The sequence below is a fragment of the Lycium barbarum genome, chromosome 10 (genome assembly GCF_019175385.1).
Source record: "Lycium barbarum isolate Lr01 chromosome 10, ASM1917538v2, whole genome shotgun sequence".
Classification (NCBI taxonomy): Eukaryota; Viridiplantae; Streptophyta; class Magnoliopsida; order Solanales; family Solanaceae; genus Lycium; species Lycium barbarum.
In genome coordinates, this window is record NC_083346.1 from 123,650,605 (window position 1) to 123,794,783 (window position 144,179).

The 144,179-nt window shown below is 34.6% G+C and overlaps 7 protein-coding genes across 8 annotated transcripts; 3 read left to right on the forward strand and 4 right to left on the reverse strand.

Moving 5' to 3' along the window:
- Positions 1 to 6,880: 6,880 nt before the first annotated feature.
- On the forward strand, positions 6,881 to 10,864 carry LOC132613814 (nudix hydrolase 18, mitochondrial-like). Its single transcript, XM_060328069.1, has 5 exons — positions 6,881 to 7,268; positions 8,903 to 9,017; positions 9,124 to 9,207; positions 9,677 to 9,805; positions 9,893 to 10,864. The coding sequence occupies exons 1-5, from the start codon at positions 7,198 to 7,200 to the stop codon at positions 10,109 to 10,111; spliced, it is 618 nt and encodes a 205-aa protein (XP_060184052.1). The 5' UTR covers positions 6,881 to 7,197; the 3' UTR covers positions 10,112 to 10,864.
- A 5,490-nt stretch (positions 10,865 to 16,354) lies between these two features.
- On the reverse strand, positions 16,355 to 16,983 carry LOC132614617 (uncharacterized). The gene has a single exon (XM_060329112.1). The coding sequence runs from the start codon at positions 16,922 to 16,924 to the stop codon at positions 16,532 to 16,534; it is 393 nt and encodes a 130-aa protein (XP_060185095.1). The 5' UTR covers positions 16,925 to 16,983; the 3' UTR covers positions 16,355 to 16,531.
- Positions 16,984 to 19,523: 2,540 nt separating this feature from the next.
- Positions 19,524 to 21,412, reverse strand: LOC132615521 (tropinone reductase homolog). Its single transcript, XM_060330123.1, has 5 exons — positions 21,225 to 21,412; positions 20,907 to 21,114; positions 20,578 to 20,794; positions 20,115 to 20,227; positions 19,524 to 19,844 (listed from the first exon to the last, which is right to left on the reverse strand). The coding sequence occupies exons 1-5, from the start codon at positions 21,311 to 21,313 to the stop codon at positions 19,668 to 19,670; spliced, it is 804 nt and encodes a 267-aa protein (XP_060186106.1). The 5' UTR covers positions 21,314 to 21,412; the 3' UTR covers positions 19,524 to 19,667.
- A 1,204-nt stretch (positions 21,413 to 22,616) lies between these two features.
- LOC132615453 (15.7 kDa heat shock protein, peroxisomal) lies at positions 22,617 to 24,696 on the reverse strand. Its single transcript, XM_060330065.1, has 2 exons — positions 24,426 to 24,696; positions 22,617 to 23,031 (listed from the first exon to the last, which is right to left on the reverse strand). Exons 1-2 carry the CDS (start codon positions 24,556 to 24,558, stop codon positions 22,730 to 22,732), a joined length of 435 nt encoding a protein of 144 aa, XP_060186048.1. The 5' UTR covers positions 24,559 to 24,696; the 3' UTR covers positions 22,617 to 22,729.
- A 24,393-nt stretch (positions 24,697 to 49,089) lies between these two features.
- On the forward strand, positions 49,090 to 64,938 carry LOC132616133 (protein JAZ7-like). 2 transcript variants are annotated; one of them, XM_060330727.1, is made up of 7 exons: positions 49,090 to 49,266; positions 58,170 to 58,246; positions 59,765 to 59,946; positions 63,522 to 63,612; positions 63,719 to 63,854; positions 63,952 to 64,027; positions 64,681 to 64,938. In XM_060330727.1, the coding sequence occupies exons 1-7, from the start codon at positions 49,185 to 49,187 to the stop codon at positions 64,781 to 64,783; spliced, it is 747 nt and encodes a 248-aa protein (XP_060186710.1). In that variant the 5' UTR covers positions 49,090 to 49,184; the 3' UTR covers positions 64,784 to 64,938. The 2 variants fall into 2 exon arrangements, with proteins under 2 accessions (XP_060186710.1, XP_060186711.1); XM_060330728.1 differs by having other exon boundaries at positions 63,970 to 64,027.
- A 16,188-nt stretch (positions 64,939 to 81,126) lies between these two features.
- Positions 81,127 to 84,128, forward strand: LOC132615882 (transcription factor MYB20-like). The gene is made up of 3 exons (XM_060330479.1): positions 81,127 to 81,405; positions 81,885 to 82,014; positions 83,078 to 84,128. Exons 1-3 carry the CDS (start codon positions 81,273 to 81,275, stop codon positions 83,700 to 83,702), a joined length of 888 nt encoding a protein of 295 aa, XP_060186462.1. The 5' UTR covers positions 81,127 to 81,272; the 3' UTR covers positions 83,703 to 84,128.
- A 15,352-nt stretch (positions 84,129 to 99,480) lies between these two features.
- LOC132616185 (THO complex subunit 4D-like) lies at positions 99,481 to 105,754 on the reverse strand. Its single transcript, XM_060330795.1, has 7 exons — positions 105,520 to 105,754; positions 103,386 to 103,612; positions 102,263 to 102,412; positions 102,108 to 102,176; positions 101,216 to 101,397; positions 100,770 to 100,823; positions 99,481 to 99,921 (listed from the first exon to the last, which is right to left on the reverse strand). The coding sequence occupies exons 2-7, from the start codon at positions 103,581 to 103,583 to the stop codon at positions 99,750 to 99,752; spliced, it is 825 nt and encodes a 274-aa protein (XP_060186778.1). The 5' UTR covers positions 103,584 to 103,612; positions 105,520 to 105,754; the 3' UTR covers positions 99,481 to 99,749.
- Between the last annotated feature and the right edge of the window lie 38,425 nt (positions 105,755 to 144,179).

A 144,179-nucleotide genomic window follows, 5' to 3' on the forward strand; every position in this document is an offset into this window, starting at 1 on the left:
CAGAATTCACCGACTACGTTAAGTTGAATGTGCAATACTAGGTTCACTAAGGAGGTAGAATGCCCTGTATTGAAAAAGTCTCAATTTCCATAACTCTGGATTAGAGATCTCATGTTTAAAGTAGAAAGATTTCAATCATTTCATGATACCTCTCGATCATTTCTTTTCTTTTGTTGAGGTTGGGGGCACTTGGATAGGGCCCGAATAGGCCAATAAAGTAAGGTAAAAGTCGGAAAAGTTAAAGTAAATGTGAGGGCGAGACAAGATCATGCTTGAACTTTTGAGATGTTTGTTGAGAATTGAACCTTATATATTTTATGTCGTAGTATTATTTGTAATTGATTATTTCATTTTCGTTCTATAGTGATATGTGTTTATACACTCCAAATTATTGTTTTTTTAATATTTAGTTTTTTAAAGTAGAATGAAATAAGAACTGTTTTAAGCTTATTTTTTACAAATCAAACAAGATAAACTTGTTAGGTTAGTTGCTTAAATCTGTATGGTCATCCTACGTAGAATAGGTCCCACTTACTTGGAAAAGAAAATCTATAAGAATGGATCTTTAATATTGTCCTTATACTAAACAGAAAAGATGCTCTTGTGAATCATTTTCACTTTATCGTCCTTCTTTTATATGGGAATTAACTATGAAATTAATCGCTAATCTATCGCTAAATAATAGTCTATAGCTAATATAAATATATTGATAATTCATTAATAGCTAATATACCAATAAATATATTTAGCGATAAAATTATTCTATTAACCTATAGAAATTGTCTGTCACTAATTGTTTTTTTCTTCGTATGTTAATCTTTGTCTGATAGGAGAAATATTTTTCTCTAATATTTCTCCTGTGGTTTAGAATCTTCTCCCAAATAATAGAGTAGCTACTGTAATCTCTTTATTAAGAACAAAATGTTTGGACAAGTTACATAATTATTAAGGATTAATGAGCTTTTATTTTGAGCCCTTGCTGTTTCCACTAGTCTCCTCTCTTTTATAAAGATGCAAGGTTCAATTTTCATACGTATATTAAGTTTCTTGTTCCTTATCTAAGCCTCAAATACATGTGAAATAATTAAAAGTGCTATTTCTAGAACAAAGGACATATGATGAAAACAATTAAAAAACTAAATATGAACACATTGAATATAAACATTTAGATGATTGAAGGGAATGCATAGATGCCAAGTGATTAAGTAGGAAAAATGAATCACATTAATGAAATCCATATGCTTAATTTCTCGTCCACATTTGTTATTTTAATTGTATTTATACTAGTAGGTACTGATTACAACCTCTCAATGTACAAAATTTCTAAGCTTTCACATTTAATTATAGAGATAATAACATTTTTGGTCCCCAAGTTATTGTTAAATTTTGCTTTTGGTCTTTTTCATATCACTCAGCATAACCTTCAATTCAATGATATGTGTGTTTTGGTCCATTCATGTAAAAGAGTGCTATATTTGACTATATATAGAACTACATAATTGTTAAATATGAAGTAACGACACAAGTTTAACATATCATCACATGAGTAACTAAGTGGTGGAATATCAAAAATTATGGTAATTGTGAATATCCTCAAGTAAAGTGATCAAAAGTGCACAATTCAAGTAATGGAAGGTTCAATATTCTCATTCAAATACCATAAGGAATAAATCAAAATTACCTATAACTGAGGGACCAAAATAGTTATTAGCCCTAATTATTTATTTAATAAACACCATATAGAGTTAGGCATGATCATTGTCTATCCTAAAATTGATGCTAAAATAGTACCACCTTTTTTTTTTCTTTTTCTTTTTGCCCTAAATTTTTTATAAAAAAGGAAAAGTAAACAACTTCTTTTTTGTCATACTTCAATTTAATTAATGAAAAAAAAATTGACTTTCTACACTTTCGTAGTTCTCTAGAGGATGTGAGCAGTATGATGTGACAATTTTGGAATATTTAAATTTTAGTAAGTTTCTATGAATTTCTTAAAGGGTTCTACGTATAAAGATGCAAGAAAATGACCTCATACGCTTGACATAAGTAATTTTATACTATTTGTTTTGTATTCCCAATTGTCTTCACTTGTTTTGGCTTTGTCCATTCATCTTTACTTGATCTCCTTAGAGAGATCATAAATGTTATACATTAAAATTGTAAATTGACAAGTAGATATATCTCGACCTTTTTCATATTCATTTGTTCAAATCCTTATTGCATAGTAGGAGTAATATTTTTGGCTATTGAGATACATAAATGCAATTGCAATATCTTTGTTATACCTCCATTCCATTTTATTTGAATCTATTTAACAAGTCACGAAGTTTAAAAAACTAAAACCGAATCTTTTAAGTGTAGGTCAAATATATAGAAAGTACCATAGTTATCACTTAAAATAATGATAGTGAAAATTCCACATGTCTTTTTAATTTTCTCACATTTTTTATATCTTATGAAATCCCAACAAGTCATGTTATTAAGGATAAAATATAAATGATAAGATTAATATTTTTCATTTGAAAAAAAAAAAAAGCATCACATAATATCAGAATTTGTCTTCGATGTCTGATTTTTTTTTTTTTTAAAAAAATAGGGAACTATCGAAAACAGAAATTTGAAGGATTGAACGATAAAGAAGATTTCAAGTTGTGAATGACATTCGTCGTTTTGGGAAGGAAAACACACACCATCAAATGACGTGATGAGATGGATAGAATTTTTAAATTCTAAATCGAAATTTCAAGTTCGAATTCTGGGAATAAGAAAAATCTATATAGCAAGTGTTTCCCCTTTTAATTGATATTACAAAACTAATCTGAATTAATCGGAATCTCAAAACAAATACCCAACACCAGATTAAAAAAAAAGAAAAAGGAAACAAAGCATGAAACTCGAAAAAGTACAGGAAATTATGTTGTTACATTTGATACCAAAGAAATTATTGCTGATTTAGACAAAGGAAATTTCCTGCTGCTACAATCCAATTATGTCACTTTCTCTGTCGTGAGCATGGCCCTATAAGATTGTCTGTTACACTGTCTATCCTGACCAAGAGGCGTAGTCGGATGGATGATATTCTTATGTTCTTAGTTAAAAGTTTCGGATTTAATAGCTGGGTAACTAATAATGAAATCCATAATAAGAAGGTTTTCCCTTTTAAAGAGCCACACATGTGATGCAATTTCAATTATAGGGTTCAAATCTTAGGAATGAAGAAACTCTTGATAGGAAACACTTTTCCGTTTTACAGGCATTAGCTATAAATTTGAATTAATTGGATCAAATCAATAAATTGTGAATACGGAATGATTCATAAAAAAAAGAACTTCGACATATACCGACAATTGATAAGGAAAACCGGGTAATTTATTTAATTAGAAGAACGAGAAAAAAAGATAATCCGGTGCATAAAGCATCTTGCATTATCCAAGTGAATGTAGTGTAGACAACTTATCCTGGCACAGACATAAGTAAGTGATTTCACGGCTCGAACTTGCAACTACATGTTATACAATCACTACTTTACTGTTGCTCCAAAGATCCATCAACAACTATTTTTTTTTTATCATCCATCAACAACTATTTGACCAAGTAATTGTTATTCACACTGTAAGTAGAGATGGATCTTGATAAGTTATTTAGGTGTACGCTGTGCAATATGACTGTAACTACACTATTCTTTTAAGATTATGGGTCCTAACCCAAAATATTTAGGTGATGACTAGGACTTCCTGTGAAGGCGGTGGAAACTTACTAGTCACTAGTCTGTTTGAACAAACTTATTTTTCCCTCAAAAGTACTTTTTTTTTTTTTTCAATAAGTGCTTATTTTTAAAAAGGTGAGATGTTTGGTCAAACTTTTGAGAGAAAATAAGTGCTTTTGGGGAGTAGCAGAAACAGTTTTTCAGAAGTTAAAAAAAAAAACTTTTGCCCAAAAGCACTTTTTTGAAAAGTACTTTTGAGAAAAATACACATAGAAGCACTTTTTAAAAACTTGACCAAACACTAATTGCTGCTCAAAAGTATTTTTTAAATTAATTGGCCAACACAAACTGCTTTTCGTCAAAAGTACCTTTTCGAAAAATACTTTTAAAAAAAAGTACTTTTTCGAAAAATACTTTTAAAAAAAAGTACTTTTTCGAAAAGTACTTTTAAAAGAAGTACTTTTAAAAATAAACTGATTTTAGAAGCTTGACCAAACAGGCTATTAATTTGGATACCTTTAGAAATTCGGATGGGAGATATTGTATATTTATAGTACCTAAATTCATCTTTGTACTGTTAAGAATTTGAATTCCAAAGATCAGAGTCTAGAATATTTTGGAGAAAAAAAGACCTCTAGAATACTGCATTATTAGGACCTCTTTTATTCTTATTACAGTATTAATTATACTTAGGCTGTCCCAATTTATATGATATAATACTCTCTCCGAATAAAAAAAAGAGTCTACTTAATTTTTTTTTTCTTGAATCAAAAAAAGAGTTCATTTAGTAAATCAAGAAAGAATTAACCTTATTTTTTCATATTTGCCCCTATTAAGTGTTATATGATTCTCAATGTCTATTTAATTAGAAGTAGTTTAATCAAATTGTCTATTTTTGTCTAGGAGTTAGTATTTTCTAAACGGGTGTATAAATGGCTAAGTGAACTCTTTTTTTGATCTAGAGAGAGTAATATTTTACAGAATTAAACAAACCTTTTTATCATTTTTTTAAAAATTACCTTTTAAATTTTAAATTGTGAATTATACCACTTGACTGAAAAGATCTACAAGTTTACTCAACAAATTTACATCTTTGTCTTACTCTTAGTAAAAGCCTTGTCTTTCATCTATGTAGATTTACTCTGTAAATAAAAATGAAAAGAGTGATAGAAACCATTGGAGCAGCTCTGTATCAACACATACAAAACAAGCTATAAGTCAGTCAGAGAGTGGTAGTTGTGATTACCACAAACGAACTTGTAACCTAGAATCTGAGGAGCTAACAGAAAAACCCTACTAACCTTAGAAGACTGGACTAGAATTCACATTAAATCTGAACTAATATAAAATTATTGGGTGTTGCTTTATTACAGCTGTCTTTTCTTTTACTTTGATTGACTATCTTTATTTTTTTTGCTATCAATATTTTTCTTTTGTTAGATATTTTCATCATAACTTTTACTCGTACATTTTTCAAATCACTTTTCTTGAACTAAGAGTCTAGAAATAACCTCTCTATCCAACAAAGATGGGGTAAGATCTACGTACACCTTATCCTTCTCAAACTCCCCTTATAAAATCACACTGAGATGTTGTTGTTGTTGTTGCTTTATATTCTCGCAGTCTTTAAGTTTTTTTTTTTCCTAGGATTTTCAACCAAGTGTCCGTTACCTGCATTGAAGCCCAACTATATTCAGATTCACGCTGCATAGGGACCATTCGGGAAAAGCGCTCCCTATAAAAAAATAATTCATACTCAGGGTTGGAACTCAAGACATCTGGTTAAGGGAGAAGCAGCCCCATCCGCTGCCCCACGATTCTTTGACAGGGTAAGTTTTATTATTAGCTTAAGAACTTGTCCATAACTTCCACTTAGACCCTCCAATCGAGACTTGTACCATCTGAACACTCAAAGATCACATTCACTGTGCCATTTAGACACAAAATAATAACCCATCCAAAAAATAAAAGGCGTGCAACTCACACGCGGATGACGTGGCAAAATGATGAACGGAACAGTGACATGTGACATGTGGACCCAAAATAATTATGCAAAATAAAACTAATATAAAACTTATCTAACTAATAAAAAAAATTATTTCAGAAAAAAAAAAAACTAGTAAAAATCTATTTTCTTGCACCCCACCCCATCCCACGCAACCCCACCCTTTCTTCTTCCCCAAGTGAACCCCGCCATTGTCGTCCCCCACCCCCCCACATTTCCCCCAATTTCTCTCCCTCCCCTTCCCTCTTTCCTCACCTCCACCTCCACAGCTTTTTGATAGTTGGCTTAGAAATCTTTGAAAGTTGTCAAGAGTTGGATTTTTGGCTGATGATCACTAGCTTATGCATCTCCAGTTGGTGGAACACTACGGCAAAAATTTGAAAAAAACAAAAATTTGAAAAAAAAACAAAAGGAAAAATATGTTTCACGCGCCCATTATCAAGTGAATACCACTTTTAGTGCCATCTCAGCATCAGGTGTTAAATTGGCACACACTTGTGAAGATTGAAGTGTCTAATTGAAACAAGCCTTAATTGGAATGTTCAAATGAAATTTATGAACAAGTTTGAGAATCTGTCAATCACTTCCGCCTTTATTATTTACTGCTAAACTTAAGTCGACTATCATCAAAGTCGACTGAAAAAAGACATAAAATGAAATAGGAGTAATAGTTACGTTACGTGTAAAATAGAAAAGCATAAACCGTTCACACATGCTGAGTCACACACACCTATTATCTTCAGACGCACCGTTTAAATATAGAAGTTGTAAGTGGCCTGTCATATCACATTAAAGTAACGGTTTTTTCACTTTGCACTACACAAAACAAAAACAAAAACAAAAACATACACATCAACAATTTTCACTCCAAAGTTGGAAATTCACCATTTTTCTCCGTTATTTTTTTGCTGATTCCCTTCGTGGGTTTCTTTTATTTTCAGTTATTCAAGCCTATATAAGTCACATTTCAAGTGTTTATTTTTCTTGGTTTCAAATAAAGACTCAATTTTTTTTGCTGATTTCTTTTCTGGGTTATTTTCAGTTCTTGTAACTTATAAGTTACATTTCAAGTTTTTTTTTTTTTTTTTTTTTTTTTTTTAAATCTTGGTTTTCAATAAAGACTCTATTTTTCTTACAGAAATTATAAACCAAAATTGGAATTTACCATTTATTTTCTCTCTCTTTTTTTGTTGATACCCTTTTTTGGTTTTTTCTTATTTTCAGTTCTTGAAAGCCTATATAAGTCACATTTCAAGTGTTTATTTTTCTGGGTTTCAGATAAAGACTCCATTTTTATTGCTGACCAAAATTGGAATTTCACCATTTCTCTCTCTTTTTATTTTTTTTGGTGATTTCCATTGTGGGGTTCTCTTATTTTCAGTTCTTGAAGGTGCCTTTCTTTTTTTCCCCCCTTATTTTTGCTGATTCCTTTTTGGGTTTCAAATAAAGACTCCATTTTTACACAAATATTTTGGAATTAAAAAGTATGGTGGTTCTAGTTGCACGTACTGGAAGACATTTGCAGCGTTATAACAAAGGTCGTCGCCAAGTTGTTGGGTATGTTCACTCAAAAAACTCTGCTCGATATTCTTTTTTGGACTGACTAAAAAGATAAAAGTGTCATATAAATTGAGACGGAGGGTGTAGTTATTTAATCTATTTTCAAGGTCATTAAATTAAATCATGTTAGTTATAAACAATTAGTACCTGTTAACTCTATGAATTATATGTATAGTTTTTTTAATTAATTTTTTTTTTTTTTTTTTTTGCTGCATATCTTGCTTGGTATTATTGTTAGGCTATGAATTATTTTCTTTTGCTTCCTAAATTTGTGGTTTAGTTCAAATTTGGGTGAATGTTTAATGTAAACCATGGATGATGGGCCTTGGAGCAACCTGGATGAGCACTCTGTGTTTCTATGTGTAAATTTGGAACTAGCTCATCTAAAATTGCGGAATTTTAGAACTAGCCACATAAGGGTGATCAGTTGAACAGTCTTGCTGTGTAGTATATAAAAAATTATACTTTAGTATATAGGTTAAAAATTACTTTCCGTACATATATATTAAATCTTGAACACCTTCGCCAATCCGAGGGAGCCTTCTGGCACTGGTTTTCCGGCTTTATTAATGTAAACAAAGCGATTTTTTTTGTTTTGTTTTGTTTTGTGAGGGGTGGGAGGAAAGAGGGAGTAATGAAGAGTTGACTTCTAGGATGAACAAAATGATAGAGAAATGGTCCATTTCAGTCTGCAATTACAAGAATCTCTTCAAATTTTCAGCCTTTAGTTTTGTACGAATTTAATTCTTCGTTTTTACAAAAATAAAAATAGGAGTAAGCTAGTGACACGTCACTAAAAAAAATTTATTGGGAGCTAAGTGGCGCATTATCAAGAGGGTGATTGATGTTCTTTATTTGTGTGGAAAATGGGATGATTTTACAAATTAGAGTCTTTGAAGTAACTACTACTTGTTTACTGTTTCTCTTAATCTAGTGGTTTCTGAAAACAAAGTTTTTGTATTTTTCGAAAATGAAATTTTAGGTGAAATGTTTCAGTTTTGATATTCCCAAAGAGTGCTAAAAAATTAAATAAATCAAGTAGCTCTTAGTGAAATTTTCTACTTCAACTTGTGTATTTTTGTGTTTGGTGTTTATTTTTTCTTTTGGATGGATGTTTTTTATTAGGTTGACATAGTCAATACTGTCATGTGCTCGTGGCATAGTGTTCACCTCATCACGTGTTTTGTTTTTTCTCTGCGAAAAGGACCAATTTTTCTTCTTATTTAATCTATTTTAATTGTTAAATGAAAGGATCGGTGAGACATTTATTCAATGTCCCTTTCAAGGTGCATTTTTTTCTCCAAATTATAACAGTGCAAGTATGATATACTGTTCTTGGACATTAACTAAAATGAAATAGCTGTTGCATATTCATGGTTGTCTAACAATATTGATTTGATCATTAAAATTTAGTAGCGCGTACTAAGTGGATTTGTTTCTGTTAAATGATTCTCATGTGTAAAAGACATCTAAAGAATGACCTAATACTGGTTCCATTTCCGTTCTGGACCGCTAAAAATACGTGCTTTACAACGTTTCTTCAGATAAATTAGTTTTAGACTTTGTACTTTGTACTGAGATGAGTTACAAATATTAATCAACAATATCTGATTCTCTGATGTCTTCTGCAGATGTATACCTTACAGATATAAAGATATTATTGACCGATCCTTGGGGGACGAAGATGCGTTTGAAGTTCTTCTCATAACTCCTCAGAGAAAAGGAAAAGGATTGTTGTTCCCAAAGGTAGCAACCGATCTATGGTTTTCGAACTTATAATTTGTACTCAAAGATCTATCGGATTGCTTCCAAATTTCTGTGTTATTTACAAATCTCATTCTTGTTATATCAGGGAGGTTGGGAAAAGGATGAAAAAATCGAAGATGCAGCAAAGCGTGAGACAATAGAGGAAGCTGGTGTTTGCGGCGATATTGAGGTTAGTTTTTAACAGTGATCCGCTTTAATTGTGTATGATTTTCTTCTGAATTAAAAGTGCCTGAAAGCAACATGCTGTGGTCATATGGCTATGACAATGTATGAAAGAGTTGGCTATAATAGAGAGTTATGGACGTTTCAAATGGCTATAAGTTAGAATCAGATTATGAAGCGGAAAGTCATTTTTGGAAGTTCTTTAGTTTGCAACTTTTCACTACTAGTCCTGAATTTTGAATCAGTGCGCACTAGTTTCGGAGTCAATATGGTTTTATGATGGCTCGCATTTAAGACTCGCGCTGAAATCAGATCATCTTTTAAAGATTTTCTTAATTTTCCAAATCATGCTTAATAGTAACTCGCTAGCTGTTTTTTTCTTGTTGATCTTCAATCCTGTTGGTGTTAATATCTATGCATATAGGTCATTAGATATAGTTCTAACAAGTCTCGTTTGGTTGGAAACCTTATTGCAGGGAAAACTGGGAACATGGTACTTTGAGAACAAAAATGGTGACACCGCCTATGAAGGACACATGTTCCCTTTACGTGTGACGGAGGAACTAGATCTGTGGCCTGAGAAAGACATCCGTGAAAGACTTTGGGTATGTATCTGTCCATATTCCATAAATTTGCATATAAACATCACATAATTATCGTTGCTTACTAGTATTTTCAAACATCAATTGCAGATGAGCGTGCGAGAAGCAAGAAAGCTCTGCCAACAGGGGTGGATGAAAGAAGCCTTGGAGTTACTAGTTAGTCGCCTCACATCACAAAGTAGGCGGACTAAAATGGACCTATTTTCAAGAATCAACCGGAGCTCCGGTGGCCATGGAGCCATTTTGTGTTTGGGATGCAGGGCGCAAGTACTTACTCCACCTCCACCAAGTCCTGCAGAAGAGGCCTAGTTTCCATTAGCCAAAGAATGTAGGTAAAAGTAGCTTGTAAATAGGAAATTGACGATGAGCCCTTAGCATACCACGTGATGTGTGTGGACTAGATGCGTGTCACTGGCCTGTCGCAAACAAAAGCCTGGTTTTAAGCGGAAAAGGGTAGAGGGGCAGGCCCATTATTGACCAAATTTCAGACCATGCATCCCTGATCCTTCCTCGAGTTTCGAACCATGCACCCCTGATCCTCCACTGAGTTCAAACCATGCCCCCTGATCCTCCACCGAGTTTCAAACCATGCCCGGTCCCTCATCGTTTCGAACCGTGCGTTGCTGATCCTCAGGGATTTTTTTCTCGGTTATCAAAAGTAGGATGTCGTCAATGATGGCTGGTGGAAATAGATTAGAGCAATCTGTCTTAGTGCTACTCCAATTATCAAGAAAACAGAAATACAGAGGAGCTAGCAATAGCACTATGTAGTTTTTTTTTTTCCTTGTTTTCATTTCTCAGAATTGGAGTTCAGTTCTATACATGATCGCTTTAGGCTTAGAAAATCAGTGTTGTGAAGGATGCAGCTTATCAGTTACTATCTCAGTCTTTTTGAGGAACTTTACCATTGTGTAGGTACTATATAATGACTGTCTGAAGATAGTGAAGTTACTTTTTACGTTCCGATGTCTCTAAAGTATCCGAATCTTAAGTATATCTTCATGTTGATGTATTGACATGATATGTAAAAACGAAATAAACGAGCGGATCTTGGACTGTTTACTTTTGTCTTTGCTTAATTTTTAGAGTTTTTTTGAGGATCCTTGATGTTTTAAAAAATATTGCACATGCAAGTTTCTTTAAGTATAGGTTGATTTTGAGTCACACATCAGTGAGGATGATTTTATTTGCTCCGTTATATGATCTTGGACAATCTCTTAGCTGGCAACAATATTTGTGACAAAGTCATAAAACGCATTCGAGTCTGGTTAAAGTTGTGTAGTCACCTTATGACTGAACTAAACATCTTTTATCCACATTCAAAGGGGTAAATAAATGGGAAACGGGTCAAAAATACCCCTCTACTTTAACAAAGGACTAAAAATATCATCCGTTACGAATTTGGATAAAAAATACTCTTAGCAAAGTGTTCAAAAATACCCTTAAAACTAACCGAGTGCCACTGTAGCATGTTGACATGGCAACTGACCAGTCAAAACTGAACATGTGGCATTTGGACCAAAATTATAATATGAATAAACTAAACATGTTGACATGCCACAGTGGCACTCTGTTGGTTTTAGGGGTATTTTTTACCCAATTTCGCAACGAAAGACATTTTTAACCTTTTCCCAAAATAGAAGGGTATTTTGACCCTTTTTCCTATATAAATAATTGTATCAATCACTTTACCGTAAAGAACCATGCTAACGTGAGATGCTTTATGCACCGAAATGCCTTTTTTTTTATAACTTCACCAAACATAGGGAAGTACAAACCGAAGAGTTCAAGCCAGAAAATGGATCTAGTTAATGGGATGGATTTACGTAATACATCTTTCTTAGAATTGAAAGAAAAAGATTGACTCCTAGTATTGCAAACTTACGTGAAAATACAGAATTTTTTTGAATTCCAATATTCTGGACTAAAGTGTAATACTTTTTCCATTGCAGATTACCATATGGACGATTTTATATGCATGCAGTACTTACTCATCGCTGCTCCTCTAAAAACACCAAAGTATTTCATACAAGTTGGACAATCATTTACTCAAGCCACACATAGAGATTACGAAACAGCCATAGTGCCATTTTCAGCAATGGGTTTAGAACCGCCACCATGCTTCTTACAGCCATAGTGCCATTTTCAGCCATAAGGATTCATAAGACTATTGCGTACTAACAGCTTATGATATCATAATGAAACACACGTATGATTACATTGCACGCACATTGACGAACCACCGGGCAGCCTGCTCCGACGCTACAAGCAAAGGCGGCAGGTAATACTTTCCACCAGCCCTGGAGCATATAAACTAACATAAACTTAAGACTGAGTGTTGTAATCGCGGCTCAAACCTGGAATCTCCACTCCTATATCTCAATCACTCAATCGTCCCCTTCAGATCACATTTATGATTGTTTTTCTTTTTCCCACTTCCTTTATTGTTAACGAAAAGGTTACCAATCCAGTTACAGTTACAGACAATGCGACATCTTGGATCCAAATCTATACCAAAACACTCAAACAATCAAGAACTATACTATACCGAGTATAAGCTGACGTTCAGCATTTGTGCAACGTTTGCTACTATACTATCAACAATATCAACTAACACACTTTCGCATTCACCAAGGAATAAAGTTTAAACTTCTGTTCATGTGCGTGTCTGGTTGTTTTTTATCTAAATGAAAAGCTTGATTTTTCAACTTATGTCCTGCAGCTAAATAGTTCTAATTCTAAATGCATAACTTAAAGAGTAAAAAACTAGCATAAAGAAGCTGAGAAATATAAAACAGACCAAACAAAGCCTAGTACGCTTCACGTAAGTATCCTTTGGCTACTAAGAGACTGTTTGGATTGGCTTATAACTTATAGCTTATAAGCCAAAAGCCATAAGTTAAAACATAAGTTGTTATTTTGGCTTAAAAACAAGTGCTTAAAAGCACTTCTTTATTTTATCCAAACACTACAAAAGTGCTTAAAAGCTATTTTACCTTAAAGCACCTAAAATAAGCCAATCCAAGACGCATTGCCCATTATTAAGTCATATAAATTCCACAACATATATTTCAATTAGATAAAGCTCCAGCATCAATCAATAGGATCAGGCAGCAGTTCACAAACAAACCAAAACAAACACTACCTAATATATAATCATCAAAATCCCAAAAATCAACACAAGCTAATCCATTATTACTCCATAATTAAAGATCAAAGCAGTACAAGAGAAACCCAAATCACTAAAATATCCCATACCATATAAATACCAACAAAAAGTATCCCATACCTTATCAATACCAGCAAAAGTATCCGATCCTATGGATAACCCAAAACCCGATCCAATCTCCAAACAAATCATTCAATTCAATCTTGAGCCTTCAATTTCTCCACGCGCTTATTCAACATCTCAACTTTAACAACTAATCCAGTAACAGAATACAACAGCCAGTAAAAAACAACCGCAAACGCGATTAAAAGCGCGTTACGTTGAGACTTCATAATTGATTTTTATGACGTTAGTATTCAGATGGGGAACAAGATTCGGATGATTCACAAATGGGTCGGGTCTCGTATTTCCAGTAAATATCCATTAATAAAAAGAGGCAAAAAGGTATGATTGAGAGGAATGGTTTGAGGAGATTTCGGGTCAAGGCGATTAGACCTTTACGAAGCGGGTCAAGACCCGGAAAGTGTTAGGAGAAGGAGCATGTTATGTGCTATGTAAGCATAGGTAACCCTTAGGAGTTCTGTTAGCATAGTTAAACCCTTTTCTACACCTTGAGACCTCACTCTAACCCCTAGCAAGTCGTGATTACTCTAGCGGTTCGTATAATGCTACAGATAGTGGATTCTCAAAGTGAAGAGGTTGCTGGTATGAAGAACAATGTGAAGGTCTCTGTGGGGAGGGCTAATGAAGTTGAGCTGTAAATGGTGAGAGGAAAAAATATTAATTGGATAAATAATACAAAGGAAATTCAACAAACCGGAGAGGTGAAGCAAGCTAGTCGGAAAGAAAGTTAAGCTAGGTGAGACTGTGGGGCGGGCAAGGATATGTATGGGAATGATTCAGCCCCATTCCCATCTTAAAAAAAGGAAGTAATGAGGCTGTTAACTTTCTTGTTAATTTGGTCAACTCCTCCAAAAAAAGAGCAAACTAGCTTGATATGGAAAACACACTTGTTAATATGTTATGCACATCAAGAGAGCAGTTAAATCTAGAAGTAAATTATTACTTAATACTAAATATCAGACAGCATCAAGCCCAATTGCAAGTCAAGCACCAGCAATACCAAAGAGAACAAGGTTCACCATAACAGGAAACTAGTTAAAGGCATGGTTTTCACCAAGGGGTTCATCATCTACTAGCCATCTATACATAAAAAAAAATAAAAAAAATTGGCCTTATACAGGTGATTTCCCGGGAAAAGCGGTACGGATGAACCCCTTCCGCTAGCTCCGCCACTGGTTAAATTTGTCGACATACAGGTCAAGTAAAGACTCGCAGAGAAAAATCAGATATGCCAAATAACAACCACGAGTACAGGTATGAGGTAATCATGCCCACCTCATCACTCAAAAAGAAAGTTTCTTTTATCAGTCATTTTTATTAAAGGAAACAGTTAAAAGTACACAAGAGACTCATCACTCAAAAAGACAGTTGATGAGCCATAAGATATTTCAAGTCTTTTAAGTACAACAACTTACGATATCATTCAAAGAAAGACACGAATGATTATTTAACAAAAAATTGGATGACAGCAGTAACTCGACTAACTTGCACGCACATCGACTAACCACCGGGTAGCCTGCTATAACACCAAAAGCACAGGTGACAGGTAATCCAATCCACCAAGCCTGGAGCATATAAACTCACACACAAACTTAAGTGTTGTGCCTGGGAGTCAAACCTGGGATCTCAAACTCCCATATTTCAATCACACAATCCAGTAACAGTTACAGATAATTCAACATCTTGGAACCAAATATCTACCAAAACACAGAGCAATCAAGAATTATACCAAGAGTATAAGACATTCAGCACTTCTGCAACATGTGCTACTACCTATACTATCAACAACATTGACCAAGAAGTAAAGTTTAAACTTTTATTCATGTGTATGTCAGTTTTTTCCTTTTAGAATCTTTTTATCTAACTCAACTTATTCAGCAAAGATATCAAAAACTTGATTCATCAGCTTACATCCTGCAGCTCAATAGCTCTAAGGGGTCGTTTAAGTATTAGTAATGCATTAGTTATTCCAGCTTCTACCATGCATAAACCAATACATAAATTAACTCATAACTTATACATTTTTTAGTTATGCGAGATTGTAAATTGTTAACCAAACCACAGTACTTGGTGTGTCGAATTTTATACATAGCAGCTAAAATTCTACCAAAAATATGACACTAGTTAGGCAGGTTCTAATACATGAATAATCCACTTCCTAACCAGCAACCAAATGGCCCCTACATTCATAACTTAAACAGTGAAAAACTAGCATATATTTCAATTAGATAAAGCTCGAGCATCAATCAACAGGATCATACAGCAACTAACAAACAAATCAAAACAAACACTACCTAATATAATTATCAAAATCCGAAAAATCAACACAAGCTAACCCATTGAGCAGTTCACCAAGTCAAGAGAAACCCAATTCACTAACTATCCCATACCATATAAATAGCAGCAAAGAGTGGCCGATCCAATCAGAAAACCAACACAAAAATCGGGAAATTTTAAAAAATATACAGCCCATAAAATATTACGCCACGTAGCCATATTTTCAGTTTATACAACATTATACCTGGGGGGAAAGCATCATACATAATGTATCAACCTTGTATAATAGTGCCTAAGAGGTGTTTATACACAAATATGAGCTAAAACGAGTAACAAACTCAAAATATGGGCTACATGGCGTAAATATTTTCTCCCAATAGACATATAGCGTAATTTTTAAAAAATTATACCTGGGGAAAAGCATCATACATAATGTATCAACCTTGTATAATAGTGTATAAGAGGTGTCTATACACAAATATGGGCTAAAACGAGTAACAAACTCAAAATATGGGCTACATGGCGTAAATATTTTCTCCCAATAGACATATAGCGTAATTTTGAAAAAATTATATCTGGGGAAAAGCATCATACATAATGTATCAACCTTGTATAATAGTATATAAGAGGTGTCTATACACAAATATGGGCTAAAACGAGTAACAAACTCAAAATATGGGCTACGTGGAGTAAATATTTTCTCCCAGTAGACATATAGCGTAATTTAAAAAAAACGACGAAAACCCGATCCAATAACAAAACGACGAAAACCCGATCCAATAACAAAACGGATCATTCAGTTCAATCAACAAGATCATGTATCAGTTTACAAACAAAATTAAAAAAAAAAAAAACACTACCTAATATAATTATCAAAATCAACAAAAATCAAAACAATTCGTATAACATTATTACTATTAATTAAAGATCAAAGCAGTACCATATAAATCCGATCCGACCCGGAAACCCGAAACCCGATCCAATAGCAAAATGGATCATTCAGTTCATTCAACAAAACAGGATAATGCATCAGTTTACAAACAAAATCAACATAAACACTACTTAATACAATTATCAAAAGTCTTATTACATATAAATAGAAGCAAAAAGTATCCGATCCGATTGGAAAACCCGAAACCCGACCCGAAATCCGATCCAAATTACTGAGCCTTCAATTTCTCCACGCGCTTATTCAACGTCTCAACTTTAACAACTAATCCAGTAACAGAATACAACAGCCAGTAAAAAACAACAGCACACGCGATTAAAAGCGCGTTGCGTTGAGATTTCATAATTGATTTTTGATGACGTAGGTATTCAGATGGGGAACAAGATTCGGATGATTCACAAACGGGTCGGGTCTCGTATTTCCAGTAGATATCCATTAATAAAAAGAGACAAAAGGGTATGATTGAAAGGAATGGTTTGAGGAGATTTCGGGTCACGGTGATTAGACCTTTACGAAGCGGGTCAAGACCCGGAAGTGTTAAGAGAAGGATCATGATTGCTTCTGCACCTGCAGCGTAGCTGAGTACTACCCATTCTAAAGCCATTGATGCTTTGATTGAAAGAGTAATAGAGAGGATATGTGATATTTGAAGAAAAGTGTTTGATTAATTAAGAAGAAAGGTATCAATTAAAATTGTGAAAAGGGATATGGGCCTAGATTTGTTTGGGCCAGATCGGGTAAAGCCCATACTGCAAGTTACCCAATTAATGGTAGGAATTACAACCGGTAACCTGTTTTCCACGTGCTATTTAAGTTATATTCAATTTTTTCAAAGTAGTTAAGAGCTGGATTGACTCATAAGTTGATCAAACCAGCTTATAAATCATTTTTAACTTATTTGAGTATTTGACAAAAATAAAAAACAGCGTAAATTAAGTTAAAAAGTGTTTAAAATAAGTCAAAATCAAGAAGTTGTTTAACCCCAACTTATTTTTTTTGGCTTAAAAGTCACTTTGGCTTGATCAACAACTTTACCTTTTTATTCTTTATATTTCCTGTTAATTTCAATACTACCCTTACTTCTAAAATCCCTTTAAACACTTTTGTCTAAACACATAACTGCTTATTTATAAAATAACTTTCAGCACTTAAAAGTACTTTAAGTACTTATGTTTAAAAGCCACTTTTTTCGAGCTAATCCAAATGGGCTCTTACTCCGTTCACTTTACTTGTTCAGTGTATTAAATATAGATGTCTATTTTTACTTCTTCAATTTGAAAAATCAAGAGATAGTTTTACCATTTCCTATTTAGTTTACCCTTATTACTAGTTATTTGGTTGAAAACTTCAAGAAATTATATGTGGTTGCACAGTTTTTAAAATATGTTTGATTGAATTCAATTATTTAAAATGATTATAATAATTAGGGGTGATATAGTAAAATTGTCATTTTATTTATTGCTCCTTAAGTGATGTGTCAAGTCAAACATGGATAAGTAATATTAGACGAAATCAATTACTTAGATGATTTATAATAATTAAAGGTAATATAGTGAAATTGTCATTTTATTTATTGTTCCTTAAGGAATTTGTCAAGTCAAACATGGATAAGTAAAATTAGACAAAGGAGGTAATGTTTATGAGATTGATCATATCTAAACTACATATAAGTTTAGACTTGCTATTTTTTGTGAACCATCATATGTTAGAGTGAGTTATTCCACACCATTTTACATTGAGATGGTTTGCTAGGATATATCACATTCTTTTGGTTGGTCGAATTTCGAGTTAAATGAATTTGAAAGGAAAGATAAATCTTAATGTGTTCTAGAAGAAGAAAAGGCCTACTAGCACTAACATTTGCATTCAAATTTGTTTAGCTAAGCCTCCTTCTTTGACAATGTGAATGCATGGACCAGTACATAGACTAGACTTAACAATTAAGAAAGGTGTTTAGTCATTTATTGGATCGACTCTTAGCTTAGTCTAGAAAATGCAATGAGGGCATTTAACTCATTCACATTAATCTTTAAAGTCTAGGTTAATCTTAAGTGGGTAAAATTCACGAATAATCAATTTTCAACTTTTGTAAAGATATTACCATAAAATTTGATCGGAAAAATTTCAAACTTGATACCAATAACTATTTTTCAAAAATAAAATTAATAGTAGCCAATGAACATTATTTTTATCCTTTTAAAAGCTTGGTGAAACATGCTATTATATTAATCGAGACACTAATTGGCTCAAATTATTAGATGCAATCTAGGTTGTGCAAATGTTCCCTAAGTATTTGGGTGTTTTTGATGATCATCTAGCCAAGAAGATAAGCGTGTTATGGTGATAACACGATCACAAATAGAAGTAAACAAACCATCATTACGAGAAAATAATAATCATGATATAATCATGGACCTTTAATCAAGACTAATGGTATTTCAACAAGATCAATGGTTTAGTATTTTGTAGTGTAACATTAGGAAAAAAGAGAAGCTAGAAAGCACATTAATCTTAAATACAAAAACTATCCAACATCACTGTGGGTTGTGATGAAATGAATAGAAATCTTCCACCTTAACTTAAGGTATATACGAGTCCTGAAAATGCAAAACAAACCTAATAAGGACTTCGAAGCGGATACTAGACACCAGATGCAAAAAAAAAAAAAAAAAAAAAAAAAAAAAACACTTTGATCAGTCTACAAGTACTTGGTTACATCCATAACATGACAACATACACAGTATCCTTATTTTTGTTGTTCCATAACCAAGATTTTACAGCTTGCTAGTGATATTAATATTCCTAACAACAATAACTATTACGCCTCAATTTCAAATATAGGTGGATTCAAAATTTGAACTTTCTGTATTCCGGATGCTACTATACCCACTGATCATACTAGTTACTAGGTCTGAAATTTTTACACATGTAGTTAATGTTTTAGCACATATACAGGGTCTGAGCCAAAAATATTAAATTTGCCGACCCGTAGCTTTAATTGTATAACCGCTTCTAGTTCCACTTTAAATAAGGATAAGGGGCTAATAGATCGTCTGATTAGTTGGAGTGTGAACTCGACGTGTGAACTCGACTTTTTATGTATAGTTTAGTGTGCAATCTATGTATTTTGTCTATACGTTTATAACGAAAAACTATAGCTATGGCAAAGTAAAAAAATACAATCATATGATAATGACACGATGAAGGCTAAAAAATTCATACTTTATTTGACTGCTTCGAAAACTAGACAAACATTATGAACGTTTCACAATTAGAGGAAAATATAAAAATGAAACCTTATTTGGATGAAGACTTCTCTTTATCATTTGAGGCATGAAAGTAATTAATTATGGAAATCCACAAACAGTTTTTCCACCATCAACACAAATAATTTGGCCAGTTATATAAGCAGCAGCAGGAAAACATAGGTAAGCCACAAGTGATGAAACTTCATTTGGTTTTCCCATCCTGCTAATTGGAGTTCTCTTAATCAAATTTTCCACATCTTTTGACTCAAAATCTTCCTGCAAATAGGAAAAATAGTTAGTTTATACTAAAAAAAATTACTTTTTCTCCTTCATGGGGAATTTTTTTTAAAAAAAGGGGGTGTGCGGGCGCGCGGGGGTTGGAATTAGCTACGAACTTCGTCGCTAGATTGCTCATAGCTAATAAAATTTTGTGATAATCCATGCTAATTCATCGCTAAATAGGATTAGCAACAACTTTTTCCGTTTAGCTATAAAATTTGTCCGTTGCTGAATCTTGGTTTTTTTAGTACGGAGAAAGATACTTACAGCTACAGTATTTGTAAGTGCGGTATCAATAATCCAAGGTGCAACTGCATTAACTCGAATATTATCTTTTCCCCATTCGCAGGCCAAGTTCTTCGTTAATTGATTTATTGCTCCTATAAATAGTAGATCAAATCAAAATGGTTAATAAAATAAACAATAATTTAGTGTTTGTTATGGTGATTCAATAATTGTAAAAACATGAATTCGAGTGTTCAATGGTACAAGCAGTCAAGCAAACGGTATATTCGTCCCGTTTAACTTTACCAATCTATCACACCGGACACGAAGTTTAAAAGAAATGGTCATAACTTTTAAAATAGTGATTTTAATTAAACATTCATAACAATTATTGTGACTATAAGACTTTTGAAATCTGCAGTGTTAAACATGCCATAATATTTGTGTGATTATGAGAGCTTTTATTAAATTAAGTGTAAATTAAATTATTTTCAAACACAAGTACCTTTTGTTGCTGCATAGAGAGAAACAAAAGGAATAGCCATGATCCCAGCGATTGAAGAGATGAACACAATGCTTGCCTTTCCTGAAGCTTTCAAGAAAGGATATGCTAATTGACACAAGTTGTATGAAGCCTCGAAATTTGTTCCCATCATTAGTGAGCAATCTGCCGATGTAATTTTGTCGGTCTCTTTTGGTACACATACAGCAGCATTATTTACCTAGAACATAAGCAACAATCGCTAATCAAATTGCACTATGGTATAAAAATTCTTTTACTATGTTAGTAGATATAAGATAATCTATTAAAGACATTTTGGTTGTGTTACTTACAAGGATGTCAAGTTTCCCATTGAAGTATGCAGTGGCGTTTTCAATCAACTGGATTCTTTGATCTTCTAAAAACAAGTCACATGTAGAACCATTTACTTTATACCCTTTGTTTTGCCATTTCTCCAAACATTCATCCAAATCCTTTTTATTTCTTGAACATGTATAGATCGTTGCACCAAAATTCGCTAATTCTTCTACTATGGCATGCCTAAAGCATCAGTAGAGAGTAATAAATCAGAAGCCAATAAAGTGGACATTATAATGAAATAAATGAACTAGGGGGAAATTATGGATAGCTGTTGAAATTATGTTGCTTACCCAATGCCCTTAGTACCACCAGTAACTAGGGCAGTCATGCCATGAAGAAACCATCTTCCATCTCCATTGTTGTTTTCAGTATGTGCCATCCTTTAATTTCTTCTTAAAGATTTTTTCAAAGTTTCAGAGGATTAAAGTTGTGGCTTGATGGGAAAAGAGTCAATGATTTTGCATATCAGCATAGGCCAGGCTAATATATATAGTTTTCCAAGTTTTAATAGTACTAAAGTCAATTGAATTGAAAACATAGTAAATTGAAGCCACAATTTAGTATAGTCCAAGTTCTGCGGTCTAATATGACGGCCAAAGTTGAAAGTTACTAAAAAAAATCTACGGGAAAGGGCCAAAATTACCCCTGAACTTTGGGAAATAGTTCATCCATACCCTTCGTTATACTTTACGATCAATTATACCCTTACGTCTAACGGCTGTCACGTGACATCATCCTAGCCCTTCAAAATTATTTTCCCCTCAAATAATTTTTTACCCACTAAAATAACCCAACCCGACCCGATTTTTTTTTTCCAGCCAAGGAGTAATGGGTTGGGTCCGTATCACTTTGGCTGGAAAAAAAATTCGGGTCGGGTCGGGTTGGGTTATTTTAGTGGGTAAAAAATTATTTGAGGGAAAAATAATTTTGAAAGGTTGGGATGATGTCACGTGGCAGCTGTTAGACATAAGAGTATAATTGACCCCATAGTATAACGGTAAGGGTATAATTAGCCCTAAAGTATAACGAAGGGTATGAATGAACTATTTCCCAAAGTTCAGGGGTAATTTTGGCCCTTTTCCGAAAAATCTATTGTACATAGGGAAAAGGGGGATGGCACACGTGGGGAATAAAAACAAGGATATTATAGATTAGATGTATATGTACATGGGTTGAAAATTGAAATAGCACTTCTAGCAATACAACTGCACACGGGGGAAAACAGGGTCATGTTTTGTTGAAATTCTGAAATTTTTATATACGATGAAATAGGTAACTTTTTGAGTTATAGAAGCGTACCAAAAATTATATCCTTTCCCCCCTAAATGTTTGTCCTTTTCCTCATCTTTTGGGATCACAAAATGTCCATTTTCTTTTAACTTTAATGGTCATTTAGCTTGGTCTAGAAAGTGCAAGGAGGACATTTAACTCATTCCCATTAATTAATCTCTAGAGTCTAGACCAACCTTTATGGGGATAAAATTCATAGATAGAAAATGCATTTTGCATCTACCTTCATGTCGATAAATTCATAGATAGCAAATGCATTAAGCATAGATGCATAGTGGGTGAACATAAGTCATCCACCCTCAATTAAAAATCTCCCCTCGAATCTTGTGAACGAAAAAATCATGGTAGAGAGATTTTTCGCGCTTAGGGTGAAATACCAGAACAACAAGAAAAGATAAAAAAAACTTTGATTATTCTACAAGTACTTTGTTACATCCATCCAATTCCATAACATGACACAACATACATAGAGTATCCTCATTTCTGTTTCTCCATAACCAAGATTTTACAGCTTGCTGGTTATATTAATGTTCCTAACTTTAGATGTTTTTGGAGTTGCATCTTTAGGTACAACAATGGTGAGAACACCATTCTCAACTTGAGCTTTGATATGATCCACCTTCACATCATCCGGCAGCTCAATTTCCCTCGAGAAATCGCTGCCTTTGCTTCCGCCTCTCTCCGCCACGTGCCACACTACTTCTTTGTCTTTTCCATGAAATTCGTCCTTTTTGCCGCCGCCCTCGGCCTTCACCACCAACACATTTCCATCTTCAACTTGCACCTTTATGTCTTCCTTGTTATACCCTGTCAAATTCATCTCACAACTTTGAATAAACCCTTTAAAAGATTGCATCCTAAATGAAATCAAGAGCTACAACAATAACTATTACGCCTCAATCTCAAATATAGGCGGATTCAAAATTTGAACTTTCTGTATTCCGGATGCTACTGTACCCACTGATCATATTAGTTGCTAGGTTTGAAATTTTTACAGATGTAGTTAATGGTTTAGCACATATACAGGGTCTGAGCCAAAAATATTAAATTTGCCGAAAAATATTAAATTTGCCGACCTGTAGCTTTAATTGTATAACCGTTTCTAATCTTAAGTAAGTCGAAATCGGCTATATAAATCCAAGCGGTGAATTGCTAATCTATATGTGAAACTTTTTAAGATATCTAAATCTAATCACATTGAAATGAAGTTTTACTAATAGATATAGTCATGTTTCATACCCACGTATTCAAAAGATGGAGATTCCAGCATGATAACCTCATATGTTGTCACATATCTTTCATTAATTTATTACCTTATGTTTGCATCAAAATTATTAGATCTATGAACAATATTGATCCTTTTAAAATCGTATAATTTCATCGAATTAAGTATAGCTATATATTTAAGAATATCTATTATACCAGGGTTATCACAATTGGTCATGATAGCATTCTAACATCTATTTCTTAGTTCAAGATCACTCCTATCGAATGTTTCAAATAATTTCTCATCCAACTCAAGTTAGATTTATACATATGTAGTTATCTCTTTCATAAATATATAACTATATTAATTACGAATCTACCGTCATAAATTTTTTACCTTTTCAAACTGTTTCCTCTAACTCACTGGTCGCACGAAAAACAAAAACAAAAAGTACACAACAAGAATTATTAAAAAAACACGTTCAAAGATTAATCAGCCAAATAAAAAAAAGAACCACATCTGAATTATTATTTTTCCGACTTTCCAACTATCACAATTTATGTATCTAACCATAGTAGCGGAGCCAAGATTAATATTAAGGAGTGTCAAAAAATATAGATAACATTCATGACCTAAGTTCGAATCCGTGACCTTAGGACTTTTTCCAACCCCTTAACCACTACGATAAATCTTCAATTTGTGTTAAGAGATGTCAACACTGATATACATACGTATAAAACCAAAATTTTACCTATCTATACAATATAATTTTCCGGCGAAGGGGCGGCCTTGTCAAAACACACCTCGAAACTCATTAAGTCAAACTATATGTTTTCCTACCTAAATTATCACCTATGTGTGTTTTAATACACAGATAATAATAATTTAAGTAGGAAAAGAAAATAACTGATAAATGATAATTCAGGTGTGTTTTTAACCTGATTTCGTCTCTAAATACAAAATTGTAAATTAAATAGAAAAATAAATAATTTACCTGGCACATTAATTTTGAAGATATGAGCATTAGGAGATTCAATCCAATCAAGAAGAGCGGGTGAACCAAAAGACGTTCGATAAATGGTTGGACTAATAAAAAATCGTCTAAAAGGGTCACCAAAAAGCGCCATTTTTTTTGCTTCTTTTCTGTTTGTGTAATTTTGAGGAGATTTGTTATATAAATATATATAGAAGTTTAATGGGTTTCTTTAGTTTTTTCTGGAAGGTCTGGAAAGTTCTGTAAAGCTATTTTGGTACTTTGGAGAAGATGATCTAGAAGATGATTATCTGTGGAGATGTCTATGGTAATTGGTGTGGTCTTGAGTTAAAATTTTGAGTTGGGCCTTAGCTTGATTCTGTTTGGGCTTGAACTTTGAATTAGGGGTCATTTGCACTTTTGTTCCTGTTTTGTGCCGGTTTTTAATTTTTGGCTTTTATAATTGAACCTATACATAGAGGGACATAGGTTACGCATCATAGTATTTATAAGTTATGTTAGTGTCCTCAAAGAACATATGCTTGTAAGGCATAAGTTCGATTTTGAAGAGCAAAAATTAGAGACCAGTCCATTTGAAGACCAAGCCGTGCAATTACTCCATTTGAGTTGGGCCTTTACTTGGTTTGGGCTTGAGCTTTGAATTAGTGATCTATAATGGCCAACATGAATATTTTGGGCTGGATGACACGGGTTGTGGTTCTATATACACTTTTTGGTGCGGAATGCCCTTCAAAGGCACTGTTCTTTAATTTTTGTCCCACAAATAGGTGGTCTTCACTTTTTTCCCTTCACTAAAAATTTTTTGGTTCCGAATTCGAACTTTCGCTTAGTTAAAAATTAAAAATAAATAAATCGCAAGGCAGAGTTTTGCCTTCAGGCATGGCAAAACTCTACCTTAAGGTAGAGGTTGACATTAAGGTAATTTTTTTTTTTTAATTTGGTTGAAATTTCGCAAAACCCTGCCTTAAGGCTTAACTTTTGCCTGAATAGACATAATTTTGCTATGAAACTCTACCTAGCGATTTTTTTTTTTTTGATTGAGCTGAGGTTTGAACCCAAGACCTTGAGGTATTAGGTAAATGTCAAAAATTAAGGACCAATGCCTTTGAAGGACAATCGTGCAAATGACCCATCTATATATATCGTAAGAATTGCACTCGGAAGCCAGTTTTAACCTTTCTATTTAAGTTAAGTTATATCCACTTTTAACAAATATTTAAGTTATAGCTAATGTGAGCAAATTTCATATAAAACCTTCCCCTCCATCTTTGTTGTTGTATATACAAGAAAATGGCTAACTCTCTTGTTTGAATCCATGGCGCTGATTTTCCCATAATGTGTTGCTAAATTCGAAAAACATATCGGTTGATTTTGTTATGCAGTCTTAAAATATCAATGATTCACTTTGTTTCAATGTCCATGTGACCACTAGAATGATCAGCAGGAAGGTAAGAACCATACAAGAATTTGTTAATTAGCTTTAAAACAATGAAGAAATCCCTTCTTATGATGGAACGAGTTCATAAAGTTGATCGAATATTAGGAACACTTAAAAGAATTTACTTTTATGTGATTGAGATTAGTAATATTTAGAGATGTGTCAAGTGGGTCGGGTCGGGCCATTTTAACGTGGGCCACAAGGGGCCGGGCCGTAAGTTAAGGGGCCGGGCTTGGAGAGAGAAAGGGTGTCCGGCCTAGCCCACCTCGGATAGGGGCTACACCTTGGGCTAACCGGGCCCGTTAGTGGGCCGGGCCGGGTTTTAGTTAGTGAGCCGGGTCGAATTTTAATTATTTTTTTAAAAAAAATTCTAATAATAAAATTTATTAAGTTTGATACTTTAAAATCCAGTTTTTGTCAACTTTATTTTAACCATCAAGTTCCTTAAATTATACTTTGGCCGTATTTTCAATTTATAAATACCATTCATTCCTCTCCATATTATCTCACAATTCCCTACTCTCCTGTTTCTCTAAATTTCCTACTTCTCTAAATGGGAACTAAATGGGAACAATGCACATGAGTTTTGATACTAAACCAAAGTTCTTAATTTAATTATCTCATCTGATCCTAAGTCCTAATGTCATGTGCAGATTGTCACACCTCCATCATCGGCGGAGACATTTCAATACGCTAAAAAATATTTAATTATTATTATATATAAAATATTTGAAACAAATAAGATTTTATTAATATATTATATATATTATTATTATATACTGTATAACCTATTGAAATATTTTTGAACTTGTGTAAGCCAACAGCAAGACAATAACTTAAAAGGGGTATTTGATTTATTTCACGCATCAGCAATTTCAGAGGCTTGTCATTTCACGAATTTTGTCAGCCTCTTATAATGTCTTGTTGCTTTTGGGCACTGATCAATGTTTGTCCCTCCTTGCAGAAATTTATCTTGGAGTTGCTGCTTGTGTAGGATTAGTTTTACACAATTACATTTATAGTTCTATTTTGACTGCGTACAGATTCTTGTAAATAAAATTATAACACAAATTTGAAAAGAAATTCAAAGGCTCAGTGAGCCTTTAGTTTTATTAATCGATAATTGAAAAGTCGAATTTAAACTTTAAAGCTTACAAACTTACATTTACTTTTCTTTGATTTCGTAAACTTAAACTAGAAAAAGAAAATTCAATTTGATAACTCTTCAAATTTAAATCTACATATTTTCCACCATTTTATTCAATTCTTCCATATTAACATTAGGAGGAATTGACTCAAAATTTTCATAATCGACATCTCCATACATTGGAGATGTTTGTACCGATGGATCTCCAAGTGACATTATATCTTCAAGTTGCTAGTCTTCTCTTGGATCTTGTTCTCTTCCTTGATTTCTTCACTCTGATCTAATCCAATCTCTAAAACATACTAGAACATTCATTGCGTTACTGCCCAATGAGTGTCGGTTGTCTCCGAGCTGCTGCCTTCCTTGGCTAAATGCACTTTCTGATGCAACAGCTGACATTGGAACATTTATCACATCTCTAGCCATTGTTCATAGAACGGGAAATTGTCTTCTATTGTTCCTCCACCAATCCAGTGCATTAACTCCATCTTCGAAAGGCTCCAATGGCTGTCTCAAAAAAAATTGAAGCTCATCAAAGTTTGTATTACTTTGTTGAGGTGCTATTTGAGACCAAATAGATAATCTAGGAACATCCATGATAGGCGCACTTTGTGCCTGTCTTTTAGAAAATGAAGTTTCGTTAGAAGGACCACATGGGATAGAAGTCGGTGTAGCATTGTCAAGTAATGTAGAATAATGGTTATATAATTGTTGTGCGTAATCATTTGCTTCACACATAGCCTTAAGAAGGGATGGTTCCTCAGTAGTTTTAATATCTAAAGAAGTATATATAATACGGGTCAATTCTGACATATTAACATATTTAATACACAGATTTAATATAGCACCAACTAAGTAAATAGGAGGAATAGGAAAGAAATACTTTTTGAATTTAATTATCATTTGCAGTAACAGCACCTGTGTAACCTTCTTTAAACTTATATTCTATAAGCAAATAAGAGATATCAGCTAGATAAGCTAAAATGTTACAAATAGTAGGATAATAAGCACCGAAAAATTCCAGAGTAGCGAAATAAAAATTTTCTAAAAAATCTACAACATCCTTAATTTTGATCCAATCAAAATCACTTAACATTAACTCGGGATATCCAGTAGCAAATTGGTTAAAAGTTGCACTTATAGGAACTTTATATTCAGCACAAGTTTTTAAGAAATCATAAGTAGAATTCCACCTAGTGTCTATTTCTTCTGGCATAAATCTTGGTCTAAGATTATTTTGCCTGCATTTATTTTTAAATTCAGAAAGTCGCTTCCTATTATTATTTCCTTGAATAAAACCAACTGCATGTCTAATTTTCTCAATCACAGGCTCAAAGAAAGAAAGACCATCTTGAACAATTAAATTGTAATTATGACAAGCACACCGTACATGAAATATTTCAGGTAAAGGTGGAGACAACTCAGATTTTAAACTGTCGATAGCAGATGTGTTGTTAGAAGCATTATCAAAGGCCATACATAAAACTTTGCTTGTAAGACCATAATATTTTGCAATGACAGTGACAGTATCAGATATGAATTGTGCAGTATGTCTACGGTCTTCGTCATATTGAAAAGCTAAAATACGTTTTTGCATATTAAAATTATCATCTATCCAATGACAAGTAACTGTTAAATAATCATTTCTATTAACAGCACGACCAAGATCCGAGGTGAGAGAAACTCTACAAGGGAGATATGACAATAAATAACGTAGATAAAACAGATATTGTCCATGAATTCTAAAAATATCAGATCTACAAGTAGTTCTAGGAATACCGCTAAATATAAGATTATAAATTTTTTGTATATAATGAATAAAAGCATCAGAAGAAGAAAAGGTGAAAGGCAAACAACCCACAGCTATCATTTTCGCTAATTCTCATTTTATTATATGATCCACTTAATTTACCGGTCTTTAGGTTCAGTCTTGTTTGGGTTAATCCCCCGGTGGCACCCTGAGCTTCTGCTATCTCTTCTTTTCAATTTGGGTGATTGTTATCCAAATGTCTAGTATCTCACAAATTTTACATGCAACATAATCCGGATTATTTTCTAATCGGGCAAAATAATTCCACACTAAGCTAGTTTTTTTTCCGGGCGCTAGTTTTTTTTCGGGCTCCTTCAGGCAGTGGAGGACGACCCCGAGCCTCAGTTCGAGACTGAGCAATATCATTAGCGGTACTAGTGGGTGTATTATTGTCATTATCATCATCGTCTACTTGTATCTCAACTTCATTCTCATCTTCTTTACTGTACGTTTCTTGTAATTCTATATAATTCATATCATGTGCACCCACACCTATGTCGCCTATTTCACTAGGTGGTGCTTGCAGAACACGAGTATAATTTCTAGCGCTAGTACTACCCCTAACACTACCACTATCGGATTTTTTCTTACCGCTACTACTACCATCGGGACATAAAGCTTTACCGATTCTTTTTAGTGGTTCCATTATGCAAATTAAAATAACGAAAATTAAAATTAAAATGCAAGAATTAAAGTACTAAATAAAAGTAAGAGATGGAACAAATGTACCAAATTCTCGGAGATAACGAAATAACAACGTGATCGTAAATTGATGAATTGAATACTTGAAGTCTTCCACTTGATCTTGTTAATTGCAAGTTTGCAAAAATAATTAAAGTAGAATACTAAAATTATAGAAATTGCTGAAAATTAAGAGGGAAAGTGAGATAAAATGAGAGGATTGTAGTAAAAAATGATGAAATGTATAAGGTATTTATAAGTGAAAAATGGGTTAAACTGTAATTTTTTAAACTTAAAGGTCAAAAATGTTTTAAGGGGTTGAAATGTTGAATTGCCAACGGTTGCCCGCTTTATTAATTCTGTGGGACTCAGCTGACCAGTGACCACTAATTTTTTTTTTTTTTTTAAAAAGGAGAGCTAATTAGTTTTCATTTAGTAGCAATTAAATATTAACGGATCCGACTCCTCTCCATTTTCATTGTCTCCATTTTCCCCAAGTTCTTGCTTGAATAAGAGACACATTACATGAGTTAAAATTAATGGTTAAGTTTTAATTAACTAAAGTAAGATTCTAACTATGGTTTGAATAATTAATAAATATTTCATATATTTGCTTCCAAAATTTTAAGAATCCCACAATTATAGCTACAGCTATTTTATTGGGATACAATGTTTTTAAAATACTTATTATTAGTAATAAATGTATTACTTTTTTTTTTATTTGAAGTGGGTCGGGCCTGTAACACCCCGTATCTTAGAACAAAGGTTAGACTTATATCATTAGAGTTTAGCAGAGAATTTGAAAGTTTGTGCGTTTGCAAAAATGGTCAATGGGCCTACTTCGAGCACCCATAATCCCTTGATTTATTGAGAATTTGAGAAAACGTAAAACATTAAAGTTGTAGCCCTTTGGAATATCTTTCCAACGGTATCTTATGGAGCTCAAACGGAGCCCTGTGATAAGAGTTATGCCTCTTTTACTATCACTGGTTGGAGCAGAATTTTCAGATTTTGGGTTACGTTTTTAGCCTTTTCCTACTCGAATAGGGACTCCTTATTTTATTATTGTATGAAGTAAAAACGTCCCTAACACTATTATAAACCCTAAGAGACTATTCTTTTTCTCTCTACCTCCATATCTAAAGAACCTATGCACTCCAATCCTTCAAGAACCGCAAGAAAATCATTCTTGCTATCAAGAAACCTTCAAGAGTTGGTTTGACAATCTTGTTTCTTGAGGTTTCCTCTAAGGTAAATCATTCAATCAAGAACCTCTAAATTATACAAGGTTACATAGTTTCTAAAGACTAGAATAAATCCATCCACCCCGGTACCTATAAAATCAAGAGTTGTAAAGAGTTAGAGAAACCCCTAGTATTTTTCTGTTGACTTTCACTCCGACCAACCATATTTAATTGGTATTTTCTGGTAATCTAACCGTTGGATCAAGCCCAAATTTTAACTGAGTGTTCATAACACAAAGTCTAAAATATGAACGGTGGAGATTGGATTTGGAGGTCCGGAGCAGTACTCTTTGAGCCACGAACAGTAGCTACGAAAATCAGTGAAAATCCTCTCAAGGTTTCCAAATTCAAAGCTTTTGGAATTCTTCTTCAATGATTCAGATTTTTCTTCAAGTTTTGGAGCGACTAAGGTATGTGGAGTTACTATCTACGTGTGGGAACATCATTGTTCTTCCCCATGCCTCATAATCCATAAATTATGATTCTTTACGAAAACTAGGGTTTCTATACCATGTTCATGATAACCCTAGGTCCATGTCCATGATTATATTATGTATGAATTGTTATAATTCCATCATTGAGTTCTTAATATTTCTTTATGATTATTAAGAATCTGTCCAAAAACTCATATATCTCATTCCATGGGTTCATGCATGCTAGTTTATGATATATTATGCTATTTTCAAGAAAATACTATACATGTTTTACAAGTTCATGCAAGCAAGCTATAATTCATAATATCCATGTACAAGCAAGTTATATTCATGAAAACCATGGGCAGCAAGTGCCACTTATTTTGCATGTTCATGTTTTTGGGAGTTGCTTTAATTACCGAGGAGGGCTTCAGATAGCCTGAAACTACGTAGCCACCGTAGGATGAGGATCGCTCCACCCATGTCCCGGACGATCTCTCATAATGACTGAATCTTTTCATATTTTATTAAATCTCATGTTCCCTGGCAAGGACTGAGTGTTCTGCTTGCGGGACGCAAGCACCAGACCATGGATCGGTTATAAGTTATTGCTCTCTCTACTTATGATATTTTTTTACCATGTTATATATAAATATATGTATTCATGTTCATGTCCAGGTTTTCAGTTTCAGTTCTTATCATGTTTTTTCATGTCCCATGTTATTTCATTCAGTTGCTTTACATACTAGTACATTCAATGTGCTGACGTCCCCTTTTATTGCCCGGGGGCCTGCATTTCACGATGCAGGTACTGATATACAGGATGACACATCTGCTCAGTAGGACAGCATTCGTATCAGCTTATTGGTGAGCCCCATCTCATTCGGGGTTTAGTCAACTTTTGTTTTATGATTAGTTATGCATCTAAGGTATGCTGGGGGCCTTGTCCCAGTAAGTATGTTTTCCAGTCAGACTCATGATAGAGGTTTCATAGACTAGACAAGTCAGTTATGTTATGTCAGACATTCGGAGTCGTATAGCCATTTTGGCTCATTCATGTTATTTCCGCACTTATGTTTAAACAAGTATTTTTATTAAGTATTATGACTTACTGCATTTTATAAAGGCTCATCATGCATTCACGTTATATTCCGCTCATGTTATGCCTCATGATGATTCAGCAAGCCATGTGGTTCGCTCGGTCACATGCAGTAAGGCACCGAGTGCCGTGTTTCGCCCAGGCCATGGTTCGGGGCGTGACAAAGCTTGGTATCAGAGCCTAGGTTCAAGTGTTTTAGGGAGTCTATGAAACCGTGTTCAGTGGGGTCACTTTTATATGTGTGTGCGCGCCACACCTATAAATAGTTGATCACCAAGACATTTAGGATTGTCTCACTTCTTTCAACTCTAGATCATGCAATAGAGTTATGTTCTCAGAAATTACTCGGACTCGTGTGTTGTTTCCCGTTCTTCCGAATACGCCTTATCTCAATAGATAACGAAGATGTAAATCTAATCATTATCGATGTGTTGCTTTCAGATAGAGTCATCAGGAATTATTCTAACTCGTGCCATGAAGCTTAGAGTAGTAAGTAACATTCTCTTTCCATCGAATTCTAAACGTATCGAATGCGTAAGCGACGAGAAGGAAAATTCGAGACCCAAGACTTACCAAATAGTGCATGGTGTGTTTATCAGGTGATAATACCCTTTTAAAAACAAGTTTCGGCATGGCAGTGTACATAGGTTATATACCTTACAGAATAAGTTTATTTGGATTGTCTGACCATGGAGCTATAGTATAAGGGTGATGGTTTATATTTAAGACCTCACGAGGTAGGATGTTATGAAGTTAACCGCAGCAGGCATAAATTGTCCGCGGTAGTTTTAAGCAGGAATAGCCTAAGAGTCAACCACCTTTAATACTAGAAAGTCTAGACTTTTTCCAAGGATAAATATTTTTGCCATATGATCTATGCACATGACTAAGAACGGACTGAGTGCGATAAGAAACCACGAGCAGACAACATTGAAATTTTAGGGATAGTTTTAAATTATTTAAGCTTATTCAGATCAGACCTATAGAGTATGACGTTAGTAAGTTACTAGAAGAAGCAAATATTACTATGATATAAAAGATATGAAAATTCCCCCTTAGGTTATGTTATTAAGTATTTTATCCCTGATGTGTATAGTATGGTTTAATTTTGAAAGTGTGGGGGGGGGGGGGGGGGTTAGTTATTCCAATTTCTCGTTTGAGACAGATGAAATTTCCTTAAGTTTGATTTATGTCTATAGTTCAGAAAGATAGTATACAATCCAAGAATAGAGTCAGATGAAGAGGAAAAGTTAGAAATAACCTTATGTTTCACTTTAGTATTCAGGGAAGAATTAGAGAATATGATACTAGCAGGTGGTAACAGAAGCTTAATAAGTAAGTTTGAGTAGATACAGCGAATTAGAAATTTTCAGCAGAGTTAATAGAAGTATGATTTGAGTTACTTAGTCAAGTTAATACTAGTGACTGGGCAACCGTCTAAATACACCGAAGACGCGTTAGAACCCAAAGGTTTTAAGTTAAATTCGAGGTATAAACATGGGTGAAAGAAGAAAACCATCTATGCCGTAAGAGAGCAAGCCATAGAAGAAGAGCCTTTAAGAGTTATCAGAAAAGAGTTTTCCCCAAGACTGACAAGGCTAGTATGCCAGTTATGTACATTAGAAACCCGTTCCTTTAAGTAATCTAGTTTTCCCAGTAAGTAAGACTTGCTTAAGTAAGCAGAAGAAATGAGTCTTTAGTATTTTAGATGAAATTAGCAGAACCACTAGATGACCACTTATCGCTAACTCAAGGGATCCACAGGCTTTAAACGTCAGCTTTTGAACTAAGGGGGAGATCGTGCGATAAGGTGCCGATATAAACTATGTGTTTTGTAAGTTGATAAGTGTTAAAGAGATTATGTCAGAGGGTCACCGTTTCATATAGCCAAGATAAGGTGCGTAGAATGTGATCTTTGTCATGCTGTTGAGATCAAGTACTAGGTAATTATGTTATAAGATAAAGTTCTAGAGCGAATAACGGGTTTTCAGGGTATAACAGTTCCAATTACAGAGTAATTCATGTACTATGTGGCACTAATACCCAGACGTACTCTACTCGTGTCTTTCGTATCCATATCATGCCCATGTTAGAGATTGATACTCCATCTTTAAGATACAAGAATTAAGACTCCATACGATAGTAAGCTATGCAAGGGAATTTTCTTTCATGTTTCTCACATCAGGTTGTACTCATGTCCAAGGTTAAAGACTGCATTCATGTCTCACGTATCTATCGTGTTTTTATACCCATGTCCACGTTCTAACTTCTAAGTGCTTTCCAAATATGATGTTGATTTTAATAATGATTGAGGAGAAGGTAACACAATAGTTTAAATACTAAGAATCCTATGGAATGCCCACCTGGTCGTTGAACAAGGGAAAAATGCCTTAGGTAAATGATTTATTTCAACTCCAAAGATATGCTACCTACGTTCTCACGTACTCATGCCCACGACCGACTTCTTTTAGCATCCACATATAGAAATAGCATAACAGTGGGTTTGGTAGGTAATGATAAGAGTAAGTCAAGATGGATGTCCTACCCACGATTCTACGTAACTCATGCTTATGTTCCTCTGGCTACTATTTTAAAGCAGCTCGTAGCTTGGCACAAAGGATGCCATTTTCTTTTCCGAAGTACCTATGCCCTGTTTAAGTTCAAGGTGACTTTTTACTTATGCCTTAGGTGCTTGACAAATGAAGCATTCATGCCTATGATCCTTTCCTTCATGAGTCTTATTTTATAATAAGGGTGTCGACTTATAGTAATAAGAGTAAACTATGTTGAACCATGTCCCATTCTGTAAGTATAGCTAAGTTCCAAAAGTGATATCTTACCCATCCCTATGTCTCTAAGTACTCAAGAGTGAAGGCTACAACTTATACTCCCTTTAAGTCACACTTATGTCTTATTCACACTTCAATATTCATGACCTAATGTCCAAATGTCAAGGTATGTAGCTTCGAAGTACTTTTGTAAACGTCCTGTCTCTCATGCCCCATGCCATGCTACTCATGTATTCATGTCTTATGCCATATTAGTCCCATTTCCATGTACACATGTTCCATGTTATGTTCTTCAGTCTGACGTACCCATACCACGTCTATCTTCGAAGATGAAGTGTCTGATTCGTATGAATGCTCCTTTTCTCTCACTCCTTGATGATCCGCTTACAATAATAAGCAAGGTAAGCCAAGATATTCATATCTATGTTTCAGAGCGAACAAGGTAAGGTTCGAAGTAAGGTATGTTCCAAGTTCATAGTGAGATCCCTTCAGGTATTCTATGGTACTTATCCCAAAAGTATTTTACTCAGATTTGATGTATCATGTCATGCTTACGCTAGAGCTTTATGAATGCCTATGTTAGAATCATATTCCTAGTATATGACTCAACTCTATCTCATTCGCACCGAGTTGCACTTACATTCAGAGCCTAAGTCGTACTTTTATCTCTCATGTCTATTGTGGTAACACACGAACATCTATGATCAAGTCTCTAAGTGTTCAGATCTTACCTACGCTCAGTATTTAACCCTCATGTTGTAACAATCATATTTTCGACATTCAGATCTCATGTTGATGTCCATGTTTACACGTGTTTGTATCCTATAAAAGTTTAGCACTCATGTTTACATGCCAGCCAGTCTTCATGTATTTATGTCCCATGTCATGCTCCTCATGTCCAGGTAATCATGCCATGTTCGTGCCTATTTTCCAATACTCATGTCATTCATGCCTACAAATTCTCTTCCAAACCCCATGTATAGTAATCATGTAATCGTTCAGCCAATAATCATGTGTTCAGGCCAGCTCAGTATTCATGTTAGCCACATTCAAGATTCAATAATTAAGATTATGCCGCATCATACGTATTAAGATACCCTGTGAGGTTTATGTTGATACTTTAGTTAGCTGATAGGCATTTGAGAAATGTCATGAGAGTCCGAATTACGAAGGAAGTCCTGCCATAATTTTCGTAAATTCTAGAGTCAGTAGTAACTCTTAATCATTATTATGAATCGAGGACAATGGTTTAATGATTCCAGTTTATGTAGGTGCTACTTAGTTTCATGTTCCTATGTACATATTTATATGTAATCACGTATTCAGTTCTCATGATCCATGACCATGTTTTCATGTAATCATGTCAAGCTCTTATGTTTCATGTCATTTTCATCACGTTCATGTATTCATGCCATGTCCAGTCCCATACCTAACCAAGACCCATCATTCGAGGACGAATGATTCCAAGGGGGAGATATTGTAACACCCCGTATCTTATAACAAAGGTTAGACTTATATCATTAGAGTTTAGCAGAGTATTTGAAAGTTTGTGCGTTTTGCAAAAATGGTCAACGGGCCTACTTCGAGCACACATAATCCCTTGATTTATTAAGAATTTGAGAAAGCGTAAAACATTAAAGTTGTAGCCCTTTGGAATATCTTTCCAACGGTATCTTATGGAGCTCAAACGGAGCCCTGTGCTAAGAGTTATGCCTCTTTTACTATCACTGGTTGGAGCAGAATTTTCAGATTTTGTGTTACGTTTTTAGCCTTTTCCTACTCGAATAGGGACTCCTTATTTTATTATTGTATGAAGTAAAAACGTCCCTAACACTATTCTAAACCCTAAGAGACTATTCGTTTTCTCTCTACCTCCATATCTAAAGAACCTATGCACTCCAATCCTTCAAGAACCGCAAGAAAATCATTCTTGCTATCAAGAAACCTTCAAGAGTTGGTTTGACAACCTTGTTTCTTGAGGTTTCCTCTAAGGTAAATCATTCAATCAAGAACCTCTAAATTATACAAGGTTACATAGTTTCTAAAGACTAGAATAAATCCATCCACCCCGGTACCTATAAAATCAAGAGTTGTAAAGAGTTAGAGAAACCCCTAGTATTTTTCTGTTGACTTTCACTCCGACCAGCCATATTTAATTGGTATTTTCTGGTAATCTAACCGTTGGATCAAGCCCAAATTTTAACTGAGTGTTCATAACACAAAGTCTAAAATATGAACGGTGGAGATTGGATTTGGAGGTCCGGAACAGTACTCTTTGAGCCACGAACAGTAGCTACGAAAATCAGTGAAAATCCTCTCAAGGTTTCCAAATTCAAAGCTTTTGGAATTCTTCTTCAATGATTCAGATTTTTCTTCAAGTTTTGGAGCGACTAAGGTATGTAGAGTTACTATCTACGTGTGGGAACATCATTGTTCTTCCCCACGCCTCATAATCCATAAATTATGATTCTTTACGAAAACTAGGGTTTCTATACCATGTTCATGATAACCCTAGGTCCATGTCCATGATTATATTATGTATGAATTGTTATAATTCCATCATTGAGTTCTTAATATTTCTTTATGATTATTAAGAATCTGTCCAAAAACTCATATATCTCATTCCATGGGTTCATGCATGCTAGTTTATGATATATTATGCTATTTTCAAGAAAATACTATACATGTTTTACAAGTTCATGCAAGCAAGCTATAATTCATGATATCCATGTACAAGCAAGTTATATTCATGAAACCCATGGGCAGCAAGTGCCACTTATTTTGCATGTTCATGTTTTTGAGAGTTGCTTTAATTACCGAGGAGGGCTTCAAATAGCCTGAAACTACGTAGCCACCGTAGGATGAGGATCGCTCCACCCATGTCCCGGACGATCTCTCATAATGACTGAATATTTTCATATTTTATTAAATCTCATGTTCCCTGGCAAGGACTGAGTGTTCTTCTTGCGGGACGCAAGCACCAGACCATGGATCGGTTATAAGTTATTGCTCTCCCTACTTATGATATTTTTACCATGTTATATATAAATATATGTATTCATGTTCATGTCCAGGTTTTCAGTTTCAGTTCTTATCATGTTATTTCATGTCCCATGTTATTTCATTCAGTTGTTTTACGTACCAGTACATTCAATGTGCTGACGTCCCCTTTTATTGCCCGGGGGCCTGCATTTCACGATGCAGGTACTGATATACAGGACGACACATCTGCTCAGTAGGACAGCATTCGTATCAGCTTATTGGTGAGCCCCATCTCATTCGGGGTTTAGTCAACTTTTGTTTTATGATTAGTTATGCATCTAAGGTATGCTGGGGGCCTTGTCCCAGTAAGTATGTTTTCCAGTCAGACTCATGATAGAGGTTTCATAGACTAGACAAGTCAGTTATGTTATGTCAGACATTCGGAGTCGTATAGCCATTTTGGCTCATTCATGTTATTTCCGCACTTATGTTTAAACAAGTATTTTTATTAAGTATTATGACTTACTGCGTTTTATAAAGGCTCATCATGTATTCACGTTATATTCCGCTCATGTTATGCCTCATGATGATTCAGCAAGCCATGTGGTTCGCTCGGTCATATGCAGTAAGGCACCGAGTGCCGTGTTTCGCCCAGGCCATGGTTCGGGGCGTGATAGGGCCGGGCCGGACCTGTGCCCCGGTGGGCCATCACCTGGGCTGCTGGTGGGCCTAGCTGGTGGGCTGTCCACCTTGTCCGGCCCAGCCCCCTAATAAAACCCACCTAGCCCAACCCCTTACACCTCTTAGTGGGCTTGGGCTGGGCTGGTGGTGGGCCGGGTTTACCGGGCGGGGTCCGGGTTGACCCGGCCCACTTGACACCCTTAAGGGATGGATTGGGATGAAGTTTTGACCGCTCAATCGCGAATTGCAAACGTTATGGCTTTGACAAGTCTACATCCAGACATGTTTGAAGTTAAACTTCAAACATACACATGCAAAGTGAGATTCGCGATGAGAGATCTGAAAAAGCGATTTTGTTCTATTCAAAATGTAAGAGGAAAAGAGATCTCAATTCCTTATCATAAATAGGGGTCCTCAAATCAAATCAATGCATTCCCCCATATATAGTCAAACCTCTCTGTAATAGCATCGTTGGGTCTAAAAATTTTCAGTTGTTATAGAGAATGACTGTTATACGCCTATAACATCATTGATATTTAAATAATATTTCGCTGTTATGGGCAAAAAAAATGCATAAAATCTAATTTTTCATTTTTTATTGTTAAATTTTAAGCTTAATCACACTTTGTGTAACGAAGGATACATTTAATGATGAAAATATATATGTTCATATAATTTTTTTTTGGTTGTAATAATGTATTAAATGATGAAATACTTTGTCAAAATCTCTACACTTATTATTGGTAATCATAGATATTCTATTTTTTAAAGATTGTTAATTATTATATTACCAAAAAAATAAGATAGTTGTTATACGGGGGTAATTTTACAAAGAGTGTATGTTATACCCCATTTTAAACGGGTTAAATTAGAGTACAACATATTGGAGATTCCTATATTGCTTTGTTTTAAAGAGTCGCCACCTAATTGATTTTAAGGTGAATTAGGGCACCTAATTATTAACTAAGGTAAAGCTAACTAAACCTCCGTTAATAGTCTACTTAATCAGTGTGATTCTAGGTAAGGGTTCTATATTATTCTAAAGGGAAGGGGTTAGGCATCCTTTAGCATCCGTTAACTACGGTTATTCGGCCAAACTTAGGTTAATTAATTAAGGTTAAAGATGCAAATATGGCACTTAAATTTTAAGAAAATGGTTTGTAAGTGTTGCTAAAGTTTTAAAAAAATATATAATAATGCTATTTAAAATGAGACTTATGAATTTAAGGCCTTTAAATAAAATGCTATTTAAAATAAGACTTGTAGAAGGTACAATGATTTGCATAAAAAAAGAAAGAGTTATTTAAAATAAGACTTATAAATGTTGCTGAGGCGTTTAATGAAAAATAATGCTATTTAACATAAAACTTGCAAAAATATAATAGTTTGCCTATAAGTAAAGAGTTTTAAGAGAAGACTTAGCAAATTGAACTTTGAATAAAATTATGTTACATGAACATGGCTATGTAGAAAATCTAGACTTATTTTTTACGAACGGGATGCAAAAGGAAGTGAGTGTCTTTCTCTTTTAATTGACTTTTATTAACTATGCTTAGTAAAAAAAATGCATGATTGATTTAAAACTTGAAGAATTATTTATAAAATATACTCGAGTTTATATTTGTGTATTAGTGACGTTTTGAAAATTTTAAGATAGTAAGGATAAAATATGATTTCTTTAACTCAAAAATATGAATTTACGCTATTGAAAATCTATTATTCTAAGAGTAAAGATTATAGATACTATAAATAACTTTAATATAAAAAGAAGAAAATGAAACTTATAGAATTAATTATTGGTTTTCCTTAAACTAACTACCCATCATACTAACTTACTAATTCCGCTAAGATTCGTCCTAGCTAAGAAAACAAAACAAAAATGTTAGTCGTACAAGGCAAATTAAATACACAAGAAGAAAATAGAATAGGGGGAGGAATATTTGGATGGATCGGCCCAATTAGGCCACTGCTGCCATCTATTTCTGCCACTGGGCTTCGGCCCAGAATCTTTTCTATGCTGAACAGGGGCTGACTCGAGAATATTTTGTTGGGCTTTTAGCCCAACACCGAATGCGGAAGACGAACGAGTTCCTCGGACTCGTATGCGATGGTCATGCAAAAAATGAAAGGAAAAAGATTAGTATCTAATCGATGAATAAGGTTAAACATGTAAAAATACAATTTCAAAACAGGTCGGTAGGTTATGTATATACTGCGTATGTTTAAGTATATCTTATGTATACACATTCATAAGGATGTATAAAAGGTTAATATTGAAAACTTTTGCCCCCGTCTTCCGGATGTTGCACAAGTTCCACGGGATTTCATGAATCCCAGGCATGGTTAACACCGGGAAGGGTTCAAGCTTGATCCATAATGACCAATCTAACCTCCCTATTAATGTATTTTCATGAACGTACCTCAAATGTACATTTATATACATACTTTAACTGAATATACTTGCAACAACGCATAAAATTTAAATACACCAAACTGATAATAAACTATACACGGGATTAAGTGCACCTCATATAGACTGAGTATATTTACAAGGATATTTAGAAGGGCATCTAAACTTAATGAACGAATTAATAAAGAATTTAAGTGGCAAATGTAATCGTGTATTCCTATATATATGCCAAGTATGCACACGACGTTAAGTGAAATAGAAACAAACTGAATATAGGCTCAGAGACAGCAATCAAAGAAGCAAACCCGAAATACCAATTCATAAAATAACAGGCCCAAATCTAGGATCAGGTAAAGATAACAAACCCAAATATATAAAAAGAAAGAGTAAACCCAAAGCTGCCGCCATAAAGTATACAGATTCTAAAAAAAACAGTCATCAGTGCATCTTAACGATATACAAAATATACTTTCTTGTATACACCGAGATGTATATAGGCTGTATATACCTTGTATATTGCGCGTATACTATCAAAACAGTCAACACAAAATGAGGTAAAGGATAAAATAGATATGAAATATGGCTTGTTGAACATATATCACTGCACATGGGTCATATCCGACACCTATTGACCTACGCATCTGCCTATGTCAAAATTTAATATCATAGATGCACATTTTCACCATTTTCCAGTTAAGATTAGCAAAACCCTTATGTAGTTCGAAAGTAAGAGCAAACAAAGGGCAGTCTTTCAACAACTTAGGCCGATATGATCTCACTTACATAAGGCTATAGACATGGCAAAGGGAATAAAAGGGGAGAGATCATGCATATTCACAACACTTTTCTAAGCTAATCTTTAGTCATCCAAACAACATGCCTGGACTGTTGATCCATTTTTCACGACAATAGGGTATCCTGAATCATATGATGGCATACACAAACTAATATTAGACAGAATAAGGCCACCCTGAGGCATAACTGGCCATTCTTACATACAGAGACATATCTTCTACTCAAACAACTTAGGGACCATTCTATCAGATGCAAAACAGTTTAAACCAAATACACATGAACAACTTAGACTTCACAGATCAGCATTGATGTTTTATAACAGCAAGATTTCAAGTTGAACATGAGAAGATAAGCCAACCTGAGCATTTGGATCATAAATATAAACCAAACAGGGGACAGCAGAATCAGATAGCAAAACGAAGCAAAGAGAGAGCACCAATGCAACTAAATATACTAATCCCAAGAATACTCAAACAGTTGACATACTTAAAACATCATTTTAAGACATACAAAAGCACTCAAGAGAAAAACATTCAGCAGACAAACAAACAGATTTGCACCCTAGACTCACATTTAACAGAGGCATATACCAAATGCTTAGAAATAGAGGACCACCTCAGAGGAGAGGGGAAGGAATCATGCTCATAGAAATCCAGGCTCCATGCTCAATATCTCACAGAAGGGTTGGGATGACAAAGCCCAACATTCAAACGTGCAGCTAACTCAGGAAATTTAAGTAGAATAGACCATAAATCATACATATTTCCATGGTCAATACACTAATCATGCTCAGGTCATACAACAAGAATTTGAGACTAATATCCTAATTATAACACATAATGCCAAGCTAGTATACAACTGAACCACATATTTAACTGAAATTTAAAACATGCTGATTACTCAAACTGAATATATGATTAACACTTAAATAATGCAAAGGCTACAGAAATTAAAAGGGAAAGAAATTACCTTCTTTCGGGTGCAGCGAAGTGGGATTCGAGCCTCCGATATACCCTCGAACACTACCAAATCCGAGCTTGCGCTGCTCGGATTCGCAGCAACACCAAAGGCCAACGAAACGAAATTGATTTAATATTTTCACTCGACAATAAAACAAGATTATAACTGCTAACAAGACTCGTACTTTAGGGAATTATAGGCGACTAAAAGACTTATATTTCGGAGATTTTCAAGGTTTCAAAAAACTTGTTTCAGAATTTTAATTTTTTAGGGGATTTCAGCTACATCAAGCCTACCTCAATGGACTCAACGATCGATTATTTATAGGCGACTTCTAGGGTTTGCTTCGGGTTCTAAAACGAAAAAGTTGGGCGAGAAAGGGGCCGGAGGGGGGGGGGGGGGGTGCGGCGGACGAAAATGGGAAGGGAATCCTAGTGGGTTCCCTTGTTTTGAGCGTGAATTGGGCCGCCGGGTCGGGTCGGATGGTGTAGGTTGGGTCGATTTTTTGGCTGGGTTGTGGACTTTAAAATATGGGCTGGGTATTAAAATATCCTCATATAGATTGGGCTAGTGAGTTAAATAATGGGCTGATTGTAAATGGACCGAATTAATATGGGCTGATTTTATGAATTGGTCCGAAAATAGTATGAGTTGATTGGGCTCGGATTTGGGTTAATAAATTAAATATATGGGCTGCGTGCAAGAAATAAATTGAGCTTCTAAATTTAAATACAAGACCTATTCGGATTAACTGTATACTAACATGTGCTAAAATATTACCTAATATAAAATATGTATTTATCAATGGCCGGACAAAATAAATTACACGACATCATAGTAGTCGTGCAATACATTTTTTTAAAGTCAATAGTAAATAAACACTATTATTTAATTATGCGAAAACAAATGCGATGCGTGTGCATAGGATGGTAAAAAATGCTGAGACGATTATAATGCGGATTGTGATAATACTGGTAACAAAAAATAAAAATAATAATAATAATAAAAAAAATGATAATAATAATAATTCTAATAATAATAATAATGATAACATGGTAGTAGTAACGGTAATAAAAGATAATAACAGTAGTGACTACCACAGGATACTGAAACGCCGGTATTAATAAAAGCTAATAATTACAGTAAAAAATATAATTAATTATTTCTTAAGTTGCCAAAATATTAGGAGCGTAAATAGATATTTTGGGGAAGACGGGACAAAATTGGGTGTCAACAGCGTACTGTTATAAAGTTGGTTGTTATAGAGAGGCTGATAGTTCCAAGTGCATTCGTGTTTTAATGATTGTCAAATTGTTTCAGATAGAGACCTGGTCTGTTATCTGCTCTCTGTGCACCTTGCACTGTCGGCAGAGACAGTTGCAAAGCCGAGCCACTTGCTGCACACAAGTACAGCAGTGAGCTGGCCCATGCTTTAGGTAAAAATTGGAGAGTGGTCTCTTTTCACCCCACATGCTCGCACTATATATGCAATGATGACAACATATTTGGTAGACTTGAAACCTAATCTAAACCGTGCAAAGCTGCCAACACCAGTTCTCAAGATCTCTTAAGAACAAAGTCACCTACAATGTTAAAGAACGTGATCCAGACACAAGTCTTAGTCTAAGTTCTTTACACTGTTGTGAGTCTTTGTTCGTTTGTGCTTTAATTTGTAAATCTACTCTTCTCTTAAAAGTTGTAGGTATTTCAAATTCTTAATAGTTGTTAGGCAGTTTACCTTTCAATCTAGTACCCTTGGCTAGTGTGTAGTCTAAGGTGTATTAGTTGGGTTTGGCTTGAGGTAGTCAACCTTAGGTTCCTTGGCTAAAGTCAGTCAAGTGGAGGGGTTTGCAATCGGTGTATGGCAAAGGTTGAGGGACTGCGGGAGTTAGTTCCTAGGTTGCTACTATTGTAAGGGTTGAGGGATTATGAGAGTTAGTTCCTAGCTTATAATAGGTCTTAATAATGAAGTTGCTCGTGTAGTGGAGTTGAAATCCTACTGGGATAGGTCGTGATTTTTAATCCCTTGAGCAAAGAGTTTTCCACGGTAACATCCTGGGTCCTTTACATACTGCATCGCATAAGGGAACTGGTACACAACCAGGTCCCTCATACACTATTTGGTGGACGCATAGCCTGTATCAGTGGTGCTATATGCGGGTGCCGTTATAGAAAGGTCTGATTGTATATCCGATATTGTTATTGCTCACTATCAAAGAAAATTAAAGTTGTAATTATAGTTTAATATAATCAGTAATCCATCGTTTATCAGCATACAAACCGGACCTTTAATGAAGTGCAGAAATAGTTGAGAGAAATTCAAAGACATAGAGGTACAGTTCTTGCCTAGCTACTACTTTAAATGCCTCAAACTGAACTTTTAGGTGTCAGAAAAGGCAATTCGATTTTTCCCTTTTGGGACCATAATGCATATTAATGTGCTACTTTTAGTGGTAGGTATGTGGTTAAGTTCAAGAACTAATGCTCGGAAAAAATGAAAGTTAGTCACAATTGGTAAGTACATGTGGCCAAGCCAGAATTTTTCATTAAGGGAATTCAAAATATAGATAAGTAAATAAATGAATATACTAAACAGTTTAATATCTATTATGTATATACATAAAATAACTTTAACTTTGTATTAAAATTTCTTGGATTAACGTGCAACAATATATTATTTTGGGATTCAAATAAATTGCTCTTTATAACAATGGTGTCTAAGCATAATTATTCAAGCGGCACCTATTATTTCTTATCTAACACACAGGTAACAATGTAACATGCATATATCTCTATCTCTACTAAAACTTAAACAAATAAAAATAAAGTATTTAGTCGTTTGTTGCCTCTGTTGATATTTGAGTTCCCATTTCCTTTAGATACGATGTAAACATAACTATTAGGAGCTTTTTCGTTAATGTTAAATTATATGTTCATTTGAAACTTTTCACAATCAAAGCTAAGAGCTTGTCGGTAACAAATTCGGTATGTTTTATAGTTATAGTTGAGTTTAAACGTGCTTAACTATCAAATCGTTTACTTACGGGTTTGTATTTAATAGTCAATCAATTTGCTTTCTGCCTTCTATCACACACTTGTTGTTGGAAATAGCTATTGGATAGGGTTCATTCATAAGGAGTATTAATTAACCCGTTAGCGCGCTAGAATGTCCTCATACTAAACTCTAATCTTTAGCGTATAAATGTACTATTATGTGTGTGGGAAAAAAAAGAAGAGTTTTCCATATTAATACGACGACTAGGGTTTACCAGGAAAGAATCTATACATCATCCGTTAGAGGGAATATATAGGCTGTGAACAAAGGGAGATCATTACCTTTGTGAAGATTCCCGACGATCGGTCACACGTACCAGTCGTGGTTACTGCAGATCCGCTTTCGCTCTAAAGAAACCCGTAAGTCTTCTAAACTAGTATTTACGATTCGAAATACTACACTTGTTATACAAAATGTAGTGTTAGAATCTCAATCGCCTAGATGAGTGACAACTCGATAATAAACATAAGTTTGTAAGAAATTAAAAATATATGTTACAGCAAATTTCCAGTTATTGCTATAAAAATATATGTTAAAAAAAAAAAAAAAAAAAAAAAAAACAAGTGCTATACCTCTTGTCGGAGCAGGTCAAGTCAAAAGTTTCTAAATTGGGATGCTGAATTGCCAGTTATGATCAAATTGGCTCTTGCAGCATGGTTGCGATAGGATGAAGTTGAATATAATAAAGCTGATCTGCCTTTTCATCCAATAATTTCATCTCCAACATCCCTTTAAATGTTAAATATTTTCATTTTGTGCGAAGGTATTTTGTAGGCAGAATTTAAGAAATAAAAATAATTGACATGTAATTATATATATATATATATATATATATATATATATATAAAGTACCAATTTGATTTTATAAATTAGCATAAGAGAGAGTTTTACATGTCTTTTTATCATCTTTCTCCTTATAAAAAATGAACTTTCATATCATGTAAATCCAACAAGTCAAGAATAAAATAAGGATATTAAGATTAATTATTTTTCAAAAAATGAAAAGTATTATTTGTATGGGACAAACTTTATAGTAAGTGCCTCACAGAAAATGAATAAATGAAGTAATTAGAGTGTCATTTATAAAGGAAACCAAATTTACCCATAATAATAAATCTTTTAATATTCTCCACAAATTTCCACAAAGAAGTAGCAAGCAACATTTCTATGTATAATTTTGACTATACATTTTATTTAGATATAAATTAAATAAAGTAACAAATACAAAATGCTAAATAGTTTGGTCTACTCTTAATTTTTGAATTAGCCAACAATATATAACCATTTGAGAGAAGCAGGAAAAGCATATTTAACGTGTGGTAACTGTTACTTTGATGAAATAAGGAAGCTAATTGCTCATTATATGGTCGCTCAATTATTGAAAATGTTACGGAATTTTTTTTATTGAAAATGTTGTAATAAAATATTTTTTCTTTAATGTTGTAATAAAAAAAACTCATTATCAGAAATAGTGTAATAAAATCATTGTTTTTTATTTTGCTACAGAAAAAACACTTTGCCATTAGTATATTCCACCAAGTATACTCTTAGTTGAAAAGTGTATTTTCAATAAAGATCTAATGACTTCGGAAACAATGTTGAAAGCTAAAAAATTTATAATATAAAACCCAACTATTTTAACCAAGATAACACTATCCAACTCAAAAACCCTACCTGCCTTATCTTCTTTTTTATCGTTACAAAAACTAGAAAGCTGATTTGTGAAGAGCATATAGTTCCCTTCTAAGTTGATTGCTTGGGCTCTTATTTTTGGTGTCGCACTCGTGTCGACATGATATGGGTGTGGGTGTGGAATTCGTACTGGATATGGCCTACCGATTTTGGGTACTTTAACCAAAACTGATGGAGAAGTTCGAGACAGATACAATAATTTGTGTAATCAAAACAAAAGCTAATTATAAGGTGAAATTGAAGAAAATGGAATACCTCGTATATAGATTAAATTTCTATGTGAGTCCTTTTCCTTATATCTCCTTGTGGGATATTCTCGTCTTGATCAATATTTTCTACTCGGAATACCTTCTAAGTTTTCCACATAATATCTCATAATTTATAGACATATACCTCTATTTTTAGATATTTGAATTATTTTTATCCGAATCTATGCACCCTGTCCGTACCTGGATCCATACACTACAAGAAAGAAGACACTTGGCAACAATTTTTTTTTTTGTTCTCATAGATAGGCTATTGTTGCAAAAAATACTTTTGGCAACAACATTTTTTTTTGTTGTTGCATAAACTTTTCTCAACGGCTATTATTGCAACGACGGACAACAACGTTTTTTTTAGTTGCCAAAAGTATTTTTCGCAACAATAGCCAATACTATATGGCAGCAAAATTAAATTTTTGGCAACAACTTTTTTTTTTTTTTTTTAAAGATTCATCATATAATCCAACAATAAAACTAAGTTTGTTGTCAAATATTGACTTTTGCCAACTATATTATTTTTGTTGCCAAAAGAGCTGTTACAATTTCTATACTTTCTTGTAGTGATAAACCCGAATCTTAAAATTTAGATCGAAAAAAATCCAATCTCTAGATCCGCATCTGTATCGAATACCCGCACCCGATTCCGAGCAACTAAGGTGGTTCCCTTTACGCCCACAATCAAGCTCGAAAGCCAAAGCTACAGAAAAATAGCAGAAATATCAATTAAATTATAGTCCTTAGACAGCAAAATTATCTCTTAAAGAGAACAGTTAGTTCAGGCTTTCAACTAGGGCAAGTTGGCCACTTGAACCCTGGGACCATTTTTATCCCGTCAGTTTAGGTTGCTTTTTTTTTTTTTATATATATTTAAATATTCACTTCTCTTATATAGTAATCTCTGTTTCAATTTAAGTGTCTTATTTTTTTTTTTAATTATATATGTCTCAAAAAAGTTGTCTCTTTTTATATTCAGTAAGTTGGTAATTTAAATATTGTATATAAAAAGTTTAAATCACAAAAACTAAAGGACATTTTATAAGTACATTACGCATGTCTTTAATTTAGAACCACAAAATTCAAAAGTCTTCCTATATTTCTTAAATCTAGTCAAGCTAAGCCACTTAAATTGGGACAGAAAAGTACTATATATGCAATTATAGAGCACTCTTATCAGATTCTTCTTCTTCTCCTCCTCCATTTCTTACGTCTGGATAATTCTCATCCAGAATCTGTTTTCTTATTTACCTTTTTTTAAAAAAAAAATCTTTTCTTATTCTTTTCTCCTCTTTGAAACTGAAATATGAGTTCTAGCATGGAAATAGATTTCTTGAAACTCAACAGGGAAAGCTCATCATCAAAAATGGAGAAACAACAACCTCAAGGTACAATTAATAATGCATGTATATATTCTTCATGAAGTTTGATTTATCCATACAAGCCAAATAATGCTGGATCTAGGTATATCTGAATTCTTGTTTCATTTGGATTCTTTTTGACAAATATTTGTGTAATAATCTGGTCCATTATTTCAAGTTCAACTTGATATAGAGGGTTTGAAGTTCATTAAACTTGTTTGACGAGCATTTCAAGTAAAATAACCGCTCTACTTAAAAAAATATTTGTTTATAATTTGGCCCTTTTTTTAAAAAAAAGTTTGATAGCCTTTTTGAGATGACAAAATAAATGAAGCATGGTTGATTTGACCAAGATGACAAACATGAGATATATAATTCTATAAGCTTTACCTTATTATTTTACTAATCTTTATGTTAATATCAATAATTATTTAAGCAGATCTAACACTTCATTTCGCTAATAATATAGGAAATTTGAGTAAAAGCATTTCGAACTGATCTGATTAAGATTCATTGCTAGCTAGGCACCAACACTTCACTTCGCTAATAGTATAGTTAGCAATTCATTAAAAATACTTTGTCATTTTTGTTAATGTTGTTATTTTTCATATGCGTACATATAATTTCGGAATTTTGGAATGATTGGAAACCCTAACACCGCCCATTGAGGTGAAAAGTCAGGAATTTAAATTAAGCCTATTTTTCTTTGACTATGTGATCTGTTCTAATTTTTCAGATAGTCAAATGTTAGCTACAAAAGCTATGACATGACTATTAAGCAAATTTAGTAAATAACTCTGATTACATCAGATAAATATACAATTTCAAACTAGATAGGCCATCATTATTTATTTACCACGAAGGTTTGCAAATAATAATAGAGTTCGATTCAGGATTTGAATTTAAAGCTTTAGTTTGAGATTCAGTCATAGTTTATTTGATTTACTTATTTCAAAATCTATTCATTTGTACTTGTTTAGTGAAAATTCTAACATATTATATATAAGATCTGAGCCAAAATTGTTAGATTTGGATGAACCCATGTTTTAAACTCTACATCCGCTTCTGAATAAGTGTTTGGTTTACAAATTTTGGTGCATAATTTCAGTTTCAATTTGAAATAAGAAAATTAAATTTGAAAAGCTGATTTGACGTGAAATAATGGTTTCAATTCTCAAATTAGCGTCAACTACAAACACAAAGTACTGTACAAATGCATAATTTTCTCCACATTTTCCTTATTTAGGAAAATATCATAAACAACTGCCAAATGCCAAGATGAGCCTATGGAAAATCCAAACTAAACTGACCTAGAACGGAAAAGGGTCAAAATTACTCCTGAACTTTGAGAAATGGTTTATTTATACCCTTCGTTATAGTATTGAGCCAATTATGCCCTCACCGTTATATTATGGAGCCAATTATGCCCTTACCGTTATACTATGGTCCAAACTTACCTCTAATCTAAATGGTCTGCCACGTGTCCTAACCCTAAACGTTTTGCCCCCCCACCCCCTCCCCCCCACCCCCCAAATAATTTTTTATCCCACCTAAATAAACCCAACCCGACCCGTTCTCCCTCAATTTACTCTCTAAAACATTAAGATTTCACTTCAAAATCCATAGAATCTCGCCCCACTACATCTAGAACACAACAAAAGAGAATGAAATAGCTCAATAACATCAAAATCAGACAAATTGAAAACAAAAATACTACAAAAAAAAAAAAAAATCAAATTAGTCTGTGTTTTACTTGAAGTTCCGCGGAAAACTCTTTTCCTATGCACTAATAACCTCATAGTCACAGAGACACAAATGAAAACAAAAATAAAACAAAGAAAATTCAATGTGTCGTGTTTTACATAAAAATCTGATGGAACACTCTTTTCATGTGCATTAATAACATCAATATCGCATAGACACACAAAATGAAAACAAAAATAAAAGAAAAGAAAATGACTTGTGTTTTACTTGAAGTTATGCAGGAACACTTAATAACATCAGAATCACACAAACTCACATAAGGAGAATGAAAATAAAAGAATAACATCAAGCAGACTCTTTTCATGTATGTTAGTGTTAGTATCAATAGAATCAAACAAGAAAAATTAGCAAATGAAAAGCATCAAATGAGTCTGTCTTTTGCTCGAAATTCTGGTAAAAAACAGATGTCAAACGAGTTGGGTTGGGTTTATTTAGGTGGGGTAAAACAATATTTGTTTTGGGGGGAGGGGGGGATGGGCAAAACGTCTAGGATTAGGACACGTGGCAGACCGTTTAGATTTGGGGTAAATTTGGACCCATAGTATAACAGTAAGGGCATAAATTGGCCACACAGTATAATGGTAAGGGCATAATTGGCCCAATAGTATAACGAAAGGTATAAATAAATCATTTCTCAAAGTTCAGGGGATAATTTTGGCCCTTTTCCGGACTTAAAATAACTTCATTTGATAGAAATATGAGCAATATTTCTTGTAGTCTTAAGCTTGGAGACTACTCTAATGTGTACATACCAAGGTCCCAGTGTACAATTAAAGGTGTGGTGGGATGTATATTTAAGGACAACTTATAGGAACCACTATCTTTTAAGAGTTTTTAATAATCCGTAGCTTCATTTTATGTATTTACATTTCGTAGCTAATTTAAGGAAATTCGTTGTATCTGAAAGTATTTGAATACACTGGTCAGTTGTATCCACTCTTATCTGATGTTGTGTGTATTTGATTGTACTTGGATACATGCAACCTTAATTTCTCTGAATACATGTGTATTCAAAATGATTGTATTCCAGTGCATTTAAATACACGACGGAGCTATGTATTTTAGTGTATTTATATATTGATGTATCCATTTATTTTTTGTTGTACTTGAATGTATTCGAGCACCGATTAGAAAGGTCGCCAATGAATGTCGCAATGTTGAATGTATTCAACTGTATTTGAATGTAGTTACACTTAAAAAATGACGAAATGAAAAATGCAGTCAAATCCGATCAAATATCCGGTGAAAATACAAACCACACGATATTTAAAAATGAAGAATACAATCAAAACCGGTCGGATCTCCGGTGACATACAAAATACCACTGCATTTAAACGCAGAAAAATGAAGAATACATTCAAATCCTTTTAAAAATATAATGTATTTACTCAAAAACATAAATTAAGATACATTGTATTCATACAGATCTGCAACAACTCCACCAGATATCATACAAATGTGATCTTGTTAAATAATGTATTCACACTATATTTACATTAAGAAATGAAGAATACACTCAAAAGATACATTATATTTCACACAGATCTGCAAAAAAAGAAAAAAATGCATAAAAGAGAGATATACAGGGTTTGATTCTTTTAGATCTGATCGATGGCGGTGAAGGAGTATAGATCTAGTCGATGGCGGGTAAGAACCAGAAGGAAGAGATGGAGTAGTTGATGGTTGACGGAGGGCCGACAGTGACGGTTAAGAACCAGAAGGAGGAGATGGAGTGGTCGACGGAGGGTACCGGAGGAGACAACATTGGCTGGTGATGGACTTCCTCCACCAGAGGGCATCAGAGAGAGAAAAAGGAGAGAGAGGTAGGGAGAAGACAGAGAATTCAGGGAGAAACGTGATACAGTGGAATAACTCTATGTATTTAGTATAGCTACGAAGCGTAATTTACGAAATCACTGTAACTACAAAATATAAATAAATTTAATAGTAGTTACCATCAATAATTACCTCTTAGATGTAGCTATGCCAAGTAATTTTTCCTATATTAAAAATCACGAGTTCGAGCTCTATAAATGAAGAAACTTCTGGTAAAGAGTGTTTTCCCTTTAACGGGCTTTAAGGGATGCGTAAAAAATAACAATGTTACCATTATAAGAAAAAACAATGTGTAAAAAATAACTCTAATGAGTAAGGCCTTATTTGTTTTCATTAAGATTAAATTCATTAAGATTAAAACGTCTCAATCTGAATGCACATTTAAATGATTAAGATGTTGTCTTTAGATCTGAACAATGAATGATTGAGACTATTTGTTTTTCAACATCTGAATGTGAATAGTTTATTTATTATTAAACATAATAAATATAAGCTTCAAATAAAAAAATAATTAAATATCATTAAAACTATAAATTTAATAAAATAATATCATTATTTGATTATAAAATCTTTATGTTCGCTTATGATAGTGGAGATGATTTGTTGTGGTGATGGTTGATGTTAGTAGCTAGTAATGGCGGTGATGGTAGAAGTGGTTGGTGTTGCGGTGACTGGTGCGATGGTGGCGGTTGATAGTGGTGGTGGTGGTTGTGATGATGGAGTTAGTTGATGTTAACAGTTGGCAATGTTGATGGTGGTGGTGGTGGTGACTGATGAATATGTGGTGGTTGACGATGTGTTTGGCGGTGGTGCTAGTTGTGATGGTGGAGGTGGTTGGTAATAGGGATTAGCTGCATCAATGGTGGTAGTGGTTGATAGTGGTGGCAGAGGCAACGAGGGTGATGGCGATGGTAGTGGTAGTGGATGTAATTATAATGATGGAAGTGGTAGGTGTGGTAAAGACCGACAATAGTGGTTGGTAACGGTATTAGTGGTTGCCACTGGTGGTTATGACAATAGTGGTTGGCAACGATATTAGTGGTTGCCACTGGTGGTTATGATTTTAGAGGTGGTTGGTGGTGGTGGCTGGTGGCTGGCGATAGTAATGGTGGTAGTTGTGATGATAGAAGTAGTTAGCGGCGGTGGTTGGTGATTATATTTAGAGTGGTGGTGAAAATTATCCACACAAAAATAATACCTCTTAATGATATTAAAACATTGTTCAAAATCTTAATGATTAAGACATATAGATTATTACTTTCGTCCCCGAACTATACCTAGTACTAAAAACACCCATACACTTGGATAAGTGAATTTAAAAACGCCTCCAAATTGCCACATGGCATATCAAGTAGTCTTAAGTTCTTTTATGCACGTGAGAGGTAAAAAGAAAAAGAAAAAAAAAAAAGAAGAAGAAGCAGCCACATAAGGAGCTCAATAGTAAAAAAAACTCATTCTTTACATATCCCTTTATTTTTACCCAAATATAATGGCTTAACAAGCCCTTTCGTCTCTATTTATTTGTTCTTCCATTAAAACACACCCCAAGTTCAAACTCAATTTTTCTTCTAGACTTTTTGTTTTAATTGCTAAAGTTCTTAGTCATATTTGTAGGTTTGTCTCAATTGTTTTAATGACTAAACTTTGGAGATGTGGATTTCCGGCAATTTTGGAGCAGCAAATACATGGATCAGAACTGAAAACACCAACAAAAAATGATCCTTACAACCCCAAAATAATTGAAATTAAAAGCGGAAAATGAAACCCTAAAAGGGTAAGAAAGAAGTTGTGATAACACTTCTTGATCAAACGATTCAAATGGAGATGGATTAGATAAAGAAAACCGCAAATAAAAACTTATGTATACATATAAAAAAAAAATCCAGAAACTTCTTCTTGTTCCTATGTAATAAAGATGAGAATTTTTGCGGATGACTTGCTTTTATTTGCAAGGGGGGATAGCTCTTCTGTTAATGCTCTACTTCAATGCTTTACCCAGTTCTCCAGTGCTTCAGGCCTTCAAGAAAATTTAGGAAAGAGCTCAATGTATTTTGGAGGTGTATCCTCAACTCAGAGGCTGGAAATTCTACAACTATCAGGCTTTTCATGTGGTGAACTACCTTTCAAATACTTAGGGGTTCCTTTATCCACAAAGAAATTGAACATCATGCAATGGCAACCACTTATCCTCAAAATTGTGGCCAAAATCTCTTCATGGACAGCCAAAAAGCTTTCATATGCAGGCAGGGCCCAGTTAGTACAAACTGTCCTGTTCGGTGTCCAAGCTTACTGGGCACAACTATTTGTATTGCCTTCTAAAGTGGTCCAACTCATTGATAGCTACTGTAGAAGTTACGTGTGGTCGGGAAGTAACAACATCACTAAGAAGGCTCTAGTTTCTTGGTCTAGAGTATGCTCTCCCAAATGTGTAGGTGGTCTTAACTTGACAAATATAAGTCTGTGGAATAAGGCAACTATAGCAAAGACTCACTGGGATCTTGCAAACAAAGCTGACAAACTTTGGATCAGGTGGGTGCACCTATATTATATAAAAGACCAGGACGTAAACACTATGCAGATCCCCAAGCAGGCTTGCTGGATGATCAGAAAGGTGATAGAAGCAAAAAGTACCATAAACCATGTGCAAGTGAATATAAGAGCTGGGAAAAGCTTCATTAGACAAGTGTACTTTCAACTGTTAGGAAATGAACCTAGAGTCCTCTGGAGGAACTTGATTTTTCAAAATGCAGCACGACCAAAAGCAAAATTCACGCTATGGCTTTTGATGCACGGAAGATTGTCGACTACTGATAAGCTCCATAAATGGGGAGTACCAGTTGATCTATCCTGTGTTTTCTGCCACAACCATGATGAATCAAAAGAACATTTATTTGTTGAATGCATATATGGACAGTCCCTGTGGAGCAGACTATTAACCTGGATACAGAGATAACCAATAGATGCTACTGGATGGGACCAACATTTGCAGATAATCTTGAAGACAACCAAAGGCAAGACACAGAGGGCTCTACTGTTTAAAATGATCTACACTGAGTATGTTCATTGCCTATGGATCGAAAGAAATGCACGAATTTTCGAGAAGAGAAGAAAGGAGTATGAAGTCATTGCTAAGGAGATTGCATATACATGTTGTGTCAGAGCTCCACCTAGGCTAAGTCTTATGCTGCAAAATCTTATGTTTTAGCTAAGTTTCAGAGCTTTGTTGTCAGTTTGTGATTTCATGGATAGATTGGCTGAGTCAGTCAACTATGGTGCTTGTAATGGCTTATACTTGTGATTAATGGAAAGCTTAGTTACCAAAAAAAAAAAGATGAGAATCTTCATTTCCACATGATTGTGATCATGATCTTGTAAATTCAGATTAAAAAAACAGAAAAAATAACTAGAAATGAGAAGTATATTTCAGAAAATGGGTGTGGAAAATGGGTAGCACAAATTGAAGTGTGTGTTCATGAAAGAGAGAATCAGAATTTAAACCTGTTAATTGGGTTGGGTCGGCTCGGGAGCGGCCCACCTAACCTGGCCCATAACTGGCCTGGCCCCTCAACCCGGTAAGAGGGTGGTGGGCTAGGCTAGTGGAAAAAATTAGGGGGCTGGGCCGGACATGCCATTTAGCCCGGTAGCCTGGCCCACCAGGGGCCTGCCCCGGCCCGGTCCACTTCGAATTAATTTTTTTTTTAATTTTTTTATTTAAGTGGTATATTTGTGTATATCTAGTATATGTTAATGCTATATTTGTGTATATCTTGAATATGTTGTTGGAGTGAAGACTCCCAACGGCTATTTAAGTGCTAAAAATTATAAAAAGTTGACAATGTGATACAAGACTACATAAGTAATTTAAAATAAAACTTCAAACTTAAATTGATAACATTGCAAATTCAAAACGTACAAACTTGAACGGTTAACTTATTACAAATGAAAAGTTCAAAATGCTAGCATCAATGAGAAATTTAAAGAAGAGATAAACTTTAAAGTTCAATTTTGTGCCTTTTGTCCAAGTGCCTACGTAACGGACCGGTACCCCAAAAAACCGGTTCGGACTTATGGAGATATATTTGACCATAATGTTGACATTTAACGTGTTCCTCATCTACTCGTTCAAAATGCAGCCACATCAGACTTGAAATTGATCTTCGGACTGGAGGAGGAGGTAGAGGATTATCATTATCCATTAAATTTAAATTTTGAAATTTGAACTTGAAGTTAGAAGAGAGAGAGAGAGAGAGAGAGAGAGAGAGAGAGAGAGAGAGAGAGAGAGAGAGAGATCTAGATGAGTAGGAAATTTAGGGAAACAGGAGAGTAGGGAATTGTGAGACAATATGGAGAAGAATAAATGGTATTTATAGATTGAAAATAGGCCAAAGTATAATTTAAGGAACTTGATGGTTAAAATAAAGTTGACAACAACTAGATTTTAAAGTATCAAACTTAATAAATTTTAGTATTAGAATTTTTTTTAAAATAATTAAAATCCAATACGGCCCACTTAGCCCACTATGTACCCTGGTCCGGACACCCCTTTCCCTCCTCCAACCCGGCCCACTAACTATGGCCCGGCCCAGCCCATGTGACCCACATTTATATGGTCTGGCCCGACTCGACCCACTTGATAGGTAGAATTCAAGAAAAATGGAGGATGTTTTCGAGACTAAAACCCTAAGATTTGCATGAAAACCAAAGGGAGTGGTGTTTGCAATTTGAGAGAGTTCTAAGAGAGATAAAGAAAGACTTCTAGATGGTTTTAATCGGGTGGGATTATTTGATCGGATATGGGTTATTTGGTAGGGTGTTTTAATGGGTTAAGTCTTTTTCCTTTTTAAATTTTTTTAATTAGTTTATGTGGATCACACGTTAGCTAATAAGTCCAACTGGACCGCAAGTGTGTACACTTTACAAAAGTATATGAGTTCGGGGGCATTTTTAAATTCATTTATCCAAGTGTGGGGGTGTTTAACACTAGGCATTGTTCGGAGACAAAAGTAATGATTTGCGCTAAGTTTGGGGGTGTTTTAACCACTTCAGCCTCAATTTTAATGTGAATAAATGCATTTAATGACTTAAAATTTTAACTATTCAGATTCGAACCTCCATTAAATGAAAAAAATATGGCTTAAGTACCTTTTCACATACATTAGATGCTTATCTTGATAAAAATGAAGTCTAAGGCAAGCTCTTTTCTGCATCCATAATTGCTTTAGTTGTTGTTTCATATATCTTTCATCAATTTCATTTTAACTTCTATTTTCCTTATCTTTCGTTTTCTTTTCTAATTTTTTGTTCTTTTTCCTCCTTATGTTTGAGAATAGATTATGGGAAGAAGAGGTCCTTTTCATCCATGCTTGACAAGGCCAATATTCAAGCTGATCAAAGCACCTTCTTTCCGGTAATTAAATCCCACAATATCTTGCATTTCATTGATTAGTTTGCACAACAATTTGTTTTCCGTATGGACTAATTAGAATTGAAGAAATGTTAAACGACAATTTGTAAATCGACAATTTGTTTTCACTCGATGTTCAGTATTTACTTTGAAGCTTGATTAATTTGAATTTGTGGTCGGAAACTCCTACTTAGGGAGTAAAACGCTTCTTACCAAAGATCACTCCATACAAGCTCGAACCTAAGACCTATGCTTAAGAATGGAGATGTACATATATATCTCCACCACAGCCTTTAATAGTGACTAGGGTTGGACCTAATGCATTAGTTATGAATTATTTTGGTTCAAATTCTATATATGTGTTAAGAAGTATATTGAACTAGTATCAAAAATTGATCTTGAATCCGTTAAATCACTTGCAGTAGAATTTTAAACTCGAACACCCTAAAATTCAACTTCTGAATCCGCCTCTGATAGTGACTACGGATATATTAATACAAGCAACTTATTTTTCCTTTTATTTCATTTCTCATCATAGACTAACTTTAATTAATTCGTCCTCATTTTCATCTCCTCTAAATTTCTTTCCCCCTCAGAATTACAATACCAGCCTGAAGTTGCGAGAAGTTCAACAAGATCACTGCTACACAATGATTAATCTCTTTGGCTGAAAAAAATCTCTTTCGTGTTCCCACAATTTCTTGCTTTTAAATGCAATAAGTAGTACTCCATCTATTTTATTTTATATAACGATCTTTCTTTTATCGTCTGTTAATAAAAGAATTGTTTTTTATATTATTATTTTAAAACTACTATGACATATTGTTATGGCCATCGATAAATCCATGACATATTATAGATTAGACTTAACACACAGTAGCCCCTTAAACTTATCAGGATATTTTATTTAGACACTCGAACTAGGTCCTGTTCAATTGAATATCTTAACTTCTAATAAAGTGTTTCAATTAGACACTTTAGTTCAAATTTCAAAAAAAAAATTGCATGTGTTTTCATTCGTCTATTAAGTAGTTAAGTTAATCACATAAAATATGTCATCTGTTTTATTTATCTGCATCAACCTCAAGTAGAAAATGCCTGGAGTTTTACGACTTATTGAGGTAAATGCGTATAATTAAAGAATATGACATATTTTATCTGGTTAACTTAACTACCAAATAGACGAATGAAAACACACGCAAAAAAAAAATCCAAATTAAAATTCAAACCGAAAGTATCTAATTGAAACACTTTATTAGGAGTTGAGGTGTTCAATTAGAATAGAACTTAGTTTGAGTGTCTAAATGGAATATCCTGACAACTTTAAGAGGCGACCTATGTATTAAGCCTATAGATTACAAATTCTAAATAAACTTTGTCATACATATGTGCCAAAAGTTTCATAGTTTTCTTAAACTTTGTGCTCAACCAAAATACTTTATGATAAAATGAAACGGACAGAGTGCTTGAATTACAGCCATATACGTAGTAATTTAGCTTAGAATTCTTTTCATTTTTCAGAACCACAGTTCCAATTGGATAGTTCCCAGCAGTTCAACACTGTCACAGCTAAATAATGAGAAAATCTCACTGGCTGAATACAACTTTGCTGCTAGAGAAACCAAATACTTTGGAGAAGCTCTCCCTAAAACAAGCAATTTTGCACTTCCTTTTCTTGACAAGCCTAATGCTTCAACTTCAAGGTATTTTTATGATATTCTTGTGATGTTGTGTTTGGTGTAAGGTAAATATTTTCTTTCAATAAATCATTTCTGTTGTTAATTGTTTTAAAATATTAGAAAATGCTTTTTGAAGAAATTATTTTACCAAATGAATGTTAACCAAGGGATCTTAGAGCTTAATTTATTCTTGAAAGTTAGCTCACGATAAATAAAGGTGAAAATTATCCAAAATCATATAGACCACAAACAATTTATTCCTCAACCAATGGGTGACGAGTAACACTTCCTGCATGCTTAGACCTGCCAACTTTAGCGTGGAAAACATAATTGAGGGTTCGACATTAGGTCACACTATAACAGAGATCGATCATGATCTTGACCCCGATACCATGTGAAGAAATGGGTCTTGGACAAGCTAACTCAATCCCAAAAGTTAGTTCACGATCGAGGTGAGGATTGGTCATGGTCATATAAGGAGGCAAACAACTCATCCCTCAATAGGGCACTTAATAACCCTGCACGCCTAGACTTGCCAATTGGACTGTGGATAACATATATAACTGTCACGCCCCGAACCATGGCCTGGGCGAAACACGGCACTCGGTGCCTTACTGCATGTGACCGAGCGAACCACATGGCTTGCTGAATCATCATGAGACATAACATGAGCGGAATATAACGTGAATGCATGATGAGCCTTTATAAAACGTAATAAGTTCATAATACTTAATAAAAATACTTATTTAAACATGAGTGCGGAAATGACATGAATGAGCCAAAAATGGCTATACGACTCTGAATGTCTGACATAACATAACTGACTTGTCTAGTCTATGAAACCTCTATCATGAGTCTGACTGGAAAACATACTTGCTGGGACAAGGCCCCCCAACATACCTTTAAATGCATGACTAGTAAAATAAAGATAGCTGACTAAACCCCGAATGAGATGGGGCTCATCAATGAACTGATACGAGCAAATCCTACTGAGCAGATGTGGCGTCCTGTAAATACGTACCTGCATCGTGAAATGCAGACCCCCGGGCAATAAAAGGGGACGTCAGCACATTGAATGTACTGGTATGTAAAGCAACTGAAAGAAATAACATGGAACAAGGAATAACATGATAAGAACTGAAACTGAAAACCTGGACATGAACATGAGCATGAGCATGAATATATATATATATATATATATATATATATATATATATAACATAAGTAAAACATGATAAGTAGGGAGATCATTTCATAAACGGACATGTGATATCATCACGTGGGTACGTGGAATCTGGTCCTCGCCGCGACCAGCAGAACCCTCATACCTTGCCAGGGTATAAGATGGTATCGTGCCTGATGGATCAATTCAGTGTAAAATTAAGGTATCGTCCTATCTGGGCGGAGCGATCCTTGTCCTACGGTGGATACGTAGTTTCAGGCTATCTGAGCCTTCTCGGTAATTCGTGCAACTCCCAAAAACATGAACATAATATAGTTGGCTAAGAAGCCCGTGATTTTCGTGAATTAACTTGTACTTGTCTTGTAATCATGATTTCACGAAATAACTTGTAAACATGGTTTCATGAAATAACTTGTAAATATGGTTTCATGAAATAACTTGAAATATAGTTTCATAAGATAACTTGTCATAGTCTTGCAAACATGTTCTTGATTCATGAGTAATAACAATAGTTCGTAATCATATATATAATTGACTTGAAAACATGCTTGTAACTTGCTAGATAGAATCATAAAGTTTCATATAAACATAATGAGAACACATGAGGAAGAATTCATGATTCATGGATTAAGCTGGAATTCCTAATAACCGTAATGGAAGATTAGGAATACAATAACGAATATAGATACAAGATTCATGTACATAAATACATAAATACGGGCTACCAATATGTTGGGTTTAATGCCCTAGGATTTGAACTTCATGAATATCAAGAAACAGAGCATGGGGAAGAACGTAGAGATTCCCACATGTGGATGGAAGTTCTACATACCTTAATTGCTCCAAAACTTGAATTAAAGACTTGAATTTTGGAGAAGATTTCCTAAATCTTGATTCTTGAATCTTGAGATGGGTTTTCTTGAAAACCCTAGATTAGGAAGAATGATTTCTTATTTAGATTACAAGGATATATGTTAGAATTGAGTTGGAATAATTAGAGTGGGCTTACCTTGATGTTCTTGATGATGGAAGAGAGTAGGAGGTCGTTCTAGGGTTTGAAGGAATGAAAAATAATGAGTTGAACTGATATGGACGAATATATAAAATGGCCATAACTCTTTGTAAAAATGTCCGTTTGACCCCCACAATATACCGTTGGAAAGGTATTTCAAAGATCTACAACTTTCATCAAGGAAGTTTTCCCAAATTCCAAATACGTTTTGAAATACGGGTCGTAAACTGAAATACGGTCCGTATTTAACCATGTGACATCAAAATGCCAAATTCCAGAATGTTCAGAAATTATTGGTTCCAGTTTACGATCACTGTTCATGGGCGTAAACTGAAATACGGTCACTGTTCATGGGCGTAAACCACCATCTTACAACTGAACAGGGAAATTCTAACTCTCACATTCTTTATCTGATTTTCTAAGCCTAGGATCATGATCAAAGTTTAAGTTAAAGGTACGGGGTGTTACAATAACATGGTGTTCGGTATTGCGACACACATTAATATAGATGCATTTGGCCTGATACCTGCATCTTTTTTTTATTTTTTTATTTTTATCTCCTCCCGTTTGATTCCCCTTCGTTGAAACTATTACTCCTTTGTGCCTCGAACCCACGAATTTGGGATTGTAGGTTGGTTGTGGGCGGGGGAGGGGGGTGGAGCGGGGTGCTGAGCAACCCCCTCTTGTCAAAGTGATACTTGCATCTACTTGTTAAGAATGGACCTTTGGTCTAATACAATCCTAAAAGCTAGCTCATGATCATAGAAGAGAGGATGCTCAAAGACCCATCCTTCAACCAATTAATGTGGACACTTAACATCCTTGCACGTTAGACCTGTCAACTAGAGTGTGGACAACATGGGGTTCTATATTGGGACACACAATGACATGAATGAGTTTGCCTCTAATATGTTAAGAAAAATGAAAATTGAGCCTTTCTCATTTCTAAAAGTTAACTCATGAAATGATAATTGGCCAATATCATAACGACGCATCTCTCATTTTATTTTGGCAATATTATTACCAGAGGAAAATCGGTGTAAGTTATTTTTCTTCACAATTCCCTAGGTCATTTGTCCAACCATTATACAAGTATGACCAAAGGTCTAAATTTGTTCATGTATCATCCGAAATTGTATAATTTTGTCATAGGTTAAACATTTGGTCCATCATACTCTTGCCATTAATAAATCGTCTCGCATATATCATTACCCTTGTCAAAACTTCATTTGTAAAATGAGTGTACTTTAGTGTGCAAATTCTTTGAGAAAAAAGTTTCATATTTACCTTTCAACTTTTGACTATAATATAAAGTTACTTCAAGTCGGAACTCCAATAAGAATCAAGGGCAAAAGTGTACTATTTGGAAAAGCAAGTCACTTACAAGAAAATTCTTGTTTGTAGGAACATTTCTGAACATTCAAGGTTGCATTCAACATTGACCATATTCTACTCTGGAGAGGTCTATGTTTTTCCTAATGTCACCCCAGAAAAGGTCCTTAAAAATCTTCTTTTTTCTATACAATCATATTTATAATTATTTTAGCTGCTATTTTTTTTTTGTTTAATATCCTCAATTTTGAGTACACAAAAATATATAGGCCGAATTAATTATGCATATGGCTGCTAGAGGCATGAATCTTGATAAGATTTCAAATATTGCAAGTAAAGAAAAGGCTGAAGAAAACACATCAGAGCCTTCAAAACAGAATTCATGTGCTAATAATGATAGAGGAGGTAAAATCTTATTTTTTGAAAGATAAAGGAGGTCTTTTTATTTTATTTCCAGTATGTATTTCTAAAAGTTACTAATATTTTTCATTGTTAAATGAAGTCCAACTTTTTGCTACAGTATTGGTTATGGCTCGTACAGCAACGCTTGCACGATTTTTGGAAGAGAGGAAGCATAGGTAATATATATAACATCGCCTATTTACTTTATTAAAATTACTAATTATGATTATACACTACTAAAAGAAGGCATATTTCTATGGATATCCTTGTGGGATTACACTAATCATGTTGTTTATTGTTTGTTTGCATTTTCGACGGACGTCATGTTAGAAGTTGGCTCGTCGCTTATGAATTTTTTGTTGTAAGTCCATTGAAATCATTCGGACGAGCCAATTTCAGGCGGATTCCATAGGAAATTCGCTTGTTTTAGTAGTGATAATTTGATTTCAATTGTAGCTCTTGAAAAGTAAAATCAACAAATTATCACTATTGGAAAATAATTATTCATATTCGGATTTTTGTGTTAATGCCCATTGACTTATGTAAACACTAGATGCAGATAAGTTTTTGATCTCTCTTACAGTGGTTCCTACAGTTTTGGGAGGATGAAAAAGATGAAATCGTAATATATTTAATTTCTAAATGTTTAACTATTATAGTCGAATTATTGTGTTTGATATAACTTTGAAAAGAAATGGTCTACCTAACTATTGAAGAGTGCAATAAGGCAACTATGCAATAAGGCAACTAATTAAGTTTCGAAGGAATGAGTAAGTCTCCTCATACTCATCTGTATTTATTTCCTTCTCTTTTTGTTGAATTAATGAAGATTGATCAATGAAAGTCCATACAAGTGTGATGAAAAATCAGGCAAGTATCCTTTTGATCAAGAAGAAGAAACAGCATCCTCTGGTAGTCTCTGGGAAAGTTAATTAACAATTCCAGACAAAATCATTCAAAAATATTGTATGGTTTTTATAGTATTGTTTCTTTTAATTGTGTTTGGACAATGTTATAAGTTAATTTTTATCTCCTTGTGATATCTGACTAAACACATTTAACTATATATAATTATAATTGTGCACTATTGATCCTTTTTCTTACGAATATTCACAAATTTTCATAATTATCAATCATTTCTCCATTTGATTATCCATGTTTTATCTTAAGCTTGTACTACTATTACTCTGTATTTGAGGGTATTATACTTTTGAAAATTACCCAACTATACAACTAGAATCATACATTTTAATTAATTGAAGGTTAAACATGTTGAATCACAAGGACTAAAATATGAATTTATCAATAATTGAAGAGCCACAATTACTATTATCCCTCCTAAAAGCTTATAGTATTTCTTTTCTTTTTTTCCTTCTTCTTAATTTAATATACCATTATCCCCAGACCCCACATTATGGGATTTCATTGGGTATGTTGTTTGTTGTTATTAATTTTATATACTAATTTTTAAGCTAAGATGTTCTGGAATTAGTGTTCCTTATTTAGGGAATTATTACCTCTTAACTGTAGGGGAATTTTCACAAATGACTACGCTTTGGGGTATTTTTTTTCTTTAGGCATAGCTACATTTTTGCTAATTGCATGTCATAGCTATAGTAACGTGTATTATAATTCGGTTGTATTTTGCTGTATGCAATTCGGTTATATTCATTCGTAGCTACTTTTACACTGTATTCAACCTATTATATTTAAATTCGGTTGTATTCAAACAACATAAGTGCAAAAAAAATATAGGGATACTCAGCTGTATTCAAATTTAGTGTATTTATTTGCATACAAAAAAATCTCCTTCGAAATACAGGCAAAAAATACATAAAGAAATACTGAATTTTACACTTAAAAAATAACGAATACACTCAAATCTGTAATACAAGAAATAAAATACACCGGAGATTGTCGGGGTCCGCTGGAAGTCATCAAAAATTGTTGTTCCTGTCAAATCTGGGACTTACTACTCCTTCTCCGGTTGGTGTGTGACGGCAGCGGTTAGAACTCGTCGGAGAAGACGACGACTCTGCCATTGACGAAGATGACGTCATACCCTTCAAATCAATAGAGATCCACAAAAAATCAAATGAACGGTTAACAATCCAAAACCCTAGGGTTATGAAGTGGACATGTAGATACACGATATACAATGTATATATGTATATATATATATATATATATATATATGTGTGTGTGTGTGTGTGTGTGTGTGTGTGTGTGTGTGTGTGTGTGTGTGTGCGCGCGTGTGTGTGTGCGCGTGTGTATGAGGGAGGCGGCGATTTTTTGACGGTGTTTAAAGGTGGTTCGACGGCGACAGCAGCAGCGGTTAGACTCTTTGGAGAAAATGGAGAGAAAGACAGAAGGGTGGGAAAGAGAAGATGGCCGAGAGAGAAAGTGAGGGAAGAGAGCAGAAGTTAGAGAGAGTTATGTATTAGTTATCTTGTGTAATTGAAATACAACATTTAGCTACTAGATGCAATTAAATTAAATTGTAGTTACTAAATATAAATACCACTTATATGTTCTATACCCCACGTAAACTCCCTTTAATTGTATGGTCAGAGAATAAATAGTCGGCCATATGACTTAACTTTGCCTAACGTGGACCCATACTCCATGTCCAAATTTTTAAGGGCAAACTACATAAATGACAAACATTTAGGCTTTAATCAAGTCACATAGCAAATGTTTCAATATTTACATTTTGTAGCAACTACCCAGCTGCCAAACGATTGTATACGTTTTTTTCACTATATTCATTTTTTATTTTCGTTGTATTCATGAATACAACAAAAAAAAAATCTGTTTTTTCACTGTATTCATGAAAATGACTCTCTGTATTTATAAATTGTCTTGCTGTATTCATAAATACAGCGAGTAAAAAATGAATACATAAAAACTTAAATACACCAAAAATTAACAAACACCATATTTTTCGGTATGTATACAACAAATACAGGCGTATACAACATAGATACACCAAAAAAATTAACAAAACTAGCGAAAAACACTGTATACAACATATGTACACCAAAAAAAATAACGAATACACTCAAAAATTGAATACAAAAAATAAAATTGATTGTATTCATTTGTATACAGGCGTAACTTTACTCTATTCATTTGTATACAAAAAGATTTCTTCGAAAACGCGAAAAATATTGTATACAGTGTATGTATACACAGATCTGGAAAACAAAACCTCCAAAAAATATGTATACAATGTATGTATACACAGATCTGAAAAAAAACTTCAGGTCAAAAATTACAATCGGATCTGTGTACACCTTCTTCTCCTTCACCTTCTTTTCTCCGTCATCATCACCGTCACTTCAAATCTCACCGGAAAAGCTATAGATCTGGAGCTCCGGCGTCGCTCCGGCGAAAAACACTGTATGCACTGCTCAGATCCATCGTAGATCTGAGTTTGTTTTCTTTTTGCTTCCAACAATGCTCAGATCCGTCGATATTGGCTCTTTTTCGGCGTAGATCTGAGTTTTTTTTCCTTTTTGGCATCGGAGAAGAAAGGAAAAAGGGGCACGGCAGGAGAAGAAAGGGAAAAGGGGAAGGGGCTGGCAGTGACGGTGGTGAAGGGGCACGACATTTCGCCGGAGCTCCGGCGATCGGTGGTGGCTGGCGGCGGAGCAGTGGGGAGAAGAGGGGGAGAGAGATGGGAGGGTTGGATTGGAAGTGAATAGTGTGATGGGTATTCTATTTTGTGTGTGTGTGTATATATATATATATATATATATATATATATATATACACAACTTTTCTTGTACAGCATAAAGAATTAGATTCTCTCTCCTCTCATATTCTCTCTCCTCTCATCTCACCAACGGTAAGTGCATCCCCCCCCCCCAACCCCCACCCCACCTACCCCCCCAACCAGGCCACCCCAAACGGTCACCGGCGACCGGCGACGACGACCACTCCCGGCCAGCCAGATCTCTCTCTCTCCTCTGTTCTCTCTCTTCTTTTTTGTTTTTTTTCCTCTTTGCCTTTCTCTTCTACCCTGCGACCGGAAATCCCCCACCAGTAGGTTTCCGGGCAGTTTCTGCACAGGTATTTCCGGCAGTTCCTGGCGGTGAACAGTATTTCCGGTCGGTGAACAGTGATTCCAGCCAGTGAACAGTATTTTCCGGCATAGAACAGAATTTCCGGCGGCAAACAGAGATTTCTCGGTGGTGAACAGGTTTTATTTACTTGGAGTTGGTACCTCCAATAGCCCATTTCCTGTCTTTTAGCCTTATAAATTTTGCTTGCTCTGCCTAATTAAATACCTATTTCACTGCTATTAGTCTATTGCTAACTTGTGTTTTAGTATTGATCCTTCATTTGTCTTAGATTAACCTTTCACTAGCGTATATTTGCTTTTCTGGCTTTGGTGAGGGATAATAGACTAGGGCCATGTTCTCGGTTGGGATCGGGGGCCAGGGTTGGGGGGGCTAAGGGGGTTGAGGGAGCTTCTAGGTTGAGAGTTGGGTCTTGGAATATTGGGACTTTATCGGGAAAGTCCATAGAGTTAGTTAAGATTCTTAAGAAGAGGAGGATTAATATAGCTTGCGTCCAAGAGACTAAATGGGTAGGACCTAAAGCTAAAGAGGTGGACGGGTACAAGCTTTGGTTCTCGGGCAAGTCGAGGTATAGGAATGGGGTAGGGATCTTTGTAGATAGTGAGCTTAGAGATCAGGTGGTAAAGGTTAGGAGGATCAATGACAGGATGATGGCGATTAAGTTAGTCGTTGGAGGGTTCACCTTGAACATTATTAGTGCCTACGCGCCACAAGTGGGTTTGGATGAGGAGGTAAAAAGGCGCTTTTGGGAGGACTTGGACGAAGTGGTGGTAAGTATACCGCCTACTGAGAAGTTATTCATAGGAGAAGATTTCAATGGGCACATTGGGTCTGTAGTGCATGGAGGATTTGGCTTCAGCGACAGGAATGGTGGAGGAGTCTCACTCCTGGATTTCGCAAAAGCTTTTGGATTGGTGGTAACCAACTCGAGTTTCCCGAAGAAGGCGGAGCACTTGGTAACCTTCCGTAGCTCGGTGGCTGCGACGCAGATATACTTTTTGCTCCTTAGAAAAGATGATAAAGGCCTCTGTAAGGACTGCAAGGTCATACCGAGTGAGAATCTTACAACCCAACATAAGCTATTGGTGATGGATTTGAAGATAAGAAGGAAGAAGAAGAAGAGGGTCGTGGATGACCGACCGAGGATTAGGTGGGGTAGTTTGACTCTGTCTAGTGCCCTAGAGATGGGGAAGAAGCTGATGGCTATGGGAGCGTGGGATAGTAGGGGGGATGCGAGCAGTATGTGGGATAGGACGGCCAGTTGCATTAGGGAAGCAGCTAGAGAGATATAAGGGGTCTCACGAGGCCGCCGTGGTGGGCACCGAGGGGATTGGTGGTGGAATGGAGAAGTCCAAGGGAAGGTAGAAGCAAAGAAGCAGGCATATGTGAAGTTGGTAGATAGCAAGGATGATGAAGAGAAGCGGACGAACAGGGAAAAGTATAAGATGGCGAGAAAGGAGGCGAAGATGGCAGTTTTGGCGGCTAAAACGGCAGCCTTTGAACGCCTTTATGCAGAACTACAGGACAGAGGTGGGGATAAGAAGCTATTTAAGCTCGCCAAGGAGAGAGAGAGGAAGGCAAGCGACTTGGATCAAGTGAAGTGCATCAAGGACGAGGATGGTCAAGTGCTGGTACAGGAATCTCGCATTAAATAGAGATGGCAGTCATACTTTCATGAACTCTTGAATGAATGAGGGGACAGAGACATTGTGTTGGGAGACTTGGAGCAATCGGTAGGCGTCGCGAATTTGCATATTGTAGGAGTATAAAGGTTGAAGAGGTTAAGGGAGTTGTTCGTAGGATGCGCAGGGGAAGAGCGACCGGACCTGACGAGATTCCTGGGGAATTTTGGAAGAATGCAGGCAGGGTAGGCTTGGAGTGGCTGACTGGGTTGTTTAATGTCATTTTCAAGACAGCGAAGATGCCGGAAGAATGGAGGTGGAGTACAATGATTCCCGTGTACAAGAACAAGGGAGACATTCAAAGCTGCAACAACTATAGAGGTATCAAGCTGCTAAGTCACACTATGAAAGTGTGGGAAAGGGTGGTGGAAATGAGGGTGAGAAGAGGTGTGTCTATTTCAGAAAACCAGTTTGGATTCATGTCGGGGCGCTCGATTACAGAAGCCATTCATATTGTAAGGAGATTGGTGGAGCAATATAGGGAGCGGAAGAGGGACTTGCACATAGTATTCATTGACCTAGAAAAGGCCTACGACAAAGTGTCAAGAGAGGTCCTATGGAGATGCTTGGAGGCTAAAGGCGTACCTGTGGCGTACATTAAAGCGATAAAGGACATGTATGATGGAGCTAAGACCAGGGTAAGGACGGTAGGAGGAGACTCGGAGCACTTCCCTGTTATGATGGTGTTGTATCAGGGATCAGCTCTTAGCCCGTTTCTATTCGCCCTGGTGATGGATGAATTGACGAGACAAATACAAGGTGAGGTGCCTTGGTGTATGTTGTTCGCGGATGACATAGTCCTGATTGACGAGACTCGCAACGGAGTTAACGATAAGTTGGAGGGCTGGAGACAGACGTTGGAGTCTAAAGGATTTAAATTGAGTAGGACCAAGACAGAATACTTGGAGTGCAGGTTCAGTGGCCTACCACGTGAGGCTGACGGGGAAGTGAGTCTTGGTACCCAGGCCATTCAAAAGAAAAGAAGCTTCAAGTATCTTGGGTCTATTATACAGGGAGATGGGGATACCGACGATGATGTTTCACATCGTATTGGTGCAGGGTGGATGAAATGGAGGCTCGCCTCCGGAGTGCTGTGTGATAAGAAAGTGTCACCAAAACTCAAAGGCAAGTTCTACAAAGTGGTGGTTAGACCGACTTTATTGCGAGGCGGAGTGTTGGCCAGTCAAGAAATTTCACGTTCAGAAGATGAAAGTCGCGGAAATGCGAATGCTGCGGTGGATGTGTGGGCACACTAGGATGGATAGAATTAGGAATGAAGATATCCGAGACAAGGTGGGAGTGGCATCGGTGGAGGACAAGATGCGGGAAGCGAGGCTGAGATGGTTTGGGCATATGAAGAGGAGAGACACAGATGCTCCAGTGCGGAGGTGTGAGAGGTTGGCTATGGACGGCTTCAGGAGAGGCAAAGGGAGGCCGAAGAAGTATTGGGGAGAGGTGATTAGACAAGATATGGCACAGTTTCAGCTCACCAAGGACATGACCTTAGATAGGAGATTGTGGAGGACTCATATTAGGATAGAAAGCTAGGTGGCTTATCCTTTCACCATAGTAGTTGTAGTTTTGCTCAGTTGTTTATTACCATTTGATTTCTGCATTTGATTGCTGCTTTGGTTATCTTATTTATCTATAGTAGTTAATGCTCCTTTCTTTCCGGACTGTCCTATCATGACTTTCTTGCTTTTGTTATTCCTTGTTTTCATATTGTTTTCGATATGCTTGGTCCTATCTGACCTTTTGTCTTGTTTTCCTCTCTTGTTCTCCTCTCTTGAGCCGAGGGTCTTTCGGAAACAGCCGCCCTACCTTTCAAGGTGGGGGTTAGGTCAGCGTACACTCTACCCTCCCCAGACCCCACATGGTGGGATTATACTGGGCTTGTTGTTGTTGTATATATATATATATATATAGTTACTAAATGTCATTAATACACAAATGTTTGCTATGAGAAGTAATTAAGTTTAACTATAGCTACTAAATGTTAATACCCACTATATGTTTGTTATGTCATGTAGTTATCCCAATTTTTAATTGGGCTTGAAGCCCATATCCATGGTTTGTTTCTTGGACTCGTGGCTTGCTTTAATAGAAAACACTTTAACTTTTGGCCATTATACATAGACAACCTACAAATTTATAGCCTTTTTCCATTTAGATTAACTGATTTATTTACCTACTAGACACTTAATCTATGTTGAAAATGTACTACTCCCTCCGTTTCATTTTATGTGAACCTTTTCTGAGTACAACGGTCAAACTTTATAACTTTGACTATAAATTTTGACATAGATTTTTCAAGTTTGTAAATATAAAATTCATATATTTAGAAACTACATAAAAAGTACTATAAGTCATGACAATCTATAATTCAAATAGTTAAGAAATATGTAAGAAAAACGTGATCAAACAACCACCTCGTAGACTCCCCAAATAGTAATAGGTTCACATAAATTGAAACAGAGGGAGTGTTAAGTATCTCATGTTGATATGTAGGTTAATGTCTTTGCTAAAACGTAGTAGAAACCTTAAGCTAATATAAAGAGATTTTTGGACTATTCTTAACAATACAGCAGTGTAGAAATAAAAAATTATCCGATTTAAGTTAGACCTCTACAAGACAATCCCAATACATGTTCTTCAAATCCTAAGGACCGTTAGAGTTTCTTGGAGGCCACTCTAACTTAAACCTAGCTCGTGCCTATAAAATAGTACACATACTTCATTGAGAATGCATCTCGAATATCCTATGAACTCCTTGAATATTCACAAAGAGATCAAGGCATCAACTACTGTCTTTCTCAAAGCCATGGCCCGACATTCCTATCTCAAACCACCCGACGTTTCTAGTGATCAAATACATCGCAAGGAGGCTCAAATCATCCTACGTTCGAGACTTACACTACTAACGGAGGCTCAAACCATCTTACATTCGAGAAATACGCTATATATGACCCTTTGATCAAGGAGAAAATTCGGAGAGAAAAATGAAGGGATAAACAAAGTTATACTCACAAATATTAATCAAATAAAATCTCTTTTTATTTGTGGTTATAGTTTATTTTTCGTACTTCGAAAATTTGTTGCAAACAAATAGTCAGTGTAAATATGGGCTTGGCCCGCGAGGCCGGCCCAACCCAGCCCTTCATTTAAGTAGGGTTGGGCTAGGATTTCTTTGGCCCATATAGAAGTGAGGCTCAAAAGCCCAGCCTCTCTTGGCCCGCTGGCCTCAAGGGTTGGGCTGAGGTCAGCCCTTGAGACCAGAAAAGAATAATAAATTAATTAATTTAAAAAATAAATATAAGTAAATTAAACAAAAAGATAAAAAGTAATGACAAAAAAAGAATGTACTTACTACTAAGTAGTAAATTAGAAACTAAAGTAATACTTTTTAGTCTTAGAATTTATATTATGCTTAATTTCTTTTGAACGTGATCTAAATTAGCGATCAAAAATAATAATTTATATTTGTTCTCTTAAATTTTTTTCTTCTATGATATGATTTTGCTTAAGAAAGGTGTGGTAGAAGATTCTATTTCATATTGCAAAAGTTTCATGTTCAAATTGTACCAAAAATCACTTAGAAAATGTTATTTCGAAAGACGAAAAAACTTAAAGGGCTGGCCCGTCCTAACCCGCGGCCCGCTTAGGGCTGGGTTGGGCTGCCATTTTGTAGGCCCTTCAATTAAACGGGTCAGCCCGTCCTAGCCCATTTAATTCTTTGGCCCTTTAGGGCTGGGTTGGGTTGGGCTGGGCTAGCCCATATTGACACCTCTAAGTGTAATACTATGTATTGTAGTTACATATTTGCTGATGCAGAAGGCAAACAGCCTATCTTCCCCAATTTGTCTTAATTGATGCATGCTTCTATCTGCAAAAGTACATAAATCTAGAAGAAAACATCTTCAACTCATTCTTTACTATGTACGAACTCTTTTTATTTGTGGTTACAGTTTATTTTTCGTACTTCGAAAATTTGTTGCAAACAAATAGTCAGTGTAATACTATGTATTGTAGTTACATATTTGCTGATGCAGAAGGCAAACTGCCTATCTTCCCCAATTTGTCTTAATTGATGCATGCTTCTATCTGTGAAAGTACATAAATCTAGAAGAAAACATCTTCAACTAATTCTGTACTATAAAAACTAAACTTCTGAAAACATGTTTAACTAAAATTTGTACTAACTCTATCAGACCAGGTAGACTAGAGAGAGATATTCAGCATGTTTGGCAAGCAAATCAATCCAGATATTGAGACAGCAATTGAAAAATTACTGTCTCTTATCTCTTCATGATATTGTTAGACTGATAGTTTTTGCTAATTGTTTGATCAGTTAGATCCACAAGAAATTGGTGGTACTTAACGTTATTTCGTGGGGTTGGCTAAACACTTATACTTAATCAAATTTCTTTTGTTTCAGCACAATTAGTTGTTCGATGATTAATTAGATCCACAAGCAATTGAGTGGATATTTCATGGGAATGGCTAAAGCCTTAATCATCAAATGTATTTGGATTGCAGCACCATGGTCCATGCACAAGTAGGTAGCTCTCTCATGGTTTTTGAAGTCCAGGGGTCTCAAATGGTGGGTTGGATTGAATTTGGGCGGGTTAAAATAAGTGGGTTAATAAAGTTATTGAAATGAAGTGTGTTAGGTCAGAGTTAAATAATGGGTCATAACACAAACTGCCCAACTTGCTTAAGTGTTGGGTCAGTTGATGTGTGCTGGGTCAAAATGAGTTAAATTTAAGTACTACTCCCGTTGTTTCAAATGTTTGTCTGGTTTTGACTTGGCACGGAGTTTAAATACGTAAAGACGGCTTTTTAATTTTGTGGTTTTTAACTAATAATATGTGGAATGTACCAAAATGTCATTTAATCTTGTGGTCTTAAACATGTCATTTAGAAAGATGGGATTAAAGAGTCGTCAAAAAAAGGAAAGATACATTCTTTTTTAAACGGATCAAAAAGGAAAGTAAGACAACTTTTTGATAGAGAGGGAGTATTTATTATGGCTATATATAATACAATTGATTTTTAATATTTTGACAAAATTTCTAAAGGGTCAATTTGGGCTACATATTTAACTCAAATCAGCGCAACTTCTAGATGTAGCAATAGACTTACTGCCACTTTTTCGGCCATGACGTTGAAAAATAGTCACCCCAATGGAGTTTCAATTACACAGGTGAAATTCCCAGACATTATCATGTAGTTTCTCACATGTCAAATTTGGAACTCAATAACAATGAGTATTTTTTAATTATTTAGCCCGAAAGTAGCTAGGAATGTAACATGCCAAAACTTAAGCGAGTTGGGCAGATCATATTTTCATGCTTTAATTTAGGCACACCCCTATTTAGGTCCAATCCTTCTTCCCGCAATATGAAAATAGTAAAAAAAAAAAAAAAAAAAATATGGAAAGAACAATTTTTCAAGGATTACAGTTGTCTACATGATAGCCTAAAAAGGGATATTTCGTAAATTAGCCTTCAACGGTATGATCACAGAATAGGTAGCCCACATCCAAAAACAATGTCCAAATTTTCTATTGGGCCTTAAGCCCATATCCATGGTTTGTTTCTTGGAATTTACTTGTATCATGTCTTTCTTTAATAGAAAACACTATAATTTTTGGCCAAGTACATAGACAACCTCCAAATTTATTCCATTTTTTCATCTAGCTACTTTGCTGAAGTTCTAACCTATAGACACTTAACATATGTTTAAAATATACTATTAAGCACCTCACGCTGATATGTAGGTTAGTGCCTTTGTTTTAAAATGTGCCTATTTTAGGACATTTTTTCTACCAAACATATAAAATAGTTAATGTATACTACGATATATTGTATTTACATGTTTGCTGAGGCAGGAGGAAAAGCAGCCTATATCTTCCCTAGTTTGTCTTAATTGATGCATACTTTTATCTGCAAAAGAATATAAATTAAGAAGAGAACATCTTTAACTAATTCTGTACTTATATGAAATCTGACATGCAAAAGAATAAGATTATGAAAACTTGTTTAACTAATTGTGTACTATGAATTCTCTATCAAAGAAGGTAGGAGATAAAGAATTTTCAGCAGGTTGGCAAGCAAATCAATCAAGATATTCAAACAAAAGTGGATGATTTGTCCAGACCCAAGCCATGACACGTATTGTCCACTTTGGGTGCAGGCCGGCGCGGATTTGTCCTTCGGGTTGCGCCATATCAAGCCTCAAAAGTGTGTGTACCATGTGAACTAGACTCATGCTTACTAAAGCTCTTTAAAATTCTTCTCTCATTCCGATGTGGAATAAGCCTAAGGTCTCATGTGCACACCATCTCAAGAAGCTGGCCAGACTAGAAGTTTGCCATTCATGAGAAAGCATTTTAAACCAGAATTTGCCATTTGGACATGGTTTGAAGTCATGTTTGGACATGTAATTTGGATATGTTAAGTTGTACTTTCTCTTATAGAGACATAAAAATCCCACAAGTTGTGAAAACTATCAAAACATTCTCAATTCTTATACAATCTTATCAAATGAGCAAGTCATAGTTCATAACAAAATTAAAACGCTACTAGAAGGTCTTTCTAAAAAAATACAACATCAATTGATCAAACTTTAGTTCAATAAAAACGAAAATTTAACATGAATAGTAATGTAACTACTCTTTAATATAATTCTCCCACATAGTAGACATAAATAAAGGTTGGGGGAAGTTAATGAGGTTGGTACATTGTTGGTAGGAGTAATTATTAAAAATATTTACCAACTTATAGGTCTTTTTTTATAAAATGTAAACTTATGGGTCAAGTTTTATATTTAAATTTTTTGAAACCATGAGATGAAATGCATGTCCAAACGTTGATTTCATCTCATGGTTTCAAACCGCATGTCCAAACGCCTACTTAGGAGCCGTTTGGACATGAGATGAAATCATGAGATGGAGTTATGAGATGAAATCATGTTTGGACATACAATTTGGATTTCTTAAGTTGCAGTTTTTTTATAAACATAAAAACCCCACAAGTTGTGAAACCATCAAAATTTTCCCAATTCTTGTACAATCTTACCAAATGAGTAAATCATAGTTCATAATAAAATTAATACGCTACTAGAAGGCCTTTCTAAAAAATACAACATCAATTGATCAAACTTTAGTTCAATAAAAAGAAAATTTTAACATGAATAGTAATGTAACTACTCTTTAATATAATTCTCCCACATGGTAAATATGATTGGTAAATATATTTTACCAACTTGCAAATTATATTTAATACAAATGGTTGGTAACAATGATTGGTAAATATATCTACCAACTTATGGGTCTTTTTTTTACAAATAATAAATGTATGGGTCAAATTTTACATTTATATTTTTTGAAATCATGATTTCAAATCTCAAATCATACCTTTTTGGATGATTTGGAATTTCATCTCATGAGATAAAATCGCATGTCCAAACGCTGATTTCATCTCATGAGATAAAATCGTATGTCCAAACGCTTCACCAGAGTGATAACTAATTGTTGGATCAGTTAGATCCACTAGAATATAAATTGTTGATGTTCAATGTTATCTCATGGGGCTGGCTAAAGTCTCATAATTAATTAATGAAATGACTTGTGTTTCAGCAGAATTAATTGTTAGATGTAGAGGCGAATTCAGGATTTCAAGAGGATGGGTTCACCATCAGGGGCGGATTTAAATGGGCCCGAACACCCTCGGTAAAAAATTACAGTGTATATATAGGGTAAATTTTCTTTATTTATGTACATATGTTAACTTTTGAACACCCTAAACAAATGCAAAAAGTTAGCTTAAGCGGTCCAGGGTGTTCAAAATTGTCTTTAGTGTCCTAGGTTCAATTCCCATTGACAACATTATTTATTAAAATTTAGCTTTTGTTTTTTTGGAACCCCTTGAATGAAAATTCTGGATCTGTCACTGTTCACCATTGCTTTTAAGATAAGATATAACATTTTATAGTGACATCAACTTAGCGAGCAAAAAACGTTAAAAGCTGCTTAGAATAAAAGAAAAAAAAAAGATATGCAAAAGTGCATTTAGGCGGGTTCGATGGGATTAAAACCAGCACTTAATTAGTGCTCCGCTAGGTCTTGTTTGACCATGTATTCCTTCAGTTAATATTAGATATGTTTTAAGAATTATATATATAGTATACATTTTAAGAATTATATGCATAGTATACCGAGTTTAGTCGGGTGAGCATGAGTTCACGTGGCCCATTTTTTCTACACAAATTCGCTCCTGGTTTGATGATCAGTAAGATCCACAAGCAATTGGTACAATGCTTAAAGTTATTTCATGGGGTTGGCTAAAGTTCATGATCAAATGACTTGGATTTCAGCACCATGGGCCAGGGCCATGCACAAGTTGGTAGCTTTATGGCATGTACTGTTTCTAATTCTCATTGTTTTTTGAAGTGGGTTAGACTGAAATTTGGGTGGGTTAAAATAGGTGGATTAATAAAGTTATTTGAGTTGTAATGTGTTGGATCAAACAATTTTTTAAAACCTTTGTTCTTTTTATGGCTATATATAACATATTCAATTTGATAAAAAATTTAATGGGTCCATTTGAGCTACATATTTAACTCGAATCAACTTTTTTTTTTCGGACTGTCGTGATTTGCTTTTCTTTGAGCTGAGGGTCCATCGGAAACAATCTCTCTACCTTTGTAGTAGGGGTAAGATTTGCATACACTCTATCCTTCTCAAACCCCACTTTGTGAGATTACATCTGAAATGTTGTTGTATTCAACTCGAATCAACCCAAATTAGATGCAGAAATCTTGCTGGCTACTTTTTGGCCCCATCTTTAAAAATAGTCATCCTAATGGAGTTTCAGTTACATGGGTGAATGGATAGTGTCTTGGAGTTTACCTGGAACTCAATGACAGTCTATCTTCCAGTTATATGACCTGAAAAGCAGATTTTACCCTTTTTAAAATGAGCTGAGTTTAGTGGGTAAAATGGATTGAACTAACAAATAGGCAAGATATTAACCCGCACAAATTTAGAAAAATTGGATGGATCATATTTTCATACGTTAATTTTGGCACACCCTTATTTAAGTCCAATCCTTCTTTCTTGCAATATGAAAATAGGAAGTTCTTGATGTTGAATTTGGTTGCCTAAATATTTAATGAATAACTACCTGTTGAATTGTATATTTCATATATAATAGTAAGAGTTTTAAATTCTTTCACTCTATGTATCAAGAGCTATGTGTCAACGAAAGCAAGAAATGCAAGAGATAAATTAGTTAGTAGCTTACTATAAGTCCATTACCTAAATTCTGACTCTAAGAAAGCAACAAGAATCAATAAGGTGATTATTAATATTATTATGTACATAATAATTTGTACATAGTACATCTAACATTAGATTATATAATACTACTATATAACTTTGTATTTTAAAAAGTAAATAAAAAGGAAATAGGGATTGACATTTCAAACTTTTTTATTCAAAAGAAAAGAACCTTTACACAAGCTGGGTATATTTGTACTTTTTATAGATATAATTTATTTTACTCACTTAGTCTTCTAGTAGACTTTTAGTATTTTACGAATTTTGTGAAAGAAGTATATTACACTAATTTTGACCACCAGCTGGCTATGGACATTTTCTTTGTTCCTAATCTTTAGATAAGAAGTGGGGCAAAAATTATACTTAGTGCATAAGAATGTGGGTCCATTTTTTGGAGTATAGATAATGTACACCGTTCTGGTATATACACATTCAAAAGAGTCTTAGTTTTATTAATATTTTATTTTATGTATCTCCTGAATTTATGTCTAAGGAAAGACCAATGTTTTCAATTTTACCCTTTTTCGATGAATTTAACTTCAAGAAATCGAGTAAGTGTGGAGTTTCTTTCAGCTTCATTGACAAGGTAAAAATGAAAGAAAGAAAAAATCATTGTGAACCCACCTTAGAATCATCTAGGACCAATTCACATTATGTATATTGAGAACACAAATAGGATTTAAGGTAAATATTTATTCGTATCTCAAGTTTATATTAAATCGTATCAACTTATTATAGTTAAGTGATTTAACAAGATGAAAATACATATTAACTAATCATGGTTAAGTGCGAGAAGTCTATATACAAGCACATATCCTGCGTCTATTGATTAAGTATAACAACAGATGAAAAAATGCTTTTCCCTAGGATTTAAATCATCTATGTTGATTGTGTAATTTTTTAGGTTATTTATATTATCGATGAATTTTTAACATGTGATAACAAGTTTATTTAGTTACAACTTTTCTTATATCACCAATTATTGTTTGTTAGTAAATTTATTTGTAGTTACCTGATAAATGACATAATTATGTACATATTTCTACACCATCATTATATATAACTTAAACTTTGTCCAATAAGACAACAGTCTAAAATGATTTGGAACAAACTACTGCATTCCATCTCAAAAAAAATAAACTTCATCTCTTCTATATTTGTTTTTGTTAACAACAGAATTTTCTTCCATATTTAAATACACTAAAATTTTAAAAATTATCTCATATTGTCAACGTATAGAAAATTGTCTCAAGTATATTTTATAAGTACAAAAAATTGTTTTTAAAATATAATTGGAAATATTTTTTTAGCCCTATGAGAGTTTGAGTATTATCCCATACTTTATTTCTTCAAACTAAAGCAAAGAGGAAATGAGATGTTGAGGTGGCGCTTTCAGAAGGTAACAATTGCACGCGTGTGACCAGTGAAACACGTGTGGAGAAAGTCAAAACAATATTTACGAAAATAGATCAAATAATTTCTAAATAAGCAAACAAAAAAGATTATAATTTTCCCCCAAAGAATATGAAAAATATTGACATTATTTGTCACTTATTAGATAAGGCGCATTCAAAATTTGAACTTGATAAAGTCAATCTTAAAGTTCTTTACACCGGATGATTGTACTTTAAATATTATAATTTTAAAATGTAATATTTATTAAAATTTTAGTAACTTCTCACACACATACATATATATTATCAGAGGCAGCTGCACATTATGAGTTACGGCTCAGTCAAACTTAGTTATTTTGGCTCATACCCCCTATGTATATATTATGATATCTATTAAATATGTATAAATATTAAACATCTACCTACTATAGTTTGCGAGTTTAATGACATCCTAAACTTATAATGCTCAAATTATGAATTAGCTTTTATATATTCTTCATCAAAACTACTGTATTTGGCTAAAAACATAGTCAATGGTACACAAAATTTATAAGTTACCTAATAAACATGATAAGTAGTAATTAACTTACCATAATAAATTAATTAAACTACCATGATCTTGAAATCCAAAAGTGATTTGTTGAAAAAACTTGTTATCTCTTCCCGGGGGAGGGTTGGGGGTGGGGGGGGGGGGTGTTGATGTCGGTAGGTTAGATTTTGATTTATATATATGTAGGTGGCCTTGGTGCTAGTCTTAATAGTCTTTTACAAGACCTCTCTTCTCTTTTCATTTCTGCAACTTTTTTTTCTCCTTCTACACAAGGAGTTCTTTATTTCTCTCTCAACAATATAATCTTGATAAAACTATAGGTTAATATTTTCTCCCAAGTTTATATTTTATTATTGTTTTGTTGAAGAATATGGGGAGACAACCTTGTTGTGACAAAAATGGAGTGAAAAAAGGTCCATGGTCAGCAGAGGAAGACAAGAGGCTCATTAATTTCATCCTTAATAATGGCCAATGCTGTTGGAGATCTCTCCCTAAACTTGCAGGTCTCTCTCATTTATTCATCTTTTTCCCATTTTTGTGAACATGTCTGGATAGAACAGTGTTGGAGCCAGTAATTTATGTCGAGGGGTTCAAAAATTACTAAAACATCATTTTTGGAATTTATATATATGAACTAATAAAGTAATTTTTGAATCCTTTACCACTACACTAAATTTTTCTCTTATATTAGAGGAACTTAATTATTTATATATAATTTAAAACTCATTTAGGGGCTATAATCCATAATTAATTGGAAATGAAAAGGGGTTGTCAATTTCAATGATTCTACCAACCCCGTAGGTCCAATGATTTTGTTACTAAATTTTCTTGGTTGATTTTTATAAAATGAAAATGACAGATAATAAATATATTCACTGGATAGAAGAAGTCTTCACCATATAGGTTTGGAAATACTATGATTCTTGGAATCTTGTTTTTTAATTATTTCATCATTAATGTTGTGATGGCATATTTGGTGCAGGGCTATTGAGATGCGGAAAGAGTTGCAGATTGAGATGGATAAATTACCTAAGACCAGACTTGAAGAGAGGACTTTTATCAGAATATGAAGAGAAGATGGTTATTGATCTTCATGCTCAACTTGGCAACAGGTAAATTATAAAACCATTCATCTTTTAAAAATGCATGCCAAGTTTTGCTTTCTCTTTATTCAGTGATGAAGTAGTATTTTTCCTAAGAGAATTTAATAAATAGTATATATTCTACCCCGGTCTTCACATGTCTAATGATCACATACTATTCCACTTTTAGCCTTGTGATATGCATTCGGATTCAACCATAGGGTCGAGGGATTATCATAATCTAATTTTTTTGTGTGTGAGGCAAAAACAATTATAAATGAAGTTATATATATTTTTTATAATTCACAAAGTTTAAACTCTATATGCGCCACTGTGTATGTTACATGTGGAGCTTATCTAAAGTAAACTTCAACAAAGAAAAAGAGTGACTTCAAATGAAGTCTAAGTGGCAGACAACAACTTCAACACAATTTTAGGCACCCATCCTCTTTGTGGACCTTTCTTTCACTCTCATATTTTATACTATTTCTCTTTTTGTCTATTCATTACACTTTTTTACACAGTGGGGAAACAGGTTTAGACTCAATTTTCACACTTGACATGTTATCAAAATATTAAGCTTAAAAAAATTTATCTTTCCTTTTTCAAATAATGATCAATGTATTAATAAATGAATGATGATCAATGTATTAATGAATGAAAGGTATACTTAATTGATGTAGTTAATATATGAAGAGTTATTTGTCCCATTTTTCTACACAATTAACGTATACATGTTGATAGTCTATGAGACTTCAATTTCAAATTTCAGCGGAGGTAAAATTATTAGATGATTTTTCTAATATGCTCAAGTCTTGGTGAATAGAGTTATCCGGTACCTATGTCGTAGGTACAACGATAGACTTATTCGAGGTGTACGCAAGTTGACTCGAACACCAAAGTTATAAAAATATATATATGTTGAATTGTAAACGAAATTTTACGTTATCGATTACCTAAAAGTTAGCTACAAGTAACTGTCCATAATGAGAATTAGTTATTGAAAAATAAAGCAAGCCACTGTGCAAGATTCTTGTATAGAGATGGTGTATATAAGTTAATTCTTATTCTATTTGTGAAAAATTATTTTCAGGTGGTCGAAGATAGCTTCTCATCTACCAGGAAGAACTGATAATGAAATCAAGAATCATTGGAATACACATATCAAGAAGAAGCTCAAGAAAATAGGAATTGATCCCGTCACTCACAAGCCAATTACTAGTGACCAACCAAACATAGAACAACAGCCAACAAACGATCAAATAATTATTCAACAAGAAAAACATACTCCTACAGAGTCAACAATTACAGAGACCATATCAGAAGCAGAACAAAAAGAAAACAAAAACATTGATACGAAGACAATAATTATGTATCAGTCCCAAACAAGTTTGGTTCCGCAAGAAAATAAGAACATTGAAGTCAACAATAATGGATTTTGTACTGATGAAATCCCCTTAGTTTCACCAAATGAAATCTTAGTCCCTTCTGAATCAATAACCACTTCAACATCATCAACATCTTCTTCTACTTCTCAATCATCCAATATGATTCTTGAAGACATGCAACTTTTGCCTAGTTTCGACAATTGTGATTTCAACATGGGCATTAGTTGGGCAGATGATTTCAGCAGCACTTTGGATTATTTACTTAATGATGATGTTAGTGACATAAACAATGCCATTTCTCAAGATTGGTTACAGGTGTTGGAAGTTTGAGCACACTACTTAAAAGGTATGAACTTTCGAGGGACGTTTCCGTCGGAACATCTTTGGGAGTAAGAGATTTCTGCTGGAAAGTTCATTGAAAACGTTTTCAACAAGCCAATTTCTATAGAAAATTTGTGTTTTTTAAGGAGTGACAGTTGTTGTGATTAATTTGTCAAAAGGGGAGCAAAATTAAGCTCTATCTTTTGATTGGCCAGTCACTTAATTTTTTCATTTTGGATTGTCTATAGAAGTTTAGATGGTAGTTGTTACTATAGTTCATGGACAATAAAAATTAAAAAAACAGATATATCTATGGGGACAAATGAACATAAGCCCCAGCAAATATTTATGTTATGAATGTATATTCTTTAAGACAAAAGTGTACACCTCTTTTCCAAACTTTATTTTGAAAGTTTTATTTTTATAGACTTCATATCAATCGCCTAAGCGGCTAGTGTGTCCCTCTCTGCTTATGTCAGTTTTATCTGTCTTTTACTCTGCTTGTTCTATGGACTATATTTCAAAATTTGATTGAATTTATCCGAGTATATTACAAACAAAAAAACAAATAATCTGGTAATATTTACTATAAAGAAATTCACTGAGTATTATGGTTCTAGTTTAAGCAAAAATGTGGTAATTGATTAAAGCCATAACATTTTAAAGAATTATCAATTTAGCAGGAAGATAATAACACTATAAAGGATTTTAGATTTAAAAATTCGTTCTACCTAACTGATAAAGACGTGCAGTGACACTATGAACATTCTCAAGCGTCAGTCAAATGATAACTTTAGTTCATATATGGGGAATCGACAAATACATATAAATTAAGAAAGTCAAATAATCATCAAGTACATTTCCTACTAATTTTATAAATTAAGTCGCAAGTCCGAAGTGGAAATCACAACCTACTACCCGGCAACCACAAAATTAAAATAGATAATTGAAAAAAAATTGTAGAAGATGCCAAATAATATTCTATTAGAAAATTAATCATTGACTAATCAATGCAAAATTAAAGGAGTAGAAGTAACCTTGGCACAATTGATGCGATAAAGTTTTTAAGTTAGGGGAAAAGATATATTGTTATATAAAAAATAAACAAAATTATTATTATTATCCGTTTCAAATATAATTAACTGTTATTCTGGTCTATGATTATTTAGAAAATAAAAATTTCTCTAAGAATTGAAGAATAGCTAAAAATCATTGGTTAAGTACTATAGAATGTATACAGATACCTTCTTGACTATAGAATTAAATATGTCTTTTATCATCATTCTTAAAATAAAGCATTTCATAGTATTTTGAAGCATAATTTTTTCAAGGTGTAGTATTTTGTTGCATAATATCAGAATCAACTTAGTAATTGTTTTGGTCCTTGTATAATAGCATCTCTTTTAAGTAAAAGGGAAAATATTCAAATTTGTTATGTATTATTTGAAATTGCTCAACTTTATCCTATGCTATACTTTTGATTTATTCATACTTTTGTCGTTAGCAACTTATTTTGGATTTGTCCTTGTAATTGTTAATGAAGATATAAAGTGAAATGAATAGACTATATGTGTCCACATACTTCAAAAACAAAAGTCAAATATTTACCCTCAATTTTTAATTATGATTTAAAATTACCCTCAAGTTAAAATTACATTAGAAACTAAGGGTAAAAATGAGACTTTTAACGATGAATAATATATATTAGACCAAACATTTAACGAAGGTAAAATTCACCCTTCAGAACATGAATTTACAATTGTTTAAAAACATTTTAATAAAGGTCCTCATCTAGAAAACTTTATTAACTCATTTTCCCGTTATACCGAAAAAAAAAAATCATTTTTCCCTTTTTCAAATTTTGCAGCACTGACTTTGATACAAGATTTACATATGTTTCTATACAACATTAATGCAAGAACAGCATGTAGCTTCATTCCCCCCCCCCCCCCCCCCCAGTGTGAGCTAAGTAATTAATATTTTGTTGACAAAGAATTGTCTTATAATAGATATTAATTTGAAATCCTGCTAGTTGCTTTGTTTTTGACAAATTGTTGCAATTGCCTAATTAGTCGATTTTTTAATTGATAATCAGATAACCTAATCATATCTTCCAACTAAGAATATGGTAAGATTACAAATTCAAAGATGCTGTTGGAAAATATATTATTCAAAATGATTAACTAACCCTTTCTTGCGTGTTCATTTTAATTCTAAAAACATTTGTTAGGATATATCTGTCAAAATATTAAATAAGCCACAATGTGGGAATTATTAAATGAACCAAAACAAATCATCCTAGTTGTTAGGAAATAACAAAAATATAATGTAATACTTAAGTCAATAAAACTTACCAAAAAAGAAGATATATTTCTCCATCGGAATGATGAAACAATTAAAGAAAATTACTCGCTCCGTCTCAAAAAATTTGTTATTTTTTATTATTTTTTCCTTTACACGCCCCTTAAGAAATATTAATTAGGAGGGGTATTTGACTATTTTTTGCCTTATTTATGTATAAGTTGTAATCTCTCTCCATTGATTATTTAGTCTATTTATGTGTCATCTTCATTAATGATAAAATTATACTAAAGGTAAATTGAAAAGGAAATAATTAATTATGCCTTAAATTTTTAAAACGACAAATACCTTGAGACAACTATTTTTTCTTAATCACGATAAATGATTTGAGACGTGGGAGTATTGCTTAATGGTTTAGTATCATGAATTAGTGCCTTGGTGAGGAGTATTTCAAAGATAGCTAGCTTTTGTTTTTGGATTAAAAAAAGCCTTACGCTAACAGCAACACTGACAAATGTCATATATGTGTCCAATTGAGTTCAACATCTTGAAATTAAGTTTTCTTATTTTGAAATTTTGGTAAGTATGATTAGATACACAATTATAAGTCAAATTTACGTCTATTTATTTGAAATATTGTTATTTGCATTCTACTTACTATTAATTTCCATTTTTTCATTCTTATGTTGATGACGCTTGGCAAGACCACCAACTCGTCAAGAGGTACGGTGGGATGGTTGGGATTTATTCACCCTTAACCAGAGCAAAGATTTCAGATTCGAGCCGTGTAAAAGAAAATTCACAGAGAATGCTTTACCGACCTATCTGGTGGTAGGGATCTAGTAGCTCAGTTGGTTGACTACCTGAACTTTCACCTTGTTAGTAAGGGTTCAAATCCCCACATTGTAATCCCCTGGCCTCCCCTATTTCCCCTACCCCTCCCCCCGCTATGTAATAAAAAACAATTTAAAAATAAAAAAAGACCTATCTGGTGCAAATCCGAATTAGTCAAGCCAATAAACTCTATACAGATACTGGAGCGTTAAAAAAAATAGTGTTCGGGAATTGAGTGATATTCTCTAGAGGGGTTGTTAAAGGTGTGAATTTCAACTTTAATATTCAGTCTTTTGTTCCTTCCACATCTATTTTTTTCTAAAATAAAACGGATCACTTGGTTATTTATTTTCTTGGAGATCTTGGAAAACCATAAAATTAATGAAACTGAAAAATCAATTATTAGTTTTTTTTAAAAAAAAAACATTCATTTTGAGATATCCATTCAGGATCTTCTTTTAGAGTTTTGTTGCTTCCAACTACTCTAGTGGTGGTTGTAGCTTATCAGTTATTAGTTCACTGGAATTCAGTATATTTGATTCAAAATATGAACACATATGTGAAAAATATTATAATTTTTATAACTATATATTTTAAATTTATACTTTCAGAAGTATAATAAATATAATAGTTAAAAATTTAAAATGCTGAACTTCAAGATCAAATTCCGAATCCTAGAAGGAATCTCTTTGGTTTTGCGTGTGTGGATTTTTTCTTTAATCAATTAGGTAAGAAGATTCGAATCTTATATACATTTGTAGTTGATGAATTGTTGGAAAAGCTGACCAATCCTTTATAGAATATTAATAACTCCGTCAAATTCCTCTTCGCCTAGCTACCTAAGATTCCTTAATTTGATTATGTAATTGCTTATGCATGCAACTCTTTTTTTGTCTACACACTTAATGTAAACATTATTTGTGTTTCTTTGTAACCCCCACCCCACCTGCCAACCTTGTATATGTACAGAGAGAGAGAGAGTTATGATTTTTTTGTATTTAAATTTTATTTCAAAAAAGGACAGTATGGAGTGGTTTTTAGTTAATACTCAAAATATTAAAAAGTGAGTACATTCAGAATCATGTAAAATTTATTACTCATATTAATAATTTATCATATTCGTTGTTGCTATTATGGGGTCATGAAACACAATGTGTTTAAGATTGAAAAAGTCTCACGTCAGTGGTTAATGAGATGAATGGTCTCCTTAGATCGACTTGGATAATCCTTCCCTCATGAGCTAGCTTTTGGAGTTGAGTTAGGTGTTCAGTTCGTTACATGATCTCAATTGAGACCACCCTTTGCCCTAAGAAATAGGTGGCTTCACCTTCAAGCCGTCAATAAAATTAAGTTAATATGCGATCATAATGATACACTGTAACAGAAGTCCACATACAAACAACACTTTTATTATCCCAATTTATATCCCGGAGTATTCTTATAACCAATCTTTTAACAAACCTACATAAAATACTTCTATTGGTTTGACGTAAACATTCGGTAGAAACAATTTTTTACCATCAAACAGCTCCTACATGATTTCATTCATTAGCTTTACTAATTTTCATTGTTGGGATAGTAATTGTCTGGGACTTTAATGGGAACACAAAAATATTAGAATGACCTAATATTATAGTATGTACCTACTTTTTGAACAAAACAAAGTATATTACCCCCTTTGACTACATCAGCCCTAACTCAAAAAAAGGTTAATCACTAAACCGTACACAGTACAAGTACAGTTTAAATTTTGACTCTTAAATCTGAACACTAGATTTTGACGGTGATTTCTCTCAACTTTCTTACTACGCAATTGACTTTAGTTTTATTCAATGAATGCAAAGGCCAAGTTCTTGTAAAAATTAAATGAGTATATATGTCCCATCATCACTAAATCTATGGAATTCTTTTTTGTTTTTTTGGCATAACAATATTTTGGACTCGAGAAATTCTTTACCACGACATTTCGACAATATGAACAAAGATCAGAATTTTTTTTGATTTTTTTTTACTTTTAAAAAGAACCTTGTGTGCAGGAAAAGAACTATTTGCACGTTTGCATGTCTAAGTCACTTCTCATAGATATATTGACAATGAATATTCAATTCATTGAAAATGTTGTTGAACTGATCATGTAAAAAATCTCTATTTTCCCACTAAAAAATGTTCAGTGACTATTTCTCATTGAATGTCGGGAGGAAACCTAAATAGTAGTGTTTTCACATGAAAAAATTATGAAGTTTCCTAGCATTTCATTGGGAACCTGTTTTCCACCAAGCGTTTTCCCAGTGAGTTGGTTCGATGGGAATGAGAGGGGAAAATCATGTTTTATTGCAAAAAATTTCCACAAAATGTTGGTGAAAAAACCCCTATGTTTTTAGTAGTGGACCTACACCAGTGGCTCTACTAACAAGCTACATTGTTTCCTATTACTTTCATTTTCGAGCTTAAATCCGAGACTTCGAGTTAAGGGTTAATTCCAAAAATCTCACCACACCCTTGGTGATAAAATATAATGATGACAACAAGACCGCATCACTCTATTGTTTGTCAAGACTAACAGCAAACGAAAAACAAACAAGGAATAAAAAATCGTTCAGATATGATTTTTCGGTCCATTTTTGAAAGAATTATCGTGACTTTCAATTTTTGAAAGGAAAATATTTGTGCCTTTATATTTTATTTAAGAATAATAAGTTTTAGAATGATTATTCCACGAAAAATTAGCATGTAAGCAACTAAAATTAAAGTAGCTGCTGTAATATATACTTTCTTGATGTAATGAATGTGAAAATTTGAACGTCGAGTATTTTATTTTACATGGCACTTATATTGGAATAGTATTCTTTCACGCTCAGTACTTTTTGAGAATATTTTTCATTTGTCAAAGTAGTACCTTCGTAAAATTAATTTATTTAGTACTTTATTCTACGCCTTATATTGACTATTTCCAAAAAGCTCCTAATTATATTTCAACTTATGTCAATCTACTTGCATTTCTTCAATAATTTTTTATTCTTATTTATTAATTTTTCTACTAAGCTTTTGTCTCCTGCCTACCTAAGTTTTGATGATTGCCCTTACTCAAGCTGGAAGACTACTTTTTCAACGAGACTTGATTAAAGTCGTAAAGTCTTAATAATTAAAAATAAATAAAAATTACACTGTTGATTTTTTACTTGTTGATAAACTTTAATTTAGTCTTAGTGAAATTTGATAAAACATATCTAAGATAACATCAACTAAAATGTAATTTTTTGATTTATTTACATAGAAACTATGTTAAATTTAGATATCTTTAGTTAGAACTATATAACGGTTAAATATTGACTAACAATAATAACATTACACGTTAATAATGTTTAGACAATTAATGGATTCGGGTCCCACTGGAAAAAAATGGATTCATTAAATTTGTGAAGAATCACAGGTTTGAATTAAAAGGGCACATTACATATAGATTAACCATGCTTAACGATATGGCACAACAGCCAAATTTGTCGATATTTCATCTCGTAGTTAAATTTCACCTACTAATTCAAATTCACATTGGATAAGTTCATAAAAAAGGATAAAATGCTTCCTAGTTCCTACTATAAGTTTCTCAAATTCCTATAGACTTGAAACCCACACCCGACCCCTCAATTGTGGTTACCTAACAGGTTAAACTTTATATCATTTAGTTGAAAAGTATGTTAGGTTTTTGGTTTTCTCTTCTTACGTGGAATTAGATTAATAAAACTCAATTCAATTTTGACTAGGACAATTTTTGTCCAAAATTTTCTCTATATATAGGATCAATTTAGGTCTTATTTTCACAACACAAAAATGAATTCATAGCAGCCATATAGAGAGAAAACGTGAGAGAGAAAGCAGATTTTCGTCCAGAAATTTTCTGCTACAGCAGTCCGCTTTAAATTGCGGTTCCTGATTTGTTAACCGTTGGATCGTGCTGAAATTTTAATTGGGGGTTCTCCACATCTGGTTCTTCGATTTCAACGGTGGAGATTGGATTTTGTGGTCTGTAGCTCCAGTTTTCGAGTACGAACAGTAGCTCATTTTTGGGGGTGATTTCTCTCCTTTCTTCACTAGTTTTGGTGCTATCTTTTATGTATTGTTGCTCCGTACTTGGCTTTGTTTTTGTAGCCATTTGGAGAACATTGTTGTATCTCTTTTTGTTTATAGTAGAGATTTTGTGAGCCGAAGGTCCCGTGGATGTTTCCTCTTCACCTTGAAGGGGTTTTACCACGTAAATTTGGTATCTCTTCCGTTCGATTTATTTTTGCTTGCTTTGCTATTTTATTGTTGGTATAGCTGCTGCCTGGATTTCCATTTGTGCTAGTGTTTATTGTCTTCTCTTGGTTCAAATAGTGTGGGAAGTTTCGATTTGGATATTTCTTTCGTTGTTACCTCGTCGTGCAATTTGATTATTGTTTGTTTCTTCCCAACAAAGTAACTTATCAAATCGTTAAGATCTTATTAAGTTAACCTAATTTGATTTTAATATGAAGGATATAATGTACTCTAATTTAGAGTTTTGATTGCGATAAGATATCTTTTGAGTGTCTTCTTCTTCTGTTTCCTTTTTTAAACAGTGAAACATAATTGAGTATTAGGCGGGCCAAATAATCCCTAATTATTACTGTTACATATGGCCCACTGCCGACTCTAAACAGTAAACACTTGAAAATCACTTTTTTTTTTTTTTTTTTTGCCCCAATTGTTTTTTGTAGTTAACAAGATTTTGTGTACAATATCATGACATATAGTTTCTACTCAGTGCTACCTATCATCAAGTCACTTTAATTAACAAACTTGGAAAATTTTAGTATTGTCTTTGCATTCACACAGATTGGCTTTCAATATCACATCATTTGGAAAGAAATAAAAGAAAAAAGAAGAAGAAAAAGAAAACTCACGTTATCATTATAGCCAAAACAAATGGTTAAAAACACGTTGAAGTAATTGTCACTAGTAAACTGCATCTATCATAGCTAATAGCTTTGGCATGACCTAATGAAAATACTTATTCACATAAAGAAAAAAAAATCAATTTATGATTAGACATAAAAGAATATAACTTGATAAACCAAAATATAGTACGTCTCCCCATATTCCAATTTGTTTGGCACATCTATATCTGGAAACACATTAACTTTGAACTTTTCATTTTACTCTTAATGAGAAGCTTTTATAAGCATTTAAATACTATGACATATTTAAGATCACAAGCTTCAAAAGTTTTATAGTTATACAAATATTATAGATTATTTTTAAAACTAAATTTTAAAAGTTTCATTTCTTTCTTAAACTTCTTTTCACACACGTGGACTTTGTTGGCCTATTGGAATTACCTAATCCATCATCTTTATTTGTGTTATTTTATTTTCTTCCACAATTAGAACAATTCATTATATTTTATTCGTGATATTATATTTTAACCATTTGTCATCCGTATTCTTTTCTTTTTTTTCAAATTGCTTTGTGATGCTTTACTCGAGTCGAGAGTGTATCGATAACAACCTCTCTATCTCTACGAGATAGGAGTAAGGTCTGCGTACACTCTACCCTCCCCAAACCCCACCTACGCAATTACACTGAGTATATATTATTGTTGTTGTATCATGCTATATCTAATGAGTTGCTGGAAAACAAAGAATGTTTATATTTTATGATAGCAAAGAGATAAAGATTCATTCAATGAAACAAAAGTAGGGTTGGGCATAAATACCGAAAACCGAAAAACCGAACCGAATTTTAAGAAACCGAAACCGAACCGAACTAGTTTGGTTCGGTGTTCGGTGTTCACCTTCAAAAAATCTAAACCGAAATAGCCGAACCGAACTTTGACGAAACCGAACCGAAGAACCGAAATTTAAACTGAAATTTAATACATTACCCAAAAAAATTAAAATAGTCCACGCCCATTAAGTTTAAGCTAAAAAAAAACTCAATTGTAACAAGCCCTCTTTTGCTTTTGTATCCCTAATTTTCCACTTCAATTGAGAAAATCAAATATCTTTAACAAAGAAATGTGACTAGGATGTGTCTTTAGGATTAATGTATGTCCTTTATGTGTTTTCTTAATTATTCTTACCGTATGTATATAACACCTAGTAATCATATATTATTGTTATGGTTTTCTATTCTTGTGTATCCTATTTGTTTGATTTTGATTTTAATTTGTCAGTTTTATGTTTTGATGCTTTTGAGAATATGAATTAGTGTAAATGGAATCGCTTCTAATATCATATTAAAAAAATCGAATTGAAAAAACCGAAACTGAAATCGAAACCGAAACCGAACCGAACCGAACTAGTTCGGTTCGGTATCGGTGTCCATCTTCAAAAAACCGAAACCGAAATAACCGAACCGAAGAACCGAATGCCCACCCCTAAACAAAAGTAACATGTCAATAAGAGAAAGTAAACTAGTGCTTTTAGAGAGAGATAGGCCACACATATTTCACCAAATCACTTTATTCTCTTTAAGTCAAACAAGTTTTTTTTCTTTTTTCAAAAAAATAAATACTCAAGGTAATTTAGAGCTTGAAAATATATTTTAAAGAATTGGACCGCTGATAAATAACATCTAATAGCATCGAAGAAAAAAGTAGAGTTCCCATCTCAAATCCTAATTAGAAAAAAGGACTTATAAAAAATATTAAAAATATAAAAGAACTCCAAGATATTATGTTACGTCCTCATGACGCCACAATTACTAGAATATGACGTTAGTCTTACTCCCCACAGAGACAAAACAAAAGAACCCCAAGAAACTATATATATATTGATGACAAAAACGTATTATGTCACATCGACACGTATTTTTTTTTATTATTATTCCTCAGTGAAGTCACCAATATTTTATATTTAAAAGAAAGATTCTAATCAGATAGATAAGATTATCATAATAAAATAACATTTGTGCTTGAATTGGATGATTACATTTTTATTTGTATATTCCAAAGTGTAACTTTTATTATAACGATAAGAATATTGAAGCCTAAATAATTTGTAGCATTGCACCAAATAACTATTTATTTATTTTTAATTTGTGTTTTGACAAATTGTTGGGTAAAATAATGTTATTTCTGAATGTTTAGAAAGAAAATTACCCTTTGTCACTAGTTTCAAAGACGAGTAATTTTGCAAAAACTGTTACATTATTTAATACAGAATATAAAAATGCTTTAACAACTGTACATAAGCTAAAAGGACCGATCTTGTCCCTTGGGGCCTATTGCCCTCAACTAAAATTATCTAAAAAGGAATTTTATGATTTAGAAAATAATAAAATAAAGAAAAATGAATAGTGGAACAGTGACATGGATAAGGAGGAAACCAAAAGATATGATTATTTATAAGAAAAAGGAGAAAAAGATACTAGCCAAAAGTTTGTCAAAAAATATTATTTTTCTATGACTCAATATGAATTTGGCAAATTTTATACTCCTATTACACACAAAAAGAATGAAATTATTATTACTGTTAAAGGAATACAGCAGTTTTTTAGTACAGTATTTTCAATTAGTTTTTTTGTATCATTTTGTTGTTTAAATATATGTACTTAATATTATAAAATCAATATAAAAAATGACAAAAAAAAATGCGTTACTTTTTCCTTATTGGGGCGGTTGCAGAATTCCAAAGGGCTTGTCGGCCCACGCGTATAAGCTTATTGGTCTGTTTTAGAAAAAGGGCCCAATTCCCCTTTTTCTACTTTCCTTAAGAAGCTTCATGGCTTACTTTAGGAAATAAATAAATAAATAAATGAAAACATGAACATGAATATATGGCTGAAAATTGAAAAGGAAAAAAGAAATAATTCCTTATTTTTTATGATTTTGCACTATCGGGAAGTCATACTTTGAAGGATAAAACACTCCCTACTAAAGGTGACTCCATATTTCGGACCCGTTATATCTAATTAAGAATAAAAGAATATTTACCACTCCACCACAGCAACAAGTAACAATTGTTTATGAACCACGTGAATACAACAACAACATACCCAGTGCAATCCCACAAGTGGGGTCTGGGGAGGGTAGAGTGTACGCAGACCTTACCCCTACCTTAGAAGATAGATAGGTTGTTTTCGAAAGCCAAGAAAAAGCAGGACAAAAGGTCAGATAAGAATTAACGAAAGTAAAGAAGCCATGGCACAATACTATATATAAGCATTATGCAAAAAAAAGTAACAATAACTGCAGCAAACTAATGCGATAAACGAAGTACAAGAGACAACAGATAGTAACTACTTACTAACCTTCTACGCTAATCCGTGTCCTCCAACTCTCCTATCTAAGGTTGTGTCCTCGGTAAGCTGCAACTACGCCATGTCCTGTCTAATCACTTATCCTCAATACTTCTTCGGCCTACCTCTACCTCTCCTGAAACCATCCATAACCAACCTCTCACACCTCCGCACCGGGGCCTCCATGCATCTCCTCTGTATATGTCCGAAACCGTCTCTGCCTCGCTTCCCGCATCTTGTGCTGGAACCACGTGAATCTATGTTGTAAATGGAAAAGTACTGCAAATACAATCAAGCCTCTTTTTCGTAAATTTTAAATTCACTAATCATCACATGGCATGTCAACATCCTAAAATAGCAATTGGCATGTTTGTTTGGTTAGGGAATTTGTGACTCTTTGGGTTGGATGACATAGGCAAACGTAGAGAGATTTTTAAGTAGTGAATTGATTGTTTTACATGATTTTTTGTTGAATAGAAATGTCAAAATCATTTTCAAAGGAACAACTCAATCAGAGCCCGATGTACTATATTTGCTAAGGTTTCAATCCAACCTAATATTTTCTTCATAGAGCTTTGTATATATGAAATTACCAAAAATTTTGCAAATAACTAAATTTTAAATCTATAATTTCATATAAGTGCAATAGGTTCAATGATAAAATATTTAAAGGTCAAACCTATCAAATTTAGATCACGAATTTCCTATATACTCAATAGTCAACGTATATCACAATTTAAACGGCGGCTTCATGAACTTTTATCTTTATTGGTGAGAGATCAATTCCCCTTCTTGTAATAGAGGCGCAGCCAAAAATTTGGAGCTTATGACTTCAGAATTTTAGTCTTTTTTAGTTACTTGATTTTAAATTAATAAGTTTATACTAAATGCATATCTTAAGACAAATATGAGGTTTAAACTAAAATTGTCGGGTTCTGACAAAACTACTCCCTACACTCTAGCTCTGGCCCTAACTTATAATCCTCTTCCCATTTTCCTTTCCTCTCTCCCCTGTATATAATAAAGGACAAAGGTGCAAATATACCCCTCAACTTTGCGATTTAGAAAGCAGATATACCCCTCGTTACAAAAGTGGTCTATATATATATATATATATATCCGTGCCGTCACAAAATGGTGCAAATATACCCTTTTTGCTGACGAGAGTTTTTTTTTAAATCATTTAGGTTATTTTTTAATTAAAAAAATGTCACGTGACTTTAAAAAAAAGTCTACCTATTTTTTTTTAGTAGACATATTTTTCTAAAGCCATGGTAATTTTTTTATGGTGCGTCGGGTATGGTTTGTTTAAAAAATATCTCTGTGACTTTAAAAAAAATAAGTCTACCCATTTTTTTAAACGAACCAGACCCGACCCATTAGGAAAAAAAATTACTATATGGTTTTAGAAAAGTATGTCTACTCAAAAAAAAAATGAGTAGACTTTTTTTTTAAAGTCACGTGGCATTTTTTTAATTAAAAAATAATCTAAATGTTTTTTTAAAAAAAATCCATCAGCGAAAAGGGTATATATTACACCATTTTGTAATGGCAGAGATATATGTACACCACTTTTGTAATGAGGGTTATATTTGCTCTAAATCGCAAAATTGAAGTGTATATTTGCACCTTTGCTCTGTAATAAATAAAACTAAAAGAGACCAGAAAAAGAAGAGCAAAAGATGATGTAAGGCTATCATAGGAATATTTCAAGCAAGAGGTACAGTTGGGGACTTTTTCACACCTCTATTGACACTCTGGCGTGAAGCATTAGCTCTTCAATCTTTTCCTTTTTCCTTTATTTATAGGACTTATAACAGTAAGCACTAAAAAGGTCCACTTCTAAATTCTAAATTGAGTTGAGACTTAGATTTATTCGATGTTTTTAGGACCAACAGAGAGTGGAACATTTCACTGGTCACCAACATAATTTTTAGTGTTTTTAGGCCAACACAACAGCAAATAAGAGATTGACATTGAAACCCCAATATGTAGTATCCAAGATTTAGTGTTCCATCCCATTTGTGTGAAAACCAGTTTGCCAACACATCATCAAATATGACATGAACATTTCTCGAGAAGCATTGTTAATTGGACAACACATCCCGTGACAGATCCAGAAATTTAGATATTGGCAGTCTTTAATTAAGAGATTGAGTTTCGAAATATATATAGAACTCTAACTATACTTATTTTCCACACGTCTATATTAGGTCCAACTCAAAAACACTACCATATTTTAATTTGTTGAATCTATAAATTCATGATTGAATCTGTTACTGCGGCCCGTCACCACCAACAAAGATACAATCATACAAATATGAAACCAAGATTTAATGTTGTATTTTCTTTTTCACCTTCCACTTCATCACTCTCACATAGGATGAGGATGAAAATGTTGTGGACTTTATTCTTTTCTTTTCATACTTTTTCTTTTTCAATTCCATCACTCTCACATCATATATATAGTCAGTCATAGTATTGTCCATTTAATATGTTCATGTATAATTAAAACCTTATCCTTAGGTAGCACATTATGTGTTTCTACATTATTCTTAATTTGTTGTCAAACTGTACTAGTACCATTAATTGGGATGGGGACCTAAGGGAAATGGAAATTGGGCACACTTATATCAGGAGGGTACTCATTGATCTTTTTTTAACTGCACTTCTTTTTAATAATTATGATGGCCGGATAAACTTGGGCATATCTCGACTGATTTCACGATGTAATTGCTATCTTCCAGTTTGCTAAGTAGACTCAGTCTACCGAGGGACAACAAAGGTTGAAACTCTTCCTGCCAAAAATAAAGGACCTATGACCAGCACAAATATCAGATAACTCTATTCACCGAAACTTGAATAGGTAAGAAGAAAATCACCTAATGCCTCTCTTTTTCCTTGCATTATTATATTTATGATAAATAGATAATTTCTTGCAAGTAAGACAATACACCCTTCCATTTTCATTATTAGAGTCTATGTGGTCATAAATTTGATTGGCTAAATGGTTACTTGTTTCAATCATTTGTTAACACCTTGCTTTAGGATTTGGTGAAACTTTTTTGGAGTTTGTTAGGATTGCTTCATTAGTTGGAGCTTTTTGGATTTGTTAGGATGTTGACTTAAGTGGCATTATTATCCAATTGCAAAAGAGCTTCATTCACTGAGTCTTAGAAATTGGGCCCGACTAATCCAGATTGTTCCTTTGTCAATTTTGTGATGAATGATGACAGGGGGAATAAAGGAACAACGAAAAACACATATGTGACCTATGCATGTCGCCATTTTTCTAGCATTAAATTAAAGATTTAATTTAATTTTTGAGAATTCTATGGTATAGAATATTCCGTCATTAGATAGAAATAAGACCCACATATGACTTCTGCTACAATTATGTACATTGTTACTATTCAATAAAGTAACATGGATTCTACTAATTAATGTATTATTATCATTAGATAACTTAAAAAGTATATAACTATTTTTTCCAGCGAGAAAATAATAAAATATAGAATAAAAAAATTGAAAGAGAAGTACAACCATAAAATGGAAAAAATATAGTAGTTTTTTTCTTGGAAAATTATCAAATGAAACTGATATATTTCTAGTGGAAGCTTTTTTCTGAGAGCAGCCCAATTTGTTGGGCTCGAATGGGTAGTATGTAAAGTAGATGCAGGCCAATAGGTTGGACAGACAGGAAATTCTGCAAAACTAGTCTCTTTGGAAAATGTTTTCTTCAAAAAATATATTTTTCTAAAGAGTGTTTTCTTTGAAAAACGTTGTTCATTATTTGTTTCGTGAGTGAAAAATATTGCATAACATACCCAATGTAATCCCACAAGTGGGGTCTGAAAAGAACAAAGCTCAACATATCTAATGTCCGCATAGACTAAAAAGAGTGTTTTGTCTGGTTAGAACTCCACATCTAATACTACAAAACACGGCTAATCCTAGCAATAACTTTTTGTAAGCCTGCAATTTTTTTGCAAGATAGAATGTAAGATAAACATGCATTACAGATAGAATATCTAAAGACAATTTCTACATGTAGTTAAGAGGCCTTTGGGTTAAAAATAAATCTAATATAACATTCTCATAATTATTTCCCGCATAACAATACATATACCACTATTAAACACATACATTTAATCCCTACAAAACAAAACTGTGAACCAAACGATCCACTAGGATGCATATGAAGCAGCCAAGTGATGCACTAAACGAAGATTGAAGAAATAAAGCAACATTGAAGTTCAACTTTCTCGTTGTGTTCAGACCCCGTGCAAATGCTTGCTAGTTAGTTGCAGAAACAAAGCAACATTGAAGTTAAACTTTCTCATTGTGTTCAGCCCCGTGCAAATGCTTGCTAGTTAGTTTCAGAAACAAAGCAACATTGAAGTTCAACTTACTCATCATATTCATCCCCAGGCAAATGCTTGCTAGTTAGTTGCAGATCCATGGTTAACACTTGGATGGTCACAAAACAAAAATTACACAACCATAGTCATTATACTGACTGGATCGACGTTCCAACATTCATGTTACAATCCATTAAACCAAAAAGCAGTAACCTCAACAAATCTATCAGATATCATAAAAGCTACTTATAGCAGTCAAGAAACTTTACAGCACATTCTTGCAATTCTTGAAAGTGTGCCACTATTAGGTCTGCATAGCTTCTGCATTAGCATGGTAGTTTTCCAGCTCCTTGTCAAGATCTTCTGCCGACGTCTCAACACCATTCTTCTTCCCCCTACCACCACGACCGCGTCCTCCACGTCCTCGACCACGCCCACGTCCCGATGTATTACCAAAACCACCACGGCCCCTTTGACTATACAATAGAAAAACAGACAATTACTTTGGGAATTCTAACAATTCAAGCAACTCTGGTAAACATAAACTAAAAAAGGCAGGAAGAGAAATGAGACTTCTTTTGATTGAATTTTTTATTTCATATATCCTATTTTACTTTTATAAATAAAATTAAAGAGTTTTTTTTCACTGAATGGAGCTCTTTTTTCCTACACCATTCACAAGTATCGATAGTGAATAAAAGAACTAGCGGTTCCTTCGTTTCTATGGTTCCTTCTTAAACAGTCAGGTCTTCTTCGCTAGGACTTTTTACTATTGTCAGACCGAACACTCAACCTTAATCAAGGGATTCAGCTAATTAGTTTATTTATGCAAATAACTATAATTTCAATTGGATGCAATGATTACCTTTATTTAGTCGTATATTCGACTTCAATCAAGACACGTGTAACCATAAAAAAAAAATTATAAACATCTAACTCCTAAAACAGTAACTCTAAAACACCAATCTATAACTCTCAATTCATGATTTTCCACATCAAAGGTACATTTGATAGCCCATCCCAAAAAAACTCTTAATTTACATTGCATTGCTAAGAAAGACATTACACTAGCAAAGCAGCCATATAACTTTCTGTTTTATGTGAGAGATGTTAAAAATTGACAAGAAATTAGATGTCAAAGCTCTTTGGAACATCTCAAAACAGAATAATAATAGCCATCCAAATAAGCTATGTATAGAGATAAAATTCCATTATCTGACATCTATTAATCATCAAATTTGTTAATTGCCTTAAAGGCAAAATCCTTTATATAATACTCATAAATGGCCTTAGGACCGGCCTCAGAATATCGACACAAACTCACCTTGAACCACGATTGACAGAAGATGCACCACCTCTTCCACGAGCTGAGCCCGGCCTGCACAATAGATAGGTTTACTTTAACTGTCGAAAATTATATTGAACAAGATTTCACCCATAAAAACATATATTACTTTGCAGAACAATTTTCCTATAAAACAACCCCAATCAAAACTACCACATCCTATATAAAAATTTAACTACAAAAAAGCAAATGACTCCCACATCAAGTTTTTAAAAAAGGAGCTGATCTGTCATTAAAATGGTGGCAAGAATGAGAATAATTAACTAGTGAACTTTGAGTCTTTGACTAGAGCTACCATTTGTTATTCGGCAGAGAACACAATACCGAGTGCAAAATATTCTGAAAGTAAAATGTGGTACATACTGCACAACAGTCTGTACACAAACAATCAGAGGTACAAAGAGAGAGAAATTAATACTACATACGTCATGACAACCGTTCTCCTTCCATTTGCTCGTCCAACATCTGCACGAGCTGATAAAGGAATGTCCGGCTTGGGAGTAACAACTTCTATCTTCATTGGCTTCCCATCCAACTGAACATTGTTGTATCTTTTAAGTGCTTGATATGCATCACTCCTCCTGGCAAAAACCACCTCCGCTGAGCCCTATAAGTGATCAATGTTCTACCATCAATGATAACCCCAAAACTATACAAACTAGTACTATAAAAAAAACTAGCATATGTTATCCAAAAGAAACAATAACTGACAAACCAATAGGAGGACAAAAGATGCAGCAAAACAGCAAGTTCAAAACGAACAATTCAGCACCACAAACTAACAGAAGAAGATACAAGTAAAATGTCCAATATTCAGAGTAATACACCAATAATTTCTGGTTTATTCATAAGTTTAAAACATACAAAAAGACGCATAAAATTTCCAATATGCAGAAGTTTATTGATGCAGATATGTATGTCAGATTACGAGAGCACATTCTATTTAGGATAACTCCTTAGTAAATATTTCTCACATCTTGTAGGAGGCTATTTCCCCCTTTAATTGAACTTCTAATAACAACAAAACAGTAAATGCATTTCTAAACCACGTCAAGCTTCAACCAACTCATTTAATACAAGTACTTTCCAAAAACTATAGGTAACATTCCTAGCAGCCATCATAATTCTTTCTTTCTCTAACATACCCGTTGTTTGTGCATCTATAGGCCCATACTGACGTGTAATTCAATCTTCTAGTTTGAAACTAGGCAGCATATATATCACCAATTGATGAATATCTTGTGCATGTGATGATCAAGCAGCATGAGTTAAAAGCAACTACAAAACTATGATTTAAATTAGCGCAGATCAACTTACACTTGGGCGACCATTTTTGTCATAGTGGATTGCATATCGTATCAGTTCACCCATCTCGGAGAAGAGTTCCTGTGTAGCAATTCCTTTTTTAACAGATCTTGAAAGATATCTATTGCAAAGAAGTATATATGTGAAGGACATGCTCAAAAGTATACCCTTATATCTGAATTTGTGACTCCAACATCCAAGTTGGAAACATACACCTTAGTACCACTCTCTAATCCTGATGATGATAGCCCTGCAGCTCTAAGACTATCTTCAAGCAAGCCATTCTGCCATGGCAAATTCTTCGTTCTGCGGAAAGACTGAAGCAAGCATGCCCAAAATATATCCAGGTGGAAAGTTAAAAGTCAGCACATTACCAAAAAAAAAACAAATAACCATTCTTCAAGATTATAAATCAGTTATCATCAGATTCCCATCAAACTAGGAGGAGTTTCTTACTCAAAAAACACTGTAATCTAATAGAGAAAGGGGAATGAACTATGCAGAAAAGTGTTGGTGAAATGGAGGATTTGACCCACTGCACATCAAACACGTCCTTAAACAAAAGGTGAGAGCTCCACTTTTGATTTTCAGTGAAGGAAGCCACCTATGCGAGAAGGCCATGAACTAGATCGTAACAGAAGGTCTTGACACCGAAGCAGTTCCACATATTTCGGTAGGATCCATCAGGCCAATCACAAACTCCCTTTAAACCAGTGGTGAGAAACTTTTTTTATTTTGATAACCGTGGTGTCCGGGCCAGCTTGCGCGCACCTTGACTAATTCCACGGGATACCTGCTACCTCCCACTAGCAACAGGTACCAATTACAGATGGGAAGAAATCACCTAGCATTTTTGTCTCTGCTGAAACTAGAGCAATTGCTATTAGATAGTGAGGACTAGAGATGGTTAAGAAAGTACAACCGTCTAGATGTTATGGAAATTAAATGGTGAACGCTCTTTATTTTTTTCCAAGTTATTGAAGCACCTCTAGCAACATGCTTCAAAGAAGCATATGTGCAGAACAGGGCCACCTGAATATACCATTTTATCAAAATCCATTGCCAATTCCTTGAAAAAAAACCCATTCAAATGGAAGAAGTTCGAGGATCATCGATACTTGCAGTACCATTTCAACAGCTTATAAAGTGGACTTTCTCCTTGGAGCCAAACATATCAGTATCTCTTGTATGTCAATTCAAAAGAAATATACGGAGAACCCTCAGTTTTCATTTCTAAAGCATATCAAATTGTCTAGGAAATGCAAAAGACTCCGACAGTTTCGAGCTTGCCTTGGCAATTCTGTTGGCAGATGGCCGAGCATTTACACCAAGTTGTCCTTTACGAGGAGGAGCTCCTGTTGTTCTTCCACCTCTAAATGATCCTCCTGCCCCTCTTCCACGTCGGGCCCTGCCTTGTCCCCTACCTCCTTTCTCACTATTTCTCCTACTTTTTATCATGTCATCAAGAGTCATATCCAAGGAAGCCATTCCAGACCACGAAAACCTCAGCTATCAGTCTGCAGGCAAGGGTAAAATAACTATTAGTTAATAAGAGTATGCATGACGCAATCAGTGCAGAGAACGGAAGATACATAGAAACTAGAAATTGAAACTTTGAAACCATCAAGAACAAAGAAAATCAGATTACACTCACTAACAAGTAAAAGAAAAGCTTTTTTAATAAACACTACAAATGTCACATAAATATCTCAACAAGAAATTGCTAGTTCTATAATACATGAGCAACAAAACTGAATCAACAGATAGTTCACGCCCTTCTTTATCTCTAAAGATGGAGCATCCTAACCACCCAACCACTATTCATCCCCGTTATCAATTGAACCTTCTCTGAAAAATCCTCCTTCTGCAGGATTAATGCCAATGTAATCATAAAAAGCTAATTGTTCAGGAATTTTAAACCAGTGTCAACCAAGGTGTATGTACATCTATTCAAACTTTTAATGAAGTTGGTTCAAAAAATACGGACTTTTCTATAGATAATTAGATTTCTGTATGATAGTATCTGTAAAATGGACGGCCTCATTGACAGTGTGAGTTTCATATCCTCAAGACCACAAGTAATCCAGTGAAAAATCATGGATCAATGAACCAAATAACTACGCCTCAAACGAATAATACCATATGAGCCCTCTATATCCATTCATCACGCTTGTCCACTAAAAATTAAAGCCATGGATGCAAAAGATTTATAAGTCCAATATTATACGTAAATCTTTGTTAAGCATTATCTGTTTACAAAAGCAGTCAATCTTCAATTTACACCAAGCATATGAATTAAATCCATGAAGAAAACATCAAACAAGATCTAAATACACATGTACTAAACACACACACAACGATGCAAATCTGCAAATCAGCACAGAGGTAATTCGTCCATAACAAAACATAAACTTCACAACCAGGTTAAAACCCGACCCAGATGTGCAAATATCTGACACAGGTATCTGCAATATTTTGCTAATTCATCCATAACAAAGCATGAACTTTTACACAACCTATGTTACATGGACACCTTTACGGGTCAAACCCAACCCATACGTGTAAAAATCCAACATGGGTATGTGCAATTTTTTTGTTAATTCATCATGTATTGAAGAAATTTGCACAAAAATTTCCTTGACCCGTTTCACACCGGGTCAACCCGGGTACAGACAATAATCCGCAACAGGTGTGTTCAATCTTTTGCTAATTCATCCCTAACAAGACATGAACTTTATAACCTATCAACAGACTCCTTATGGATTCAAACCCAACCCATACGTGTAAATATCTGATATGGGAATATGAAATTTTTCACGTATTCATCATGCATTGAATAAATCCTCACTAAACATTCCTCGACCCGTTTCACACCAGGTCAACACGAGTAGATACATACAACAATACAAACGAAGGATCTATGTAACAAAACTTGAACTTTACAACCTACGTTAAATGGACTCTTTACGGATTCAAACCCGACCCAGATGTGTAAACATCTGATATGCACAAATTTTTCTTGAACTCACACACACACACACACACATATATATATATATATATAAACTTTACAACCTATTGATACATGAACACCTTAACGGGTCAAACCCGACCCGGATGTGTAAATACCCAATATGGGGTATGTGCAATTTTTTGCTAATTCATCACATATTGAACAAATCTGTACAAAAAAATTCTTGACCCGTTTCGTACCGGGTCAACTCGGATACATATAACAATCCAAAACAACAAACACACACAGATGTAAATCAGCAAATCAAACACAGTTATTGTTACATGGACATCTTAATGGGTCATACCCTACCCGGATTTGTAAATACCCGGGTCCATACAAATCAGGTACATACAACAATACGAATAATGGATCTATGTAATAAACACGAGAAAAGAATTAAAAACTTACAAAGATCTGAAGCAAAAGTGAACAAATCTGAGATTCTTGAAGGAAAAGTGTAGAGATTGCAGTTTTTGATGGGGGGAAAGTGTAAGGATTGAAGATTTTGATGGGGAAAAGTGTATAGATTGAAGAGTTTGTTAATGGGGTTGAAAGAGAAGGATGAAAAGATATTGATGTAGTTAAGGATTTTTGGATGAAGATTGGAACTTGTAGCTTGACGGATTTTATGGTTTTTGGTATAGAGATTGTTGAATAATAAGGAGTTTTGTAGGGGGTGGGTTTGTTGTTAGGGTAGTGTGGGTACATACTAAGATGGGCTTTCTTGATAGGCCCAAATTGTGGGAAGCATTTGCACAAATGACCTATTTATTAGGAAAATTTACTGGACGTAACTACCTCAAATTACCAGTTGTAACTGGTCTACAAACCGTCTGTATTTCCCCTAAACTTACAGCTAAAGGTGTCAACCGGTTCATTGTAACCGGTTTTAACCGGTAACCGGACCGGTTAAACCGAAACCGGAACCGGTTAACCGGATATTAGTTTACCGGTCCGGTTCCAAATTTTTTTTAACCGGAACCGGTTAAACCGGTTAAAATTAAAAAAATAATAATAAAAAAAAAGGAAAGAGCCATTGGGCCTCGGTAATGGACCGTTGGCAACAGTCCATTTGCAAAAATGGTCGTTGCCAAACGGTCATTTTCTTAATTTTTGGCCCCCAAATTTTTTTTTAACACTTTAACCCCTCCCCCACCCCTATATAAACCCTTCTTCATTTTCATTTCAATTCACTCTTCTTCATCTTTCTCTCAAATCTCAATCTCTCAATTATAGTTACTTTGCAATAATTAGCCACAAAGTCTTATTATAGTTTCAACTTTCAATTATTAATTTTGCAATTATAATATTGTTGGTGGAGTTGATGATTTTGCAACAATCCGAAGTAGCTTTGGTGGATTTGCAATTCTAGCTGTCTTCGCTTTGTTGGAAATTAATCCGGCAATTTGGTACCTTCGTTCCAACTCTATCTTTAATTTTCGCAATTTAATTCTAGCAATTTATTTTTTGAAATTTAATTTACGCAATTTAATTCTAGCAATTTATTTTTCGCAATTTAATTCTAGCAATTTAATTTGTTGTAATTTATTTTCTTGTGATTTAAATTATTTCTATTTAATAATGTCAAAGAGATTAAGACGTGGTGTTGGTAGTAGTAGTAGTCGTACTGTTAAGGGTGCGCTTAATGAGGAAACATTTGTGGAAGAAACACCTAATTTAGGTATTGATGTTGGTGGAAATAATCCACTTTTAGGTCATGAGGCAATGCAACAACATTTTTACCGACACTTTTAATGAATACTTAGATGATGATGATGATGAAACACAACCCCCCGAAAATCCCATAGGAGATACAGGTCCTGCACAATCACATACACAAGACAAACCGCCTAGAACTCGTAAGCCAACAGCTAAAGTTTGGAAATTTATAACTAAGGATAGGGAAAACCAATCAGTTACATGTACCCTATGTGGACAAGTATTTAGTTTTAAGCAAGGAACTGGTAAGGATGGTGGAACGGGTACACTAAATGCTCATATGAGAACCAAACATATGGATGTTTGGGGAGAGCAAACGGGTTCAAATGTGGGGGGGGGTTCAAATGACGATAGACCCACGAACCGGTAGAAATTTTAAGTATGACAAGAAAAAAGAACGCGTAGAAATAGCTAAAATGGTAGCTTATGATTGTTTACCATTTTCCTTTCCCTCGGGTTTGGGATTTGTTACTTACATTCAACGTTGTTATAACCCGTTATTTGAGGGTATTCCTAGAAGTACTTGTAGAGCCGATGTTATAGATTTGTTTAAAAAAATATAGATTTTATTTGCGCCATGTATTTAATTCTTTAAATTGTAATGTTTGTCTTACCGCTAATTTGGGTCTTAGTATTAACCATTTAGATTTTTTTGCTATTACATGTCATTGGGTTGATGACAACTGGGTTATGCAAAAAAAAATTATAGCTTTTTTATACGACGAAGGAAAAGGTCGTCACGATGGAAATTTTTTAGCCGATTCAATGTTTACTATAATGAGATTTTTTAACATTTATAGAAAAACACTTTGTATTGTTTTAGATAATGCTTCTAATAATACAAAGGCAATTGGTCTTTTAAAAAGAGAAATAAACCCTCCTCTAAGAAATATTTTTCATGTAAGATGTAGTTGTCACATTTTAAATTTAATTGTTAAAGATGGTCTTATGCATTTTGATGATTCTGTTCAAAAAGTTAGAAATGTTGTTGCGTTTCTTTTTTGTAATGCTAATAGGGGAAGAATTAGAGATTTTAAGAATGCTTGTGTGGAAAATAACCTTAGACCTAGGAAAATTCAAGTAGAAATTGAGACTAGGTGGAACTACACTTACATTATGCTACAACAAGCATATGAGTATAGGATTTCCATACAACAAGTTCACAACAAATATAATATTGATAGTGAGGATTGGTTTACTTTTAGGCATTGGGAAGATGTTAAAGAATGTATTGAACTCTTAGAAATTTTTTATAATGCAACTCTTGCTTTTTCTAGACAATTCTATCCCACGGTAACCGGAATTTTAGCCTACTTAGAGGAAATAGCTAGAGTTTTACAAGAGTATAAATATAAACCCGATTATCAAGTGGCTATTTTTGAAATGATAATCAAATTTAAGAAGTATTTTTTTCTCATCCCAACTTTATTTATATTGGGTTCCCTTTTAAATCCTTGTTTAAAAGTGTCTTATACTAAAAATTTGGTTAGTCAAATTTATACATTTTTAGAAATTGAAGAGGGAGTTCAACCATCTTTAGCTGAAGCCGATCTCGCTATTGATGATGAGTTTAGAAAAGTTTTTACTCATTATTCTAGTTTGAAAGAACGTGCTACACCCGTTGCTCCACGCCCTACTACTTCTCAGAGTAGCAAAAAGGGCTTGTTGGGTTTAAAAGTTTTATATTCACAACCAACTTCTTCTTCTACTGCAAATTTTGATGAATTTAACTTTTATTTGATGCAGCCAAATGTGGATATCAAGGATGACTTGGACGTCTTAGCATGGTGGAAGAAGTACAAGGCAAGCTATCCGGTACTTTCAAGAATGGCTCGAGATATCCTTACGGTTCAAGTATCAACCGTGGCTTCGGAGAGCGCATTTAGCCAAGGAAGACAACAAATTGGAGACCATAGACATTCATTATCCGGCTTTAGCTTGCAAGTACTAGTGTGCATTCGAGATTGGATTAGATCGGAGCGACGCAACCAAAACTCAGAAGCGGAGCAAGGCGAAGAGGAAGAAATTGAAGATTTGATAGCTAGTGGACCGGACCAAATGGAAGACTTTGAAGATATTTCCATGACCGAATATGATGTGGGGGAAATTAACGAAATGATTCAAAATTGGTGATTTTATTATTCTACTATTTTTGTATAACTCATGTATTATTTGCAAGTTAAAAAAAATACAACTTGCAAATAAATGTTATCCAAGAATGAATAAAATATATGGCTCATTGAGCTTTCTTTTATTTACTTGTGTTCATATTTTTACTTTTATTAAGTTAGGAATATATAGTATATATAGTGTTGACACCCAATTTTGTCCCGCCTCTCCTCCGAAATACCTATTTATACTTCTGGTATTTTGAAAATTTAAAAAAAAAATATGCATTTAAGTTTTACTATAATTATTAATCTCTTATTAACACCCACGTTTTATTATTCTACTACAGTTATTATTATCATCATTATTATTTTATTATTAGTAGTATTACTACCGCTATTTATTTGCTGCTATTATTTAGTATTATTGAAATTTGTATTTTTTCAGCGTTTTACCAACTTCCGCGTACACATCGCATTTATTTCGCACATTTAAAATGATAGCGTTTATTTATTGTTAAAATATTATTGCACGGTCATTGCAACATCATATAATTTTATTATTCAGGTCTCTTATAATTACACATTTTCGTATTAGGTGATATTCTGGAACCCTTAGTACATCATTAATCAAAATGGATCTCTTATTCAAATTTAGAAGCCAAACTATTTCTTGCACTCGGTCCGTATTTTGACTTACCGGACCCCAAATCAAAGTCCGATTAACTCCTAATACTTTTTGGACTAGACCATATTCTTATCTCAATTTTTTAGACCAGTCCATGTTTTAATTCACTAGTCCATCCTTTAATACCCAGTCTAAAAATTGACCCAGTCCACAAATGGACCGGGTCCGATCCATTTTTCCCTTCATTTTCCTTTACCTCTACACGCCGCACACCACCCCCATCCCTGTTCTCTCTCTCTTTCCCTCTTCTCTTCTCTGTCATCGCTCATCTTCCCCACTTCACTTGTCTCCCCACGCCACTGCCCTTCCATTCCTCCCTGTCCCCCACGCGTCTGTCACCCCATTCCCTCTTTGTTCCCCGCTCTTCTCTCTCTCCCGCTCCTCCCTCTTTCTTCAACGCCAAAAGGTCAAAAACCCTATAAATGGTGGTGGGTTGAATCGGGGAAAGGGGGCTTTTGGAATCGCGAAAAAACCTCCCTGAAAAGAAGTTCCTCAGCTTTGAATACTCCTGAAAATATCAGTCCCTAATCGCACGAATTTCCCTCTTTAAATATTAGTTTTAATTTTCTAAATATCGATTCAAGCACTAAATTCTTTTCTGTTTTGACCTTGTTATTTGTTTGAATCCGACCGCGCGCAAGTTCGGATTTCGTGGTGTTTCGAGGTAGATTGGAAACCCCGCGCCTCACTTCGTTGCACCCGAAGAAGGTAATTCTCTCATTGTCTTAGCATTTCTATTTTGATTCTGCCGATTATGATTTTATATTAGCTTCAAGATTAGTTGATTTATTAGCTTTTATTAGAAGTAGATTAGATTAGTAGTTTCAGTAATTTCCTTCTTTATTTTAGAATTCTTCTACTTTTAACTCTATGTGTCTGTGTCGTATAAGATTAGCTTAAGTTTGTTTTATCTAGCTAAAAAAATTAGTTTTCCTTGCTACTGTATGAAAATATGAAGTTTTTACTATGTTCTCTTTGCGTTTTTCTCCCTTAGTATATGGTGAAGATCAATGTTAAGAGCAATTAGTTAAAACCCAGCAACTTGTTATCTTTAATGGAGATAGAACTAAGCATAACCAATACGTTACCTTTTCTGGCTCTGAATTTTGATTAAACATTGAGCTAATTTTGTTCATGGTCCAAGAATAGTCATACCATGCTAAACGTAACTAAAATGTTAGCTGTTTGCCAACCGGAACAGAGCCATTAGTTATGAATATTTTGTTAATTTCAAGTGTGGTTCCGTCTTAGCTTTCCCTCACTGTGGTGTTTCCAATTAATGAGTTTCCCCTTTTCTTTCAGAATCTGTTTAAGTGATTTTCCTTCTACCTTTCATTTTACAATCCTGTTCTTCTATGTGGTTTGCTTTGAAATTCTCGTTTCTGTTTATTTGCGTTCATGTTATAGGTTTTCTTATCACGGCTGTTTCTTAGTTGTTGGTATTAGTCAGCTTTTGCTCGCTGTTCTTCTATGTGGTTTGCTTTTAAAATAATGTCGCTCATGTTTTTTAGCTTCTTTTGTTGTTTTTCTATACTTGGGTTAAAGTAAAGAAGGAACTAATTAATTTGTTACATTTTCTCAGAACAATAATAGCTTTTGTCACGGTTGGGTGCTAATCTTTATCTCTTTTCCCCTTTCTTTTACATGTACACATCGGAACAAACGGAGTCTTAATTCGGGATTTTATTAAAACAAAGTCTCAAGAGGAGACTCAGCACACCCATCCATAGAGTCATCTCGCGCCGCAATTCTTAGATCACATCGGGCAGGCGAAACTCGTTAGAGGCCGCCTGTAACGTTTTTATTCTTTTTTTCGTATCATTCATTTCCTTTCATCCATTTTTATGATTGCTGATTTGTCTGCGTTTTGGATTGTGTGTGTTTTAAAATTAGGTGGAGAACCTATGATTTATGTAGGATTAGAAAGGGGTAGATTCTGTCATTTAGGATTGCCACTCTAAAAATTAAATACTTATTTTTCATCATACAGAGTGCATCATTCATATAATAATATTTTAAACTTGTTAGCTATAAGTTATTTTTTTCTTTTTCTTCTTTTCTCAAAAGCTATTTTCTTAAATTTCTTAAACCTCAATTAATTAACCTAAGATTGGCCGGATAACCGTAGTTAACGGCTTCTAAAGGATGCCTAACCCCTTCCCTTTAGGATAATATAGAACCCTTACCTAGAATCACACTGATTAAGCAGGCTATTAACGGAGGTTTAGTTAGCTTTACCTTAGTTAATAATTAGGTGTCCTAATTCACCGTAAAATCAATTAGGTGGCGACTCCTTAAAATAAAGCATATACGAATCTCCAATATGTTGTACTCCGCTTCAACGCGGTTAAAATGGGGTATAACAGCTTGGCGACTCTGCTGGGGACTTCTAGGTTCTTAACCATCACAAACTTAGGTTAATAATTAATTGGATGTTTTCTCTATTTTTCCTTATTGTTGCTTTTATTGTTTTTCTTTTGTGGTTTTAAGTGACTGTTTTGTTATGTGGAATTTTTCTATGTTACTGCTTTCTTTAACTGGCATTCCGTTCATATTTCCTCCATTTTTTGGAAAACTCACACTATCACACGTACACGCGAGGTGTGTTTTGCGCACCCGTAAATTTTCTTCATAGAATCCAAATTGTAGGAGAGTTGGCGTATGCGCGGGGTGCCCGAGTAACGGGGACCGCGTAGCCTTCTCACTCAAGTAGTCCGCTCGGGAACCTTGTGTCTAGTAAGCCAAATCTTAGAATACTTAAGATAGAGCTTTGCCACCAATTTTATTAAGTCATGCATGCATAAACCTTAGGTGGGTCGATCTTAGGTATCGGTTCCACAATTAGGAAACCTACCAAATCGTCGACGGGTTTTCATAACCCAACGACCAACAAGCATATTATGTGTAACGTGATAATGATAGACGGATCCAAGCCTAATCATGACAGGTCGAGTTTGAGAATCATGTCCTTTGTAGGGAGTTTTAACATCCCCAAGTTTTGAACTTTTCGATTACGTCGCTTAAAAAAAAATATTTTCTCTTGTACATCAAGTTCTTGAATTACCGGAACAAGTTAAAATATTCTTGAACTCAAGTTAGTTATCGCGTTATTTCGAAGTTGATTCATAACTCTTGTAGCCCCCATCACCGCTCGAGGAAAAGGCGATTCTTTATCCTTCCTTTTGCTTTGTTTTAGTCATTTCGTATTCTTATGTGTTTTATGTGTTAAATTGCTCGGCTTTAGGTTAAACTATTTATTTCAGTTATATAATTTTGTGAAATTAGATAGTGGTTGGAATTGATATGGTTGTAAAATGTAGTAAGCTTAGGTAAAATAATCAAGTTTAAACATGTTTGGTGATCAATGCCTTTTTAGTCTAGTCAAAGATATAGGTTAGTCTTGTGCAATCTGTTATAGCCTAGTTATGGATAGGTTGATTCGGAATTGAATAGTTCATAGGAATCCTTATATGCTCAGAAGGGTATTTAATCATCTCTATACTGATAAAAATTAGATAAAAAGTAGACGTGGGCAGCTCTGGACAGCTTCCTTCAGGGGGTTGAGTAGTCCTTCGAATACATGCTTTATAAAAGGCCCCTAATTTCCAGCTTATGTTAGGATGCACTAAGCGGCCAGTTTTGAGTTTATCTCACCTAAAAGAAAGGATAAGATTGCCAAGGGAACCCTTTAGAGACTCATAATGACAGCATGACATCTGAATGGACTTCATTGAGTCGGAATCTATGCAAAATGTCTTTTTTGAAAGCAGTAGGGGTCATATTTGTTTAACCTCTTACTTGGTCAGTTGGCTTGGTTTGTGAACATTAAGATGGTCACTGGTCTATTATAAGCATCTTACTGTCTCTCTTGTGTGACTCATTTTGAGTTGGGTTGTTTCCAAAAGAGATATGTATGTGTATTCCTACCTCGTTTTGATTCAAGTTGCAAAGTGTGTTCTTGATGGTTTTTCTGGAAAAAAGAGATAGAATTGGTTGAGTTGAATGGCTATTCCCCTGTTGTAGCCTGTTTTGTTTTCCTTAATATGAAACATGAAACCTGACTTGACATAATATCATAGGAAATGTTATCTCTAAGCGAGTCTGTGAAGTATAGTCTCCTCCCTCTTTTCCCTCATCTCCTATATATGCTGGGTTGCTAGACGCAATAAGCAGGTATAAAACTAGTTGCTTGACCTACTGTTCCCTGTATGTATGTTTGAGAAATGAACATTGTTTTGATCCAACACTATGGATATGAGTCAGATCTCTAACACCGCTAAGATTCTTTTCTAATTGACCATAGGCCTTTGAAGACATAAATCTTAAATCTCCTCATTTTTTTCAAACTTGTTGAGTGACTATTGACTTGGACATAATCCCATTTCTTTCCCTCTTCTTTAAACCTGTTTCTAGTATAGTTAGCATGCCTAGATAATTTTCATTGGTGCCTGATCAGCCCTGTGCCTACCATCAGTCTGTGACACTGTTCCATTTGGTATTTGGTGTAGCCTTCACTTTGTTTGTTGGCGCTATGTTGTGATTTCTGAATTCCTTAGCTTATATATGTGTGCATCATCCTATGCCTCGCAATCTCTAGCTTCCATTGAATATGACCAAGTGAATAAAGTTCTTATCCTTTAGTACAAAGATTGTTTTGTTAAAAGTAAGGAAATGAATATCATGTTCAGCCCTGTTAAAGAAAGCTAAAAATGATTTGGATATTAAACCTTGTGTGACTATATCTCTCAGCTTTAAAGTGCATACAAATTTTGCTTTGTGTCCTGTTTGTTCCTTTCTTTTACATAGTTGTTGGTATGCTGATAAAAGGGAAATGAGGAAGATCACATGGTCAGTTTAAGTTGAAATTAATAGATCATGGCTTGATGTGAGTTTATGTCCATCATAAGAAGGGCAACCTGTATGCTTTCAACATCATCATGTCAGCTTAAAAACCAGAATTTTATTTAGGTTGAATCAAAATTATTGGGGTATTGCTTTAGGCTTCAAACTTTCTGGAACATACTGTAGAGGTATTCTAGCTGATGAAGTGTAACTCTGTCTGTAATCCTGTTCTACTGCTTGAGGAAACTGTTGTTGTTGTACATTTGATAAACCAGACTTATGCCTATATATGTGTCTATAAAATGTTGTAAGTTTTGGTGTAGTTACAACATGTGTAGAATTTTCCTTTTAAATAATTTTATTGTTTGAATCTTTATCCTCATGTTGTTCTTCTGTTTGAAAGTCCAAGGCAAGTTTTGGATTTGGTTTAGCCTCCTCCAATAGCCTACTATGCCGAGGTTCTAAAAACCTTTGGATCTTGTGTGGCATTGGAAACATGGATGGTGGTAGCCCCGTTCGTTGTTTTATCTTTTAAAAAATTGATGTTTAGTCCGAGGTTCAGGTGTTGTGTGGTATGTCTATTTGTGCCTTCCTTAAGTACATAAGCATAGTTAAAAGACAAGAATAGGATCAGGTGATGCAACAACTTTCATTTGAAAGGGTTTTCCCAATTTGAGAGATACACAAATCTGGTTAGATTGGTATATCTTAGCAGTATATCAGTTTCCTGGTTTCGAATATACAAGAGGCTACTCTTTGTATATTTAATGCATAGTTGGTGTTGCTTTGTTGAGAGCTTTGAAAATATATAGTATGTATATGGATTTTCAGGTTTGTTTAAGTGTAATACCTGCCAATAATATATGCTAATTCTCCTTCACCCTTTATTTCCTTTTTCGTATATCATGGACTGGTTTGCTGCACGTTTGAAAGAGTTGCTGGTGGTATTGTGAAGTCCCATTTGTGATTAAATCGATGCTGCTACCTGCAAATAAATGGTGGTTCTTGGACCAGTTTTCCCGCTGCGTTCCTTAAACCAAGTGCTGCGCTTAACTACAGCCCAGTGACAATTTGTTTGCTGCATTTTGTGGCTCATGTTGATTGCCTTTCTAAGGCCGTGTTGCTGTCTATTGTTACTACTAGTTGCTGATTTGCTGCTTTAAGTTTTGGGGCAAAAAATAGATTCTACCTAGTTTGCCTATTTTTTAAATTTCAAACCAAACCAGTATAGTATAAATTCTATCGGTTTCAGTTTTGTCGGTTTTATCGGTTCGGTTCGGTTTTTACAAGTTGTAACAATATATTTTACAATGGCCCGTGCATTTGCTTCTTCAGGCACCATCTTATGAGGGATGTAATTATTCCTCCCTCATAATTCTTGCCTTTAATTTCAGACATGGATTCGGGAAAATATACCCACGCCAAAAGTACAGGGTGGAGATAGATGTTTGTCCTGATGTTCTTGTTTTTGCAGTCCACTGGAAAGCAGTAACGGAGGTGTGAAGAGAGATCCACAGGAAGAAATCATGGTTGGAGCTTTAATGTGTAGCTTCTTAGTGATCTGCTTGCTTTCAGTAATAGCAATTACCCCAAAACATCTTTTCTCATCTTCCCATCCATGTTATCTTCCAGTATGAACCTTTCAGCAGTGCATCCAGTCAAGATAATGGCGCCTGCATTAACAGCATCAACTAGCCAAGTGGAATCAGTCCCTTTCTTGTTTCCTGTTTTACAACCATAACCACAAGAACCACAATAATGATTCTCTGAACAATTTGATATACATTGGTATTGTAACTTTACATATGCTTATTAACTTTTGATATACATCTGATCAGCTACTGAGCTGTAATATTTCGTCTTCCAGCTACATAACTTGTCACAACATCAATCAAGGTGATGATGGAATCTGGTTGTGAAGAGGCATGTTACGACATCCTGAGAACATTCATCTTAGTGAGTTTAAGACTAACGATGTGAGAAACAAAATATAACAGCCATGACATCAAAAACGAAAATTGTCCAGTTTGGTTGTACAAGCTCGAGTAGGTTATTCTTTGTGTTTCCTGTGCTTTGTCACATGTTGTTTTCTTCCAAACCACGCTCCACCTTCTTCCAAATAATTTTTTTTTATGTTTTCTTATAGGAACCATGAAGAACAATGTATCCAAAACAGAAGACAGAACGATTTGTAGAATCAGGAAGTTTGTTTGCTTAGGCTTGTCAGGAGTTTGAAATAAGAAATAACGTGCGAAAAAAAATGATCCAAAACGTTCTTACTTGGTTACTTAGACACTCCATAGCAGACTGATATTCAGAAGTTCTAAACCATGAAATCTTGTGCTTCACAGACTAGTCATTGAGAACATCATTTGGAGTTTTAATAGATGCGAACCAGTTTACAGCAGATCCACCACCAACTGTTTTTCCAGCCATAACCATTACTTTTCCATCAAGAGTACCAAGCATTGCACGTAAAAAATAGATAAAGTTTAATATAAATATATATAATATTTTAAATGTGTACACATATATCGGTTCGGTTTAGTTCGGTTTTCTTTATAGGTAGCACCAAACCAAACCAAATGTTATTGGTTTTTAAAAATCTAAAACCAAACCAAACCGAGCTGGTTTTCGGTTTATTAAATCGGTTTGACTTGATTTATCGGTTCGGATCGGTTTTTCGGTCTCGTTTGAATATATGGTGTGCTACCTACAGTTGCCTGTGCTACCTACAGTTGCCTGTGTTGCCTACAGTTGCCTGTGCTACCTACAATATGAACAGATTGTTACGCTTGGTGAAAATCCCACTGATTTGATTAGAGACATGATTGAGATAACGTCAGCTGAGCTAAAATCTGCTACTTTTGTACTGCTGAAAACCTTGTTTCAAGTCACAACAGTTTAAAAAATTTCCAAAATAAAACCTTCAACCACTTATGTTTTCCTGGAAACATTCCTTGGCTTGTTCTTTCAGCAAGATTTTGTTTAAATTGCAACTGCTAAAGGCTGTATTTTGTAGAACTAAGCAGGAAAGGATACCAACTGGTTCCCTTAAGGTTAAATTCGTTTTGGTGCTAACTGGGGAATCAAATGATGCCTTGAACCATCTAGTTTTCTTTGATATTGGTATGTGTAGTAGCAGGAGAGGGGCAAATCTATATAAGAGTTGATCTCATGATCTTTTCTTCTTTGGTTTACGTATGTATGGAAATTTTCTATTAGGATTCTAATTCAATTAAGTTTCGCCTAGGTTGAGACTGTTTATTGCGTTCGAACGTCGTCGTGGAAAGACAATTCGGATAAGACATTCTCGCTTTGGGGCCACGGTTGTGACTCCCGAGATGTGAGATCAAATGACGAACATAACGCAATATTTGGGGAAGTACGGGAGCAGGGCCTAGCAATGACGGAGCATCATCTTCTGTTCCGCCGTCAACGTGATCAAAGCACAAAGATTTAGGCCGAGTTCTAGTATTGTTTTACACTATAGCATTTTTTTTTTGTATCTTAGTTTAACTGTCTCATCAATGCACTCGCTTTTGTTATTTTTATGGAACTTGACCTTTTATTTCCAAACTCAAGCGTCTCAATTAAATGGCTTGGATCACTCTATCATAATCTCGAATATTTGGCGTTAGGCCTACCTCTGGCATAAAGAGGTCCCTGCATATTAGGACGTGTTATTAATGTTTGTGTTATAAACTTTGTAAGTCATTTGCTTGCTTACTTGCTAAGTGATTTACTGGAATTTATTTGTAATATGCTCGCTCTTGAATTTATTTGTGATTACTTGACGCTAAGAGAATTATTTGAATTTATTTTCTACTTGTTTAGTTTTAATCCTTTAGAGGTTGCCTAGCATTGAACATTGCGTTGGCTGCGAATCTGCATTAAGGACAAGATACAATGGCAAAAAGATTTGAATCATTCAACGTCGGTATGGGATTCGCGCAAGCGCAAAATGAGAATAGCGAGAAGAATGTGGTACAAAGAAGCGTGTTGGTCAATTTGGGAAATACCTTCAGCCTTCTTTCTAACACAAGTCCAGCTTCCAGCTCAACCCAAAACATCTCCTTCATTATTTCTCCTCACCCAGCTCCTGCATATATACCGCCAAGATACCCTATTAAGCCAGAAGCTTTGCAAGTCACATTGATACCTAATGTCCAAAAGCCTGTACTTGCAGCACCCTCCACAGAAAACCAGCAAAATCAGCTAGCGGTATGCCCATACAAGAGATTGAGAAATGAAATAAATGCAATCAATTCGGATGACCCGGATAGAGAGCTTCACAATTTAAGGAAAATTGTCGAAGAAGAGATGCGGGCAAGAAATGTCCAAAGTTTAAGATTTGAAAGCTTGTGCATGTTTCCAAATATTGAGTTGCCGCCGGGAGTCAAAGTGCCAAAATTCAACACTTTCAATGGCAGAGGAAATCCTGTTACGCATTTGAAGGATTATTGTAGCAGATTAATGGGAATTGGACAAGATGAAGCCATACAAGTGAAATTGTTCATTCAGAGCCTATCAGGGTTAGCATTAGATTGGTACACAGAACAAGATTTTCGCAAATGGCACACATGGGAGGACATGGCCCGCGACTTCGTAGAACATTTCAAATTTAACATCGGGGTTAGTCCAAATCTTTATGATATGCTTGAGATAGAAAGAATGCCACATGAGTCTTTTCAGGAATACGCCATCCGATGGAGATTGGAAGCTTAAAAAATACGCCCTTCATTGCCCGAGAATGAGTTGATTTCAACTTTCATCCAAATGCAAAAGGGCATATATTATGAAAAGTTGTTATGTGCACGGTTACGTGACTTTTCTGATCTAATTCAAGTTGGAAAGCAAGTAGAAGCGGGCGTTCGAACAGGAAGAATTGTTGACACTTCATCGGTACAAGCAACTTTTCAAGCCGAGACATTCAACAACTTGCAAGGAAAAAACAGAGAAATCGACTCAGCTATCAGGTCTACATATCAGCCGCAATCACGACAGAACTATCAAGTTTCGCGTGATCATATATCTCTTCATCAACGAGGCTTTCAATATCAACCCGATCAAGCACAATCTAGCTTACGACAGTCAGAGCACGTAAAATTTCGCACTTTTACCCCGTTTGAAGAGTCATTAACTAACATATTTGAGAGAATGAAAGCCAAGGGACTCCTGAAGCCAAAGAAAGGATGGATCCCTAAAAGCCTACCGCCAGATTTTGATTGGTCCAAGAGTTGCGCTTACCACTCTAATATTCCAGGTCATGACACAGAAAATTGCCCGGCACTTAAGCATAAGATCCAGAACATGATCGAAAAGGATAAGATAAGCGTGCAACAATGATGACCCTCCAGTTGAAAATGCAATTATTGTTACCGGTGATCCATCAAAATTGGCACCGAGACATTTGAAAAGGAAGCGCGGAACTAAGTAAGATGATTGAAAGTATCTACTGTCACTAGCATTCTTCACCCACTTGCTTCATGATAAGCTTTCCTTCTTGTAATTTTTGCTAAAACTTTGTATTATGAACTACTTTTGACCTGATTCCTTCGGGATAAGTAGGCAGTCCATTCTTGGACACGGTCTTAATATAGTGGAAAATTCCATTTTTTCCACGAAGCAACACTGGGGCAGCTTTGCAAATGGCCTATCATTATTCGACAAAAGCATGAATCGAAATCTCGAGCAATGTATTTGCGTCACCAGATTGTTGCAATGACATCACCTCAAGAAATGCAGATTCAACGCCAAAGCTTTGGTGTTCAATGCAAGGCAACCATGTTATTTTACACTAACAAATTTTCTTTGAGTAACGCAGGGGCATATTTTAGCTATTCTTGAAGGATATCGCACAGTATCAAGTCGGCAATTGCAAGATTCAGATAAAGCGAAGGGCAAAGCCAACTTAATACTAATTTTGAAACTCACAAATTTTCTTTGAGTGCAGGAGCTGTTTAGATGTAAATCTTGGCAGGGTAGAAGGTCCCCAACTCTTCGGCACTACATCACGAATATTTGTTGCTGCGAATTACGCATTGCGTCAAAACTCGTCTCACCGCATATGAATCAAGCATCGCAGAAGCTCTTCGCTCCGCACTAATTTTAGTAATTATAAATCAAGCACTGCATTTTAGGCTCGTCCGCCTTTAATAGGACATTTTAGGCTAGTCCGCCTTTAGTAGGACATTTCGAGCACCGCCTTTCACATGTTGCATGGGCTGCGCACCGCCCTTTGAAAATTTCTGCATAAGGCTGAGCACCGCCTTTCATATGTTGCATGGGCTGTGCACCGCCCTTTGAAATTTTTTTGCATAAGGTTGAGCACCGCCTTTTATATATTGCATGGACTGTGCACCGCCCCTTTGTAATTTCCGCAAAAGGCTGAGCACCGCCTTTATATGTTGCATGGGCTGAGCACCGCCTTCTTGATGTTCTGCATAAGGCTCGGTTTCATCATTTGTAAAAGCTAAACCTTCCCCTATGCCAGAAACTGAGGCAGATTTTAAGGGCGTCATCGTAAAAGCTCAACCTTTCGCTATGCCAGAAACTGGGGCAGATTTTAAGGGCGTCATCGTAAAACTCAATGTCCTCCTATGCCAGAAACTGGGACAAAATTTTAAGGGCGATATCGAGAAACATGAAAGAGTATATGGCCAACAAAGTCATCAGGCAAAGGGAAGACTTTGGAGAAAGGACGCTCGTTTTGTTTCACAATTTGTCACGGTTCCAAATTCGGCTGAAACTGTTTATCACCATGTTTCCAAGTTGCGGAAGCCAAAATATATAATGTTCGCAGCCTTGCAAGGATTGCACGTCGAACGGTTTGATCTTGCTTATGACAATTATGCCTCTCGAGTATCAATAATTTACGAGATTCGCAGCAAATTAATGTCTGAGTCTTGCAAATGATTTTTCAAACGTGTCGATGCACAAACATTTCCTATCGCTTTCAAATGCCCTGCATAAATGCTTTCAAATACAATGCGCATGCACTATTGCTTTAAATGGCCCGCACTGCTCTACTCTTTTCAAATGCCCCGCACTGCAAAAGCAACCGCACCTGCATTACATTATTATTTTCAAATGCCCTGCAAAGGCACATCATCATTGTTCGCAAAAGCACCGCATTTAGGCCCGTCCGCCTTTAATAGGACATTTAGGCCCGTCCGCCTTTAATAGGACATTTTAGGCCCGTCCGCCTTTAATAGGACATTTTAGGCCCGTCCGCCTTTAATAGGACATTTTAGGCTCGTCCGCCTTTCATATGATGCATGGGCTGCGCACCGCCCTTTGCATCGCTTTCATATATTGCATGGGCCATGCACCGCCCTTTTAAATTTCTGCATAAGGCTGTGCACCGCCTTTCATATGATGCATGGGCTGCGCACCGCCCTTTGCATCGCTTTCATATATTTCCTGGGCCATGCACCGCCCTTTGCATCGCTTTCATATATTGTCTGGGCCATGCACCGCCCTTTTTAAATTTCTGCATAAGGCTGTGCACCACCTTTCATATGATGCATGGGCTGCGCACTGCCCTTTGCATCGCTGTCATATATTGCTTGGGCCATGCACCGCCCTTTAAAATTTTCGCATAAGGCTGCGCACCGCCTTTCATATGATGCATGGGCTGCGCACCGCCCTTTGCATTGCTTTCATATACTGCCTGGGCCATGCACCGCCCTTTAAATTTTCTGCATAAGGCTGTGCACCGCCTTCCATGTTTGCATGGGCTACGCACCGCCCTTTGTAGTTTCTGCATAAGGCTGCGCACCTCCCTTTGAAAATTTCTGCATAAGGCATCGCGTCGCACCTGCCTTGTTTTATTATTATTTTCAAATGCTCCTGCGTGCGCTCGCAGCCGCATTGCACTGCACTGGCATCGCTTTACTTCAATATTTATTTTTTACTGACTATCTTTATCTAGTTTAAAGTTTTCGCAGGGGCTTTAGCGCAACGTGGAACTATTTTTTCGGCAGCGAACTGGGGCAATACGTTGGGGAGGATAAGCAGACTTCCCAACAAGGGTCAATGATCTACCTCGAACACTCGACTCCAATTTCAAATCTTCCGTTCGCATTCCAGCACACTCCATATTCAGGGTTCTATCACAATACCCAGTGTCATCATAACTCGACACTGGGACAATATTTTTGCGAAGATTCGCATCAAATCGTGAGTTGCCAGTTATAGGTGTCGTAGTCTCCCCAGAACTACACACGACCTGATTCTCGTGCAACCCGAGATATGTAGGCGATTCAGAGACCAAAGTTCGGCCGTAATATTCTTAACCCTTAGGCCCCAAAATCCTTTAGCCGGGACAAAATAGGCTACTAAGTCAACGTCTTTGCCCGACAACTCTTTTCATCATTACCGGGCAAAGAGGGACAAGTTGTTGACACCCAATTTTGTCCCGCCTCTCCTCCGAAATACCTATTTATACTTCTGGTATTTTGAAAATTTTAAAAAAAAATATGCATTTAAGTTTTACTATAATTATTAATCTCTTATTAACACCCACGTTTTATTATTCTACTACAGTTATTATTATCATCATTATTATTTTATTATTAGTAGTATTACTACCGCTATTTATTTGCTGCTATTATTTAGTATTATTGAAATTTGTATTTTTTCAGCGTTTTACCAACTTCCGCGTACACATCGCATTTATTTCGCACATTTAAAATGATAGCGTTTATTTATTGTTAAAATATTATTGCACGGTCATTGCAACATCATATAATTTTATTATTCAGGTCTCTTATAATTACACATTTTCGTATTAGGTGATATTCTGGAACCCTTAGTACATCATTAATCAAAATGAATCTCTTATTCAAATTTAGAAGTCAAACTATTTCTTGCACTCGGTCCGTATTTTGACTTACCGGACCCCAAATCAAAGTCCGATTAACTCCTAATACTTTTTGGACTAGACCATATTTTTATCTCAATTTTTTAGACCAGTCCATGTTTTAATTCACTAGTCCATCCTTTAATACCCAGTCTAAAAATTGACCCAGTCCACAAATGGACCGGGTCCGATCCATTTTTCCCTTCATTTTCCTTTACCTCTACACGCCGCACACCACCCCCATCCCTGTTCTCTCTCTCTTTCCCTCTTCTCTTCTCTGTCATCGCTTATCTTCCCCACCTTCCCTTGTCTCCCCACGCCACTGCCCTTCCATTCCTCCCTGTCCCCCACGCGTCTGTCACCCCATTCCCTCTTTGTTCCCCGCTCTTCTCTCTCTCCCGCTCCTCCCTCTTTCTTCAACGCCAAAAGGTCAAAAACCCTATAAATGGTGGTGGGTTGAATCGGGGAAAGGGGGCTTTTGGAATCGCGAAAAAACCTCCCTGAAAAGAAGTTCCTCAGCTTTGAATACTCCTGAAAATATCAGTCCCTAATCGCACGAATTTCCCTCTTTAAATATTAGTTTTAATTTTCTAAATATCGATTCAAGCACTAAATTCTTTTCTGTTTTGACCTTGTTATTTGTTTGAATCCGACCGCGCGCAAGTTCGGATTTCGTGGTGTTTCGAGGTAGATTGGAAACCCCGCGCCTCACTTCGCTGCACCCGAAGAAGGTAATTCTCTCATTGTCTTAGCATTTCTATTTTGATTCTGCCGATTATGATTTTTTATTAGCTTCGAGATTAGTTGATTTATTAGCTTTTATTAGAAGTAGATTAGATTAGTAGTTTCAGTAATTTCCTTCTTTATTTTAGAATTCTTCTACTTTTAACTCTATGTGTCTGTGTCGTATAAGATTAGCTTAAGTTTGTTTTATCTAGCTAAAAAAATTAGTTTTCCTTGCTACTGTATGAAAATATGAAGTTTTTACTATGTTCTCTTTGCGTTTTTCTCCCTTAGTATATGGTGAAGATCAATGTTAAGAGCAATTAGTTAAAACCCAGCAACTTGTTATCTTTAACGGAGATAGAACTAAGCATAACCAATACGTTACCTTTTCTGGCTCTGGATTTTGATTAAACATTGAGCTAATTTTGTTCATGGTCCAAGAATAGTCGTACCATGCTAAACGTAACTAAAATGTTAGTTGTTTGCCAACCGGAACAGAGCCATTAGTTATGAATATTTTGTTAATTTCAAGTGTGGTTCCGTCTTAGCTTTCTCTCACTGTGGTGTTTCCAATTAATGAGTTTCCCCTTTTCTTTCAGAATCTGTTTAAGTGATTTTCCTTCTTCCTTTCATTTTACAATCCTGTTCTTCTATGTGGTTTGCTTTGAAATTCTCGTTTCTGTTTACTTGCGTTCATGTTATAGGTTTTCTTATCACGGCTGTTTCTTAGTTGTTGGTATTAGTCAGCTTTTGCTCGCTGTTCTTCTATGTGGTTTGCTTTTAAAATAATGTCGCTCATGTTTTTTAGCTTCTTTTGTTGTTTTTCTATACTTGGGTTAAAATAAAGAAGGAACTAATTAATTTGTTACATTTTCTCAGAACAATAATAGCTTTTGTCACGGTTGGGTGCTAATCTTTATCTCTTTTCCCCTTTCTTTTACATGTACACATCGGAACAAACAGAGTCTTAATTCGGGATTTTCTATATATATTAAGTTATACATGTCACACCCCTTTTTAACCGGGTTGATTTAGGAGGTATGACGTATTGGTGATTCCTGTTTATTTTATTTGAGGAGTCGCCACCTAATTAATTTACCGGTGAATTAGGACACCTACAGGTTAACTAAGGCAAAGTTAGAACTAAACCTCAATTAATAGTTTGTTTAACCAGTGTGATTCTAGGTAAAGGCTCTATATTATTCTAAAGGGAAGGGGTTAGGCATCCTTTAGAATCCGCTAACTACGGTTGTCCGGCCAAACTTAGGTTAATTAATTAAAGTTAAATATAATACTTAAATTAGAAATGGCTCGTTCATAATTTTAAAAGGAAAGTAATATTGGTAGGAATAAGATTTACAAAAATATAATGTAAAAGGAAACTTTAAATGCTGTTTTAAACAAAATTCGGACATGTTAAAGTTTTGAATGGAAATATAGCAATGTTCTTGAAAATAAAGTTTTGCAAAACATAACAACTCGCCTATAATTTTTTAGCAAATGTGCCTTGGACAAGATTTACATTTTATCAATATAGTGATACGGAAATACTTACTTATTTTTTGAAAAAAGGGTATTATCTCTAGAGAATTATTCATAGAATGTATTTGAAACTTATATTAGCATTGTTTTGAAACTTCTTTAAAATCAGAATATGATCCCCTTTTAACTCAAAATATGTAATTACGCTATTCGCAAATTTATTATTCTAAATAAAATAAATATTAGATGTTATAAATAGTTTTGATATAAAAGGGAAAGAAAATGAAGTTAATAGAATTGATTGATCCTCCTTAAGTTAACTACCCTAAAACTACTAATTAATTAGGATTTATCTAAATTAAGAAAACAAAACAAGCAAAGAGTTAGTTGCATAATACAAATTAATATGCACAAAATAAATAGAGGAATAGATAATTTGAATGGGCTTAGCCCATTTTAAAAAAAGAAACTGCTGCAAGTCTGTTGCTGTCGCATGGGCCACGGCCCAATATTTTGTTTTCTTTGCTGTGATCAGAAACTGGACAGAGGAGGATAGTATTTTGTCGGGCCTTGGCCCAACACCGAATACGGGAGAAAAGTGAGTCTCTCGGACTCGTATGCGATGTTCATGCATAAGATTGAAAGCAAAGTATTAGTATACGATCAATCGATAACGCTAAGCATGTAAGATGTAAACTCAAACAAATAAACATGTTATATACATACTGTGTATATTTAGGTATATTTGAAATATACCTTATGTATACGTAGGTATATAACCTCAGGGTTTTAACAACATTAGAGCATTTAAAGCACACATTCTGCCCAGTAGTGGCAGTGCACATTGCAAGGCGAAAATTATAAGAAATATTAAGGCAAACGACATCTGCGTGGCAGTGGCTGTAAGTGAAGAAGGAAATGAGGATATGGACTGCTCATTAGCACAAGGAGGCAGATTAAATGCAGCTCAAGTATTCACCATGACAGGTAGAGTGAAAGCCATAACGGAAGCACTTTAGACAAGTAGTAGTACGTGAAAAGAAAAAGGGCATGGATGTAGGATGCACATGGGCAATCAGTGAGTATAATAGACAATGAAAGGCTTCAAAGACTTAAGGTTCAGTATCCGGGTTTAGTTCAAATAGAGCATCCCGCATTTATCGACGACATGATAACCTTACTTATTAAGAAGAAAGTAACTAAATCCAGATGGGTGTATCAGTATACGCAAGTGCCGACAAAGGTCGAGTTCAAGACAGTAGAAATATCGACATATTTTCTAAAACAAGCCAACTAGCAGGCAAATGGATGCAGAAGTCAAGGGGAGATGGCAATGCAGGCTGCTAAGGCTAAAATATACACATGACCCAACGGGCACAACACCTATAATCGCAAATATATAAAAAAAAAGAAACAGCTTGGACCAAACTGTGAATATTAGGAACAAATAATGTGCTGGTTTTGAATATTAGGAACAGATGAATACAGGACCAAATTACTGGATGGACTGAAACTTATTTATTGGCCCTATTCTAACATTAATAGGTCCAAACAGCCTGAACTATAATAGAACAATGAGCCTATACCCAGAACACACAAGATAACTAAGTTAAGAAAAACAGATTGGACTACGACTGGTCTCACTAGGCTGCACTATACATGACACCATGACTAACTTAAGATACTACCATTACTAAATATGATCAATCATAAGAACTATCATATAATGAAATTAGGTTCAGCAGACAAACAAACAGATACGAGAGAATGCTATAATTAGGATAGACTAACAAAAAAAATCGCTAAGCTGCCATTAGTACGCCTATTGCCCACATAACAGGAAATAATTGATAAACAACTAACCACACCTAATTAGGCATATTGGCATATAGCAGTAAATGGATCAGTAGATAACTAGCTAAAGTATACTTAACTAAACATATGTAGACAACAAAACAAACAAATTCACAAACACACACACAAAAAAAGATTAAAATACAAGGAGGGATTCAGACAAACAAAATCATTCATATCACATTGATAACATAAACGAACAAATTAATCATAAGGCAAAAAAGCATGCCGGATGCATAGGGTTAGATGGGCACAGAGCTTCTAATTATGTCGTAACCATATAACAAAGGCCTATCAGGCAATCCATTGAAGCCAAGAAACAGATTACTAGAAATCGTCTTGACATGATTATTTTCATATAAGACATACTGATCATACTGAAAAAGAAAAAATGGAACCCGACCTAATACATGGTTGCTAACAGAACTGGGCACAGATCCCAGGCTTGAGACCAAATCAAATCAGCAATCAATACCAACATGTCATATATTCGTTTTTTATCGCATCCAAACCCAGGCAGACTATATTCATGACAGAATAAATTTTGAACAGATAGAGTAGAAGCAATATGACGTCGACCTGTTGTGGGTGCAGCGAATTGAGGCGTCTGGTCTCGAATCTACACTCGAGACTTCAAATCTACCGCAAAACGCTATGAATCACGATTTGTATACCCTGAATCCGAATAGATGTCAAAGGCAAAACAGAGCAAACGATGTGGATTTTGACTCGATATTGGATAATACTAAAAGTAAACTAATGTCGTCTGTGGGGGAAGTTTACTTGTGACTCGAAAGCCTGTCAAAAATAACGATTTGGGGGATTTTTAGAATTCGTTTTTTTTCCCCCCAAAAAAAAAGCCCCCTGAAACAGAATCCATAGAATCTATTTTATAGCGTGATTCGTTAGGTTTTTTTCATTTTTTTTTAGAGAGATGAGCGTGGTGTGGTGACAGTGGTATGGGTGTGTCAGACGCGTGGGGGAGATAGAGAGGTGTGGGGGTGTCAGAGGTATGGTGGGAGTGGCGTCAGACGCGTGGTGTAGTGGAGTGATGGGTGTGACAGAGGTGTCGGAGGCGAGTGGGATGTCGGTGGTGAAGTGGGGATCACGTGGTGAAGTGGGGGTATGGGGTAGTGATGGAGGATAGATGGTTGCTGGTGATGGAGGTGGGTGGCGACGGAGATGGGAGATGACGACGAGAGAGGGAGGCGGAGGAAGGTGGGGGGAGGTGAAGCGGCGGTGATGAGGTGGGAAAGAAATGAGGGGAAACCCTAAAAGGGTTCCCCTTATTTTCACTGAATGGGTCAGACCCGGTTCATTTACGGACCTGGTCAATTTTTAGACCGGGTATTAAAAATGGGCTAATGAATTAAAAATATGGACTGGTCTAAAAATTGAGATAAAAAATATGATCTAGTCCAAAAAATGTTAGGAGTTAATCGGACTTTGATTTGAGGTCCGGTAAGTCAAAATACGGACCGAGTGCAAGAAATAGTTTGGCTTTTAAATTTGAATAAAAGACCCATTTTAATTAATGATATACCGAGGGTGACAAAATATTACTTAATACCAAAAAAAATGTGTGATTATTAGACTCGGGTAATAAGATCATATGGTGTTATAATAGCCGTGTAATGATATATATTATTTTTTTCTTCGAAAATCCGCACTAAAATAAATACTTTTTATTTAATTATGCAAAGATAAATGCGATGCGTGCGCGTAAGCTAGTAAAATGCCGAAATGCTAAAAATTGTTAATAATAATAATAATAAAATAAAATACGGTAAATAATAATAATTGATAGAATGATACAATGGCGGTATTGATAAGAGGCTAATAATTATAGTAAACATAATATATATTTTTTTTATTTTTTTCCAAAAAATATTAGAAGCTTAAAAATAGGTATTTTGGCAGAGAGACGGGACAAAATTGGGTGTCAACAATACACATATATAAGTATATATAGTATATAAGTATATATAGTTACAAGTATATATAGTATATAGTATATAAGTAAGTGTATATAGTATATATAGTATATAAGTAAGTGTATATAGTATATAAGTAAGTATATATATATATATAGTATATATAGTATATAAGTAAGTATATATAGTATACAAGTATATATAGTATATAAGTAAGTGTATATAGTATATAGTACATAGTACATATATATAAGTATATATAGTATATATACTATATATATTAAGTTATACACATATATAAGTATATATAGTATATAAGTAAGTATATATAGTACAAGTATATATAGTATATAAGTAAGTGTATATAGTATATAAGTAAGTGTATATAGTATATAGTACATATATATAAGTATATATAGTATATATACTATATATATATTAAGTTATACACATATATAAGTATATATACTATATAAGTATATATATTATATAAATATATATAGTATATATATTAAGTATATATTGTATATATAGTAGATATGTATATATAGTATATATATTAAGTTATACCTATATATATATATATTAAGCTATACCTATATATAGTATATAGTACATATATATAGTATATAGAGTATATAGTACATATATATAAGTACATATAGTATATATATTAAGTTATACATATATATAAGTATATGTATGTTATACATATATATGTGTACGAAAAGCACTATTCTGTATTGCTGACTTGCTGTTAGGCTGTTAGTCAGTAAATATTTAAACTTTAATTATAAAGTTGTATAACATATGTAAATATACCTACAATATACAAATAAATACTATAATATATATATATATATATATATATATATATATATATATATATATATATATATATATATAATACAAAAAACAAAACAAAAAAATATTTTAACCAATCCAAATCGGACCGGTTCCGGTTTGGACTTTAAAACCGGTTAACCGGAACCGGTTAGGCTGTTCCGGTTTTGGAACCGGAACCGGTTAGGCGGTTCCGGTTTTGGAACCGGTTGACAGGCCTACTTACGACCCATGCTTCCCAATAACTCTCAATCTCTTCTCTTTTCAAATTAATTTCTCTCCATCTTTAATATTTTAAAATTGCTGCTCAGAGAAGAAGCAAGAAGATTCATGACCCATCAAGGATGCGTCAACTTCAACGAATTGAAGTTGCAAAATCGAGCAAGCGAAAAGATGATGTACCAGTCAAAAAAGGTTCTAGTTGCTCAACAAAACAAGAGAAAAGTAACCAAGCCTTCTTCTGACGTTAAGGGTAAAAAGGTTGTTAAAGATGTAGATTTGGAAAAGGATGAACAAGTATTGATGAATTTTTTCGATTTTGTTGTTTTGTATTTCACTATATTTCTGTATATTTCAACATATTTTTGTATGCAATTCAGTATATTTCTGTGTATTTAATAAAATGTATATGTGCATCAACTGTAGGTTATATCATATATAACATAACTGTGGTAGTTGTGTTTGTAGTTAACTATATTTCATTATATTTCTATATATTTCACAAGTACGTATGTTTACTATTCTGTATATTTTATTGTACTTATATATTTTAAAAGCTGTGTTAGTTGTCTTATGCAATTTTTTTTTGTGTATATTTTTGTTGTATATATATGTGTTAATTTTGGTGTCTGTGTCTATGTTTTATACAATTGTTTCTGTCTTAACTTAGTGTTGCATTTTTATTTTAGGAAACTAAATTCTATGTTAAAAGTCATCCTGAAGAGGCTCCATCGATGCAACGGTACACGAATATCGAGGTGTTCAAAGATCTCAGGAGTAAGCTAATTGTTCCACAGTTAGAGATCTTTTCCAAGACAATATTTGAAAAATTCCTCAGAATGCAGCACATGGAGGTTCAAACACAGATTTTTAGGTGCTTCATGGTAAGAGAGCTCAAGGAGAGCATTTCTCATTGCTTTACAATTGATATAAATGGTAACGTATTACGATTTACCATGAGAGAATTTGTCCTTATGAGCGGGCTAGATTGTGTAGCCGATGAAGGTAAATTTACATACGGTGAGGAAAAACCGAATAGGGTTATGGATGATTATTTTGGTGGAACCAGGAGTAGAGTAATAAATTGGAGTTGATTGATTGCTTTAAGAATAAGTCTTGGGGAGATAATGATGAGGACGTTGTTAAGCTTGCAATTCTGTTTTTTATAAATACATACATCTTTTGCGGTGAGCCTAGGAAAACGAATATACCAAGGGTTCATTTTGAAGTGGTTGAGGATGGAAGGTATGTAGATTATCCATGGGGCAAAGAAGCTTTTACCGAGTTGATTAGAAGCATCAACAAGAAGTATTCCGCCACAACACAGTATTATAGGATCCATGGGATGCCACAGGCTATGCAATTTTGGCTTTATGAGTGTTGTTCAAGAGTTCCATCGTATCTCGCTCTTAAATCCGTAAATTCCATTCCAAGAATGTTGAATTGGAGGTCCATTGACAGTCAGCCAAAATACAATATTTTGATGGAAGGCATTTTTAGAGACGACAAACAGTCGGTAACATTCGAACACTCTAACTTATTTTTATGTTTTTCATAGCATTTTATTTTGCAATTATGTCTTACTGATTTTATTTGTACTCCACTGATCTACTTGTCGTATTTGTGCTTTCTGGTGGTTTTTTTCCTGTTTTTTTGTATTTCATTATATTTCTGTGTATTTCCTTTATCACAATGTAACTATTTTGGTTTGTACATTTCATAATATTTCCCTGTATTTCATTATTCATAATGTAAGTGTGACTAGTTTTATAACACACTAATTAAATATTTATTTGTTTCTTCCACAAAGCTGTACATTTGCAAATACAATCCCCAATAGCAGTGAGTTGGAGAGCCTCCAATTGCCCGATGTTGTTGTCTGTCGAGATACAATAGACAAAAATGTCTTAGTTGATGCCCATAAACGTACCCAAGTCATAGATATGCCAGTGGATGAGTATGACGATTTCAGTACTACCCCCCCCCCCCCCCCCACCTTTCTAAGGGTAAACAGCAACAACGGACGAATCAGACAAATTCTCCACCTTCAAAGAGACGCAGACAACTTCCTGCAACAGCTTCCACATCAAAGAAACAACAAATCCACACCGAACCACAGACAACTTTGAAGAATATTCACAAGGGTCAAAAGGTTGTTCAAAAGCCTGTTTTACAGAAGTCTGTTTCACCAAAGTTGAATGAACAAATGAATCGACCCCAAAACACCCCAGTCCTATGCGATGTCCCTACTGCCTCTATGAAAGATGAACTGCAATTGCTAAGGAAAGATTTTCAAGTTTTCAAGGAATCAGTAAGTGATTTTGGTTACGAAACAAAAATCTTTTAGTGTATTTAATTTACTGTTTGTTATCAAATTGACTTACTGTTTTTGTTTAAATATTAGGTCGTTGGTGAGTTCACAAGTATTGGCACTAAGTTCACCAATCTTTGAACTTTCATGGATGACAACTTCAAGAAGCTATTTGAAGCAATCAAGGTGAACAATTCTGTGGACAAGGTAAATGTGTGAAATAGGAATTGAACAAACATTTTAGACCCTTATCGCGAAATACAATTAATATTAATTCATTTTTTTTCATGTGAAGGCGGCCGATAGTGAGGCGCCGGTACATCAAACTGATGCTGGGCTACAATTATCGCCTGGAGAAAACTTACGTCATGATTCTATCATTCAAACATCTCCGCCGAAACATGATGATGAGTCAAATAAGGTAAAATGAGTTTGTGACGTGAAATCCATCTTTTAAAGTTATGTTGCTGTGCATTGTATGCACAAAAAAGTATATGGTTGCCATCTTCCAGTCTATAATTTTAAAGTTATGTTTTCCTCGGTATTTTCTATTTTACAAACTATTGTATTTTCTGGTGTTTTGTTTGTATTTCACTTATAAACTTCTCTGTGTTTTTGTCTGTCACTGTATTTCTATGTATTTGTACCCCACAAAATCAGTCTAAACCTGACATGCTCAGTTAATATTTTTAGATTTCTGTGTATTTAGTAATTTTCCAACCTTATATTTTATGTTATGATTTTGTTTTAAATTTTGATTTTTTCTTATTCTAAAGGGTTTTGCACCAATGTTACATGAGGAAGTTCCGGATATTGTAGTGACCGGCGGAAATTTAGGTGCAGATACATGTAAAGCTTCAACTGAAGAGATTAATCGGGCAGATGAAGGATCTTTCAACTCAACAGAGGTAAATTTTACATTCAATCTTATAGATCTTTCAAGATACTGCTATATTTAACATATATTAAATCTCTTTTTTTTAGGCAATGGTCGCAGAGATGCTCGTTGAGTTGCCTCTAGAAACTCGTGAACCAGAAGCAAGTACGGGAATACAAGCTGGGGACATCACTGATCATTCAAATTTAGAGACCCCACCTAGGTTCGATGACAACATTACTAAGTCACAATGGTTGATCCCTGACGAAATGTTACCAAGCCAAATAGGTTCTACAGGATTCTCTGTGTTTCATCAAACGGGTCACAAAGGATTTGTTATGCCAATAATGTCTGTTGACAAAGGAATACAAGAGGCAGTGATTAATGCGGAAGTTGTAATTGCTCAACCATATGTTATTCCAACTAGGATAGTGAAACCTAGTAAATACTTCAGTTCACCTTACATGACCAATTACCGCTCTGCAGAAGCTTCTGTTCAAGACCTCACATCTTCTATTTTAAAAAAGAAGCATCTATTTGTTGAAGATCCAATCAATGGCCCGCGAAATACTTCGCTTATTCAACAATACCGGAATTGGCTCAAACATGATCTGCTTCTAAGGCATGATAAAAAGTAAGTTTGAACGTATTTACCTTTTTAATTTACATATTCATTCAGCAAAGTAAACTGTTTACGTTGAAATAACTGATTGTTGATATTTAGAAAGGGTAAGAAAAGCCGTTACAAAAAGAATAAGCAAGTTTTGGATCCAGATGACATCAACTTTGGCTTCAATTTTGGTGTGTTACATGTTGATGACAAAAATTGGTTCTATCTCTTATCGATGAATGGCCAGTCTTGGAATGATGAGGTGCTATATTTCTCATTTCCTTTTATTCCTTAATTCTACAGTTGTCTATCTATCTGTTTTTTTAAATCATATTTCTCTATATTCCTTCTATGTATTTCCCCATATTTCTCTGTATTTTTCTTCATTCCAACAACATATTTCTCTGTAACAGTTTTTAGTTTTTCTATCACACAAGGTCCGTATGAAATTTAATTTACTGATATGCATTTAATTTATTTCATTTTTTTACCAGCATATTGATGTAATTTTTTACTACTTGTGGAAGAAAGCCAAGTACGACAAGGATAACAGTTTCAAATTCACAACCGTTATGTAACACCCCGTATCTTAGAACAAAGGTTAGACTTATATCATTAGAGTTTAACAGAGAATTTGGAAGTTTGTGCGTTTTGCAAAAATGGTCAACAGGCCTACTTCGAGCACCCATAACCCCTTGATTTATTAATAATTTGAGAAAACTTAAAACATGAAAGTTGTCGTACTTTGGAATATCTTTCCAACGGTATCTTATGGAGGTCCAACGGAGCCCTGTGCTAAGAGTTATTCCTGTTTTACTATCACTGGTTGGAGCAGAATTTTCAGATTTTGGGTTACGTTTTTAGCCTTTTCCTACTCGAATTGGGACTCCTTATTTTATTATTGTATGAAGTAAAAACGTCCCTAACACTATTATAAACCCTAAGAGACTATTCTTTTTCTCTCTACCTCCATATCTAAAGAACCTATGCACTCCAATCCTTCAAGAACCGCAAGAAAAACGTTCTTGCTATCAAGAAACCTTCAAGAGTTGGTTTGACAATCTTGTTTCTTGAGGTTTCCTCTAAGGTAAATCATTCAATCAAGAACCTCTGAATTATACAAGGTTACATAGTTTCTAAACACTAGAATAAATCCATCCACCCCGGTACCTATAAAATCAAGAGTTGTAAAGAGTTAGAGAAACCCCTAGTATTTTTCTGTTGTCTTTCACTCCGACCATCCATATTTAATTGGTATTTTCCGGTAACCTAACCGTTGGTTCAAGCCCATATTTTAACTGAGTGTTCATAACACAACAGTCTAAAATATGAACGGTGGAGATTGAATTTGGAGGTCCGGCGCAGTACTCTTTGAGCCACGAACAGTAGCTACGAAAATCAGTGAAAATCCTCTCAAGGTTTCCAAATTCAAAGCTTTTGGAATTCTTCTTCAATGATTCAGATTTTTCTTTAAGTTTTGGAGAAACTAAGGTATGTAGAGTTACTATCTACGTGTGGGAACATCATTGTTCTTCCCCACGCCTCATAATCCATAAATTATGATTCTTTACGAAAACTGGGGTTTCTATACCATGTTCATGATAACCCTAGATCCATGTCCATGATTATATTATGTATGAATTGTTATAATTCCATCATTGAGTTCTTAATATTTCTTTATGATTATTAAGAATCTGTCCGTAATCTATGAAAAACCCATATATCTCATTCCATGGGTTCATGCATGCTAGTTTATGATATATTATGCTATTTTCAAGAAAATACTATACATGTTTTACAAGTTCATGCAAGCAAGCTATAATTCATGATATCCATGTACAAGCAAGTTATATTCATGAAAACCATGGGCAGCAAGTGCCACTTATTTTACATGTTCATGTTTTTGGGAGTTGCTTTAATTACCGAGGAGGGCTTCAGATAGCCTGAAACTACGTAGCCACCGTAGGATGAGGATCGCTCCACCCATGTCCCGGACGATCTCTCATAATGACTGGATCCTTTCATATTTTATTAAATTTCATGTTCCCTGGCAAGGACTGAGTGTTCTGCTGGCGGGACGCAAGCACCAGACCATGGATCGGTTATAAGTTATTGCTCTCCCTACTTATGATATTTTTACCATGTTATATATAAATATATGTATTCATGTTCATGTCCAGGTTTTCAGTTCCAGTTCTTATCATGTTATTTCATGTCCCATGTTATTTCATTCAGTTGTTTTACGTACCAGTACATTCAATGTGCTGACGTCCCCTTTTATTGTTCGGGGGCCTGCATTTCACGATGCAGGTATTGATTGACAGGACAGCAGATTTGATCATTAGGACATTGCTCGTATCAACTTTTGGTGAGCCCCATCTCATTCGGGGTTGTGTCTTTACTTCTATTTATGTCAGTTATGCATCCAAGGTATGCTGGGGCCTTGTCCCAGTAAGTATGTTTTCCAGTCAGACTCATGATAGAGGTTTCATAGACTAGACAAGTCAGTTATGTTATGTCAAACATTCAGAGTCGTATAGTCATTTTGTCTCATTCATGTTATTTCCGCACTCATGTTTAAACAAGTATTTTTTTATTAAGTATTATGACTTACTACGTTTTATAAAGGCTCATCATCATTCACGTTATATTCCGCTCATGTTATGCCTCATGATGATTCAGCAAGCCATGTGGTTCGCTCGGTCACATGCAGTAAGGCACTCGAGGCGTGACACGTTAACTATATGTTCTTCTCCAAAATTGACGAAAGTCATCGTGCATATGCTAATCCGGAGGGGACCAGTAGTGTTGCCAGTTCGGAGAACGAAATATGCGAGTACATTAATAGGCACAGGATGCTGGCTAATGTGCCATGGCACACGGTTAATTGTGTATTCATCCCTGTCAACATCAAAGAGAAAAATCACTGGATCTTGATTGTAGTGCCATTCACTGACAGGTATTCCTACGTTTTTTTTATTCATTAAACAACCTGTTAACCGAGCTAATGTACTATTCTTTTACGTGCAGACGTCTGTACATCTACAACTCATACCGAGCTGCTGGTCATGATGCTGTTGTTAGAAGAGAAATACACAAGATAGCTACCCTATTGCCACATCATCTACATTTGTCTGGGTTTTACAAGAAAAAAAAGGCATCGATTGGATTAACCACCCATCATACAAGGGCAAACAATGGACTGATGACTTTGATGTCATATATGTGAACGACTTGCCACAACAAGCCTCTGGCAGCATGTACGTATTTCTCAATCATAGTTCCATTTTGTTTTCAAAATTCTCAACCAATAATCAATTTTTTTTTTCATTTTTCAGGGATTGTGGTGTGTATGTTGCCGCATTTGCTGAATACTGTTGTTCTGGACGAGGCATTCCATCTGAAATTGATGCAGAATCACTACGTAATAGATACGGGGCATTACTATGGGAATACGGATGGCAAAAGGCTGATTTGAATGCCTTCAGTGACAATGAACTACCGCCAAGACCAGTTAGGCCTGTCATAGATTACAACGCAGTTGACACAGTAGTTGTCAATTAGTCCATTAGGTTTTAATGTTGAATCGTTATTCACAGTATTATTTTGCTGACTAATTTGTACATTTTGCTGTGTTGTTTTGTTAAGAATTGACAAATTGCAGTGTTTTTTCATCAATGACTTAACTAATTTCTATCACGACTATTTTTTGCTTAAGCCTCCCATATTTATATTTATTGTTTAATGAAAACAACTTCTGGTGTATTTCAATGTATTCCAATGTATATACCCACTCTGCATTTATGTATTTCTAATTTTATGAAACAGTTTCTGATATATTTCATTGTATTTCTGTGTATATAGGTCTAATGCAACTTCATATTTCTTAAACATTTCACTCATATTTCATTGTATTGTTCTAAGTTAATACGTATTTATTCGTTTAAACATCCGTTAACACCGAATTGTATGCACTATTATTATGAAAATAAAGGACAAAAAATGCAGAATACAACGATTAACCAAAATTTATTTATTTAAGATTTTTGGGGATAAGTGTTTTTTTAAAGAAAAAAATAATTACAAACTAAACATCTACTTCTTACGTGGCTCATTAGAACAAGAACGCCTATTGTGACCAAGACGTCCACAAGTACTACAAGCATTCTTACGTTTACCAATCATCGTCTCCATTAATGGTTTATCTCGCTTCTTCTTTGGCCTTCCTGGGGGTCTCTTGTATCTTGGTGGCAAAACAACTTCATCGCATATGTGTTTGGGAATATTCCACTCACTCTCATCAGGCAGAGGATCCACCGGCACATCATACGTCTTAATCACTGTCTTTGGTTTGAATAGGTCTGAGCAATATTCATCAGGCATAAGACTTTTACTCTTCAATACAGCCCATGCATGTGGACATGGTATCTCGTCCATTTGGAACATCCGACAACTGCATGTTTTCTTTTTAAGATCAATTATGAAACGCCTTACCTCTTCATTTACTGTATACACATATTCAGTTGATGGTTCAACCTAATCAAGAAGAAATGTGTCAGACCAGAATACATTGAATATTAACAACGATAAATAATATGAAATACATGGAAATATACAATCCAAACGGAATTACTTAAGTACCTTCTAAAATATACTGAAATATATTGAAATATATGTAGGCAGACTTCAACAAAATAAACAGTAACATACCGTCATACGTAGAGATTTACAATCGTTTATTGATAATAATTGCTGGAATGCTTTTCCAAGTGTTGTGAATGTGTATGTACCGTTCCTCCTATTAGTGCAATTCCATCTCCCAAACATCTTCCTCACTTCTTCAAGAAAATCGAAAACAGGCAACTCTCTTGCTGCTACCAATTTTCCATTAATACATTCAGTTATATTTGAGATCATTGTCCATTCTCTGTTAACGGGTGAATACAGTTGAGCCTACTTTTCCCTTCCAGTATCCTCCAAGTACTATTTTACCCGAAAATTAACCTTCTCAATCTTCTCCATCAGCTTATCAAACTCAGCCTGTGTGTATGCCTTTACAAGTGCATAGAATACAGGACTCAATACTTCATCATTCGACTTGTATTTCTTGGTCACATTTTTCCATAAATGCCATATGCACGCCAAATGTGGCACAGTTGGATATAATCTAGACACCGCTTTAATGATGCTCTCATGTCTGTCTGATACAACACACATGTTATCCCTATTCCCATAAGCTTGTTTGAACTACTCAAAGAACCACGTCCAAGACTTATCGTTCTCTGAATCTATCACACCATATGCCAATGGTAGAATATTACCTGCACAAATATGTTTTGTGTATTTATAGTGAAATATAGCATAAATCATAATGGAAATACATTGGACCTATAATGAAATACAACGAAATATACCATGAAGCAGAAAAAATGTATTTAAACATGTTGGCACCTACATGCACCATCCAACGTGCTGGTTGATACGAAAGTACCGTTATATGTAGTTTTAAGGTGGGAACCATCTACTACAACTATTGGTCTACAACACTTGAAGCCTTTTATGAACGCTTTAAGTGCTACAAACAAATATAAGAACTCATTTTGTTATGATTTGTGCATTCTCACATGTGATCCAGGGTATGTTTTATCCAATATATACACATATCCCGGTAACTTCTTGTATGATTCTGTTGGTTCCCCTCTTAATTCATTCATTGCCTTTTCTCTAGCCCTCCAGGCCATCATATAAGAAACATCAACGCCATACTCATTTTTTACGTCGTCTACTATATCACCAGGTGTATATTTCCTCTTGTGATTTGCTATTTTTGGCTTAACAACTGAGGCCCCAATCAACCAACTTGTTGCTTGCCTTTGGGAATACACTTTGTCCTTCAATGGACATGTATGTTCGTCATAAAAAGATCTCACTCTGAACATTTCAGAGTTCGCAATAATTGAAGCTCTGAATTTCCAATGACAATCAGTTGAATAGCATACCAGAGTGTAACTACATAAACCAATACAAAAAAAAGAACAGTCAGATTGAAGTTTCAAACACATACACAATCCTAAATACACTGCCTTTATATACTGAAATGGTTACATAATGAAATTAAATCATACAAACAGCTCATATTTCAATGTATTTAATCCAATCCAACAGAAATATAATGTCACTACAACAGTTTATGTCACAGTATTTCAATGTATTTCATAGTATATTTCAATGTATTTCATATTTTTTCGGGCTAACATACCTTATGGCATTCGACCTCTCTGTCCTGAAATTGAATCTTTTGCTAATTGCATAATTCGCCATTACATTCTTCAAGTATCCTTATCTTTGTAGATTTGATCAACAAAAACATCCTTCTGTTCCTTGTTCGAAATTATGAAGTTATCATTGTTTTCAAATAAAACAACAACCTTAGCACAATCCGACGCATCCAAATCATTTGAATCAACTATGTCCATAGCATGCATATAATCATTAAATTCAAGTTGAAACATATCGTCTCCAACTGCAGATTCGCTGGACACAAAATTATCAAGATCATTATCAGTTATGCTAACACACAACGGATATGCTTCAAATCCCTTGTTTTCTCTCTTAAGCTCAACATAAACCCTTACTCCCATATCGTTGTGTATTTCCATTGGAATATTGTCTCATTCAACATCATATTTTATTGATATCGTTTTCCTACTAATATCAACACCTAACTGAATTGCTATAGTTTCAACCAAATCACCGTATGAACAATAATTTTTGAAGACAGTTGCGTCTAGTTTTTAATTAACAAAGCAATTCTGTTCATTCCAAAAACCGGGGTGTCTGATCACTGTTGTTATGCTTGACATGTTTCGTTTTGATAATTCAACAAAACTAGAATAACAGCGACTGCATTGGAAAAAACAATCATCGTTCCAAACACAAAAAATTGAATAAAAAAACAATCTCAAACAAATCATTGAAAATTTGAAACATACCTTTGTAGAATCTAAAATACAAATATGATCTTCACTAAAATTCCATATATACACTCGTTCGTATCTTATTGAGTGTATTTCAACTTGCTTTGAAGAATTCGAATGTAGAAAACAGAGCTCAAAGACATTCTTCTGTATTTGGAAGTTTTTAGATCTTTAGTATTTTTTGAATTCAAAAAGTTTTGATTGTGATAAAAGTGGAGAGAGATACGTAAGCTGTTATGGAAGAACAGTCCTTACGCGTGATTAATGGGAAGATTTAAATTGAATCCCTGAATTTTAAAAAAAAAAAACTTTTCCATAAATAGAGCCTAATTTTACTCACCAATGTCGTGCGTTTCCTATATTTCACTATATTTCAAAAAAAAATAAAAAATACACGCGTTTTATGAGAAAAACCAGCTACGCTTAGTAAATAACAATTTTATAGCTATTTTTTGTTACAAGCTACTAAAAGGTAGCTATTTATGTAAGTTTCACTATTTATTATTGTTCAAATAGATGTGACGTCGGATAAGGTTGAATACAACTGAACAGTGTATTTACATACATTAAATACAGTGAAAATCTAATGTAGCTACGAATTATAAATATGAAAAAGATAGTTATGGATGATTAATTACTCCTAAAAGGTAGTTATTTGTGTAAGTTTGCCTTTATTGTTTTACCATTTTGCGTCTTGGACCTCGATATTATTTTGTTGTAGTTACTGTTTCTTTTTTCAGAATACTTTGTTATGCTAGAAAAAATGTTTTGTTCGGTATAGTTTTATAGAAATTAAGTTATATCAGCATAGCTTCATTTCTACATAACTAATGCTCCCAACTTTGCCCAACAAGGCATAGTTTCTATGAAACTTTACCTTGCGAATTTTTTTTTGTTTGACTATGTTGGGGATTGAAACCAGAATCTCTGGTTTCGTAGACCAGCGAATAAGGATACTTTCGCCCGTAAATTTTCATTAAATGAGAAAAAGGGGCAAAATTTAAAGACAGGCAATTTGAGGAGCAAAAATTAAAGACAAGTCCGTATGAAGGAAAATCCACGCAAAAAATTATTAATTATGCGGAAGAGTGTATTAGACAAGTATTAGTTGTATGAGTGAGAGAGTTTTATCAGGTGGTGGGTATCAGGCGAGTATCAACTGAATCAGGCAGGTATCAACATAAATTGCGCAAAAGAGCTTTATCAGTGCGTACTGTATCAGCGTATATATGTGTATTTGCAACAAAACCCAAATGTAGCTACGTTAAGATTAACATTTAATTTATTTAACAAGGAACTTATCTACTCCATCCATCTAATTCCGGGTTCGAATCCTAGGCAACCCAGTATCATATCGAAATTCTAATTCTTTGTAGATAAGTTTGTATTTTGTCAATCAACTTCATTAAAAATTTGAATAGATCCACATATACCTTGGTTGACATGAGTATACAAGTCATGTTGTTGAATAACAAGCCTTACATTTTCTATTTTTATTTGTAGAAAACTCGTGTGCTTGGGAGTCCCTGATTAAATAAACCACAATTTTACCATGACTGCAATTTTAGAGACGCGCGAAAGAGAAAGCAGTTTTTTGAAACTATAGTTACGTATCGTAAATACAGTCTAATTTTGTTTACGATATTGGGCCATAGTTGCTAAGTTAAAGCCTAAAATCTGCGAATACAGGCTCTGTCAGTTTGGGCCTTGTTATTCATCCAATGGTTTCGGCCCTCAAATGCAGATTATTTTGGGCCTCAGTTTTCTCCAACTGATTCCATCAATTTCTATGCAAGTTGCTCGGTTTTAGCAAAATAGACTCTTGAGACATTTTTTTTTTTGCGCGGATTGTCCTTCAAAGGCACTGGTCTTTAATCTTTGTCCCTCAAATTGTTGGTCTTTAATTTTTGCTCTTCGCCTGAAAATTCATAGGTTTCGGATTCGAACACCCGCTCAGTAAAAAATTTAAAAATAAAATAAAATCGCAAGGCAGAGTTTTGGATTCAAACTCTACCTTATGCCTGATGACAAAGTTTGCCTTATGCCTGAAGACAAACTCTGCGTTATAATGTAGCAAACTCTGCCTTAAGATAGAGCTTTGTCTGCCTTAAGGTAGAGTTTTGCAGGCAAATTCTGCCTTGCGAATCCGAAACTATGTTTTGCGTTTTTTTTAATAATTTTTTATTGAGCGGGGATTCGAACCCGAAACCCATGAGTTTTTAGGCGAAGGACAAAAATTAAAGACCAGCAATTTGAGGGGCAAAATTAAAAATCACACCCAAATAAGGTCAATCATTCAAATTGCCATTCTTGAGAGACACGTTCATGGAAATTAAATCGTTGCAGCTAACATCTCTATATTTGGGGATTTAACATTGAGAGACTCGTTCATGTGATATGAAACATTTCTATACTGATACAATTACAGGGATTTGATTTTGTAGTCCACTATAAATGTTATTTTAGTTATATCAATTTTTTTTTCGAGAGATCGCCAAAAAAACAAAGAAATCGGTAAAGAAAGGACATAAGATCTTTGGATGATTATTTTCTTATATGAAATGGTAAGTGAATGTGCGTAGGAGATCATTTCCTTGTGCAATTAGTTTTTAGAGTCCGAAAGTTGTTTGTTTCGCGGCTCACGATCTAAGGCATCAAATTCTACTTTGTTGTTTGTCCATTAATTTTCAAAAATTTCAATAAGTGTTTGTTTGTCAAACTAGCCTATTCTTTCAAAGATTTTTATTTTTTTAGACCAGTAACATACTAGTCTATTCTTTCAACTTCAAACTTTGAAACATGATACTTGAAGCTTGAAAAATAGGGTTTTCCAGTTTTCACTCTCAAAATTTCAATTATATTTTTATGTCCGAATACAACTGCAACTTTTAAACACCGTTTTGTAACTTAACTTCAAATATTACTTTTTTTCTTCAAATCTCAACAATTTATTGTGACACACATGATGGAGGGCTGACCGACAAGGGTGTGGAGGTGGGGGATTTCACATCA

Coding starts and splice junctions, on each gene's coding strand:
- LOC132615453 (XM_060330065.1), bottom strand. CDS start 24,558: ATGGCGCTTTTTGGTGACCCTTTTAGACGATTTTTTATTAGTCCAACC. Junction 23,032..24,425: donor CTTCAAAATTAATGTGCCAG/GTAAATTATTTA, acceptor TGAATTTGACAG/GGTATAACAAGGAAGACATA.
- LOC132616133 (XM_060330727.1), top strand. CDS start 49,185: ATGAGTTCTAGCATGGAAATAGATTTCTTGAAACTCAACAGGGAAAGC. Junction 58,247..59,764: donor ATCAAAGCACCTTCTTTCCG/GTAATTAAATCC, acceptor TTCATTTTTCAG/AACCACAGTTCCAATTGGAT. Junction 64,028..64,680: donor TTGGAAGAGAGGAAGCATAG/GTAATATATATA, acceptor GAATTAATGAAG/ATTGATCAATGAAAGTCCAT.
- LOC132615882 (XM_060330479.1), top strand. CDS start 81,273: ATGGGGAGACAACCTTGTTGTGACAAAAATGGAGTGAAAAAAGGTCCA. Junction 81,406..81,884: donor ATCTCTCCCTAAACTTGCAG/GTCTCTCTCATT, acceptor TATTTGGTGCAG/GGCTATTGAGATGCGGAAAG. Junction 82,015..83,077: donor CATGCTCAACTTGGCAACAG/GTAAATTATAAA, acceptor AATTATTTTCAG/GTGGTCGAAGATAGCTTCTC.
- LOC132616185 (XM_060330795.1), bottom strand. CDS start 103,583: ATGGCTTCCTTGGATATGACTCTTGATGACATGATAAAAAGTAGGAGA. Junction 102,413..103,385: donor CTGCCAACAGAATTGCCAAG/GCAAGCTCGAAA, acceptor TGCTTGCTTCAG/TCTTTCCGCAGAACGAAGAA. Junction 102,177..102,262: donor TCACAAATTCAGATATAAGG/GTATACTTTTGA, acceptor ATTGCTACACAG/GAACTCTTCTCCGAGATGGG.
- LOC132613814 (XM_060328069.1), top strand. CDS start 7,198: ATGGTGGTTCTAGTTGCACGTACTGGAAGACATTTGCAGCGTTATAAC. Junction 9,208..9,676: donor GTGTTTGCGGCGATATTGAG/GTTAGTTTTTAA, acceptor ACCTTATTGCAG/GGAAAACTGGGAACATGGTA. Junction 9,806..9,892: donor ACATCCGTGAAAGACTTTGG/GTATGTATCTGT, acceptor CATCAATTGCAG/ATGAGCGTGCGAGAAGCAAG.
- LOC132615521 (XM_060330123.1), bottom strand. CDS start 21,313: ATGGCACATACTGAAAACAACAATGGAGATGGAAGATGGTTTCTTCAT. Junction 20,795..20,906: donor ATGGGAAACTTGACATCCTT/GTAAGTAACACA, acceptor CTTATGTTCTAG/GTAAATAATGCTGCTGTATG. Junction 20,228..20,577: donor TCTCTATGCAGCAACAAAAG/GTACTTGTGTTT, acceptor TACTATTTATAG/GAGCAATAAATCAATTAACG.
- LOC132614617 (XM_060329112.1), bottom strand. CDS start 16,924: ATGGCTTTAGAATGGGTAGTACTCAGCTACGCTGCAGGTGCAGAAGCA.